The sequence below is a fragment of the Diospyros lotus genome, chromosome 3 (genome assembly GCF_014633365.1).
Source record: "Diospyros lotus cultivar Yz01 chromosome 3, ASM1463336v1, whole genome shotgun sequence".
In the NCBI taxonomy this organism is placed as follows: Eukaryota; Viridiplantae; Streptophyta; class Magnoliopsida; order Ericales; family Ebenaceae; genus Diospyros; species Diospyros lotus.
The window spans coordinates 27,445,414-27,567,571 of NC_068340.1; the positions used below are offsets into that span (position 1 = coordinate 27,445,414).

Below are 122,158 nucleotides of genomic sequence, written 5' to 3' on the forward strand. Positions count from 1 at the left end.
TATATTATATATATATATGAATATGTATGTGTGTGTATATGTATATATATATTTGCTAATGTTGTTGATTTAGTGTGGTCTAAAAGTTAGGATTAATTACAATATATAAATAGATTAAAATATTGTATTAGTTGATTAGACAATGGGTTAAAACACGTGCGCAATAGCTGACCCATTGAAATATATTATGTGATAAGACAAATTGAATGAATAGACTATGTTGTCTATTAAAAAAAAAAATATTTGAACAATTTGATTATGTTAATTTAATTGATATTTTTGCCTTCAAAATTGTAAAAAGAGTAGTTTTTAATTGATCATTTTGAAATTTTTTATTTTATTCTTTGATATGATATGAATATTTGTTTATTTATTTAATATTTTATTATAAAAAAATAAAATTTGAATGTACACTATGATTCAAGGGCCCATTTTTATATTTCTAATTTAGAGCCCCAAAATCTCAAGTACAACACTGTATAAATGTATGTATCTATCTATGTATATATATTAGGTATTGGTAAATGATCCTACCCATACCCAAATAAGTACTTTAAATATTTTATTCATATTGTTTCTATGAATTTTTTTTAACACTTAAACCCTCCCTAGGAAGAGAGTTTTGATGAATACCGACAAAATAAAGTATCCATTGCTATTCCTAGCTTTTTTTAAGGTTGCAATCGAGCTTAACCGAGTCAAGCTTCGGTAAACTTGGCTCGGGCTCGACATACCTGAACTCAAGCTCGAACATGAGCTCGAGCTTGATTAACATGAACCAAGCTTGACGAGACAAGCTCAGGTTTGCCACTACAAAAAGAAAATAAGGTTGTGCAGCGATGGCACTTGGGAAATGGAGGGGTGTGCAGCAACGACGACAAGCAACAAAAATGAAGGATGCAACGACCATCAACAACAAAAGGCAATACAATAGTGAGAAGCGAGGTGGCAATAAGAAACAAGGTGACGAAAAGCGAAGCAGTGACAAAAGGAAGAAGAATAAGAAAATGGACTATTGGAAAAGAAGAGCAACAGAAAGGGAAAGGAAAAAGAGAGGAAAATGATTTCTCGGGGAGAGAGATAGATGGGTTTCTTGAAGAAGGAGAGAGGAAAAGTGATAATATGATATGTATGTAATAATAATATGTATGTATGTATGTTAGATAATATATTTATAAAATATATATCTAATATATTATACATACATATATAATTATATTTAATTACAAATTTCTAATCGAGTTTGCTAACAATCCTCTAATCGACTTAGCTCGCGAGCTAGTGAGTCAAGATTTATTGAACTCAAGATTGGCTCATTTACAAATTAAGATTCAGAATTAGACTTAAAAGTTGACTCGTTTATCTTAATAAATGAATTTGAACAAGTTTTTCTCAAATTGAACATCAAGTCGCAATCCTAGCCTTTTCTTCTCAACCTTTCCCCTGATATATCATATGTACATATATACATGCATACATACATATATATGTAGAGAGAGAGACCTAATTCATTTGTGATAAAACAAAAAATTGTAGCCATGGCCCTGATGAAGTAAAAAAGCGGAACATGAACAGCCATAGTGGTCCACTGCCACATTGGTGGTGGCACCTCTCATTTGGGCTTGGCCTACAGTGAGCCAGCCCAAACCACCAGAGCCTACTGAAACTGAAAGTCTGAAGCTATCCCAGAAGTAATAGGCGAATAGTACAATGAGTAGAGAAGAGACTGACAAAATCCCTTGCTGCCTAGCACAATCTGAAAACAAAACCAAAATCATCACAAACCCAACCCAATATCAGCAATCAATTCCAATTCCAAATTCACAGCAACTGATTTTATGATGAGGTCTTCGTGCAGTAGATGGCAATCCACGCCATCTTTTCCCCTCTTTCACAACCTTCCTCCAAGCTCTTTAAAAGCCCCATTTCTCATTCTTGTAGCTCCAAAACAATACCCATCTCTGCAAAATCCACACCATTCTTCTCAAGGACACAGAAAAAGACACAGACTTATGATAACAGCTCCAATAATGGCTTCAGCTCCATCAGCCACAGAGGCCGAGATACAGACCAAACCCTTCTCGGTCCTCTTTGTGTGCCTTGGCAACATCTGCAGAAGCCCAGCTGCTGAGGGAGTCTTCACAGACTTGGTCAAGAAAAGGGGTCTTGATTCCAAGTTTAAGATTGATTCTGCTGGCACCATTGGTTACCATGAGGTACATTTATACATAAAGATTGCTATTTGGTGGTGAGAAATGGTGATTTTTTGTGTTGGGTTTCTTTTAATTTGTTGTTGCTTTGAAGGGTGATGAAGCCGACCCAAGAATGAGGGCTTGTGCTAAAAGGCGTGGAATCCAGATAACTTCCATATCTAGGCCAATAAAGCCGGATGATTTTAGAGATTTTGATCTTATTCTAGCAATGGACAAGCAAAACAGAGGTGGGGTTGTAGGAATGAGGTTTTGGATTTTCATTTTATTTGGTCCTGAAATGGATTAACAACACTCTCTAGGTTGTCTGTTAGCTAGTAAATGGCACTTTACCTATATATCGTTCATGTGTGCTAAATACTTACCACGTTTTATATGGATGGAAAGTACTCTCCATGTGTAGATATGGTGAATGTTGTTTGCTTGAATTTAAGGGTGGCATTTGTTGTTGTTGATGTAGAGGATATACTTGGAGCTCTGGAGAGATGGAAATTCAGAGAGACATTGCCCGCTGATGCACATAAGAAGGTTTGTAGAAGGGTATTGGTACAATCCCGGTATCATTTTGATGTTCATCTTATGCATGTGTTCGTCATGCAGGTTCAGCTAATGTGCTCCTACTGTAAGAAGCATAATGAAACTGAAGTTCCGGATCCTTACTATGGTGGACCACAAGGTTTTGAAAAGGTAATATATAAACTGAAATCCTCCATGGTTTGTAGAGTTTGCATACTTCACTGTCATAATTTCATGTTTTCATCATTGGTAATCATCAAGTAAATGCCAAAATTTGCAGACAACAACAATAACAGAACAAGCTTAATCTACTAGGTAGATATGCCAAAATTTGCGTTTGCAAAATATTGTGTACTCAAAATACTACAAAGGCTGAAAGTGTATCCTGTGTCTCATGAATCTTTTAAAAGTTCCTTTTCCCATGATACTTCATTTAAACATCTCTTGATCCTGCAGCACTTTCATGTTTCTATTTAGTAAGCTATAACCACATAACATCATATATCTACTCAATGTACATGCGTAAGGACATTAAAAAATCTCAAAAACATTGTGTCAAGTGATTTTGTACCTCTTCTATCCTTTTATGATCCTCACATCAAGTATAAAGGTTTATAGAGCCTTGCAATAAAATTCATATAAAATAACAAAGGAATAGCTTTCAGGTGGTTCTTGTGTGAGCAAGGAAAGATGGGAGTAACTTTGCACCCACCACCCTGGTTCCCTTTTCCTGGATCAGTTAATGAATAACATAATTAAGCCATTATAGCAGTGATGATATAAGAGATGAGCTTGAAAATGGATACACCAGTTTTCTCACATTTAAGGGGTTTAAAGAAGTTCATTTATTGGTGGATATAGGCAGTACTCTAAAAATTTCTCTTGTTTCTAAGGAAGTCTGAAGGTTCTAGACATGATACAACATCATATGCTGCAATAGTGGATTTTCTTAAGAGTTGTACTCCTGTGCTAAGAAGTTTAAAGGTATCAATTTGGCTTTGCACTATGTGGAGCTGGTCTTGGTGTTTACATAGCACTGACTAAGTGTGCTACAGTTCTAGAATGAAAGATACACAAACTGGATAATGTAAAAGAAACATTTAGGAGAGGGATGGGGTAGGGCTGAGATGGGTCATCCTGTAGGTCATGGAATCAGCATTGTTTGTAAATTAGCAGACTAATTAAACAAATTCGTGGAGGCTGCAATGTTATAAGATAAGCAGACTAGCAGTGGGTACTCTTTTACATTCTAGTTTTGACACAATGTACACCAAATGGATCTTCTAGTCGGTCTAAGGTTCAAACCAAAAGTGCTCTGGTCCTTGTCAAGTAGCTTATATTTGTCTTGTTTGAGACCAAATCCCAATATAAAATTGTTTTATGAATGCTGTCCCTGGGTTTATATCATGCAGTGCCATTAAGCACCTCCAGTTTAACTGTTGTAACAATACAAGTTCTTTCTTTGATTTTCATCACCATAAAAGAAAGTTCTCTTCTGCTGAACAACCGGATTAGAATGATGTTTCTCTTTTTATTTATTATTATTATTATTATTGTGAGTGTGTGTGTGTGTTTTTTTAGTGGGGATTTGGAGACTAGTTCTCACTCCAGCTGTTTCTGATAGACATAATATTCTCTCATTCCACTTTACTGTTTTCTCCTTTGAATTTTTAGCTATCTGGCCTCTTCTTGCTACTTTATATCATGCCTTTTGATCAGCCTTACTTAAGCCTTCTATATGTTTGCCTTATGGCACTTCTTTGGTGCAATCTTTCCATTCTTGATACTAGTTGGAATTCAGATTATTGAAGGAAAGGGAACCAAAATAAGGGATTGCATAAAAATGTATGTACACAAGTTATTTGATTTTTGTTTCATTTTTCTTTTGATTGGGAAGTCATTGATCCTGACAGAGGGTAAGAGTTAACCATCTTAATCAACTTCTCCTAATGCTTTTGCCTGTTAAATGATTCGTTTCCGTGTCTCATTCTCCATGCTGCACTAACTTTTGGCCCACCCTTTATTTAGCTGCTCAACAATCAACATTTGTTCTTAGCTAGTTTTCCCAGCAACAACATGCTATAACTTTTCTAGTCATAAAATTTCTCAGTTCCTAGATTTTGTCATAATCTTTTATGGCAAGACAGAATTTGTGTTTTGATCCACATTCCAGTTCTGAAGTGAGTTCTGATGCGTTTCCCATATAGTTAGAATTCTCATCATCAGCAATTTCTTTTCATGACAGGTTTTGGATCTACTGGAAGATGCTTGTGAATCACTATTGGACGGCATCTTGGCAGAAAACAGTAACATTAAGGATTCTTAACTTCAAGGACAGCTTGATTGATTGAGACTTGGTCTCATGTTCATGGATTGAACATACATGTTGCTGCCAATGCTCGGAGAATGTCACCCAATTCTGTTCATAGTCTCAAACAATGGGTTTACAAAATTGCAAGCAATCAAGTTGGAAATTAGTGCCAGATTGGTAGACATAAGCAGCTAAATACTCAGCTATAATTATGTATATTTCTTGTCACTGTATCCAGTCTGCAAGGTCAAGAAACCTATAGTGGTTATTGTTACAGAAGATGGCACAAACCTGTTTGTATCATTAATCATTGTGCACTACCTCCTTGATCAAATGATATAACTGACAAACAAAACTACATTTCTATAATGCTACATTCTTTTTCCTCATGAGAGTTATGATACATATTTGATATACCAAAGAGAGTAATTCTTGAGAACCGGTATGGGGTTGGGAATCTCCTGACTGAGATATTGATTTCATACTATGTAGCTCTGATCGGATCCTTTCCGGGTTCGCTTTCTCCTCGGGTTGGTACTGAGCATGCAAGAGAAGGCATTTACAAGCTCAGAATCCTCTATGCTGACCAGAATCCTCGCTGCATCTGGGTTGGCAAGGAGGAGTTTTGCCACAAGATATCCTGCAATCGACCAGGTTTGAAAGAGGCGTGCCTGTTTGCCGATGAATCTTCCCCCCTTGGTGTCATAATACTCGGGCCACTTGTCTCTAGATATGCGCCTCTCAGCAGCCTTGACAGCATTTTCAGCAATCCATGGTCGATTCATCTTTATGCATGCCACCGCTAGCTGAAATAATTGCAGAATAATGTTATGGCGTTGAAATTGAAGTATTTCCAGTTGCTACTGCATTCTGAAGAAAAAGAAGAGAGGGGGCGGAATCCCTGCTTCCCCAGAGAAAGTAAATGAGAGATTTCTACAATCACCAAAAGACAAACACTATCACAGATTTTGAATGTTCAAAACCAACTGGAGAACACTTCCACAATGGTCAACTCTAGCAGGTATCTTACAACCTCGAGGTGTAGCATAAAACATTGTTGTGAAGATATCCAGAAGTTAGGAACCTCAATTAGTAGGCTCTGCATGACAACCCCATACATGAAAATACATAACCACCCATGTATTTTCAGTGTACATGAAGCTTTCCGCTTTCAAGTACTAAATTAGAAAAAATATTCAGAGAAACAGCCAAAAAGATCAAATAAAAATAAATTAGTTTAGTACCAAAATGCAACCTTAGCTACCCTTTTTCCAAGGATAAAAATTCAACTGTAAATTGCACCCAAACCTGATTTGGGTCATTAGCAGGGAAACAACCTGTGGTTTAAAAATGCTTCTAGAGGTTCTTGTGATTTATAGTTTTTGCTCAAACACCCCCTCCGTTAGTTTTTAGCAATCATGGTGTTAATTAAAATTAAAAAAATTAAATTAATCTTTAATCTCACTTTAAATCTCTTTTTCTAAGTATAAAATAAAAGAAGAAAAAGGAATAAGGGGGAAACCAGCAAGCAGCAGTGCTAGCTGCCTTCCAACACCACCTCTCTGCTGGCTACTGCTGTCTTCTTCTTCTTCTTTGTTCTTGGCCGGCAACCACAGGGAGGGGGGGGGGGGAGAGAGAGAGAGAGACAGGATCGATGGATCTAATCAAGATATTGCCTGTCGATCGATGTACTGATCTGGATGTTGCCAGCCCACTATGATGCCATCGACATTGCTGCCTCCAACAATGTTGCCCAACAGCTCTTCCTTTGGCGATGGTTCTAGTTGGTCAGTAGGAACCCATTGCACATCGTCCAGATTTGGATTGGGGGGAGAGAAAAAGAAGATGATGATGATGATGAATAGGCAAAGAAGACGAAGGATCACTGGCCATTGCCAGCCTCAAAGAAGAAGAAGATGAACAGCATCGGTAATGATGAAGAAGATGCTGCAACTGAGCCTCTCTCTCTCCCTCCTACGGTTGGGGGCGACATCAAGGGCTGCCACCAGCAACCTTTGGCTGAAGAATAAGTTCTGTTCTACGGTGTTTTCTTTTTTTAATTTTTTGTTTTTTATTTTTCTTTGGTTAAATTTACTTTTAATTTTATGTAATTATCATTTAATTAATTTAATTTAATTTAACTTAATTAGGGTTTAAGGAACTAAGTTAGTAATGGAGTGGGTGTCTAAGAAAAAATCCAACTATTCATCTCAGATCTAGACAAATTATTCTTGTACTAGGTAGAGAAGATCAATTCTGGGTAAAAAAAAGGTTAATTAAACATAAAGAGCAGTAGTCCAAACATAAAAGCTCAAGGATATTCATAATCTATCCAGAATAACTAAACATAACAACAAATAAAATGGAATAACAAGGTTAAATATAATTGGGCATATCGGCAACGCTCACAGTATCAAGGATGGCCAAGGGCACATACATAATAGCAAGTGCAAAAAATCAAAATGTTTAGCAACATATGTTATATACACAAGATTAGAAGCCCCAAGTGGCAGTGGCATTCCCCCGACAATAGCAGTACCTTTATGCACACACATCATCCAAAACAACTTACATAGCAGAAAAATCAAATTTCCAAGGTAGAATACAGGTGATACTAAGTTATCATATTCTCTGGAATTAGGTTCAGGATAATTAGTGACAGCCATGAACATTAAAATTGATAAACACCATAACTAACCTGCCACAGCAAAGTTGGCCAGGAACCAGCATTGTGGTAAGACCAAGGCCTGCATTCAAAAACATAATCAAGAAGTAGGAAATAGAAACAGATGCAAAAATTGCCAAATGGGAAAGAATATAGCATCAATTACATAAAGACACATTACGTATTTTTGGGATCACTTCCTGTAATAATTCTCCACTCTTGACCTTCAAGAGCAGGATAACATATCTTCAATGGCATATCAGCTACTAAGTCTGTCCATTTCGATTCAATAAGATCCAATATGGCATGTGATTGTTCCACAGTTGCAAGACTGCTTACAATAGACCATAAATTTCCTAGAGAAAAGAAACGGAAGTCCATGTGAGCAGGCTGCAGGTTTCCAATCAAATAGCCTCCCTTACTAGGCATCCATTCAACAAGCCAAGGAGGAATCTGGTCTGGGTAGATATTGAACTTGTTGACTGCATCATATGAATATTCCTCTGTCTTGTAGCGGTAAATCTCATTAAGTTTTCTCATGTCAATCCAGTAATACTCCCTGATGTGAAACGATAATGCAACTAGACGGTTATTAAGTGCCCTAATAAGGTCAGCAGATGCATCCTCAGGAGCCAGCATCTCCCTTGCAGAAAGTAAAGCTGAATAGTACAATGCCTGCAGGAATGCCATTATGATCAGTTAATAGACCAATATGTGAAGATATGTAAATAGAAATTCTACAAATAAGAATTCGGTCATCAATGAGCATATCTTAGATAAAAAAAAAAAGCCACCAGCATGGCTCATAATTATAGAAACACCATACGTCATTCACATGGGATTTTTTAATAGAATTTCTGCATGAGCATCATTTTCTTAAACCAAAAGCTGAACATAGTTCATCAAGTTTTCTTTATTCTTTTCTTAAAGGAATAAATATTATCATTTTCCACATGTAAGTTCCCAGTGCGGCCACTAAGCACCATGCTTTGTGCATCCATGAGTACACATAGCTTGTAAACTATTCAAGGCTATTTTTATGTTATTTTTTTTCTTACCATTTGCAACACATAATAGATGTTTTTGGCACCACAAAGGATGTCCCCATAAAGATTCCGCTCAATGACCAAGGACAATCTAGAAGTTCTATTATTCAGATGGCTTTGGAGGATATACACACGGCCAGCCCAACCCTTAAGCCATGTATGCCATGGCATTAGGCCCCCAAAATTACAAGGCCCTAAATTTTAAAAATTTATAATATTTATGTATATATATTTTTATTTTTTAATATTTTATTAAAAAAATTAAATACAAAACATTATAATTTTTTTTTAACTTCCCTTCACCATTTTTCAACTTTTAACCGTTGCTGTGGTGTTCCCAAATCCCAATATCCCATAAAACCCACATATTTATAGAATGAAAAGTTGCTCATTATTGGTAAATTTTATCTTTTTAATACTATCAGTTTAATGTTTTGTTTTATTTTTTTCTATAAAAGAATCATAAATGTATAGTTTTTTTGCTCGCACTGACCTTCTTAGAGTTTCAAGAAAAATTAGTTTTGTTTTTCTTTGTTTATTGTTGTAAGTTGTTTGGCTTTTTTTTTCTTATCTTTGAGATATTATATTTTAGTTGAAAATTTATTGTCATTAAGAGATTATTATATTTTGTAGTTGATTGAATTTTAACTTTTTTTTCTTTTTTATTTAATAAAATATTTGTGTAAAAAAATGTATCATTATAAATTTTTTTTAACTTCCCTTCACCATTTTTCAATTTTTAACCTGGTGTTCCCAAATCCCAATATCCCATAAAACTCATATATTTATAGAATGAAAAGTTGTTCATTATTGGTAAATTTTATCTTTTTAATGCTATCAATTTAATGTTTGTTTTATTTCTTTCTATAAAAGAATCATGAATGTATAGTTTTTTGCTCGCACTGACCTTCTTAAAGTTTCAAGAAAAATTAGTTTTGTTTTTCTTTGTTTATTGTTGTAAGTTGTTTGGCTTTTTTTTCTTATCTTTGAGATATTATATTTTAATCGAAAATTTATTATCATTAAGAGATTATTATATTTTGTAGTTGATTGAATTTTAACTTTTTTTTTCTTTTTTTATTTAATAAAATAATAAAATATTTGTATAAAAAAATGTATTATTTATTTTTTTATAAAAAAAATTAATACTCAAAGACTTCAACAAATCCTTTCGCCTAAGGCCCCTAACTCTGTTGGGCCAGCTCTGAATATACGTTGAACACGCATAATCTGCAAGTATTTGGGTGAAATTTGACTAATCATCAGTTATTCTAGATGAATGCAGCCTCATGGTCATTTACTCATTTACAAATAGGGATGTTCATTCGATTTGGACCAGACTGGCCCAACCCTAGACTAGACGGATTGGGACTGATTTTTAAAGAAAACCTTAGACCGAAGAGTGGACAGTCAACGTAAAACCTAGTCAGATCCAAAACATGAACTCTAGACAAACTATGAAAAACCGTTAGAGCGTAATTCTTCATAGCGACGCGCTACACTACCCGTGTGTAGTGTCAAGTGAGCTAGAACCACTACATCGGCGCCCGGATGTAGTGAGAAATGAGCAAGGGTCCCCGCATTTGCTTAGACAGATATGGGTAAAGAAATTAGTCTGAAATCAAAATAAAAAACAAAATCAAATTCAAAGTCAAAGGCAAAACCAAAATCATAAATTAAGGATTGGGTCATGGAATATAGAAACATTAACAGACAAAGCTATGGAAGTGGTAGATGTGATGATTATGAGAAAGATTAATATTATGTGCCTTCAAGAGACGAGATGGGTAGGGAGAAAAACAAAAACTTTATCAGAAACTAGATATAAAATATGGAACACGGGAAATGATCAAGCAAAAAGTGGAGTGGAGATTATTATAGATAAAAGCGTATTAAAGATATTCATAGTCATTCTTCCTAGACACAAGCGAGGTTAGGTGAGGAGATAAAAGCAAAATTCTGGGAGGACCTAGAGGGACTCATACAAATAATACGAAGAGAAGAGAAAGTGATTATAGGAGGTGACTTAAATGGTCACGTGGGTAAAGACGAAAACGGCTATAGAGAGGTACATGGAGAGTATGGATTAGAAGAAATTAATAATGAGGGTAAGTTTATTCTAAATTTTGCTATGGCATATGGGCTCATCATAACCAATACTAGGTTCAAAAAACAGGACGAACACTTAATTACGTATAAAAATGTCTCATCAAGCACCCAAATAGATTACTTCCTCATGAGACAAGAGGATCGGTTATGTTGTAAGGATTGTCAGGTGATACCGGGGGAGTGTTTGACTACTCAATATAGACTTTTGATACTTGACGTCCAAGTAAGAAATTGGAAGAGAAAAAATCACATAAAACAAAATTCAAAAATTAGATGGTGGGATTTAAAAGGGGAGAAACAACTAATCTTCAAAGAAAAATTAAGGGGTAAAAGGGAATGGAATGGAGAAGGACAGGCAAACTAAATATGGAGGGAAATGGCTACTGCCCTAAGAAGCACGACAAAGATAGTCCTTGGAGAGACAAATGGTAGAGTCTCAAACCTTAAGGAGTCTTGGTGGTGGAATGAAGAGGTACAATTGAAAATTAGAAATAAGAAAACTTGCTATAAGACTGTATATCAGTGCAACAATGAAGAAAATCTAAAAAATTATAAAGCGAAAAAGGCAGGAAAAAAAGCTGTTAGTGAAGCAAGCTCAAAAGCATATGAGAATCTAAATAAACGACTTGATACGAAAGATGAAGAAAGGGATATATATAAATTAGCTAAAGCAAGAGAGAGAAAAATAAGGGATCTAAATCAAGTTAAATGCATAAAAGATGAACACCAAAATGTATTAGTGAATGAGGGAGCGATTAAAAAGAGATGGAAGAAGTATTTCACAAAATTATTCAATGATGGTGGGGACACAAGAGTTAGGTCGGGACATCTTAGTAACTCCAAAGGGAACGTGAGCTATACATTTTATCGATGCATAAGTTCAAATGAAATAAGGCAAGTATTAAAAAAAAAATGAAAAATCATAAGGTGGTGGGACCAGATAATATACCAATAGAAGTATGGAAATGCATAGGAGAATAAGGCATCTTCTGGCTAACGAAATTATTTAACGCAATCCTTAAATCAAAAAAGATGTTAGATGAGTGGAGAAAGAGTACTTTGGTTCCTATATACAAAAACAAAGGAGATGTTCAAAACTATGAAAATTACAAAGAAATTAAGTTAATGGGCCATACCATGAAACTCTGGGAGAGACTAATAAAGTAGAGGCTCAGAAAAGAAACAGATGTCTCGAAAAATTAGTTTGGTTTCATGTCTGGTAGGTCAACAATGGAAGCTATATACCTACTGAGGCGCCTAATGAAAAGGTATCGATATCATTAAAAGGACCTGCATATGGTGTTTATAGATCTAGAAAAGACCTATGATGGGATCCCTAGAGAAGTATTATGGAGAATTTTAGAGAAGAAATGAGTCCGAATAGCCTATATACAAGCTCTTTAAGGACATGTATCATGGTGCAGACACAAGAGTCAGGATCGTTTAAAATTATAATGGGACTGCATCAAGGTTTTGCACTAAATCCATACTTATTTGCTTTAATAATTGATGAATTCACTAAACACATTCAGACAGAGGTGCCATGGTGTATGCTATTTGCAGATGACATAGTGTTAGTGGATGAAACAAAAGAGGGAGGGAACACTAAGCTTGAGTTGTGGAGAAACAATTTAGAATCTAAGGGATTTAAATTAAGTAAAAGGAAAACAGAATATATGGAATGTAAATTTAGTAAGAATGCAAGAGTGGAGGATGTTATAATAAAATTGGAAGACCAAATCTTACAAAGAAAATACCATTTTCGATATTTAGGATCAGTGATTCAAAAAGATAGAGAAATTCACGAGGATGTCATGCACAGAATTAAGGCAAGTTGGCTAAAATGGAGAAATACATCAGGGGTGTTATGTGATGGCAAAATCCCATTAAAATTGAAAGGAAAATTCTATAGGACAACTATAAGACCAGTCTTGTTATATGCCTCAGAATGTTGGGCAATCAAATACCAGCATGAGCAAAAGACGAGCATAACGGAGATGAGGATGTTAAGATGGATGTGCAGCCATACAAGAAAGACAAAATTAGAAATGAGGTTATTCATAATAAGGTAGGAGTAGTGCCAGTCGAGGAGAAGATGAGAGAGACTAGACTAAGATGATTTAGTCATGTGAGAAGGAGACCAAGAGACACTCCTGTGAGGAGAGTTGATGAAATGGAACAACTAGTCAAAAAAAGAGGTAGAGGTAGACTCAAGAAGACTTTGGAAGAGACATTAAACTTTGATATGAAGTGTATAGATCTAAATGAAGATATGACGAAAGACAGAAATACATGAAAATCTAGAATTCATGTAGACGACCCCACATAGAGAGATAAAGGCTGGATATATTGTTGTTGTATATGAATTTTAAACAAAAAATACAACCCTTGAATTTTTAGTAAGAGCAAGTAGGAGGAAAAACAAAATCCAACAGGAAATAGGATTTCTGAAACTATTGTAGATTAAGATAATTTAAAGTTCCAAAGAAATTGGAATTAAGTTCAGATTCTAAATAGAGATTGAAATAAGGGGTTGTCATAGTTCTAGGGGGATTTTGATTGGGCTCAATGTTTGAATTGAGGATAAACTTGATTTCAGAAATTAAGTCTTGGATAAATTGGGATAAGTAGGAATGATGTGTGTGTGTGTGTGTGTGTGTGTGTGTATATATATTATTGGACAATTGATTTCAGAAATTTCATTACTTGATATATATTCTTGAACTGTTGATTTAAAAACAAATTGAGAATGGGGATTTATCAAATTGTTTTGAAAAGGTTATTGATGATGTTAGCATTTTGTTATAAACTATTGTGAAACCATTGGAGAAGTCCAAGGGTTAGTCTGGCAACTAAAATTCAACTATTTATATAGTGCTATGAGAATTTTAGTTTCTCAATGAGATGAGATCGTCTTATATATTCTGATTAAGCTCCACCTGTACTTGGGGATAGATCACAAGAAATTACCGGGTCCCCTTGTTCATTGATTGGATCTAGGGTTATATTGCCTATTGAGATATTCATTGGGGTTTGAATTGATTATAGAATATTATGGTTCCCTTGATTTCTTAGTGAGTTATACAATGTGGAAAATTTTAGCTACACCATGTGGTATGATGTGATTTTATTTGGTGATACTTGTTGCATGGGGAATTTTGGTAAATATTATGAATTGAAATCTGTTTTTATTGTATATGTATGAAATCTCTATTTTGAACATTTGATTTATTATGCAGGGTAACCTTCACTGGGTTTTAAGCTTACCAATCTACCTAACATATTATTCAGATGAGCAAGATTAGCAGGGCTAAGCATGGACTTGGCATAGGGGATGTTGGTGGACTCAGTTTAGGATGCCTTATTTTCAGTTATTTCAGTTATGTAAATATGGAAGGACTTTTTGGCTTCAAGAACTTTAAGTCTCGGTTTAAGATTCAAGGCTTGTTACACAACCCGTAGGAGCGGGGGGGGGGGGGGGGGGGGGGGGGGGGGGGGGGGGGGGGGGGGGGGGGGGTCCCTATATAACTACAAAAAGTATTAAATAATACAGAAAGAAAAATAAAGTCCATATAAAATGTTTGATGACGTCACTCTTTTGACTTGTATTTCTTGGTTATCAGTGGGTTTCAACAGTATATTACAACTACTTTGATCACAAACACAATTTAGTGTACTAGTGTTTACTCACGCAGTGACTCAGACTTGGCTACTTTCATAAACGTCATCATTTCACTACAAATTATTGTGTTAGTTAATTCTTGAAACAGGAGCTGAGCATCGCCATATTAGTATGCATTCATTAACAATATCCATAAATAAACACATTGGCTGCAATCTTAAGTTATTTTTTTCGGTTCTAATTCCAAGTAGATCAGATTCAAAACATGTATTCAAGTGTTGCAGCCAAGGTACAAGCAAATACAAAAAGAAATTTAAGAAATATGTGTATATGTGTGTGTATCTTTTGTGGCTTACAAACAAAAATCAGCAGTATGTGTAGTCAATTATCTTTAATCATTTGGAGCAGGAACAACTGCAAAATGTTTCCTCATTTGAATCAAGAATCCAAAGTTCATATGGAAATCACGGTGATTGGTGGATGGTGGCTTCATCACTGCGATGCCAATTTCCAAAATCAAAGAAAGATAAGACTGAACAGATGGGTGAAGCCATGAGGGTTGAAAGTTACCGGTTATGGGTATTTAATCAAATTGGTCTTTGGTCCAAAAACCGAGACTGGGCTGCACTGGGACCCATTTTTTCAAAATGTTTGGACCGAAGACCGGACTGATACTTCGGTCCCAAACTTGACCGGGTTTTTTGATCTAGTCTGGTTCAATATTTTGGTCTAGATCGAGATTTGAACAATTACAAAAACAACAATACACCAAGTCTTAATCCCACTAAGTGGGGGAGACATTAAAGTTTGATATGAAGTGTGTGGATTTCAATGAAGATATGACAAAAGATAGAAATACATGGAAGTCTAGAATTCATGTAGCCGACCCCACATAGTAAGATGAAGGCTGGATATGTTGTTGTTGTTGTTTTGTTGGTCTTCATCTACATCTTTTGCTACAAATTTAATTGCAATCTATCCACTCTTCTTACAAAAGCATCTATCAGTTTGCTTCCCATATAACAATCCATCTCAATCGCATCTCATGATCTTATCTCAAATAGAAGCCACTTCGATCTTATTACAAATAGCATTATTTCTAATTTTGTCTTGCCCCACATCTTATGTAACATTTCCATCTCAGTTATGCTCGTATTTTGCACATGTTGGGGTTTTACTACCAAACATTCCATGCCACACAAAGCAAGTTTGATAGCCATATAATAAAACCTTTCGTTAGCTTTAAAGAGATTTTACAACCACCTAAAATTCTGAAAGAACTTCTTCATCTTAACTATCCCATCTTAAATCTCTGAGTAATATTCTTAATTATCCTCTCATTCTAAGCTAATCTTTTTTTGGAATGATTTGATAGGGATGTAAATGCATCCTCAATTAACCCCAATTAAAACAAGTATGAAAATTCATAATTGGGGGATTAGGCATAGGGCTTATTTGAACATTTATTGAAACAACTATGTAAATGGGGTTAATTGGTGAACCCATTTACATCCCTAGACTTGATCTTCAGGTCTCACTACAACTTCTTTCATACTTCTTAACACTTTAATGTTTTGATTGTTACTCTACTCAACTTAAAGTCTTTGGATTTTAAGGTATCCTCCATACCTCAAAGTTAGGATTTACACCTTTTTGACTCATCCACTAAGACAATAAGAAGTGTACCCATTACATGAGGTGACCCACTTTATGAGGGTCAAGGGAGAGTTGTTCCATGTGCAACCTTACCCTTACCCTTGCCCTTGCGATGCAAGGATACTGTTTTCATAACTTGAACCTATGATCTTCAATCGCAAAGGAGCAAATTTATTCTTGCTACCAAGGCTTTCCCTTTCATCTACTAAGACAATATCATCTATAAATAACATATGCTAAGACACCTTGTATTAGATGTGCTTAGTAAGTTCATCTATCACTAGAACAAAGAGAGACGAGTTGAATGCAAATTCTTGATGCAACCTATTGTAACTGGAAAGCCTTAATATCTCATTCACAAGTTTCTAACACACATTTCCATTCCATGATGCATATCTCTAATAACCTGTACAAATAACTTGGACTTTCTTCTCTATAGCTCTTCATAAGACATCTCTAAGGACTTTGAAATAGGCTTTTTCTAAATCTATAAACACCATATGCACATATTTTTATTTATCACTAGGCCTTTCTATCAGGAGTGTAGACAAGTATATAGCTTCAATTTTTGACCTATTAGACATAAAACCAAATTGATTTCCAAGATACCTTGGCTTCTGTTCTTAACCAATTTTTGACCTATTAGGCATAAATCCACTTTCCCAATGTTTCATAGTGTACCTTACAGCTTGATCTCTCTGTAATTTCCGCAACCACAACTTGAACATCTTTTTTGTTCTTATAAATTAGTACCATTCCTCCATTTCGAGGCATTCTCTTTGATTTAAGGATCACATTTAATAGTTTTTTTAACTAATATAAAGCTTTCTTTTCACATGCATTTTCATGCTTGTTTTGTCTAGAATCCATGATAAAAAGATCCAATGATTTACATTAATCGTTGACAACCTAACAGAACTTTCCTTCATCAGAGCCAGAGACCAACTGTGATGAGTAATACTTTTACAACTACAAATATTAAGAGAACTACCCAAATAATGATGAAGAACCAAATCAAATGCAGCTAGAAGAAAAGTTATATAATCTGTGATGTTGGAGTTGCATGAATTAGTGGTGGGAAACAAAAGCCCTGACAAAATCATAAGCAAGTGAACATGCAATTGAAAACACACATATGATGATGCAAAGACAAATCTTTTACTTCAATGTTTGATCATAACAAAAGATAGAAATACATGAAAGTCTAGAATTCATGTAGCCGACCCCACATAGTGGGATAAAGGCTGGATATGTTGTTGTTATTGTTGTTGTTGTTGTTTGATCATAACAACTGCATGACTCTTGAATAGCAAGTAATCACTATTTAAAAAGGCTTCTCTTATTCCTACATTTCATTAATTTTCCCAACCAGTAATATCAACACATTATGAGAGACTAATTAACCGGAAAAGGTAAATACTTACCTGAATTTCCAAAGGATGGCCATGAATTCCCATACGGCGATCAATCATGCAAGAACCATCAGTCACTAACAATGTTGGAAACATATCAAAACCATCAGCAAGACATAGCTTCAATATCATTTTAATTCCAGTTTGCACATCAATCCTCTCTTGAACTGAAAGGTCTCCAGAGCATTTTCCATACGCACGTAACAAGATAATCCACCATAAACCTGGAACTCAAGTTATAAGTTTCCAGGATTTTTATTTAAATATGAACTTGAATTCCATTATTAACTTACCAGAATCAACTGGTGCAACACGACCAATTGCTGCCTCACCAAAGTCTGGATCCAGAACATCTTCAGTAGCAGAGTCATCAACATCAAGAGGGACAGTGCGCACCTTGAAACTGGCAGGCATTAAACCTTGACCAGGACTATAGCAGTCCATTGTTTTCTCCCAGCTCTGTTAACACATGCAATGAATAAATATGAGTACATTATTCAAGCTAAGAAGTTTCAACTTCCAAGTAAATATTTGAAAGAGCGTAGTTGCCCTTATTATTTCATATGTAGGGAAGAAATCTATCTACTAATAAACTCTTGAAAGATCTCAGCATTATTATTTAAAAGCAACTTGCATACTTAATATACTAGAAAGGCTAATCTGATTATGAAATAACAAAAAAGGAAATTGTTTATGTGGAGTTCCCCGTTCACACATGGTCATGTTTGAGTTCATAACTCATCATTCAGTCTCTAGGTTCCCCCCCCCCCCCCCCCCCCCCCAAGAAAAAAAAAAAAAAACACACACACACACACACACAAGTTCCAAAATAAGAAAGAAAGACAGAAGTATGCTGATGCCGTTGTAATATGTACATGCAGGCAAACATGGAGTGGAGGCCTGTGTGGAGTCTGAAAAGGAAGCAATGGGCCACTGAATTTTTAACCAAATGAGTTAAGATAAGCAATAGAAAAGCCTTAAGTGACACAGATTAAAATTCAAAAGTGAAAATGTTATCAGGGCCATTACAGGTATTCCTCAATAACCCTTTGATAAAGGAAAATGGATGAATCATAATTATACATGCAAAGTCTCCCTCCATCAGAAAATCAAGTAGCTGAGTTAAGCAACCTATGAGGGTTGGTACAGCTTGACAAGGTAACGTGTGACAGGCCAAGTGCTTGTCATCCAACTCAAAAGCTTAAGTTGTTAGATGGTACTACCTATCGCCTTATATGGTTCAAGATCTCTCCTTTGTTGTTCAATATAAGATTCATGACATTCTCTCCTACCCAAATCTACTTTAACACCCTGCCTTCTCCCCCTGCAACAGCTTGGCATGAAATCAGATAGGAATTGGTTTCCTTTGATGCCACATTGTCAAAGTTGGATAGTTGTCATTCAATTTAAAAGCTTAAATTGTAAGCAGCAATGCCTATGCCCCTTGTATGGCCTATTTCTTGTCCAACATGAAACCCATGACAAAGAACCATGGCCTGTACACTTGAAAACCCTAGCATTCAATATGATTTTGCATAATTATGTTAAGAAATTAACAAATTCTTCCTTTATATGGTCCAAGATCTCCTCTTCCTTATCCAATGTGGAATGCATGACAAAGAACCATGAGCCACGTGCTCAAAACCCTTGTATGATTTTGGGTCATTACAAAAAATTTATTTGTGTAGAATATATCTTTTCTTTTTGAATAAATGTCATGTGTCAAAGGAAGCATCCCTTTTCCTCTTTTATATTTAACATGATTTGTCATCTAGAACTTACCCCACACAGTGGAATTAGGGCTTGTGAGTGTTGTTGTTGTTGTCATCTAGAACTTAACTCCCCAATATCTAATAAATAAGAAAAATAAAAAGTAAAACAAAAGGATTCAAATATCTATTAAATGAGGCGAAGCCTCTGCCCTCCATATGAGCTACCTTCACAATTATAGTTCTAAAAAGATAATATTGGATTGGCAATTGACATTGAACTCGAAAGCCTAGAAGGGTAAAAAGGGAGTAAAACTAAAAGGTCTGTACTCATATACTAAAAGATCTTTCCACTTTGAATAATTCTTGCCATACTTTTTGCTATTTCAGTCTGCACGTTCCAGAGAGTCTTGTTTTATATACAATAATACTAGCCACGGTACTTTAACCTCAATTCCACATAGACATCGCATTTCCCTTCCTTCCATCTCCAATAACACATAAGACCATCAACAGTTTGAAGCTCTTTCCACCAACCAATGGAATTAGAATTGTCCTAAAACTGTTGACCAACTTTTTATTCAAACATCCTAAAGGCATATGGGTACATTAAAAGGGTGGCTAGAACACCTCTATATTAATGCGTCTCAGGCAAACAAACAAAAAATACCTCTATATTAACTAAAGCAAGCAAAAGGGTGGGTAGAAGATCAAAAAGTGGTTGACAGAAGGATATCAGTTATGAATATTGACTTCATTTAGGACCAAAGAGTCAATAACCTTGTAGGTCAACATCTCTGGTTAGTTAATATAACCTTGTGCCAGGCCCCTATTCCCCTTGCTGCATTGCCTAGTTAATAAATGGAAAAATTGTGGTAGAGAATCACAAATCTTCAATTTCAATGGACTTTCTTCAAGGTTCAGTTTTGAGCTCAAGGATGCTGTTGGCTATGAAACATCAAACGACATCGTTGGATTAAGCTGATTGGAGGGCCACGTGCTGCAACCGTAGCCTGCCAATTGGCAGCTGCTGGATGGCAGCACGTGGCAACCATCAACGGCTCTCTGATGGCGCCCATTTGCCTTTCTTCTCCTACCCGATCTTTCTCCTTGTCCGTCTGCCAATTTTGTTGAAATAATCATCGTGCTTGCACGATTAGATCTCAGCCCTTCATCCATACTTTATGAGGCCTGATCCTAGCCATTGATCATCTCTTTTAATCCCACCCCTCGGGATGTGAACCGGTCAGACGATTAAGACGAAAGAATCAAAAGCAAAGGAAAAAGGAAAAGATCGAGAAGAGGGAGAAACTTCGTTTTCGAGCTAGGGTTTCTAGTTTGCTTCTCTGTTCATTCTCTGTAAATGTTTGTATAGTTTTGTTAAGATATATAGTTCGATAGGTTTCTGCCTTTAATCTGCATTGTTTGATTATTGGGCATTTTTGTGTTCTCGAACCATCGTTTGTACAGAGAGTGTGTGAGGTTTTCATGTGGGTGTAATCTCGAATTCATCTCATAGTGCAATGAGCTCTCCTCGCTCGAGCTCAACGTAGACGTAGCCTCTTTTGAGGTGAACCACGGTAAATCTTTTGCCTCTTTTCGTTTTCGTCTCCTTTTTTGTTGTTGTTTATGTGTATGTTTATGCTTCCAGTTTTGTCCATCGTGAGCTTGTGATTGAAAAATATCAGACATAAACCTTAAGGTCTTATTGATTTGTTCCCAACAGTGGTATCAGAACCGTGTTCTGATCGGCTCTTAGGGTTCTTTGTAAGTTTCAATCGGTTCGTTTTTCAAATCTAGGGTTGTCATCAGTAAGGGGTTTGGTTTTACTGAGAGTCCTTGTCAGCGAGAGGTTTGCTGTGTTGGTCTCAGTCAGTGTCTAGAGCTCCCTAGGTTACCTTCGAGCAAAGCGAAGACGATGTCTACCCGATTTGAAATCGGCATATTTGATGGCAAATGAGATTTCGGAAGCTGGAAAAAGAAGATGAGAGTTTTACTCTCTCATCATAAAGTGCTGATAGCACTTGAAGCAAAAGATCGCAAATGGTCTCCAGACCAACTTGTGAGAACCGAGGAGATCAGAGAAGAAGCCTACAATCTGATCTTTCTCCATTTGGGTGACACTGTAGTCCAGAAGGTAGATGGTATGTCCACTCCCTTAGAACTTTGGAATAAATTAGATTTATTATTTTCTGTCATGACTGCACCTAATCTAGTTTACTTGAAAGGCATGCTGTTTAATTTTAAAATGAATACATCTAAGTCAATGGATGATAACATAGACGAATTTACTAAACTTGCATTATTACTTAGAGGTACTGATCAAGCTTTAAGTGACACAAGTGAAGCTATAATTCTGTTAAATTCATTGCCTGATAACTATGATATTGTTAAACATGCATTGAGATATACTGGCATTGTACCTAGTCTGGACCTTGTTATCTCGGGTATTAAGGCTAGAGAACTGGAACTAGGAACATCTAAGAAATCTGGAAATAATTTGTTTGTAAAGAGTAAGAATGAGAAAAAACATTCTACTAGTAACAATGATCACACTAATGGGACAGGGCAAAAAGGTAAAAAGAAAGACAAGAAGGGTAAGCAAAAGTGGAAATGCTATCACTGTAGAAAAGAGGGGCACATTAAAAAATATTGTTATGATGTTATTAGAAAACAAAAGCAAGGGGGAAATACAAATGCTAATGCTAATAATTCAAATTGCTTAGCTGAAGTACTTACAGTTTTAGATTTTTCTATTAATAATGAATGGATTATGGATTCGGGTTGTTCTTTTCATATGTGTCCTAACATTGACTGGTTTCAAAATTTTAATAACAAAGAGTCTGGAATTGTGTACATGGGCAACAACCAATCCTGTGGTGTTAAAGGTATAGGAAATATATCTCTCAAATTGCATGACAACAAAACTACAACCTTAACTGATGTAAGATATGTTCCTGGTTTGAAAGAAACTTGATATCTCTTGGCACATTAGATGAGCTAGGGTTCTCCTATAAAGCTGAAAATGGATCCATGCATGTGTTTAAAGGAGATGAACTAATATTATCTGGTGCTAAGAAAAATGGATTGTATGTTTTGGATGGTTGTTATTTTCCCTTTGTTAATGTTAATTCTGCATACATAGTCAAGACTGATAAGACAGAACTATGGCACCTGAGACTTGGCCATATGAGCCTGAAAGGTCTTAAGGCTCTGTCTAACCAAGGTTACCTTGGTTCAGTGCCTGCTGAGTCCCTCGACTTTTGTGAGCCATGTGTTCTAGGCAAGCAACACAGACTGGGTTTCTATAAAGGAACTCACCTGGCGAAGGTATGCCTAGAATATGTTCGTGCAAACTTGTGGGGGCTTTCTCAGGTCCCTATCCACGGTGGTAATAAGTATTTTCTATCTATTGTAAATGACTTCACTAGGAAGGTTTGGGTTTTTCTATTAAAATCTAAAGACCAAACTCTTGAGAAGTTTAAAACTTGGAAGAACATAGTTGAAAATCAAATAGATAGAAAGATTAAAATCTTAAGAACAGACAATGGTCTGGAATTTTGTAACAAAGAGTTTGATGAATTTTGCAATACTCAAGGAATACTTAGGCATAGGACTATGAGGTATACACCCCAACAAAATAGGGTAGCTGAGAGAATGAACCGAACTCTTCTTGAAAAGGCGAGATGCCTCTTATTCACCTCTAATATGCCTAAGTCCTTTTGGGGAGAGGCTCTGTCTACTGCTGCCCATTTAGTAAATAAAAGTCCCTCAACTGCCCTAAACTTCAAATGCCCTGAAGAAAAATGGACCGATAGAAAATTAAATCTAAACTACCTTAGAGTGTTTGGTTGTGAAGCTTATGCTCACAAGCCTGAAGGTAAATTAGAACCTAGGTCTACTAAGTGTGTTTGTTGGTTACCAAGATGGGGCCAAAGGCTTTAGACTATGGGAAAGACAATCTGATGGGATTAAAATCATTATCAGTAGAGATGTCATATTTAATGAAGCCATTTTCCCTTGTAAAATTGGAAACACAAAAGAAACCAACATTCCTAAAAGACCAAATGATTTTGCTATCCTATGTGGGTCTCAAATCGAGGTGGAGCAAGCTGCAGGTAATAACAACTTGACAGCTGCTCAAATAGAGCCTGACCTAGGAGGTGTTCTAGTTTCAAATGAAAATCTAACCTCTAATCATGATGATGATCAAGAGGAACAAAAAGATGAACCTGAGATTGAGGTGGAGCATCATAGCTCACACCAAGATCTCAGTGACTATCAGCTAACTCGTGATAGGAGTAGGAGGGTTTTTAGACCCCCAAGAAGGTATGCCTATTCAGACCTAGTGTATTCTGCTCTAGTAGCAGGGCTAGAACTTAGGAGTAATGAGCCATCATCGTATGAGGAGGCTGTCAGCTCCAAAGAATGTGTAATATGGCAGCAAGCCATGGATGAGGAAATGTCCTCTCTCAAGGTTAATGGTACCTGGGAATTGGTCCCTAAACCACAGAAACAGAAATTAATCCAGTGTAAATGGTTGTACAAATTAAAAGAAGGAATATCTTCCACTAACCCAATTAGGTATAAGGCAAGACTAGTGGCAAAGGGGTTTACTCAGAGGGAGGGCATAGACTACACTGAAATATTCTCCCCTGTAGTTAAATTTAAAACCATTCGCATGATGCTTTTTGTTGTTGTCCAATTTGACCTTGAATTAGAACAATTGGATGTCAAAACAGCATTCTTGCATGGAGATTTAGAAGAGAAAATTTATATGGCTCAACCTACTGGATATATTGACTCAGATAAGCCTGAACATGTTTGTCTATTGAAAAAATCTTTGTATGGCTTAAAACAATCCTCAAGACAATGGTATAAAAAGTTTGATAATTTTGTCCTAGGGATTGGATTTGTTAGGAGTCAATATGATAATTGTTTCTATTTTATCCTTTCCAATGTCCCTGTCTTATCTATTGTTATATGTGGACAATATCCTGTTAATTAGTAAGTCTAAGTCTAAGATAAATGAATTAAAACAAATGCTAAACACAAATTTTGATATTAAAGACTTAGGGGCAGTTAAGAAAATTTTAGGAATGACAATAGAAAGGGATAGAGAAAATTTTAATTTAAAGGTTCATCAAAATGACTATTTAAGGAAAGCTATAAAAAGGTTTGGCATGCATAATTGCAAGCTAGTGAGTGTTCCTTTAGCTGGTCATTTTGTCTTAACCAAATCTCAATGCCCAACGTCCAACTCTGAAATTATCAAAATGGAAAATGTTCTATATGCTAATGCAATTGGAACTATTATGTATGCCATGATAAGTACAAGGCCTGATCTAGCCTATGCTATCTCATCTCTTAGCAGATTCATGTCAAATCCAGGCAAACCACATTGGGATGCTCTAAAATATTTATTAAGATATTTACATGGCTCTGTTAATGTTGGATTAATTTATAGAAGATATTTAATACTCTTGATCTTGTGGGTATGTAGATTCTGACTTCGCAGGTGAAAGAGACACCCGAAAGTCCACTACTGCTCTGTTTTTCACTTTGGGTGGAAATTGCATTAGTTGGAAATCACAGCTGCAGCCTCTGGTTGCTCTGTCTTCCACTGAGGCTGAGTATGTAGTAGTGACTGATGCAGTTAAAGAGGCTATTTGGCTTCAAGGTATTCTTCAAGAAACCCACCTACTTCAGAGCAAGGCTGTGATGTATTCAGACAGTCAAAGTGCGATTCACTTGACCAAAAATCCTGTCTACCATGAACGCACAAAGCACGTGGATGTCAGGTATCATTATGTTAGAGATTTAGTAGAGCTAATGGCACTATTTCTATACTAAAAGTGCCTAAAGAAAACAACCCAGCAGACATGGGTACAAAGTTGCTAACTGCAACTAAGTGCAAGCATTGCTTGGACCTGTTGCATGTGGGTATTGATTGATCAAATCAGCCAGAGCTATGAAGGTGAGAATTGAAGCATGCTGCACTTGTGAGAATTCCAGATTCACCTGTGGTTTGTTGCTTCAAGGTGGAGATTGTTAGCTATGAAGCATCAAACGACATCATTGGATTAAGCTGATTGGAGGGCCACGTGCTGCAACCGCAGCCTGCCAACTAGCAACTGCTGGATGGTAGCACGTGGCAACCATCAGCGGCTCTCTGATGGCGCCCGTTTGCCTTTCTTCTCCTGCCCGATCTTTCTCCTTGTTCGTCTGCCATTTCTGTTGGAATAATCATCGTGCTTGCACGATTGGATCTCAGCCCTTCATCCATACTTTATGAGGCCTGATCCTAGCTATTGATCATCTCTTTTAATCCCACCCCTCGGGATGTGAACCGGTCAGACGATTAAGATGAAAGAATCAAAAGCAAAGGAAAAAGGAAAAGATCGAGAAGAGGGAGAGACTTCGTCTTCGGGCTAGGGTTTCTGGTTTGCTTCTCTGTTCATTCTCTGTAAATGTTTGTATAGCTTTGTTAAGATATATGGTTCGATAGATTTCTGCCTTTAATTTGTATTGTGTGATTATTGGGCATTTTTGTGTTCTCGAACCATTGTTTGTATAGAGAATGTGTGAGGTTTTCATGTGGGTGTAATCTCAGATTCATCTCATAGTGCAGTGAGCTCTCCTCTTTCGAGCTCAACGTGGACATAGCCTCTTTTGAGGTGAACCACGGTAAATCTTTTGCCTCTTTTCGTTTTCGTCTCCTTTTTCGTTTCTGTTCATGTGTGTATGTTTATGCTTCCAGTTTTGTCCATCGTGAGCTTGTGATTGAAAAGTATCAAACATAAACCTTAAGGTCTTATTGATTTGTTCCCAACAGATGCAAATAAGAAAATAAGAATGGAAAAGAAGCAGTTAAACTCATGGGAATTAATGATTGAAAAAAAATATAAAGCTTTTTTTGCCATAATGTTGGATTTTCAACCATCAGAGGAACATTGATCAATACAAAACTTGATCACACAAGCCCTAAAAGAATAGACAATTTGGCAAGAGAGATTACAGTACCTGCAACTGAAGGGTGTAAAGGATGAAATTTCGTACAATATCATACTCTCCTTTTAATAGGAAGGCAATACCAGACGGTATGAAGTCACGGATAAAGACTTGGTCGTAGTTCAAAATGCTGGAGCTTGTAGGATCATTAGCAGCAATAGTCCCAATTGGGTTGCCACAATAATAGACAATCGATTCTCTTAGTAGATTCCATGCTTCATCCTCAATGGACTCTAAACTCACAATGTTCGGTGCATCATTAATTGTTGTCATGGTCTCTAGTCTACGGACAGGTGGAAGGCCCTCATTTTCATTTTCCAACTGTTTAGCCCCCTCAACCTTTTGACTGCTCCAATTATTAGGAGTGCCATTAATCCGAGTTCCTTGTCTATCATCTGCTGTTACTGCACTCTCACTTCCAACCTGTTCACATTTGCAACTCGTAGACTCCAAACAATCATTTAGAGCCTTTCCATGGAAAACACTATTTGCAGCATGAAGAGGGTAAATTCTCTTGCAACTTAATGTTCTTGAATAGTTCACCCTCTGCATTAGCTCGGAATCTCTTCTTCTACTATGTATGGGGTACTTGAAAGAAAGTAACGAGTTTGCCTTGTGAAAACATGGACCAGAATACAACAAACGAGGCATGGCCATTGACAGAACTTGCACAACTGCTTCTTTAGTGCCCATGATCAGCTTCAGCTCAATACATATAAAGAGTGTCCCCTCGGTTTAATTCACTGCACCTGTACCATTCCCATAGAAAATAAAGAAATATGCATATTACAAACATTAAAGCTTCCTAATTAAGGGATCATTTCACACGGCATAGTATAATAGAAACGGTGTTGTTCAATTTTATAGATGAATTGTTCAACGTTAAATTAAAAATCATGACGTTCCAGTTAGAATGTTAAAAGATCTCCAAATCTGACCGTGTGAAGTGATACAAATAAACATAAAAACAACAAAACACTCTAAATTCTTCTCAGAAACACCGACAATCACACAACGAAACAGGTCAAACTGATAAAGGTTTGAACACATAAGCGTATTCGTGCCTGTTAACATGCAGATGAATCGGAACAATCCAAAACCACATCATTTCTCGCAAAAGCACGCAGCACGCTACACTACAGTAGAGAGAGAGAGAGACAAGTGGCTACCTGTGATTCAAGACTAATTTCAATTTTCCACCAAGCAAAAACTATCAGATAGCCAGATTAATACTTCCGGCCGCGAAATCTCGGGAACCAAACGGGCGCTTAGTAGACCGGAATAAGAAAACAATTTTTCCTGGATTTGGAAGAGGAGTTGAGGCTGAAACCAACGAGATTAAAGGAAAAGAGAAATTGTTAACCTAAGTGGGCGTGTTCTTCTCGTGAACCAGCGAGAGAGAGTAATGACGGCGTCGGGGGTTAAGGCGATGGGCGATGGGCGGTGGGTATGGCCGGGAATCTCAGATGCTTCCAAGTTCCGACGAAGCAAACGCTAAGAGAGTTTTTATCTACTATAGATGTGGGCTCATCGTTTCTCTCTGAGGCCCACCACAAGTGGCGAGGCGACACGTCATGTATAGCCGATCATCGTTTTTCCTTTATTTGTATAGACAAATAATAATAATGATTGATGAGAGCAATAATACTATAATAATTTTGAGAATCATACAATTTATTTTCTAATTCTTTTTTTTTTAAATTAATAAGATGATAAATATACAGCTCATGTCTTAATTTCTCATCAACCAAAGTTAAATTATGAAACAATCATCAATCATATAAATATATACACATATATATATAATGGAGTCGACAACCATTTCTTCAAGATTTAAAAAAACCTTTTACTAGTTCAAAATTTTAACCCAAAAAGTTAAAAAAGATAAAACAAAATTTGAGATATCAGCAAAGCATAAAGCATAATTATTGTCGCATCACCGAAGGTATATAAGGCAAAATAATGAAGATGATTAACAGACAAGGCTAGGCTAGGCTAGGCTAGGCTAGGCTAGAAACTAAGGCCTGTGAGGTTGAATATGCCGTCATACTTGTTAGTTTTGAACGTTGAATAAGCGCTTTACTGGGGCCCCTAACCATGTTGGCCTCGAACAAAAATGGTTATGGGCCCCCCAACAGAATATGACAATTATTTTCATTCTGACACTAAGATTACTTGTTAGATGGGGTTTATGTGAACATTATTTAGATTCGCTTTAAAAACATTTCATAAACATCCTTGGGTGGCTGGCAAATATGTTAATGTTGCCTGGTCAAATCCCAGGCCATTTCAGCGTATTGAAAAGAATGTCTGCAAAATGCCCAAAACATCTTCTGTCCCCAAACTAAACCTTGCACCAACCAACGTACACAAAAGAGGTAAAAGAACAAGCAAATGAATCTTAAATGCACAAGATTCAACATCATCTCTTGCAGAAACATTTCTGCAAGTATCTATTATTTAAAAGGGGTAAACCTAGAAACTTCTCGTCAAGAAACAAATCAAAATGCAAGAATCATCTTAAAAATTTGGGCTGTCAAATGGGGCTCTTGTTTGGGTACAAATCGCCTTGTCATTCTTTCTTCCCAATCCCATGGGACATATTGTAGATGCCTCGTCCCTGAACAGGTTGGATAAAAATTAATCACATAAACATGGCCGCAGAAATAGAAATCCAACTTAAGGATGAAGATAAATGAACTTACAATGAGATAAATAGAAGAAGCAGCCAGCATTACAGGAATGGCAACTGAAGTGACCTTGTCGAAAGGGCCTTTCACATACGTGTGCTTGTGAATGCTCTGGAAATATTTTTGGTGCTCGAAGAGCTTCTCTCTTGGTCTGAAGGGTGTCTCTGCCATCCTGTATCATTGGTAAATAAATAAACTTTCAAATTTTAATGTCTCCATATCTACTACCAGTGTTATTAAAGGCCCAGGCACACTAAGGCACAAAAGGGTGTTAGAGTCTAAGGTGCAAAGTGAGGCGCACGCCTGATAGAACTAGGTGCATACTAACTAAATATAAATATATATATATATATCCTAGTTGAAGAATAAGGTATAAAATAGATCCTAACTCCTAATAATATATTCATAAGCATGTTATCAAGGAAATTAAAAAAATTAACATATACTAACGAAAAGAACAATAAAAAATGTCAAAAGATGCAATCTAAGTCCTTAAATCAACTTAAATTAAATTTTTAAATAATTTAAAAATCATCCTCATCATCAAGATCAAACATTTTCGTATTTTCATCATTAGAAGTATCATCTCTAATATCTTCTTCCACATCATCTCTCTATCTATCTTCATCTAGTTCAAATTCAATTCGAGCATTTGAAGTAATAATCCTTTTACTCATTGTCAAATTTGTAGTTGAAGCAATAAATTTAAAACCTAAACAATAAAAAATTAAATAAAATCCTAAAAACAATTAAAAAAGCCCAGGCGTGCCTAAGCCCAAGGCGCACCTTGGTGGTCTACACCAGCTTAGAAGCATTCCAAGTGCCCAAGGTGCGCCTTGTGCCTAGGCGCGCGCCTTTAATAACACTGTCTACTACCGTCTTCATCCTCTTCTAACAGATAAATTTACTCTCACTTTCACCCTTATATGGACTGTTGTGCATATGTGGGCATGCAGACTTATGCATGAGGTAAAATGAGCCAACACTCTTGATGTGCCCTAGTGGTCTTTTCACCAAATCCATATATAAGAAAATTGTCTATCCAGTTTGGCCACTTTGCTTGGGGCATGACTACAATAAGGCATCTTAAGCTTTCTAGTAGTTTTCCATGTTCAGATAGGAAATAGGATTACGAAGAATTTAACCAAATGAAAGGATTAAATGATTACACGGGCAAAAGAACATACTCAGAATGATTAAGAAATCAAAATACAATAAAGTAATACACAAGTAACACAACTAGCCAATAACTTATCTAGACAATAGGTTTATGAGCTCACCAATAAGCTATAGTTATTGGGACAACAGTTTATTAACACTACAATAAATCAACTTCAATCAATCACACAGATGGTTAGAAATTTGGTTAAGAGCCAATGTAAATGCAAGACTTGTGCCATCAAATGATAAATTAAATAATATGAAGCTAAAAATTTCCACATGACAACCAACATAAGACTTTATTTATGATTTTTGATAACTAAACACTTGGTTATTTAACTCCTGGAATGCAATTAACCTTTAGAAAGCACTGTTCTAATGTGCAATCAGCAGTGAATTCAGGAACTAAGTTGTTGTCAGCTAAAATTTCTAAGATAATGCGTTGACCAACTATACCTCACCTTGTATTCAAGAGCCAACCCTAGTAAATGCAGTCACATCACCCTTCTTTAGGGGCATTCCTACTTGCTGAACCAGTAAAGTAACACTGTCACTTGTTGAGGGATCCTTCCATTGGAGCTTGCACTTCCCAATTCAAGCCATATTCACAAAAAATTGATCATTCAGAAAATTTCCCCCTATCTGTAGTGATAATCACGACTAGCCTAGGTTATGAGTTAAGATCAGCATCTAGTTTGCATGAGCAGCCTCATACAAGTCTTCTGACCAAATATGACCCGAGGCAAACACACAAATGGAGCATCCATCATACATCTTGCCAATCTCAAGAATTTAAGAAATTTAAGCAAAGTTGCATCCAAATATAGAAGATCAACAATTAAGAAAAGGCACCAGATATGCTTGATACAATTAGCAGCAAGGGATCAACATGAAAGATTCTGCAGCAAGCAACGATTTATCAATTAAAAGCGTCAAAGAAGATTTTCAACAAGCAAACAAAAATGAAACCATTGATAAAAGACAGTAATTTCTGTCCTCTTCAGCAGTTGCAATTTATCTAGGTAACGTTCATTAAAATGAGTAAAACAAGGGAGTATAAAGATAAGATTAGAATGTTTTCCGGACCAAAATATGAAATGATCAAAATAAGGCTAAAAAACATTCCAATATTTATAACAGATTGTTTGTTAATTTTTTGGGAATCCATTGAGAATTGTATTTTTTTTCCATATGTTTGTTAAATGCATATGATAAGCACCAAGATAAGGGTTTTTTACCAAAATATCCCTATTATCAAATTCATTCAAAACTGTATGTTAACATTATCAAAAATTTATGATTAAAATAATGTTTTATGATTAATGTGAATTGTCAAAAAATAAAAATAAAATTAGTGTTTTATTTTCTAAATCCATGCTCAAAAATAAATTCTTAAAAGATTCAGAAGGTAGAAATAATTATTGGTGGAATTACAATAATTCCAATTAGATAATTAAAAATTGTCAAAACATATTTTCATATTAGATAATAAAATATAAAATTGAATAAAATAATTTTAAAAATTGGTGAAAGGAATTTGTATTAGATAATAAAATATATATAGAGAGAGAGATTTAAATTTTAAAAATCGATGAAAAGAATAATTTCATTTAAATTTTAAAAATTGTCAAAAGATATGGCAATTTAAAAATATATTAAATGACATTAATTATAAGACTTAAATAAATAAGTACTTTTAAAATCAACCTTATTGTAAAAATAAGACTTAATAAAATTAAATTTTAAAAATGTATTAAATAACATTAATTATCCTACAAGGGATATATGGGTAATTTAGTCTTATCTGTAAAATATCAAATAAATTTATCTGAATAGAGGGCCAAATAAATTTATCTGTAAAAAGTAAGATAAGAAGTCATGTGAGGGTTTTTCAGGAAAAGGTCAGATAAGTTTAACAAATGCGTTGGAAAGGACAAACATCCGAAATGGTTCCCATATCTAACCTTTTACACTCTATATCTTGGTTAACAAACACTACCCTAATAGACTAGTAACCATTCTTCTCTACGAATACAAGCACATAAAACATACAACCCCTAGTTTCCATCTATACTTAGGGTGCGTTTGATTGCAAGCATAAAATTTGGGTGGAAAGAAAATATTTTCTAGGCAATTGAATTGCCTAGAATTAAATTCTAGCGAAAATGTCAATTGAATGTGTTTGATTGGCTTAATTTTCTATCTAGAAATTGTTATACTTTTTCAATTTATGATGTTTGATTACCATTATTTTTTATAAAAATATTCATTTTTTATATATTACATATTATTTTTTATCTCCACGCTGGCCAACCATCACCCAATTCTCTCCACTCCAAAACGCCACCATTTTCATGACCCTCTAATTCCACACTGCTGCAGCCTCCGCCATTGATGGATTCTCTGAAACCCACTTTGGCTCCAACCAAGAACAAGCTTTCCAAGACCTTCCACAAAGTCATCCACCGCAAAACCGCCACCAAAACCCTCTCCAACTCCAGCTTCTGCCTCTTCATTCCTCAGGAACACAAGCCAGCGAGGAACAAGGCCGACCTTGGAAGCGTTCGTGGCCAAGCTATTCGCCACCGTCTTTGTCACCAAAGCGGCCTACACTAAGCTACAGACAACCCAGTTACCCTACAACGTGTCAACGAGGTCGTCATGCGCGAGCTGAAGCTGCTGTCGGAGCTAAAGCATAGCTTCTTGAAGAAAAAGACTGATTCTTCGCCGCCCCATGTGACCATCTTGCTCACTGAGATTCAAGAGCAGCAGTCTCTGATGAAGATGGCGACGAACAAGGGGAATATCCGGCGCCGATTTCAGGAGAAAGTCGAGGTTGAAGGAGCGTCGAGAGATGAGGGAGTGACGAGAGAGTTAGTGAATTGCCTAGAAAATGAATTCTCTCTCCTCCCCTGAGAATTGATTTTCCAGCAAAAGTGAGAAAAACCCATCACGTGATTAAAAGTTAGAACTTGTATTCCCTGGAAAATATTGCTAATCAAACATCTCAAAAACTAGAACTTAGATCGAAAATATGGCCAATCAAACAGGCCCTTAATAAAACATCTCATGAATAATGTCGTTATTAAATTCACCTTATATGAACACATCCAACTTCATATGCATTGCCTCTACTATAAAAATACAAACACCTTTTCCCTGAAAAAGGATGGATATATTACTAAAATGAACATGAAGCAACCACAACACTGCAAGAGCATCATACAACATGTGAGAACCAACCCCACAAATAAAACCCCAACCGTAAAGTCAAAACACAGAGTAACAGCTCAAGGCCCAAAAATTTGGACATAACAGCCCCAAAGCGGAACACGATTCACAGCCACAAAGAACTAAAATAAGTAATCGCAGCCACTAACCCAAGCTTACATCACGAGTTGCAAAAATCAAAGAATCGTCAAAACACTGGACAGGTAGAGGCCCAAGAGTCGCAAGATGAGCAAAAACAAAAAGAGAATCCCCACGAAACAGAAGGCCCCAAAACCGCCGAAACCAAATTACGCATAGCACCAGAATCCAGCACCAGCAGAAAATGGAAAAGCGAAAATGCCAGAATAGAGATACCTAATAATACACATATATAGCGCGTCCACACAAATACATATAAATACCCGTCATGTATACATATCTGCATCAATCAATAGTCAGTACAACTACCAAGACGTAATCGAGATCGAAACCGAAAAACCAAAAACCTAAATACAATCAAAACGAAACCCTAATAGAAGTATATCTAATATATATGTCGAATAAACAAGCAATGTCCATATATGTGGAACATATCCAAACGGATGATAAGAAACAAATCGAAAGATTGATCAGATGGCGCATTCACATCCATAGATGTATATGTATGAATTCGAAACGAAAGAGAAGACTTACGCGAAATCGAGCGAAAAGCTTGAGAGAATCGCAGCTCGGGGAAACACTGGATTGGAAAGGGAAAATGTGAAGGGCGTGGATGCATGTAACCGTGGGAAGGGAAGGGTGGGTTTATGTTTGGGTCTGGAGTGGTTTGTTGTCTTGAGGTGATCAACAGTGGGCTGGGCCCACTATAATAGGCCCGCTATTAATGGGCTACGAAAGGGCAATTTATTAGCTCAACGTAGGTCCGCTCCCTAAAAGGCTAAAGGCCCAGGTTGCGGAAGAAACCCATAAAAGGGGTGATCTTGGGTCTGAATGGGTTTTGGCTATGGGTATTCAAAAAAATCGATACATCGCGAAAATTGGTCAAACCAAACTGAATCGGTCGATTTTTTTTTTTTACAGTCCAAAACGGTTTGGTAGTTATACAAACCGCACGATTTGCGGTTTGTATGGTTGGCGGTTTGGTTTAAAACCAAATTGCCCAAGAAAATATAAAAATATATATAAAAAAATATATTATTATAAAAATCACTCCAACAACCCTTACAACCCTTATTAAAAATTTTATAATAATATATAACAAGTTTATAATAATATATAATTATTATAATTGCCAAGAGATTATAATAGTTTATAATAATATATGATTATTCTTTGCAATATTTTTATACTATATTATATGTTGTTAATAGTTATTTTCAAATCGCGGTAAATCGCACCAAACCAGACCGCAAATGCAGTCTGATTTGGTGTAGTTTGGCCGCACCAAAACCAGACCGTGGTCTGATTTGATCAAAAAATCGTACTAGCGATTTGGTTTGTTGAAAATGCTTCATATCGGCTAAACCGCACCATGAACATCCCTAGTTTTGACTGTTTTAAAGATTGAACTCAATCAATGTGATTAGATTGGTTTTGATTTTTTGTTTTTTCTCAATTTAATTGAATCCGATGTTATATTTTTGACCTAATTGAATTTGTTTTGTAATGGATTTGATTAGGAGTCCAAATTTTAATATTTAGTTCATATTAAACCATAAACACCTTGTATGAGATGTAACAACTAACAAATGTATGGAAGCGTAACAAAAAGGCAACATTTTTTCCATAGCTCCTTGTGAGATCATCTACCACAAACTTTTACTCTCCATTAACATGAACAAGCCAAGCATACTTTGAATTCTCCCACAAAAAACTTTAATGCCATTCCAAACATTTTCTAATTTTATTGTCACATTATATGGGCACGAACCCCATAATACTTTAAACTAATAATATGAAGGACTTCTTCAGCCCTTAGGGCCCTAGCAGACATTATGCATTGCATGCCCAGATTGTAGAAGATCATACTCAAGTGTGACAAATTGGAAAAGAGAAATTAGATAGCTATGAATAAAGTTTAATAAATAATTTTTAGAAATTGATGTGATAAACAAAAATTTATAATAGTTTTATTCAAATTCATAACAGTTTTATCTAAAATTAATAATAGTTCACAATAAAGAGTAGATTTATTATTAATTTTATATATAATTATAATGAATTTCTATGTAACATGTCAATTTATGAGAATTATTTATCAAATTTATTTGTGGGTATAATATTTTTTATTGAGAAAACATTTAAGGATTAAGTGGATTATCATCTAGAATTCAATATTTTTTAAAAATTTCTAATAAATAATAACATTTACTAATAACTTTTAATATTTAAATTTGATATTTAATTAGACCAATCAAATAAACATATAAATTTAATCCCATATGTATATATATATATATCTTCTTTTTTTGATAATCCATCCATATATCTTCAATAATTAAAGGAAGACATATTAATAATGCATTATTCTCCTTGCAGCCTTTTTATTTGCAACATATAATAATTGTATGTTTTAGTATCGATAATGTTAATCTTTATGAGTTTCAATAAATACATCATATTAATTTTTATTGTTTTAGGGTTTAGGGTTTACCAAAATGAGAAATACAATGCACAAATAAAATTATGTTTGTAATGTTTTATTAATCAATAAAATTATTTTAAAAGTAAAAATAATACAATTTATTTAAAAATAAGATGCATTTACTAAAATTTAATCATTAAATTTAAAATAATAATTAGTATTACAAAGAGGCCTCTCAAGGCATTCAATGAGAAGACCTATCAAAAGCCAAATTAGTGGAGGTCAAATTAATCCTAATAATCCTTAATTTGCTTCTAACTTCTTCTAGCTAGCTAAGACTTTCATATGAATTAATTAACCTAATAAATTAATCCCGGGCTGTTTGCAACTTCTTTAATTTTAATTTTATTTACACAATATATTAATTAATTATGTATTTTTCGCAAAGACATAGACTTACTACGATAAATAAAACGGCCCTTAATTAACTAATTATATGATCACCAATTTAGCAATTCTTCATTTCTCATTTCCACTAAATTAGTATTAATTAATTAACTATTAATACTAATTAATAAAATACGAACACTTAAATAATTTTATGAAATCCAATAAATCTTTCAAACTTTGTACAGAATAAATTTACCGTTATTTAAGATAAGAGAAGTCATATATATATAAATATATATATTTATTTCTTAGCGATATTGATTTATTTCTTCATTCAACTTAAGGATTAATGGAAGTTCGTGATTCTACTGTTGACCAATGAGATGCGCCAGTTTCCCCACCGTGGCATCCACGTCATCGTCACCTTTCTCCCTCAATCTCTCACTCATCTCCTTTACTCTTCTTGTCACCTCCTTCCCACTTTCCCTCCCTACCACCTTCCGGATCACTCCGGCCACGTCCTCTCTCCGAAACTTCCCCTTCTCTCTCTTCACCTCCATTCCGCAGCCGGTCTCCGCCACCAGCCTGGCGTTGGACGGCTGGTCGAGGTGCATTGGCATGGCGACGATCGGAACGCCGAACACCAGGCCCTCCAGCGCTGAGCTCCACCCGCAGTGGCTCACGAAGCCTCCGATGGCGGAATGCCCTAGAATCTTCGCCTGCGGGGCCCACCCTTCTAGAACCATTCCTCTTTCCCCAACCCTCTTCTGAAACCCTTCTGGTAAGACCTCAAAGACCCTGCTTCTCTGTCCTCCGGGGAATCTCACGACCCAGATGAAATTCACCTTGCTGAGCTCCAGTCCATGGGCGATCTCTTCAATCTCTTCCCTGGAAAGGAAATATTCGCTTCCGAAAGACACGAACACAGTCGAAGAAGGCTCCTTCTTGCTCAGCCACTCCATTATCGCTGCATCATCGTTTTTGCTTGCGGGAACATGAACAAGAGGCCCGACTGGAACCACCTCCTTTCCCGATAAAACGGAAAGATAATCGAGATACTTCGCTTCGATCTCTCTCGATGACTTGATCAGCACCAGGCTCGAAGATCTTTTGATGCAGCCTAGGTACCTTGTCAGAAAAGATGAAAGATAAAAGTTGACATAGCAAAAATATATAAAAATCGTATTATGTTCTAGCATGTTGTACTCTATATATCTAGAAGGACCGAGATTCTGCTGAATATATTAGTTATTATACCTGTCCTTGTTTGTGATACCGTTTGCAGTCTCGTAAATGAACTGGCAAATGTACTGACGCTCATCCTCAGGGAAATCCAACGCCGGAAAAGGGAACTGGGTGTCGGGAAACTTGCAGACGTGAGTTAAGAAAGAGTTAGTGGCGGCGCCGCACGTGATGAAGACGACAGCCTTGGTGGAGGCTTCGGCGGCAGCAATTGGCACCCATGGTTGCAGGAAATCGTAGATGACGAGGTCGGGTTTGAGAACAGCGAGGAGGTGGCGGAAGGTGGCTTCGGAGGCGTCGAAAGCGGCTTTGAGGGCGGACATGAGGTGGGGCGGGAGATCCTTGGTGGAGTGGAAGTGGGGAGGGAGCTCCGGCGAGGGAGGAAGGTGGACGTCGACGAGTTGAATCGAGGGGAAGTGGCTGAGAAGAAGGGTTTCTCGGAAGGGTGTGAGATTGATCGGCGATGAACACAAGTAGATGTTGAAGTTTCTTTGTGAGAGTTTCTTGGCCAGCTCTAGGAATGGCGATATGTGGCCGTGAGCCAGCCATGGCCACATTAGGATAACTGGATTTTCATCGCTGCTACTGCTACCCATTCCTCCCTCTCTCTCTCTCTCTCTCTCTCTCTCTCTCTGAGTTGTCTGTATCTTTCTCCCTTCTCGTCTTGACGATCCATACATATATATATATATATATATCACCACGTCTGCGTTAAGGGCTTCTTAAAGAAATTGGGAAGGAAAGTGAGTTTAATTGAAGGGGAAGTTTGGTACAGAAAAGTCAAAACAGTATCGTACGTATAGCAAAGTGGACCACTAATTAAGTGGTATTATCTTTTAGTAAAGGATCGTAGCTCATAAACAAAATTTGCATTAAAATCTGGATAACACCCGCTTTATATATACATGGTGTTAAATAAAAAATTATTTTAATTATTGTTACATGGATATCGATAACACTGACACGATACAATAAATAAAAAAGATTAAAATATAAGGAGACAAAAACACAATAATATATATATATATATCATTTACATGGTTTGAGGTAGATGCTTCGACTTCCTTTCAATCTCAACCAAGGGATTCGTATCAAGCTTTCTTCTCATCATCAGTTGCTTCCTATGAAATAGAAAATTAAAGGATATATATTAGTGTCGCACACATCATCCCCATCTCTACAAGATAAATATATCTCTCATTATCTTTATTATCTCTCTTCTATCATCATCATCTTCACTCCGTTGTCATCATATTCGTCTTAAATCTCTCAAAGATACTTGCCTTTCTTCGTCTTCATCTTCATCATCTTTAATATCATCACTTTGCCTCTTAAACAAATCTCTTAGATAGTTAATCTGTCTTTTTTTGTCTTCGACGTCTTCACTTTATCTCTTAGATATATCTTTCAGATGATCTCTTTTTTTTTTTTCTACTTCTTCTTTTTTCTGTCTTCTCCAAAAAGTTCTCGTGAGCTTGGCTTGCCAAAAACTTCTTGCAAGCTCGAGCTTGACTCTTTAGAAATTTGATTTAGGATTTCTTTCTTATGTTTCAACTTTTGAATTCCCAAACTATATATGTATATATATTATATGTGTCTTCGACACACTTGTTTGGAGTGTCGGATATGTCTATCCTTTTCTTTTTAATTTTTTTTTCATAAAATGGAATGTTGGACATGCTCAAAATCATGTCAACCATTGTATCTATGTCAGACACGGCACTGACACTGTATTTTGTTGTGATCTAGTATGTCCGTGCTTCTTAGCTTCTAAATTTCAATTTTTTTTTTTTTTTATGAAGTGCCTTTATTTTTACTAAACATGAAAAGTTTGGTTAATTATGTTTCTAAATTGTTTGCTGAAGATAGATATAAATAGATCACGATTTGTAGCTTTACCTTTGGCTCTGCTGCTCATGTTGGGAGATTGGTATTTTTTTTTTTTAATTAATTATTCTTCTACATTCAGTTTTGGTAACAGAGTAAGCTGCTGCTGACTGGAAAGGTTGATTCATTTAACCGAAAGTGTATTAATTAATATCAACTCATGAAACAATCAACTTGCCCGATTCTGCAGCCAGAGACGTACGTCCACTGATTCAACCCAACACTTGTAATATTCTATTATTATTATTATTATTATTATTATTATTGTATTTAATTGTTGTAGACCGTCCGCAGTCCACAGCTTTGAACGGACACACTTTGTGCGGTAAACTTAAATCACAAATCATCATACATGAACATGATGATTGCTCCAAAATCATCCTAGCTAGCTAGCTAGAATAGAATCATTCGTCCACAGATATATATATATAAAATTTGCAATTTGTTTCGGCTTTCAAATGAGTCGCCCCTGCCCTGTATTGTATCCTCTCCTCCTCAAGCCACATATACATGAACATGATGATTGCTCCAAAATATCCCCATTTTTATGCGTACGTAATGCAAGATCGGAGACTACGCATTCTTTTCACCCACAATTAATTGTTCCTATCTCCTACCTAGCCACGCCACCACCACAAAAGCCAACACTATTTGGCGAATTGCTACCTAAGTTACTGGTCCCTGGTATATATGAGCATATAGCGGCGGCGAGGCTACCTAACTTCTTTGGTCTTTGTTTTGGTTTCACGAAGGTTACATCCAATGGATTGAGTTGAGTGCTCGGCTGCTCCTGTTTATTCAAAGCTTCTAGCACGCCCCATGTCTCATATATTATTATTATTATTATTATTATTATTATTATTATTATTATTATTATTATTATTATTATGTATAAGTAAATATCACACTACACGTTGTACACGTATAGCGTGGGAACCCTTTGCCAAAAAGTTATTGTACTTTAAAGCACAACTACTTCTTTTTAAAATGAAAATTAAAGTTATTTTAAACGAATATATAGCTTGTAATTAATGAAATTTAAAATTATTAATAAATTATTTATTTTTATAATTATTATGACTTTTCCTAATTATGTCACTTTTTAAAATAATTAATAATTAATATCACAATTTTTTTAATTATTTTACATATATATAATATAATAAATAATAAAATATTAACCAAACTTGTACATTTGTGTGGATAAATGTGCAATTTTATGAAGAGCAAAGGAAGCTAGGAGGAGAGGACCCTTTGTTGTATTAGCTGAGCCACGTGACCCAATAACTTTTTCGACGTCTGGAATGATCTAGACCCGATCCATTATGAATCGAATTTGTCGGATCTATTGCTCCTTAGATCAAGATCCCTAGTCTACAAACAAAGAGAATGAATTTTGTGGATTGAACCTGAAATAACTCCGATCCCTTCAGTGGGCCCAAAAACTACTGCGGCACTATCTGGGCTGGGCTCCTCTGGCCCATTTTTAATATGAGCCGGCCCAGCTGAAAACAAGCCACGCCAGTTCTTAGTGTGAGAACATGAAGAAAAAGAAAAAATAAAAGTAATTATTTTATTTATTGAACTATGTATAATTTATAAGCTAAAATCTAAAAATATATAAGCTATCCACTTCAATATATAAATCGACTAGAATCTTATCTTAAACTCAAACTCTTGTGTGAGAACCTTCTCTCAAAAGAAATGGTGTTGAATTTCAATGTACTTTGTTCAAGCATGAAATACTGGATGTAATGCTACTTTGACTCACTGTGCTTTGATTCTCATACAACAAAGTGATGGGATACTTCACTTGGAGATGTCGTTAATCAACCATTTTAGCCAAACTCTTTCTTCTGCAGCCATTGTTGCAGCACAATACTGTCTCAGTGTTAGACAAAGCAACATCGGCTTGTTTCTTGCTACACCATGAAATTGCAGCTAATCCCATATATATCAAAACGGTAGCCTATTGTTGATCTTTATATCTTCAGCATTTCTTACCCAATCAGAATCCACAGTCACTTAGCAGGCAGAAAGTTTTCATTCTTCTTATATAGCAGTCCAAACTCAAGAGTGTTCTTCACATAACTTAATATTCTTTTTCTTGCATCAAGATGAGGGATTTGAGGACATTTCATGAACTGAGAGACAACATCTACAAAGAAGGACAAATTGAATTCGATTATAGTTAGATAAATCAAACTAACAAGAAGTTGGTAAAACTTGTGAAAGTTCCCTACTGGCTTTCCTTCACTCTTATTCAACTTGATGTGTAGTTCTATGGGAGCCCCTTTTGACTTGACATCTTCCATTGAAAACCGCTCCTAAGGTTTGAGCATATCTTCTTTGAGGCAAAAACAAACCACCTTCTACTTGGCTTAATCTTAACTCCAGAAAACACCTAGCTTTTTTTCAAGGTTATTCTAAAAGAATGCAATGACTGCGCACATTAAACGTTTAATGATAGATGTAAGAATATAGAATTGATTTTTAAATTTTTTTTTAAAAATCAAATAAATAAATACTGAAAATAGATCATTATTTTAATAAATAGTATAGTTATATGCATCTAACAAAATCATATATTATAAAAATACAATAAATGCTAACTTTTATCTTAGACTCAAAAGAGCATATCGATTGTTTCTATCGCGCATGTAACCCCAACACTCCGGTCTTCCAATTGAGCTCCCACAATCCCATCAAGTACCAATTTTTAGAATTAGCTCTTTGTTCGCTTCAGTATATGTCTTTGGTTACCCAAGTCAATCCACATGTAAGTTGCTCTAGAATTCTTCATTGGATATGTGCTTAAGACCATCTAAAACGAAGGTGAATAGGAGCTGATCAGATAGTTCTTCCAACAGGTTGTTCATCTAATAGACCTGAAGCGGGATATAACTGTTGGTATTATTATGGATTTCTAAAACTGAAATCACTCATCTTATTTTTAATAAATCCACCAAAGCTTAAATACAAAATATTTTAACTAAATCAACTGCTAATCCTGAAAACCTGTTACAAATTCTCTCATAATCAACTATGGACTTTCAAAAGAAAACTAAATTTATGCAACTAAACTTGACTTGATAAGCACATAACAAAGTCGTAAAGAATATGCAACAGAAGAAAAAATAACAACCTCTTAAACTCATGGATAAGTCAGCAACTAAAGCATAATTATCAACACTCCTCCTTGCCTTGGTGCTGCAAATTTTTAATTTTGACATGTCTTGAATATAGACATATGGACATTTTATGATTTATGGTTATGAGACATAGGTATGATTATGAAGCATTGGCATTTTTTGGCGCATAGGCATGAACATGATTTTGAGTAAGGTTAAAATAACTCATCCTCCTCCGATTAGCTATTCATTGCTGCTTTGGCTTCATTTTGTTGTTGATTTTTGCACACCCTCTCCATATGACACAATTGACCACATTTATTGCATTTGACATATGGTTTCCACCGACACTTGTTCTTAATTTGGGTGATTTGTCTTTTTATAATAAGGACAAATAGGATGATTTCCACCATTGTTCTTCACAGATTTTGCTTGAAAAGCCCTTTCAATATGTCCTTCTTACCTCATCAATCTTTTTTGTTCTTAAGCCTGTAAAGCATTAATTAACTCTGCCAAGGAAATACTTGACAAATCTTTAGCATTTTCTAGAGAAGAGGTGGTGACTTCATACCTCTCTGGAAGTGTAACAAGTATTTTTTCAATAATTATTTGATCAGAAAAATCCTTACCTAACAACCTCATTTTGTTAGCAAGGCTAAGCAACATGTCAGTATACTCCTTCATAGTTTTTGACTCCTTTATTCTTTGCATTTCAAACTCTCTGATCAAGTTTAACACGTGCATATTCTTTGCTCATTCATTGCCTTGATATTCTTCTTTGAGATAATCCCAAATGACTTTTGTTGAAGATAGGTTCATGATTTTTGTGAAAATATTGAGAGAAATTGCAGCATACAAGTAAGCCATAACTTTAGCCTTCCTTGTCTTCCTCTCATTGTGAATCTTTATTTGGTTCACAGTTAGATTGGCCGGTACATCAACGACTACGTAATCTTCCTCAACTGCTTCCCAAAGATCCTGTGCTTAATTTGAGATGGATTTTCATTTTAATAACCCATACCTGATAGTTATCGGCACCAAATATCGGTGTTACGGGCATTTCGTGACTTGATTCTGCTTCTATCTTTGCAGATTGTTGGCTTGAATTTAAGTATTTATAAATATATATTTTTTTTTTGTTTCTCTTAACTCACAAGTCTCTCAAGAAAAACGCTCTGATACTATTCGTTGGTATTATTGTGGATTTCTAAAGCTGAAATCACTTACCTTTTTTTATTAAATTCACCAAAGTTTAAACACAATAAATTTATAACTAAATCAACTGCTAATCCTAAAAACCTGTTACAAATTCTCTCATAATCAGCTATAGCCTTTCAACATAAAGCTACAACTAAATTTGACTTGATAAGTACATAACAAAGTCCTAAAAAATCTGCGACAGAATAAAAAATAACAACCTCCTAAGCTCATCAATGAGTCAACAACTAAAATATAATTATCAACACCGACAACGGCTAGAGAGTTGTGGCCAAGGACGGAGCTACGCCTAGCCAAGGGTGGGCAATTGCCCACCTTGCTTTTTAAAAAATGTTATTATATGTATATAATTTATTTTTTTTTAATTTTTTTTTGAATATCAGTAGCACCACATCCCTCACCTGCCCACCCCGTTTTTTTAAAAAATATTATTATATATATAGTTTAATTTTTAAATTTTTTTTCTAAATATTAGTATCGCCCCACCCCACTCATGCCCAATATTTTTTTTAATTTTTGGAACCCGTGTCCTTCCCTCCCTCTCCCTTAGCCCACCCATGCTCATGGCGTTGTAAATAGCACCAATAGAATCTAAAGCTGTGACATTGTGGGCCATTTAATCAATTTTTAATTTTCAAGCTCATATCAACAATCATTCTACATTTATATAAATACTTGTGTTTGTCTTTTTTGCAAATCATTTGACATTAATATCTCAAAAGAGAGTATTTTTTTCTATTTTAAGAAGAAAAAATATGAAAAAACACATAAGAAGGGTCCATATATGAAAAAACATAGAATGCTTTTATTGTTGTTAGTTAAATTATGAGAGGATCACCTGTTCTGAAACGCTATTTTTTTTGTCTTCTTTTTTTAATCTAAACTCAATTTAATTTAATTAAATTAATTTAATATTACTTTATAAAAAATTAATTTTAAACTCTTATCAAAGTTAATAATTATTAGTTGGGATGTGAATTGTATATTCTTTAACAATTGGAATACAGGGCGTCTCCATGTTTCTCTCTAGTATGTCTCCAAATTTCACTCGCCCCACATATCTCGGGATTTCACTCACTCGCATGTCTTCTTCTTTTTATTCTCTCTCATTTGTTTTCTTCCTTCTCTATCTGTTCTACGAAAGCTCTATAAATTACCTATTTTGCAAAATCCAATCATTGGATCTTAAATTCGATCATATTATCACCGTGAAATCAATCTCGATTTACAACAAGGTAAGCTTTTAAGTTTTATTAGCTTTATTTTTAATATAGATTTGTGAGGTGGTTATGTATATATGTTAATTATGTATGATTTTTAGTTTATGGACTTAATTTGCTAACTATGTGTGATTTTTAGGTTAATAATCTACAAGTTTATCTAGCTTTTTTGAATGATTTTGTAGACTTTTATGCAAATTTTCAAAATGTTCAAAATCAATTTCACCCAGAAATTAACCCTATTTCAGAACTGGATCCGAGTATCGCCGGTGATTTTGTCAATGAACTTAGACAAGTCATGTTTTGGTAAACATCAGCATTGAGCGTGGGTGAATTAGATTTTTTTTTTTACTATTTGTATGATTTATTAAGCTGTAAAAATGAGAAATGGGTTAAGAGAAATGAAGTCTTTTTTGAAGATGTTGTTTTCATCAATTAAATATATTTAATTAAATTTAAATATGTAAAATAATTTAAATAGGTGAAAAATAAAATAAAATTAACATTTACAGTGGCAAAATTTATTAATTTAATAATTAAAAATAAATTTTACAATGATTTTTGAAAAATTATCTTAAAATTTAGAAAATAATTTAATAATTAAAAATAAAATTAAATAATTTAATTTTTTAAATTTTTTTAATATTATTTTATTTTTACCCACCTGTTTAAAATTCCGGGCTCCGCCCTGGTTGTGGCTGTAAATCAACTAAAGGGAAGGAGTTGTGGCTGTAAATGTGCACTGACAACTCTTGCCAGACAGTTGCTAGCTCGTCGAAATCATTGTCGCTGTCACGCCGGCAACTTTTGCCAACACAGCTGTTGCAACCATTAAAGAACAAACCACGACTGTCGGTGGATGCTAGCAACAGCCCCATTGCCGGCGCCGGAGTGCTATTTTCCAGCTATCGGCGTTATTCTCTTACAACAGCCACGAGGAACTCCTTCGTCGAATCTGCACGCTGCTCTGTTCTTACGATTATTAATTTTTTCGGGCACGAGCTTTTATCAATCCCTAGAGCGGCCGATGACTGCAACTCTTTACAATCTATTTTCTTCTCTAATCCAAGAGATCAAATCAACGAAGGAGAAAGACTGGAAACTGCTCCAAGCTGTCGGCGCATACACAGCCTTTTCCTTGAATAATATATAATATCCAATATATATTTGAAGCCGAGAGAGAAATGAGAGGGAGTTTGGTACGCCTGCAACAACATTACATATATATTCGATGGATCAATGGACGGACAGAACACGAAGATGAAGACCAAGACGGGAAGAAGGGCAGATTCACGAGAGAAGAAGGGACTGCTGCTGCCTGATTATTAATTATATAATCATACTAATAATATTTATAGTATATACACATTATATATATATATATATCGACAGCCAAACATTTCTTTCCTTTTTAATTTGGGTTACGCTACACGAATAAATCGGTGGACAATTTTCAGTGTAAATTATCAATTTATTTTTGACCTCTAAATTAGTGAACAAGGGAGGAATTCATATTTGACCTAATTCAAATGTATAAGATCGTTTCTATACTTTTCGGAGAAAAAAAACGTTTTTGACTATTCAAACAAACTAATTACACCTTATAGCCACTTTTATGCAAGATACCAAAAATACCCTTAATGAGATTTTAAAATAGAAAACCCACAGTATCCTTAGTCTATTTTACCAAAAATATCCTTGTCTCTTTCATATAACTTTTCTTCTCTTTCCTCTTTCAACATTCACGTTACTCTCTTTCTCTCCATTATCAAACTATCAAAACTCAGTAATTCTTCATACATTCAATCTTTTTACTTGTTGGGTCATTCAATCTTCTTCATCAATCGCAGCGACCTTACTGAAGTCCCATTCAACAAGTTTTTTTCTCTCCAACAAACAATTTCACTCAATCTCAAGATATCAATTTGATTTGTATTTTTTTTATTTTTTAAGATAATTTTTGTGTTCACATTGTTTATTAATGCTGTGTAGAATTATTGTGATTGTGAATAGAATATATTTTGATAGATATCATTCTAAATCTGTACTAATTTGGGTGACAAAAAAAAAAATTTGAAACTGCACATCGTTATCGGGTTTTGTGGGCCACAAAGCCCGATCGGGCTTTGTGACCCACAAAGTCCCCAATCGGGCCTTGTGGTTCACGAAGCCCGATCGAGCTTTGTCCCATCGGGCTTTGTGGCCCACAAAGCCCGAAATGTTTTTTTTTTTCATTTTCTTGATTTTTTCTTCAAATTAGTGTGTTCTTTTAGCACTAAAATGATGTCCTTCTCCGTTTATTTGAGTTAATTGAATGTATATATCACAACAAACATCATTATCTTTCACTTTGTGTGAGAATGTCAATTCATTATCAACACAACTAATACATGATCAATTGTTCTAACTAATATTGGACAAAACAAATATAATGCTATGATAATAAACTTACTCAAGAATAAAAGTGTAATTTCTTAATAATAATTTATTTTTTAAGACTACTAGTGGGCAACTTAAAAAAATCTCATTACAAAAAAAATAAAAAAATCAAGCTTTGCGGCCAACAAAATCTCCCATCGGGCTTTGTGACCCACAAAGTCCCCTATCGGGCCTTGTGGTCCATGAAGCCCGATCATCGGGCTTTGTGGCACACAAAGCCTGAAAATAAATTTTTTAAAATCTCTTGAATTATTTTTCAAATTAGCATGTTCCATTAGAATTAAAATGATGTCTTTTTACGTTTATTGGGTTAATTGAATGTATATATCACAACAAACATTATTATCTTTCACTTTGTGTGAGAATGTCCATCAACTATCAACACAACTAATACATGATCAATTGTTCTAGCTAATATTGGACAAAACAAATATAATGCTACGATAATAAACCTATTCAAGAATAAAAGTGTAATTTCTTAACAATTTATTTTTTGAGACTACTAGTGGGCAACTTAAAAAAATCTCATTGAAAAAAAAAATAAAAAAAAAATCAGGCTTTGTGGCCCACAAAGTCTCTCATCGGGCTTTGTGGCCCACAAAGTCTCTCATCGGGTTTTGTGACCCACAAAGTCCCCCATGGGCCTTGTGGTCCATGAAGCCCGATCGGGCTTTGTCCCATCAGGCTTTGTGGCCTACAAAGCCCGAAAATATTTTTTTTTAAATCTTCTTGAATTTTTTTTTTCAAATTAGTGTGTTCCATTAGCATTAAAATGATGTCTTTTTACGTTTATTGGGTTAATTAAATGTATATATCACAAAAAATATCATTATCTTTCACTTTGTGTGAGAATGTCCATCCACTATCAACAACACCAATATATGATCAATTATTCTAGCTAATATTGGACAAAACAAATATAATGCTACGATAATAAACTTACTCAATAATAAAAGTGTAATTTCTTAATAATAATTTATTTTTTGAGACTACTAGTGGGCAACTAAAAAAAATCCCATTGCAAAAAAAAAAAAAAAAAAAAAAAAAAATCGGGCTTTGTGGCCCAATAAGTCTCTCATCAGGCTTTGTGACCCACAAAGTCCCCCATCGGGCCTTGTGGTCCACAAAGCCCATTCGGGCTTTGTGGCCTACAATGCCCGAAAATGATTTTTTTAAAATTTTTTTGATTTTTTTTTTCAAATTAGTGTATTCCATTAGCATTAAAATGATGTCTTTTTACATTTATTGTGTTAATTGAATGTATATATATCACAACAAACATCATTAACTTTCAATTTGTGTGAGAATGTCCATCCACTATCAACAACACCAATACATGATCAATTGTTCTAGCTAATATTAAACAAAACAAATATAATGCTACGATAATAAACTTACTCAAGAATAAAAGTGTAATTTCTTAACAATAATTTATTTTTTGAGACTACTAGTGGGCAACTTAAAAAAATCTCATTGTAAAAAAGAAAAAAAGCAAAAAAAAAAAAAAAAATCGGGCTTTGTGGCCCACAAAGTCTCTCATCGAGCTTTGTGACCCACAAAGTCCCTCATCGGGCCTTGTGGTCCACGAAGCCCGATCGGGCTTTGTCCCATCGGGCTTTGTGGCCCACAAAGCCCGGAAATATTTTTTTTAAATTTTCTTGATTTTTTTTTTTCAAATTAGTGTGTTCCATTAGTATTAAAATGATATCTTTTTATGTTTATTTGGTTAATTGAATGTATATATCACAACAAATATTATTATCTTTCACTTTGTGTGATTATGTCAATCCACTATCAACACAACCAATACATGATCAATTGTTTTAGCTAATATTAGACAAAACAAATATAGTGCTACGATAATAAACTTACTCAAGAATAAAAGTGTAATTTCTTAATAATAATTTATTTTTTGAGACTACTAGTGGGCAACTTAAAAAAATCTCATTGCAAAAAAAAAAAAAAAAATCGGGCTTTGTGGCCCACAAAGTCTCTCATCAGGCTTTGTGACCCACAAAGTCCCCCATCGGGCCTTGTGGTCCACGAAGCCCGAAAATATTTTTTTAAAATTTTCTTGATTTTTTTTTCAAATTAATGTGTTCCATTAGTATTAAAGTGATGTCTTTTTATGTTTATTGGTTTAATTGAATGTATATATCACAACAAATATTATTATCTTTCACTTTGTATGATTATGTCAATCCACTATCAACACAACCAATACATGATCAATTGTTTTAGTTAATATTGGACAAAACAAATATAATGCTACGATAATAAACTTACTCAAGAATAAAAGTGTAATTTCTTAACAATAATTTATTTTTTGAGACTACTAGTGGCCAACTTAAAAAAATCTCATTGCAAAAAAAAAAAAAAAAAATCAGGCTTTGTGGCCCACAAAGTCTCTCATTGGGCTTTGTGACCCACAAAGTCCCCCATCGGGCCTTGTGGTACATGAAGCCCGATCGGGCTTTGTCCCATCGGGCTTTGTGGCCCACAAAGCCCGAAAATAATTTTTAAAAATTTTCTTGATTTATTTTTCAAATTAGTGTGTTTCATTAGTATTAAAATAATATCTTTTTACGTTTATTGGGTTAATTGAATGTATATATCATAACAAATATTATTATCTTTCACTTTGTGTGAGAATGTCCATTTATTATCAATACAACCAATACATGATCAATTGTTCTAGCTAATATTAGACAAAACAAATATATGCTACGATAATAAACTTACTCAAGAATAAAAGTGTAATTTCTTTACAATAATTTAATTTTTTAGATTACTAGTGGGCAACTTAAAAAAATATCATTGCAAAAAAAAAAAAAAAAAAAAAGGAGCTTTGTGGCCCACAAAGTCTCTCATCGGACTTTGTGACCCACAAAGTCCCCCATCGAGCCTTGTGGTCCACGAAACCCGATCGGGCTTTGTCCCATCGGGCTTTGTGGCCCACAAAACTCGAAAATAATCTTTTTTAAATCTTCTAGATTTTTTTTTTCAAATTAGTGTGTTCCATTAACATTAAAATGATATCTTTTTACGTTTATTGGGTTAATTAAATGTATATATCACATCAAACATTATTATCTTTTACTTTGTGTGAGAATGTCCATCCACTATCAACAATACCAATACATAATCAATTATTCTATCTAATATTGGACAAAACAAATATAATGCTACGATAATAAACTTACTCAATAATAAAAGTGTAATTTCTTAACAATAATTTTTTTTTGAGACTACTAGTGGGCAACTTAAAAAAATCCCATTGCAAAAAAAAAAAAAAAAAAATCAGGCTTTGTGGCCCAATAAGTCTCTCATCGGGGTTTATGACCCACAAAGTCCCCCATCGGGCCTTGTGGTCCACGAAGCCCGTTCGGGCTTTGTCCCATCGGGCTTTGTGGCCCACAATGCCCGAAAATAATTTTTTTTTAGTTTTTTTAATTTTTTTTTCAAATTAGTGTGTTCCATTAGGATTAAAATGATGTCTATTGGGTTAATTGAATGTATATATCACAACAAACATCATTATCTTTCAATTTATGTGAGAATGTCCATCCACTATCAACAACACAAATACATGATCAATTGTTCTAGCTAATATTGGACAAAACAAAAATAATGCTACGATAATAAACTTACTCAAGAATAAAAGTGTAATTTCTTAATAATAATTTATTTTTTGAGATTACTAGTGGGCAACTTAAAAAAATCCCATTGCAAAAAAAAAAATAAAAAATCGGGCTTTGTTGCTCATAAAGTCTCCCGTAGGGCTTTATGACCCACAAAGTTCCCCATCGGGCCTTGTGGTGGACGAAGCCTGATCGGGCTTTGTCCCATCGGGCTTTGTGGCCCCCAAAACCCGAAAATGAATTTTTAAAATTTTCTTAATTTTTTCTTCAAATTAGTGTGTTCTATTAGCACTAAAATGATGTCTTTTTACGTTTATTGGGTTAATTGAATGTATATATCACAATAAACACCATTATCTTTCACTTTGTGTGAGAATATCCATCCACTATCAACACTAGGGGTGTTCAAAAAAACCGGTGCACCGCGAAAACCGGCCAAACCGAACCGAACCGAACCAAACCGATCCAATCGATTTTTTTTTTGCGGTTGAAAACGGTTTGGATTCTGTCCAAACCGCACGGTTTGCGGTTTTTGACAGTTTGCGGTTCGGTTTTAAACCGAACCGCCCAAGAAATTAATAAAAAAAATATAAAAAAATTATTATTATAAAAATTTAATAATTAGCAGCCTATCCTATTTATTTTTTACACTATTTTGTCTTTATTTTTTGCTCCTATTTATTTACATTTAATTGTCTTTATTTACCAATATTTGTGTCTTTATTTACCATTTTTAAATATATTTTTTAGTGATTTTAAATGGCATTTCAAACCGCGGTAAACCGTACCAAACTAGACCGCGATCTGGTTTGGTCGAAAAACCGAACTAGCGGTTTGGCATGATGAAAATGATTCAGACCGGTCAAACCGCACCGCGAACACCCCTAATCAACACAACCAATACATGATCAATTGTTCTAGCTAATATTGGACAAAACAAAGATAATGCTATGGTAATAAACTTACTCAAGAGTAAAAGTGTAATTTCTTAACAATAATTTATTTTTTGATACTATTATTGGGCAACTTTGAAAATATCTCATTGCAAAAAAAAAAAAAAAATCGAACTTTGTGGGTCACAAAGTTCACCATCGGGTTTTGTGGTCCACAAAGCTCAAAAATGAAATTTTTTAATTATTTTTTATTTTTTTTCGAATTAGTGTGTTCCATTAGCATTAAAAATTTAAAAAATAATAATTATTAGAAAAATGTATTTAGTAGTAAATTATTTTTTTAGAGGGAATCGAACATGTGTTCGAAACCGAACCAGTTATTAAAATATTAAAAAAAATAATAATTAAAAAATAATAGTAATTACTAGAAAATAATAATAATTTAATAGTTGAAAATTTATTATTATAATTATGATTTGCAATTTTTATTACAATTTAAAAATTAAATAATAATCATTGAATAACAATTTTTCAATTATATATTTAATAATACATATATATTTAATTTTTTTAATTATTATTAGTTAATTTATTTTATTTATATGTAATAATACATATATATTTAATAATTAAAAAGAGGTGGAGGTTTTTCGGGTTTGTTGTGGGGGTTAAATATAAATTTAATCCATTTATTTTTTTTGTGTTGAGGGTAGTTTGAGAATTCACTATCTTTGTCTTTATTCTTAATTTTTAATAAAAGTGGATTGCTGAAAAGTCAAAAATTATGGTTCAAAGTGATAAAGTGACTATTTTTTATAATTATTTATTTGGAGGGGGTAAAAATGTTTTTTTGTAAAAAAAGAGACAAAAACGAATTTTGTATTTATGAGGGGGTTAAATTTTACAATTTCCACTTTAATTTTCTCCCTGCATTGCGCTGCTCCCTCCTCTCAATTTCAACTGTCCCTTCAACTTGCCTTTTATTTGCTTTTTCAAAAAGCAACTGCCTTCCTCGGAATTGGCTTCTCCAAAAATTTAATTTTGACTTTTATAACATAAATTAATGTTTTTAATTTAATAATTCTTATAATATAATTTATGTATAACAACTATATATATTTGTTGACGTTCGAAATTGATCGACCATGATTTGTTAACCCACATTAAGAGAATAAACACAAATGTAAAAAAAAAAAAAAAAAATAGAATAAAGAAGAAATTATATATAAGAAAATTTTACTTGGTTCGGCCAGAATGATACTTAATTCACGACTGTTGTCTGATAATTCCAGTAGAATAACAGTATATTATTATTCATCCTTTATTTAATGGTCGTCGACTCCTATTTATTGAGTAAGGCATTTACAATTTGAATAAATTCTAAATGTAGAAGGATTTCGCTCCATGAATGGCATTTCCTTATCATTTTTGAATTTCCATCAACGAATGCTGTGATTTTTGTGATTTCATTTACCTCAGATAAGGCAGACGGATATCGTCTCCGACTATTCCGCGGTCTCTTGTTATGCGAGCTGAACAGTTCAGTCAACAAGTTAAAAGCATTACTGAGAGCTCGTTTGGCTCCCCCGGTTTGACCTCGGATTTCAACAACGTGCGACCTTATTCTGACGACATCGACCTTGGGCAGAGTCCATCTTATAAGAAGCGATCTGAAAAATACACATAACAATATTAATATTATACAAAAATTAATTACACATTAATTTTTTTTATATTTAATATCTTGATAAAAATCTCTTTAACTCTTAATGATATTTTTATTAATTATTAATTCCTAACAATAATTTAATTTTCATTAACTCTTAATAATGGAAAAATAGTTTAGCAGGTCAAATTCACTAATCCAACGCATTATCTATATAGGGTGTGACCTTTTAGATTCACAACAATATAACAATTAGGACATTTCAACTCTTAGATATCGATCGAACATTTCGAACTATAAAGAAGATCTCTCCATCTCTCTAAAGCACTCTGAAAGATCCTGAGTGTCTTCTAGATAGGATTTAGTATGATCCTAGTGACAATGAAGTCAAAACTTATCATAAACTTATATAGGGTTCAAGAATATAGTGCACTATAATCCTTCCACTGACATACATCCCAACTGAGTGAAAGTCATAGACCGACTAAATTCACAAAACTCGGTAACTATGTAAGGTTCAATCCAGGGTGATCGAGATGATCCATCGAAACTCCTTCCAATATCGAAAACTATTTCCATCATGCGTCCTTTAGCCAAGGACTCTTACAATCACCGACCGACAAAAATCTCTTAGGATGTTCACCTCCATTTGATGGAGGGCAATGGAATCCATTAGCGAACATCTACCTCCATACATTGTGGAGACCACATAGAAAGCATCCACACCTCACACATCGGATAGTTCCCTTCAACGGAAAATCCCCAACACAAGCGTACAAGACAACTCAGTTGCTTCCGATCAAAGGAACAGATACACAATCAAAAGTCAATAACTAATCATTAATCCTCTCAGTCATGTGATTTGTTACAAACGTCACATTTAATAAATGTTCAACTAACACCTACCCACATATGAACTATCATCATACCTTCTGCTTATTTCTTCAAGGAATTGAGGTTATTTTTGCAATTTCTCTTGTAGTGCCCAACTTTGCAACAATAAAAAATATTTTTCTTTTGCAATAATTTTTCCTTTTTTCTTGTTAATCACCATTGGTTAGGAGTAGGCTAGGGCCATTATTAGCCTAAGAATGAGGTCCAGTGCACAGAAGCAACCAAATTGGTCGACGTGTTGGTTGAAAATGCTTATAAATAGCCGAGTTTTTGGCCAAGGGTTTCATCAAATTTCACTTGAAAAATTCGAGCATTTTGGGAGAAATTGGGAGATATTGATAGAAGGGTTTTGATCTACAAGGGAATGAAAAGATTTTCAAAAAGTTTGAGGGATTTTAATGCAGATTTGAAGGTGTTTTGAACCCTCGCCGAAAAATTGGGTATTGCCAGAACTGAAGATTAATTGACCAAATCGAGGGTGTTTTGGTTACTTTTTCGAGCCGCAAATGATTCAATTGTGTTCGAAAGGAAGAATAGAACAAAATGGAAGAAGAAAAGAAGAGGTTTGAAGCAAAAATCAATGGTCAGCGGCAAAAGGACCATCAAAAAAGACGACCGGCTTTTGGGCGCATGCAAAGCATGTGAGGAGAGGAAAAATAAAAAAAAAAAGGGGAAAATTTCTAAATATTAGGGAATTTAATTTTATTAATTTTTCTTGAAATTTGGTCAAAAAAAATATTAGGGTACAAGTCTCAAGGTAGGGCACTAAATTCAAGAAAACTTAAATAGCTAGATCGATGTAAGTGTTTTTTCTCAAAAATTTATATGTGAAATTGTTGAGCCAAGTTGCTCATATTAATTAAGTTTTGATGATTAACAAAAATATTTTTATGATATAAATGTTTTCTCTTATTCATACAAAAAGTAAATTTATTTTTGAATTAAAAGATAATTATTTTTAGACATGTATTCTTATTTTAATCATTTATATCTCAAAAGTTTATATTTGAATTTTTAAATTTTGAATTAAAAGAGAATTATTTTTAGACATATTTTTTTGTTTTAATTGTTTATGTCTCAAAAGTTTATATTTGAATTTTCAAATTTTGAATTAAAGAAGAATTATTTTTAGACATGTTTTCTCTTACTCATAGAAAAAATAAATTTATTTTAAATTAAAAGAGATTGTTTTTAAACATATTTTAGTATTTTAATCATTTATGTCTCAAAATCTTAGGGTGTGTTCTCTTTATTACTTTCAAGTCATTTTTAATTTTAATTTTTCAAAATAATGAAAATGAGTTCTCTTTGTTGTTTTTAAAAATATATTTTTGAAAACAAAAAAAAAATTGTATAGAAAACTTAAAACAATAAAAAAATATTTTGAGTGTTTTCATCCAAAACAAATTCTAAACTCAAAACACATTTATTTATTATAATAGAAAAAAATATTACAAAATTCATTAAATTTAAAAAATATTTTTTTAATAATATATTAATATTAAATATTTCTAATTTACTGAATAATCAAATTTATTGAATAAAATATTATTAAAAACTTATTTTCAAAATTTCAAAAAGAACGCGTTTTCTAATTTTTTGTTTTGAGAAATAATTTTTCAAAATGACAAAGAGAACGCATTTTCAATTTTCTAAAAATAGACTACCAAAATAGAAAATTGAAAATAAATTTAAAACTCAAAACTGAAAATTAAAAAGTAAAAATAACGCAGCCTTATATTTGAATTTTTAAATCTTGATTTCTCATGCAAAAAGGAAATTTATTTTGAATTAAATGTGAGACATGTTTTCTTATTATTTGAGAAAGTCTAAACATTTTTTGAATTTCAAACTTCATATTAATTCTTTCTTTTGTGGCTAAAATGCTTATAAATACCCCTCAAACTCATTTTTTTTTAGTATCTAAGTACTTTCATTGCATATCCAAAGCACCCGAAACCTCTCAAGCGCTCTCAAGCAAAACATCTAAGCAATCTGAGATTCTCGAAACATTATTACACATCCACCGACAAGCAACAAAACAAGAGAAGAAAAGTTCTTCAAGTCTTTTACGACAAATCTTGTAACACCCCAATTCTCGGGAGCGTTAACGTAACGTAAGATTCCGGGGATAAATTTTTTTCAAACAAAAATCCAACACAAAAACCATTCCCCGAAGATCCCGTTACACCTTCTCAGTATATCAACTATGAACCATTAATAAACCAAGACAGGTTCACCAACACAAATGCGGAAGCTAGATCGAAACCTCAACAGGTCATAACCAAAACCACTTTATTTATATATAAAGTTGCACCAACGTTTACATGACGTTTTCAAAAGTAAATAACATAACTGAAAAGACATAATGTAAACTATCCGCTAATCGCCATCACTCCTCGACGATTCCTTTCCCTTTTGCACCGCTGCCTTCACCTGGAACGTTTGAATATTCCAGGGACAAAGTCCAAATTAGATGATGAATCATCTAAGTGAGAGTTCAAAACACATTTTTCATGAATAATGCAAGACATGAAATAAACTAATATACCCGGTAAGCCCTAGCTCAAGAAAATTCCCACGCGCTTAACCCTACCATGGGGAAAGAGCAATCTCTCTAAAAGCTATGCCACCACACCGACTCGACGACACGACGACGCGACGCGATTCTAGCTTAAATGGGGCTGCCAACGCATCTCACCAGAATACGTTCCCACCTTAAGCATCCAGGAACCACCATACAATCCCAACTCCAAAATTTCACATGGACCACCTAGTCGTCCTAGTGCAACTTCCCTGGCCAAACAGCCTGGCACGGAAATCAAGGCGGCTATCCTGACATGCACACCCAGCATCAGATACCCCTATTATTCCGTCACGCCCTTGGAGAATTACGGCTACACTATCCAGACAACATCCTAGGCTGACATCCCACATGAACAACACAGTATGGATCACCTAGTCGTCCTAGTGCAACTTCCCTGACCAAACGGTCTGGCACGGAAACCAAGGCGGCTATCCTGACATGCACACTAGCATCAGATACCCCTATTATTCCGTCACGCCCTTGGAGAATTATGGCTACACTATCCAGACAACATCCGAGGCTGACATTCCATACGTACACATAAAACTCAAGACAATGCAACAACTCACAATTCACAATTCAATGCATCGTATAAACAACATTTATAAAATGCGATGCACAGTTCAAAACGTTTAGGGACAAACCTCCCTCATAAATCCAACCGTCACCGGTTACCATTTTAATGCACAAAACCATTTTGCATGAAATCACCATATGTTCAGATAGAACAAGCCAATAAATCAAGTTTTGGAGGAAAACCACTCACAAGAAAGCCAAATTTTGGTAGCGAACAACTCACCTTGAACGAAACTCAGAACACCTCGAATCTTGTGCCCAACCTCAATTTTCGTGCAACTACTCAAGTCTTTTAACCAAACCACCTCCTTACAGGTCCTCACGCGCTGCCTAAGTGCTCTACGCGTGTGATGCCTCGCGTATGCTTTAAAAACCCTCTATCCACTAAACCCGAAGCACTCTCGTCTAGCACAAATGTATCACAATTTCGAATGAGAGAATCCTTAGCCTTGAGCCCCTATTTATATGTTTAGGAAACTTAGCCACCAAGAAATATATATTCTGCAATCATTTCAAATCTTTCAAAATCTTTTCCAATCATTCCAAATCTTTTGATATCTTTTGCAAATCATTCCAAAATCTTCTAAGATTCTCTACAATCATTGTAAATCTTCTATAATCATTCCAAATCTTCTAATATCTTTTGTAATCATTCCAAAATCTTCTAAGATTCTCTGCAATGATTGTAAATCTTCTATAATCATTCCAAATCTTCTAATATCTTTTGTAATCATTCCAAAATCTTCTAAGATTCTCTGTAATCATTGTAAATCTTCTATAATCATTCCAAATCTTCTAATATCTTTTGTAATCATTCCAAAATCTTCTAAAATCTTCTGCAATCATTGTTATCTAAATCAAATCTTTTCTTATCCAATCAAATCTTATACAAATCTTATCCTTAAAGTCATCATGAGCCTTCATCTTATCTCTAACGTCATCATGAGACTTCATCCTTATCTCTAAAGTCATTTATGAAGTTTTTTTCCTGAATCTCCCAAATGCCCCTAGTAAAAAGATTTCAAGAATTACACTTTGGCCCGAACTTTTGGATAATTGCACTTAGACCCTTTTCAACATGGTCCCCGGGCTAATTTTTAATTGCATTTTAGTCCCTGAAAAATGGACTAATTGCGCTAATGCCCCTAATTTTTCGGTAAATTACACTTTTACCCCAATCTCAAAAATTACGATTTTGCCCCCAGCTCAAAAACTGAACTTCTCTTTAAAGACCTTTATAACCCTTTGAAATATCCCAAAACACTCTCTTTAAAATTCCGAAAAAATATCGTTTCGATCTCCCTCCGTCAATTTCGAAAAAACTGCACTTAGGCCCGAATCTTCGTTTTAGCTACAAACCCTTTTGTTTCTTCCAAAAACTACTGAAGGGTTACTCTATATGCCAAATATGAACTTCCTTGGGGTTCCATTGACTTTCCGGATGCCCCGTACGATAATTCGGTATTTCAACCTAAATCACAATTGCCTTTTTTTTTAGCTGTACCGGGAACCATTCCCGATCCAACTTCTTTTGATGCCTAAAATCATAACTCGTATTACTTGTCGATACTATACCATTTTCCTTGGCTATCTAGGGTCCAGGGTACTCCCTCTGACTAATTCGATCGTCCAAAGTTGCGTTAGTGTACCCTATAGTCTTATTTTCCACAAAGTCCATTTATGCCCTTCATCAAATATTATTTATGACCTCAAATCATTCTCGGGTATTACAAATCTAAACTTTTCCATTTGATATTACAAATTTATTTATTTATTTAAATATTATTATCTTGTATAATTTGTTCTTAATTGGTTATTTGTGTCCAAGTGTGGACAAATTATCTGTAAATATTTAAATTATTATTCATAAAAATTATTTTAAGCCTTCACTTAAAAGATGCATCTTCTAATTTGAACTTTGTTCTTGGAATATTCAATGTTCCAAGTGGGACGAGCAATAGAAAAAGAAAGGAGATTGCTGAGACATGATTTCCGTTATAATTTTGTCCTACACCTATAACAGGATAAGTCATGAGATTTCTAATGATATTAAGGCAAGTTATTATATGTTGATTTGTCTAGTGGATATTATAATTTTTATGGTTATTGAGAATAATATTGTACGGTTTGGATTCATTTGCGATTATAATATCCCATCAGGTTTCGATTCTACTTCTGTAAATATTTAATTTACCCTACTCAACTTAATATTTGGAATGCTAAATAGGTATCCAGAGATTTTGGATTTTTATGGAATATGGTATTTTGAGAATTTAGAAATTATGTTATGAGAGAAAAATATATATATCCAAAAATCTTGGAAAAGTGACGCGTCTTGGAAATGTGGGTTGTTACACCTATGCCATAACTCCACTGATATGATGTCACTAAAGACAAAAATGAACACTAAACAAACATACCAATATAAAAATCTAAGGTATGCTATCACTATTATGCAAAACAATTGCATGAATGAATACAAACGCACATAATGGGAACTTTAAAGTCATGTTTATTTGTTTGGAGGTGCATGCATGCAATTGGGTTTAGGGTGGATTGGTAGATGAAAATGGAATTAAGAACTATTTGAAGTTGATAAAAATATTACAATGTCATTATCAATACTATGCATGAATATAGTACAGTACATAACACATAAAGATATAGCATATTATATAACACATTAACTTTATGTTTATGTAGCATATTTTTTTTTTTCTCAAAAATTTGTCTTTCTCATGAAATAGCACATTGCATAAAATATAATGGAGAAAACATGCTTTAACAATGTATACATTAGGGTAGATGCTCATATAGTATTTAAAATGCTATGAGACAAAACATGTTGCATATTGTTATCAAATAATGTAATAGATAGTAATGGACACAACATGTTGCATATTGTTATTAAATAATGCAACGAACAATAATGGACAAAATAGTAATTAAATAATAATTTAATAATATCATTGTTTCACATTATTGCATAACATGAACAAAACACGGAAGAGGCATGACAAAACACATGTAGGGGATTACATATTCTTACCCTTGTTGCCTTTTCCACCTTTTGCCCATTGTTAGAACATAACACAGCCTTCAGGACCACCGATTCACAATTTTTCACGAACTTCATTTAACACCAAACACTATTATCAAATTCCAACAATGTATTGTATAAAGCAAAGAAACCGATATGCGATTCCAATAAGAGAGAAAAGGCAGGTCGGTCGACAGACAAACCACAGTCTAGAGAGATAAGCTTCATACTTGAGATAGAGACAAAAAGAAGTTGATGCCTAGCTGGTGTCGATAGTTGTTGTGGCTGTCAATTCCAAATCCATTGACTTTGGCGTTGCCGTTGATTCGATCATCGTTGAACCTTTCGCACCCTCTCTATCACCGTTAAACCCGTGTGTTGCCTTCGATTACAATGAGTTTCCATCGTTGTCATCTTGGTCTTGTGGTCTTCTTCAAAACCCTAATCAGCATTAGCGAAAAAATGTAGGGCCGAAGGGTGTTTTATGCACGGCCAAAATGACGTCGTTTTAATTGAGTTATTAGTTATTCGACACATCAACAACCATGTAAGGTTGGGCATACACTTGCTAGATTGAGGATAAAATTAAAACAAAATTGAAAGCTCGATAACCAAATTGAAGTAAAGGTCAAATCAAGATAAAATTAAAAATTAATCTAAAATTTAATATATATTTGTCTATTCAGTCATAAATTAAAATGACATGTAATAAACTTTCACAAACAAAATTAATTATATATTATAACAAAAGTATAACATTTATTGTGATTTTAATTAATAAGTGTTTATAATATATCAAACAATATATTTATATAGTTTAGATTTATATATTTGTATAAACGTATATACATTATTATATTTATATAAATAAACGATATATATTTGTTTATGTATGTGTATATATAAAGAAACTCTCTCTATATATTTATATATGTGTAGGTATAATAACTAAAAAATTTTAAAAAAAAAAAAAACCTATGATCGCCTCGTTCGAGATCAATTCCATTGCTGGTGAACAACTCAATGAAACCCATAGTTGATTGGTTACAAATTGTCAAAATCCGGTGATTTGAAACTGAGAGAGAATGTGAAAGAGATGATGATGAGAAACGATTGTTGTTATTTCTTTTTTTTTCACGACAACAGTATCAGGTGATGACAATGATGATGATGACAAAGAATTTTGATAAGCAAGATAAGACAATTTTGTTGGAATTTTTCAATTTATTTAAGGGTATGTTTGTCTTTTTATTAGTGAGCCCTTAACTTTTTTATGCATAACTTTAAGTTTAAAGAATGAAAAGTTAACCCCTATAATTGTTTACGAATGCTAGTGTGAGGACCTTTTCTCTCATCCTTCTTCCCATCAACTAAATCAAAACTCATTTTTTTTATTAAAATTAAAATTAAAATTAAAATTTTAAAATTTGTTTATTCATTTCCATCTCAAATTTTTTTTATAAAAATTTGGAAAAAGGTTCTATCGAGTAAAATAATTTATTGTTAGATTTTATTTAGTAAAATTAGTTCTTTGAGTCATTTTATAAAGTCAAAGAGAGTCACAGAAGGACTTACAAATTGGGGATAAAAAGACAAAATTACCCTCGTCAAATTTGCAAAATGGGCCACTGCCTCGTCTTTGCTCTTTCCTCTCCTTTCCCATGGTTGCCATCTCACCTCACTGTCGTCGCCTCGCTAACAGTCAATGTAGCGACCGTCGATGACGACAACGAAGTGATGAAGAAAAGACAAGACGCAACGACGAGGCGAAGGTAGTGACGAGGCGACAACCATGAGAGGAAAGATAAGAGAACAAGAGTATGGCAATCTATGAGAGATAAGAGAAGAGATCAGGGCATTGGGACAAATTCATCTTTTTACCCTTATTCAGTAATTCTATCGGTCATCCACTCTGACTCTCAAGATTTTTTTTTAATTCTTTACTTATGAGTTGACAACAATTGTAAGAGTTGGACCCATTAAATTTTGTACATCACCTCTTAAATTTGTCTAAATTACACTTATCACTCTTATTTTTCAAAAAAGACGTCCACATCTATTGAGCTTAATAGACTAAATTAAACTATCCTTTTTGGCCTTTTGATTAAGATATTTTTTTTTTTTATCTCATTCTCTCTCTTCTGTTCCCTTCTTTTTCTCTCTCTTCTTTATCCTATTCTTTCCACTTTATCAAATTGCAGCGGTTGAAGAAACCCACCATGCATCTTTTTTCTTTTCTTCCTACACACGCATACACATGTCTGACTCGCCGATGACCGTTCATTTGTCTTTATCTAAATGACTATATTAAGCTATTATTATAAACGATATATTTCTCTTTATCTTGAAAACATAATAATATGTGAAATTTATCTTAAAAGGTAGATGAAATCTATTGAATGGCTTTGAGTGGATAAGACGATCCATATAGCTTAGCATACAGATTAAATAATAATTGAATTACAATAAATAAAACTTTATATTAATAGATTATGAGTTTAATTTTTTATTTTATATAATGAGATAGAATCTCTATTTATAATTTATTAAAAACATCGGACGATAATTTTAAAACGATGCATATAATCATATATTCTGATGGACAGATATTTAATGGCATCTTATGTCCTAAACCATATAGATATATACACGTATGTATACATCCAAAACAAAAGCATCTTATCTTTTCTGTTTTCCCACGTCCATTCACATCTGGTGGGGAAATGGAATTGGAATTTGAAATGGGAATGGGAATCTTCCACTCCAAACTATCTTTTTTATTTGATTAAATCACCTCTCCCACCATGAGAGTGCACCCACTTATAATTACGTCCCACTAATTGTGTTTTTTAATAATATATATATATTAAAAAATAGTTTATTATGTGATATTTGATCGTTATAATTTATTTTTAAATAAAATGACTTTTAGTGTAACGGTAAAATTAGTTTAAAGTTGATGAATTCGAAAAAATGATCTTTAGCCTTCCTACGTTCTTACTGTGGAAGTCAAATATGTAGTCCAATTGACAACTATATCCTGTTAATTTGGTATGGAAAATATCTTCTTGTGAAAGTGGAAACGTTATGGTCAAGGAACATTAATAGTATATAATTAATTAATTGAGAAATGATTATATTATGTTTATAAAAGTAAATAAATTTAATTACTTATGATATCTGTAAAAGAAAAAAAAAATTGATAATATGATAAGTCTAAAGAAAACTCATTGCCATCAATCGTAACAAGAATTAAAAAGAGAAAATAAAATAAAATAAAAATTATTAAGAATGAAGTAACAAAATGAATTAATGGTGGGGCGGCGAAGTATGAGAAAACGTTTTTTTTGGTAAAAATAAGAATGAATGGTGGCAATGAGTGGGGCCTTTAAGGTGAAAAATTTCACATTTTACACTTAAAATAAATGGTGGCAAATAAACAAAACCTGCAAAACAAACAAACAGTATTGTTTTAGTGTTTATTTTAAAAAATAAAGAACCCGTTTTAAATGTGACAAATAAATGTGTGACTTATGTACTGCATCTTAAAAAAAAAATAAAAAATAAAAGAAAGTTTCATAAATATATATTCTCTCTCTCTCTCTCTCGTTATTTGATGCGCTCTCGTATATATTAGATTAATAAAAATTAAAGGCCACGTCACGGATGATTTGGTCCCGTACGAACTACTTTTTATAAGCCCGCACATAATGCATCTAAAGTGTGTGTGTCAAACAAACAAAGATTAATTTTAGAGTTAAATCTAAATAATTATTAATCTTCCGTAATTAAATTGTCTCCTGAACGAGTGGGTCGGACAGTCAGTCGGCATTTACGTAAGGATTTAATTAAGCCACGATTTTAGTTAACTTTTAGTTACCACGGTTAAATATTACCAAATGAATGAACATCGAGAGTGAGTGAGTTAGAAGTGGTTCATGAACCCACAAACAAAAACAAAATCAAAATAAATGATGAAAAGCCAATGCAGTCTTCTGTACGACTCACCGTCATCCTGTGGAAGTCGCCATATAGTCAACGGAAAAGACTCCCCAAGTCGGCATTGGTCCAATCAATCCTAGCACCTACTACAGCTAGCTACCCGCCCGCCCGCCCGCCCCCCCGCTTCTTCTTCTTTTCATTTTGGTTATTTTCATATATATATATATATATATATATACTTTCCAGAATCGAAACGGATATATATATATATATATAAAATTAGAATTAGAAACCCCCCCGCCGAAATGGAATGAATCCAGTCAGTCGGCTGTATATCGCATGAATCTCCGTACCTACCATTCAAACTCAACTTGATACATATAGGTAGGTGTTCGACCCCTATGACGCGACAAAGTGACACCAGCGCACACGTAGCGATCGACAGCTCTGGGTAATCTCGTGGGAGTTACGTGGGCTCCCACAGTTGAGTTCACACGTAGTCCCATCCCGCCCCCACCCCGTTGAGACGAAAATTGTATAACCCAACACCCCCTCCATTTTTTCAACGTGTGCGATATCATCTCGCTTTACGTGTCTCTTACTCGTGTCCAAGTCGCGGTCCTACCAAGCCCCTCCCTGCCGTTATATTATCGGCTATACCTATATTGAGACACATGATCTTAATTCAATCTTAATTCGCTTCTTCTGCTCCATCCGAGATATCCATTCCTGTACTTTTTGATCATATTGTCTTCATTTCAAATATGAATCCTGAAGATGAATGTTCGGGCTCTTATTCGTCGTCCTCTTCTTCTTCGCATGATCATTCAGTCGCGGAAAACTCTACCAGACGACCGCCTCCGTCGCAGAAGCGGAAGGCCGGGAGGAAGAAGTTCCGGGAGACCCGCCACCCGGTTTACAGAGGCGTCCGGCAGAGAAATGGCAACAAATGGGTGTGCGAAATGCGAGAGCCCAACAAGAAGTCCAGAATATGGCTGGGCACCTTCGCCACTGCGGAGATGGCTGCCAGAGCCCACGACGTGGCCGCGCTGGCCCTCCGAGGCCATGCGGCCAAGCTCAACTTCCTGGACTCCGCGGCCGTGCTTCCCAGGGCCAAGTCGGCTTCGGCGTCGGACATCCAAGTTGCCGTGCTCGCGGCCACTAGGATTAATTTGTATAGTCTATCCGATGAGGCAAGTACTTCGAGGAAAGCTACAAGGCCGCCTTCGATTACTTTGCCAACTAACGTCGGCGTTCGAAACAGTTTTATGAAGCCGGCGGCGGAGGGAGGTGAAGAGGTTTCCGGTGCGTTTGTGGACGAGGAAGCGCTGTTCAATATGCCGGGTTTGATAGATAGCATGGCGGAGGGTTTGATGCTTACGCCACCAGCCATGAAAAGAGGGTTCGATTGGGATGAGGTCGAGGGCAGTTCTGACATGGATTTGACGCTGTGGAGGGACTGATTGCTTAGGAAAATAATGTCGGATCGAAGTTCCATATATCGTATATTAATCAACGATGGTACGTAATCGGCTAGGTTACGTTAGGTATGTTTAGAGTATAAAAGTGACAAGTTTGATACATTCACATTCATATAGAGAGTGAATAATATTCATATTAATTGTTGATTTGTGGATGATCCAATATAGAGTTTGTGATATGGATAACATTTTTGTGTAAGGTGTAAATGAAGCTTTCGTTGCAAATATGTAAGCCTGTTCGTACGTAGCTTGAAGCTTTCTGACTATATGTGAGGATTGCAATCGAGGATTCTGGTGTTTAATCAACCCTTTATCCCCTTGAAATGAAAAAAACAAAAAAAAAGGAGTAAATTTCATCTATCCTCTATGATTTGAGTCATTTTTGTAAATGATTAGTATTTGAGGAGCATGTGATTTGTTTTTTTTTTTTTTTTCTTTTAGATTTTTAGCATTTGCAAAACCTAAACCATATAAAATTAAGGTTCCAGGTAAAATTCACTAAACTATTATAACATCGTCAATAGTTTAACTTAATGAAATAGATTATCTGGATAACTTAGGAAAATACTGTTAACAAAACAGAGAAACATCAAATTAAAGTTAAATTTATACTACACGATATCTCTATAAAAATGACAAGAAAATACAAAAAGACTGGTGAATTTACCCCCGGAGGGGCCGCAGACTAGCTTTTGGGCTCTCTGAAACAAAGTTTGGACCTAATTGTGAAAGTAAAATAGGGCTTGGGTTGCACAAAGCCCAGATAGAACATTTTAACGAATGGTGAAAATGAGCTTGAGACTAATTCTGACCCAACAGGCACTGAGCTTCGTCTTCTTACAACTTTTCTCTTCTTTTTTTTTTTTGGCAAGTATTTTCAGAACTCTATAAAATTTTTAGCAATTCACCTCTTACTCGTTGAAATTTGTAACAGCTTGTGACATTTTTAATAATATTTATATATTAATGTATTATATTTTATATGACATCAATATAAATGCATTACACATCAATACAGGAGTGTTATTAAAAAAGTATCATAAGTGTACAAATAACATATTTATTTATATATTTTAATAAATAGTTGAATTACAGGACCCTAATGAAACGAGGGCTTTTATATATAGGGGCATTTGTAAATAAGATAAAAAAATAATAATAATATTTCCAATGAATAATTTATTTGTATTCAGATTTATTTAGATAAAAAAAAACAAAATACAAGTTTAGCTTATTAATGGAAAAAAGAAGCAAGACCATATATATATATATATATATATATTTTCCCCTATAAAACCAAGCAAAGCAAACTGAATTTATTAAAAAGTGAAACCCAATTAAATGGAATACATGTTCTATTCAATTGGAAAGTTTAGTTTTAACAACCCCAAAAAAGTAATCAATGGACCCTTCACATTTGAGATTGGTACCACTAGTAGTGCCATAATAAAAGAAGGGGATGTGTGGTTGTGAGAGGTTGCCGCCTCCAAGAAGAAGAAAGGTTTGGACACTTATGCTAATAATGTGGTGGGGATGGGAAAAATCCTAATTCCTAGGAAAAATCCCAAAACAAAAGGTTGAAGGGACTTTGATTGTGTTTCTGCCCCCATTTTGGCAGGCCCAGTGAGATCGCAATCCACCCCCTTTGTCTTCTCTCTATTTTACGGTTGCCTCACTTCTTCTTCTTCTTCTTCTTCTTCTTCATCCATCTTTTTATTTTAAGCTACAATAATATTTTTGTAAATAATTCTCACATTATGATTAGTGCACATACATCACATGTATTTGGGTGAGTTACTTATGGTGCATGTTTGTGGGAATAAACTGGGTTGTTGAGAAGGGTGGAGCCAGAATTTTGGTCAGTAGGGATGAATTTAAATATAAAAAATATTATTTTAAAAATAAGATAATAATCATAATATTCAAATAACTTTTTTTTTACAACTTTTTATATTAAAAATTATAATTGTTTAAAAAAATTACATTGATTATTTGAATTTTTAAACTTGTCGTGACCACAAAAAGTTAGAAAGAGTCGAACACAATGACGAATGATGACCACAAGAGGATGTGGCGATCGAGAAGATGCGTGAAAGAAGTAGGTGACAATGGACATAGAAGGAGGAGATTCGGGCAATGGTGTTAAGTCGGAGGTGACAACTAATCTATTGGAAGTAATGATTAACAATTAGTCATGGAGATGACGACAAGAAAAAGAGATGAAAGTGGATAAGTGAGTGTAAATATTTGAATTGTGTGAGGGTAGTTTGATAATTAAGTTGGTTAATGAAATAAGTTATTAAAATTTTTTTTAGAAAAGTTGAAAGATTATAAAATCAATAACATTTAATCTCTTAAATTTTAAGAAAGGCATGAGAAAAGCCTCTCGTCTAATACCGCACGTATGTAATCATGGGAGACTACAGCAACAGCAACACAGCGTCACGTGTTAGGATTGCGTACATAAAAATAAAAAAATAGGAAATTCCAATTAATAATTTGAGAGTGGAGGAGAGCGATTGGCGATGAGATTTAACTGGCAATGGCATCCAAAGAGACTTTCAAACAAAATCAGAGAAAGTTTCTGACTTTCTCTCACTCATCACCCACGCACGAAGAAAATAAATCAAAGTGATACCGCGTAATCTAAAAAAATAAATCAAAGTGGTCACTGGTCAGTGATGCAATAATTCTGGCCTTGGAAATCCCATGACTCAAACCCCAAGACAGGGCCCACTGCAGTCCATTCCAGTTCCGTCTGTTCGTGTGAATTCAGAGAAGTGACCAAGGTCACGACAATGGCGCCCCGACATCTCCACCCCACGGCGGAGCGCCGAAGATCCCGACTTGCGGGTCTACCCCTGCGGCACCCACTGTACCTTTCCAAATATTGCTTGGCAGATTCTGTCCAATAAAGTAAAGACTCGCTTCATGGTACGTGCAGCCTTCACATAGGCTTACTGTAGACACCACTTTTTCTTGCCAATAATGTGTATATATTCGAGCCTCTGGCCGCCCATCTGGTAGATTGGTTCAGCGGCGGCCATGGCGACAGAGTTCAAGCACCTGGTGGTGGCCAAGTTCAAGGACGGCGTGGCCGTGGAAGGGCTCTTGAAGGAGATGGAGAAGATGGCTTCTGAAATAGATTCTGTCATGTCTTTTGAGTGGTGCTCTTATAACTCCTCTTTTTTTTTCCTTTTTTTTTGCAAAGCAGATGTTTGATAAAAGTTATATGACAATTAAGTTGGTGTAAGAATTGAGAATTAGGGTTTTCCTTTTCTTTTTTTTTTTGAATATCTTCTGTTCCTATAGCATTGAAAATTAAGAAGTTTCTGTTTGTACTATCAGGGGTCAGGACATTGAAAGCCTGGAGATGCTGAGACAAGGCTTCACCCATGCTTTCTTGATGATATTCAAGAGCAAGGAGGATTTCGCTGCCTTTGCCGGGCACCCAAAACATGTGGAATTCTCAGCTACATTTTCAACAGCTATTGACAAGGTTGTGGTGCTTGATTTCCCAGCTGTTCTTGCCAAGCCTCCAGCATAGACATGCATTACTGTTGTACAATAAGAAGCTACATGTGAAATGCTCAATTGTGATTTGTATGTGTTTTTGCTTGCAAAACCATGGCTTGCTTTGTACTGTTGCTATGAAGGTAAGTGAATGCATGTAATTCCCTGCACATTTCAAGTTTGTATCAGAATCTTTTATCCCCTCTTCAATTACTGAAAGTCCTTAACAAATAGCTTTGGTAATTGGTTATTGGTGAACTCCACAGTCCACACACACACCTCAATTATTGATCTATTGATAACTTTAGCATGTGCATCTTAAATCTTTTTGTTTATGCTAAATTTAGTGGCTTGTCTATATGTGAGGAGCTCAAAAGCTGATAAGGTTACCTTTTTTGACTCTTTTATTTTATTTTATTTGTTCTCCAAATCTAACTCTTGATTATTCAAAAGCGTCTCCTTATTATCGATCAAGGAGGCCCATGCTAATTGCCAATCAACTTGTCTGCCACTAGACTTATTTTTCTCAAATGAGAGTTGGATCTCTAAAGTTTCTGATGACAGATAAGCAAGATTCCTTGTTTCCAAACGGAAGTGGCTTATTTGGGGAAAGAAAAAGGAGTAAGTTATGGGAGATGTGCTATCTTAAATGTCAAAACCTGCCTTGTAGCTAGCTACTAAGCAGAAAGCTGAAAACCCAAGAACAAGTAGACAGACAGAGAAAGAGTACACATTCATTAGCATGCATGTTTACTGATAATTCAAACACACTAAAATCATAATATGTCATATTCTGATGCAGCCCACGTCAAAAAAATTCTCACGCTATCGCTATAATCTTAAAAGTTAAATTATATCTGTGTGTGTTCATATATATTGCGGAAATTGTATTTCTTCATTTGGGTCCCCAAAGCATCCTGTAAAAGAGGAATCCAGATCCTCTGAAGATAAAAAGACCATGCAGAAAATAAAATACATGACAGATAAAAAGCGGATTCTCTGTTTTGCTACCTTTTGTGTTATTATTTCTGTTACCATCAGAATCATCACCCTGAAGCTTCTTCGATCTGAAAGATCAAACCAACAAAGGAAAAAAAAGAAGGAAATGCAGAATTTGAAGACAATCCATTTTCTTCATCTTGTCCTTCTCATTCTCAACTTCTTTCCTCCAACTGTAGCCCATGAAAGTCCAAGATTTTGTGGCAAGATTAAAATTAAAGCGCCATTCCTTAATCAAAAGGCAACCAATCAATCATCTCTTCTAAGTAAAATGGTCCTTTGCAAGTCTCAAAGGCTGTATTTTAGGACCTCTATTGGCCTCTTTCACATCTCCTCCATTGACTATACCAGTAAGCTACTGACCATCTCTCACTCTTCGTGCTCTTCTTCTTCCAACTTTGTCTCTCCCTCACTTCTTTCTGTTGGTTTCCCTTACCCTCCTCTTCCAAACTCACTTGCTCTCTTTGATTGCTCATTAAACGATCACCCATACCAAGTTGGTGATATGTGTGCAAGCTTACATGGGTGCAAACAAAAACTTGGAAAAGCCTCTTCTTGCTTGCTTGTGAATGATCTAGCAAATCTGGACAAGGGTTTCCATCCAAGAGACTTGAATTGCTCAAGCTATAGTGGAGTGTATAGTAATTCACCAGTTGTTGACAACCTCAAAGGATATGAGTTTGGAACAAGGATATCTTTTGATGTTCCTGACCATGTGCCAAACATCTGTGAGGAATGTGAAAAGCCCAATGGACACTGTGGGGTTGGATTAAGGTGCATATGCCATCCAAAAGAGTGTAGTAAGTACTCTCTTCTCTTGCAAAATTTGGCGTTTGATTCTCTTTCTTTTTTCTTTTTGGTCCTCTTCTTACATGTTGTACATTTATAAATACCTTCTTTTCGTTTTTTCCTTTTTTCAGAAGACAAGGTCATATCCAATGGTGTGATCATTTACCCGTTTGGTGGAACCCTCTTCTCCATGCTTTCCTGCATTTTTGCGACAGTTATCCTCACGGGTTCTTGAAGAAATAGATGGATCTACTCTTAAATTTTCAATTCCCATAGCTGGAGGAACGTAAGCTTCAACTTTTTGACAGGGTTGATCCTCCGTGTAATTGATATGAAAGGCTTTTGTAGTTTTGTTTCTTCATCTGGGATAACGACTCTCTCATTCTCTGATTAGTCGTGAGATTTGCTCTACTAGACAATGCTGATTTAGGTATTACCCACTACATTGAAAATCCCTTGGCATAAATAAAGGCAGCTTTTCTGGTCGTTGACGGTGCATTTCACACTTCCCAACTCAAGTTGGAATATATGCTCTGGTGCACTGTTTCCTAGTCTTTGAATTCCTTTTACAACAGTTGATTTCTACGAAACTTGGGAAAATACCTAGTACAATGTGTCTACACCCCACCCTGTGGGTTTAAGTTTTACGGATTAGGGTGGAAAATACTTAACCAGCATCATGGTCACAAGAAAACTAAGTAATAACAACCAACATCATGGTCACAACCCTGAGTTAGTGTACTACTGTAACTGACTGATTATTGAACATTCATTTGTATGAAACTATCACGTCTTATTAGCAAAAAAAAAAACAATTATGTCTCTGCTATAATGCATTATCATGCACAAATCAGTTTTTCTCAGTTAATATCAAAAAAAAGGCATCCACAGTGCACAAGCTTGCTTTAATAGGGTTGTGGGAATCATATTTGTACTTAATTTTTCCTTTACATTTAATGCAAATCTGTGACTGATGGTAGCTAACCTATTTCGATCCCAAGTGCACAAGCACCCTTTTCTTGACTTCAATTTCTTCAATTATACTTTTAGCCAATTCAGAATGAGAATAAGTGAAAAGAGGCCATCAAAGCTTGTTCATCTTGTTAGTCTGCTCTTCAATAATCTATTTCATCTGGCTTCCTGCTTGTGGGGGAAACCATTTACTGGGATGACAACCTGTAGAAGAAGCCTCAAGCAAGTTGAGCTATACTTTTAACCTCAAATATCCGACAAATAAGGGAATTTAATCATTCCCGCGAAGACAAGCAGAGAAATTCTGATTCATCTGAAGCACATTGTCGTGGCCTTTCACAGCTTTTCAACCAATGAAAGATCCGTAGAGTCACTATCCAATTCCACATCGATGCTCGTAGTATGTTGTATTTTGAGGTTACTAAATAATTTTTAAATATATTACTTAATTTTATAAACCTAAGAATTATTCAACGCTTAACGTCGTCCTGGTATGGTATTACAGTACTTTTCATCCTAATTTTCCAGGAGATAGTCAGTCACCAGAAACGCTGAAGAGAGGAAAGTTGGCAGTGGCATGTGGCATCACATGATTGACGAGCGAATGAATTGCACCAAAGATTATTATAAGATATGTTGACTATTGGAGCAGTGTTACTAAACCTAAACTTTGAGCATTTTCAACTGGGATACCCACCTACCTAATAATAATCTCCAATCCGGCCAATGCGCTCACTACACATTGCTGGGATTTGGTGGTTTGGCAAGACAAATGAGGCGTCCTCTTCCTACTCTCTTATATAAGAAAATATTTAATAATTTTATTTTAAATGTATGATAATAAGTAATTTTTGATAAATTTAAAAGTAAAAATATATATTTTTTTTTCTATTCGGTATACCATGTATTTATAATTTACACGTTTAATAAAATATATTTGACACGTGATATGAATATTTTCTCCTCCCCTGCCCCTTATTGGCTTCAACTGTCCATTACTACTGATACTGAAAGAGAATCGTCAAGAAATGGGGAATTTAGAAATGCAGCTTTCATGTGTATTAGTTGTATGAAGCCATCACAAAGCCAGAAAAAATATGTTATAGATTGAGTTAGGCAAGGTAAAGACTTAACTGAAATCAAACTTGGAGGATTCGAAGACTTGTAATTGTAAAGAAACAGAGAGATGGATGGATGGATAATAAGCAATTAATTACTTTTAAGAAGCAAAAAGAAAAGGGCCAGCAAGCAACGACCAGTAATAATTGATCAGAGAAATCTTACTAGAAAGCATGAAAAAAATGGAGGACCACTTTCAGCTGTCTGGGAACCATCAGTTGACAAGAAAACAAAAACTCTAGCGCTCGAAACCAGGCAACACATCTAAACAGTACTTGCTGAAACAACAGTTTCACTTCCCTTCAAGACAAAGCATTGAAGCTTTGGTGGCCCAGATTAGAAGGTTTCATGGAGACATCTTCTTTCCCTCTTTTGGGTGGTTTTCTATGCTTATTGCTTAGGACTGCACAAAGAATGTCTTGGAAGCCTCTGTCTATATGACGCGCATAGATACAGTGAAAATGATAGCAGCCATCTTGAATTGTCCTGGAATCTTTCGAGATCAGCAGAAGAAAATGTGGCAAATCTTCATTTGGTAGCTCTTATTTTTAATTTTTTTTTCTTATTATTTTCACTGGGAAAAAGTCCTATGAGACAATTACTCTCATTCACAGATTCAGCACTCCGTATACGAGTGCTTTGGCATGCAGAATCTATGACTCTCTTAATCAATCAACAGGACTAGCTCCACTTCATGATAAATATTTGCCAGAAAGTTCACAGAGAGTACTAAAGAATTATACTATATCTCATGGAGAGTAATTTGATACAGTACAAGAAGGAAACAAAAAAGACCCAAAAATTAAAAAAAAAAAACAACAAAGTCAAGAGAGTTGTTCATAAGCTCCTACAGGCATAGATCAACAAGGAGAATTCAAGCTTCTCCTGCTCTTTCTGAACCAATTTCTCCTCTAACCACAGCCTGCTATCCGCCTCACTCCTGGTCCTGAACATGAAAACTGCATATCCCGATGCCGGATTGAAGAACCAGTCATGGACATCCCATAAAAGATCAACCAGCAACCCATCAACGAAAATTGTCTGATTCCCTCTGAAATTCCATTGCAGCCTCTTTACGCGAATCACCATCTTCTTATCGATGCAAACTGACAAAACAGGATGCCTTAGACCTTCGTTTTCTCCACTGCAGCGTATCAAAATGTCGTGTGAAGTCCCGGTATCGCAGAATTGAGCCCTGGTTGAATAGAGGGCATTGCCAGAGAAGTGTTCTCGCCGCGAAACCAAGGAAGATTTGGCAATTGGGGTACCAGTTTTGAGCTTTTTAGTTACGGCTTCCCCTGCCATGTTTCCAAGAACCAGGCCTAATTCTGAATCAACCATTACCAAAACGTAGTACCCATCAACTGGTTCTGGTCCAGCATTGTACTTGGCTGCAGAGAGATCCCAGAAGATATCAAACTGGGAATTTTCAAATTCAAATGATTTGCTGCCTTTATTCTTCCTGAACAGCCTAGAATTTGTGTTGAGTTTGAATGCAGTTGATGGGCTGTCCCCAATGTTCATGCTTAAGCCTTGTGCCATGTGGTTCTTGCTCCAACTGGCTGTGATCAAGAGCTGTTTCTGAGTTGAAAGAATGATTTTGTACAAACAAGTTACAGCATCCTGGATTGAAGGCATCAAACCAGGGGAGATGCAAGAATGGTTTGAATTACTGGAACAAGAAGCATCAGATACTTGTACTGCATATTCACCAAAACAGGAAGCAATATCTCTCATTGCGGAGAGAGAGAGAGAGAGAGAGAGAGAGAGAGATGGATCCGCCCCTTGGGTTTGTCCAAAGAAGACAACCAAGAGAATGTATTGAAGGAAATAGAAAGCAAGTTCAGAGGGAGATAAATGAGAAGAGAGGCAGTGGAAATCTACTAAATATGATCTCTCTCTGACCTCAAAGTTTGCATCACTGAGAAAGGAAAAGGAGGCCTTCCATTGTAGGATGGATACAGCATGGATTTGGGAATTAAATGGACCAAAATAAAGTCTTTGCTATTGTGACTACAGTTTTTGGACAAATTTTTCCACTTAAGGCCTTGAAACAAGAAAGCTATTTTTTTGGGAACTTATTGTTTTAGGAATTTATTGTTCTAAAAGACTTCAATTTTAACCTTTATTAAGTAATGTAAACTTCATATATACAGTAACATTTAAGACTCAATAATAGTTTAGATTTCAATAACATTTCAAAACAAAAAACAAAAAGAAACAAAAAATCGAGAGCCCCAGCCCCCTAAAATGATTTTTAGGTCACCATCTGCTAAGCTGACACAACGGTGATTTGGATAGGGGATGAATTCGCTGGTTTTAGTTTTCTGGTGAAGATGATGTGAGTAGGCATTGAGATGATTAAGATGATGGCGAAGGATTGACCCCACAAATTAAAAACTAGTCTGTTGACCCACCAACTCCTACTCCCAACACCCCCCCATGATTTAAAGCTAGCAAGCTACAATTTCATCCAAAATAAATTTTGTTGATCATTTTCAATTTACAATTTTTTATAATATCTTGTTTTTTCATTCAGGAGGAAGAAAGAAGGATCATGACCCAAAAAATGTATGTATAAATTTTTGGAGGGGTTAAGAATAATAGAAGAATAGGATTTTATATTCCATTTAGTATCAACAATTATGAAGCGGGTTGTAATTGGGTAAAGGGAATATTAGGAAATTTCAAATTAAGCCCCTTGAATCTTTTTAAATTTGGGTCTATCATTAGGGCTGGTGCCTTGATAATAATGATAAAATTATTTATTTATGACTTAAAAAATTATAAAAAGTTCAATTGTGAAAATATTTTTTTATAAAATAAAAATAAAATTTAATATAAAAATAATTATCACAAAAAAAAGACCTTATTTTTTGGGAGCGCCTTTAACAAGGAATAACTCTCCAAAAACTTATTTAAATATCTTATCCCTGCAAAAAGAGGAAGATAATTAGCATCAAAAGTAAAGTTACTAAAAAGCCAAAAGGCTAAATGCATGGATAAGCATGGCAAAGAAAAGCTGCATCAATATCAAGATGTCACAAATAAAGAAAAAAAAAATGAAAAAGGGGCAATGATTAAGCTTGAGAAAGATGAAAGAGGAGGGGAGAGAAAGGGGGACAATAGTTATTTACAACATGCAGGTGAAATGTTATCATTAGACTTTTTAATGAGACTTACTTCCAAAGGAGATTTAAGAAAGAATAAAGAAATGTTTAAATGAAGGAATTAATAATGGGAATATGTGTCTCAAACAGAATAGAACAATTAATTGAAGGCGTTTTTAGTTAAGGGCAAAAATTAATGAGACTCCAATTTGGGTATGGACTAGACATGGACTAAATGTTTCCCAATTATGGCCAAGCATACTGTACTTAGCATTTGTGAATCACGAAAAAGTGATGAGATCATAAGATGCATTCAGTGCCTTTATCATGTGCAAAGAATTTCTAGATGAAAAATGTTACTTTTTATAGAATTAATAATTTAATAGTGGTTGTTTTGTAATTTTCAACAATTTTGTATGGGCTTGAAGAAGAATGGACAACTTGGAAAAGAATAAGATGGGAAAACATAAGCCGAGAGCAGTATGGAAGTGAAGACAGCTAGCTCAATGGGTTAGCAGTTTGAGCTTTGAAGATTGAATTGTTTGGGCAATTGGGATGAGGTGTTTACGATTCGTGTGAACAAAGCAATATTGTGTCATTCATGTTCCCATCTCAACCGACAACAAACAGAAAGACCCGGCCATCTGTCATCTACACTAAACCTAATTATAGTTGGTTAATTAAAAAGAGGATGGAAGACAACGTCAATTCAGAAACTGCATAATGAAAGAAGAAGCCATCTTCCCTCTCTTTCCCCATGTCTGATCAATGCTTCATCAATTCAAGAGAGTCGTCAATCTCAAGCATTCATTTGCTGCACATGGTTGTTGCCCTAAAGCTTAAAAATTAATTCCAAGATTCAAAGAGAAGATGATGAAGAATAAGCCTTTACAGGGGGCATTTAAATCATCTCATCACCAGTCAATTTTAGAATATGTATGTTTATATACACACACCTAAAATTAGAAGTTAGAATTCTTCATCATCAAGTGTGGACCTTGTAATGGGTATTGACCACCTCCCCAGATGAGCAGTGTAATTTATGCACCTGATAATCCCTTTTCCCGCAGGTCCGTCAGGGAAGTCGATAACGCTAATGCTACCTGCGTCGAGATGAAACAATCCCAGCCAGTCTTCAGTGAGATTTAGACAGTGCCCCATCAATGCGATGTGGACTACAGGATGGCCAACTGCAACTACTACACTTTCTTCTTCAGATTTGTTAGAAAGTCCCTCCAGCAAAGTTTTCCAGGCTTTTCCTGACTGATCCCACAATGTTGTCACTGCTCCATCTTCATATCCATTTAACCAGCTAGACTGGGGGTATGGAACCACAGCTGCATCCTGAGGACAGAAAACATCATATCAAGCTTTATTTCTATTATGTGGGATCAGTTCCATGAATTCGATTCCCGCCCGTCATTTCTATCTATGGCCTTATCTTCTACAAGGCCCTTATAACTCAACACTCAAAAATAGCAGTATTTGTTTCCCAACCATAGGCAGTTATCAAATAATGCAAGCATCACAGAAGCCCCACAAGTCATGTGGATGCTCTTGTGAGTCTGCCCAACCATTTCCGATGCTTTGCCAGATAACATGTTCAGCCAGCTTCCTTCTATTCTTGTTTTCTACTTTGAGCACTGAGGCTTTTTATTTGGGGTTTTTTTTTTTTTTTTTTTGGGCGGGGGGGGGGGGGGGGGGGGGTGGGTTGTTGGGGGGTGGGGAGGGAGAGAGAACAGCCATTTCATAAGAAGGGGGAGAAACATGAAGGAAAAATTAGAGAGAGAATATCAGATGGATCAGACCAAAACTAACGCCAAATGATAATTGGGTAGAAGATACTTTATCAAATAATAGTAGTCACGCATTCAAACAGAGAATTGTAGTAGCATGAGGGAAAAGTGACAATTCTTTTAGATCTATACTCTTTTATTTTTATTTTTTTGCTTGGCAGAAAACTATTATCTACTCAATCAAAAGTCCTTTCATGTTGTCATTCTACTGGTGATTAATCCAAAAGATAAAAATATCATCCTTCTATTACCTCTATGCATCATCATGTCAACCAAGTGACAAACGAGAAAAATTGGCATGTCAAATTTATTTCACTTGCCTTCTTTGATTGCTGCAGAATATTTTCCACATCAAGGTCTTGCATCTGCTTTATTTCCACATAGCGAGGCACACAGTCAGCACCCAAGCAATCAGCAGCTTCTTGAACCTATAGTCGCATCAACCAATTGACATTAATTTCAGTTCAAAAGAAAATTAATCCCTCCTAATAGAGTGTGAATGTGTGTATACAGGGCAACAAGATAGAAACTTACTCTGGAGATAGCATTTGCTGTCTCAATTGAGGCCATTTTAGAACTGCTGACTATGGTGCTCACCCTCAAATCAAGAAGTAGCTCTGCAGTTTTCTGAGACTGTTGCAAATCAAGGAAATCAGAAGGCAAATCCATGTACATTGATTATCTAAAACTGAATTCAGGAAACCATTATACCTGTATAACCCCAAGCATATTCATTGGCCTGTCACCAGTGCAGGGAATGCTAGCCTGCTAAAACATACTGTTAAACTAAGATTCTTAAATTTTGAAAAGGAATAAAATAAAATCAAACAGTTGGTATACAATACTTGAGTTGGTTGAACAAATCCAAATGCTAGAAAATTAAACCTTTCTCTAATAGAATTGTAGTAGACATTTAAGAACTTGGCTAATCAAGAATTTAAACTGCAAGAAGTAAAATGAAAAAATAAATAAATGGGAAGCAAAAATATGTGGATTTCCCACCTAAGGCTCAACAAAATTGTAGACAAACTATATCAAGCTGGGAAAGCATATACAACATCCTATTAAAAAAATGCAGAGAAACAAAAATAGTATATGATACACGTATTGATAACATTTTATGAAACCAGTCACAGACCCCTGGAGCTGAGTGGTCTCATGTTATCATCACCTAGAGGTAATTTCAATCCTCTCCCCACCAAATAATAAAAAAGAAAAAGCCTGTGCATTTGGAGTTTTACACCATAGAAGATCCCACACTGAACAAGCTGGTATATTCCCAGTTCAAACCATTTTCGCCAACAAATGGTATGAATTATCTTCAATCTTGCCTCAGTAAATTTTACTGTCTATTTCACATTGTCACAGAAACTTTTACTGTATTTCACATTGTCATGGAAAATTCAGCAAGTTTTGCCTATAATAGTTTTCATACTGGATCCCATATTGTAACAAGCTTCCACGTGCAACTAAAGGGAGATGAAAACAGAACAAAGCCACAGAGAAGCAACAATGGTCATGATGCAACTATGGAGTTTAGTATAATTGATCTGTTTGTATGAAATATGACATGGATAGATGCAAAAGAACCACCACCTTCGGTGTCCTTATATCAAGATCCATTGGATCATAATTTGTGCTTAAAACCAGCTTCAAACAATATTCTACTATTTTCACTGACAGTGAAATTAGTAACTCATTCAACATATATATAGGCATTGATATATATCTGCACTTACGCATCATTGTTCACCATAACATCCCACACAATGACATAACTAAACACAAGGCAATAAGCAAGCCCAAATATTTGCCTCCTTGGAATGTAACAAGTTTATTTTATGGCAAAAGTGTTGTACAGTAAGTTTATTACATTGCCTACTGTAAATGAAAAGGAAAAAACCTCACATTCTAAGTTACACAGCTCTCCTTAAACATTGATTCATACCTCTGAATCACCCTGTGAGGATCCATGACAGACCAGAATGATCCGCTTACTTGTTTTTCTGCCACCAGCACTTCCAGCAGCAACAGGTGAATTTGGGGTCTGCACAAAATTACAATGAAATTATGTCCTCTTCACAACAACCTAAACTACAGGGAAATTAAAGCCCATGATAAGTGCTAAGAAAACAAATACAAAAGACAAATGCATTTGTCAATTACAGTAAATGGATTTTTACATATCGACACATTTTATCTATGTTAGACAACAGGATATGGCCATAGATAGAGATGGCTAGAGGTCTAGAATTCATGTAGCTGACCCCTGCTTGGTGGAATTAAGGTTTGTTATTGTTGTTGTACCTATATTAGAAAAGAAAAGTCATGAACTAAATTATTAATGATCCCACTAACTGTTTTGGTAAGTTAGCAAAGAATAAATAAGAAGCTGGCATTTTCAGGAGTTTGTTATCCAGAGAGCAATCTCTTATTGCCTTCTGTTTTCCATAAACAAGAAGCAAGTACACATGTTTCAAATTTTATTCCTTCATTTGCCCTCAGTTTTTACACAATGAGTGTAATCAAATAGCATGCACCAGAGTGCCAAGATTAGCAAGAATTCAGTTGTATCCTGTGTTTTGGCTTCTGATCAAAATACAAACATGATATGTCTTTTCTAAAGGAAAATAAAATATCTTAATAAAAATGGGGCAAGTCAAACAGAAAAATTATTGATCCCAGTGAACACCATCTCTTCCACTAATGTTTGTTAACAATATTGTACCATCCCAAACAGAAGTGCGAATGCTTTTTCTACTTTTAACTTCTTATTGAAAAATTAGATAAAATATGATGAAAATTTTATGCTAGACACGATCAATTTAAGAAAATGGGATATAGAATCTATTGGTGCACAAGAAACAGAAAAGTCAACATGGCAACTGTATCAGGATTAGAAACCATCACATTTTTGGATCTTGAATTTCTAAGTAGAGGCATTTCTTCCTACCACCAGCACAATCTTCCGTGTGTTTATAATAAGCAGCAAAACAAATAAATAAAACCTTTGCCTGCTATAGAGGGGATTTTGAATAATGACTGGGCTTGATACCTGATTTAATCGATTGAGACAGATATGTGGAGACCCACCCTCTAGTCGTGGGGTGAAATCCAGCACACTCACACCACAGTTGCTCTGCAATAAAATCCTAAAATACTCTGTGCCAAGCCCTGATTAATGAAAGAAGCACCAAGGAAAAGAGAAAAAAACTACAGTGAAGATGACAAATCATAACTTCTGACAGCAGCTTGCAACAGAGAAAGGAAATAGTACCAATTGCAGTAGCAACGAGAGCCTGATTAACAGCATTGTGAGCAACCACAAGAACAGACCTGCTTTCATGAGTTAAGATTTTGCTCCAACAGCTTCTAGCCCGAGCCCATAACTCCCTCACTGGATAATGACCATCAATATTGAAATTTGCAGCATCTATTTGCCACTGACGGTAAGCTGCACCAAACTTTGCTTTTCCCTCGTGTTTTAGGAGACCCTAAAGTTGAAAATAGAATCCAACACCATTGTTATGTCATTTCATTGGTATATTACATCTGTTTATTGATTAAGATGTAATTGCATGTATGATAGAATAGATATCAAGAAATCAAACTAACCTGAAAGGAGTACAGGTCAATTTCCCTCAGGTCATATTCAGTAACAATATCCTCCTTGCGAGCACCCCAAATGATTTCAGCAGTTCTCTTTGACCTAATCAGTGGACTAAAAAAAGTATACCAAAATATTCAGTAGACACTGAAGAATATAAAAAATAAATAAATTATTGTTCTGCACAAGATAGAATGCCATCTCATGATCAATATAAACATAATATGCAATGGCATAAACCAAGGGCTCCCAATAAATTTTGTTTATACTTCTTTTTGGAGGGAGGAGGGGTATATTAAAAAAATATATATTAGCGGCCCTAAGCATAAGAAATTTTATCTCAACTCCCTCAACGCAATACCAAGGTCCACCAAGATGTATGCATAAATAGGCATTTCAGTGCCACATAAAGAATGGATTGAATGATTATGTTGTATATTGTACAAATTGAACAATGTTTTATATCCAATAAAAAGATAAAATCAGAAGGTGGGCCTTGGCGCAACAGTAAGGTTGCTCCAATATGACCTGGAGGTCATAAGTTCAAGTTAGGAAACAACCTCTTTCCCAGGCAAGGTAAGACTGCTTACAATTGACCTTCCTCGGAGCCCACAATGCAGGAGCCTTGTGCACAGGGTTCACTTTCTAAAAGATAAAATCTATGATCATCAAAAAACAAATAATTTATTGGCACCAAGTTTCTAAACCGTCCTGTTCTAAAAAGCAAATTTGTACCCCCAAATGCCTATATACAATGACCAACTTTGTTGCAAAAGCTTCAAATGTCAAGCTTGACAATGTGGGTTGAACCAAAGGTCAGCCATTTTATGCAGATAAGAGAAACAGTTTGACAGGCGCTGGAACCTACTTCTAGCACCCACAATACAGAGGCCACAGTAGGGAGAAAATAGCCAAGCAACCATATTGGGATGACAAAGTTGCATGAAAAGATTCAGAAACATTTACACAAGGGTTGAACTCTTTAATGGAATTACTGTGTGTCCAGTAAACAAGAGTTTAGTCTATTTTAATTCACGAAAAATACTGTCCCAAATTCAAAGTTATGACATCTGTACTATCCATAGTTCATAAACTAAACAACTCGTTGCAGCAAAAGACAGATTCTAAGACCTTTGTAGAGTTACAAAAGTGACTTCAAGAAACTAAAACTAGATGCTGAATTAACCAAGTCAAATAATGAGAGGTCACAAAAAGAATAAGAAAGTAACTGTACTTACAAGCAACAAGACCCAAAATCGTTGAAGCTAATAACAATGTTTTATATCTTGTTTCTGAATAGGTACTTCCACGAATTACAAGGTAATTCCTATACTCACAAAAGTTACAATTCGATGGCTTCTACAAGAGCGAAGCTAATACATTAAACGAACTGATACTAGTCTTTCGATTAACAAAACGAGCAAATCATGCATATCGAAGCCAGCGAAACTACAGTCAGAAATTTGCGAAATTGAGCAAGAAAACACAAGAAAAAGCGGGACCTAGAGAAGCAGACATCGAAGGAGTCATCGATGAGCATTTGGCGGGAAGTCTCGGCCTGAGACTCGCCCTTCTGGGTGAGGAAGGAGAAATCGGAGCTCCCCTGGATCCGACCTTCCTCGTTCCAGGTGCTCTGCCCGTGCCTCACGAGCACCACCCTCTTAGCCGCCCTTATCCCCGGAAACCCCGGCGGCGCATCCGGCATAGAACTCAATCCCCTCGACTTTTCCACTGGCTTCTCGATCTCTTGCACGCTCGCAGAAGATGATCGAACTTTGAGGAGATTGTTCCTTCGGTGGGGGGTTCGATTGATAAATGTGGAGATACAACTAGGGTTCGGGGGAGCGACAGAAAACATTTGCAATTGCGAGTGTAGAGGAGCCTTTAGATTTTGGTTTTGGTGTGTTTGTGGTGGTTGCAAGTGTTCTCTGTTTTGGCGCTAAAATTTTATCGTTTTGTGGCTTTTGTGGTTCCCATTGTTCGTCACTGTCCATCGGACGACGGGCAATAGTTGAGTGGAGTGGAGTGGAGTAGACCGGACGGGAAGGCTTGAACATAAAAGAATAATGCTAATTGCTAAATAAAAAATTAACACCCTTTCATTCATTGATTATATTTATTCTTTAGAGCTTCTCCAATATATAACATCAAATTTGACACTATTTTAATGTCAAACAATAATTTATATCAATTTTTTTCACTCCAATGTGCTCGACAGTAGAGCTTCCTCGTTGATTAATTTGTTAAAAAGATTGTCAAAATTCACTATACATAATAATTGTGCGTCTTGCTTTCTCCTTCTAAAATTGTTATTTCATTTTATTTTTTTATTCTTTTTTAATGACATTTCTTTTTCTTCGTTAATTAATTCGTTGAAAAAAATTTTAAAGTCCACCACACACGGCGACTTTGCGTCTTACTTTCTTTGCCTAAACTACTATTTTATTTATTTATTTATTTTTTTTAAATGGCACTTCTTCTTCCTCGCTAATTAATTTACTGAAAAGATTTTCAATATCCGCCACATAGGGTTGACAATGAGCCGACCTACTCGTGAACTGGTTTAAGACTGTACTCGAAAATTGACTCAATAAACTAATTCATGATACAAATGAGCCAAGTTTGAGCTCAAATATTTGGCTCATTTAGTAAATGAGCCGAGCTTGAGCTACCATTAGCTCGACTCATTTGGCTCACGAGCCAACTCGATATACTTATATATATATATTAATTTTATAAATTTATTAAATAAAAAAAATATTTATTACTTAATACTCAATAATATAAATATATACTTAATAATTTTATAAATATATTATTTAAATATATATTATATATATCGCATATATTATTTAAATATATATAAACATAAAAGTAAAGTAATAGTTAATTTCGAGCCGAGTCGAACCGAGCCAGCTCGTAATCATCATCGAGTCGAGCTCAAGCTAAAAAAATCAGCTCATATCAAGCTCGAGCCGAGTTATGAGCCAAGCTAAAATCAATCAAGTTGAGCTTGAGCTGGGCCTAGCTCGGCTCATTGCCAGCCCTACCGCCACACACAACAATTGTGCATCTTGCTTTCTCCGTTTGAACTATTGTTATATTCTATTTATTTTATTTCTTCATCTTCTGCAAGTTCTCCATCAAACAAGCACAAAGATTGTTCAAAAATATCAGTTTTAGATATCAATTCAAATATTCTTCCTCGTTGATTAATTTGTTGAAAACATTTTCAATGTTTGCCACACACAGCGATTGTGTGTCTTGCTTTCTCTGCCTAAGTTGCTATTATATTCTATTTGTTTTATTTCTTCACCTTATGAAAGTTCTTCATCAAACAAGCATAAAGATTGTTCAAATATATCAGTTTTAGATATCAATTCAAATATATTGGTTATTGATAGAAATCTGTTAAAAGATATCAGTTCAATTCATCGTTCTCTTTTATTTTTAATCCTTATTCCTTCACACCACCACCATTCATCATCATATATGATGGAAGGCATCATTAGAGTCAGCTTCTCCTAAATTACAGGACCCAAACAGTTTCCACCAATGTTGGATCTTTGGTCTAAAATGCGAACTTTTACTTAGGTAGGGATACTCATTGTTGTTAATATCTTTGGTTCATACATAACACTTAAAGTGGAGTGTCCCATAAAAGTGAAAAACAAGTTGCGAAAAATTAAAGTTACTTTGTATGTTTCATCCACTTTGTAACAAAAACCATTTCATGTTTATGTGCAATTTTTGTTATTATTGATATATATTTAATCAACTGATATCTTTGGAATGATATATTTTAATTAATATCTATCTACAATCAATATATTTGAACCGATATCTTTGAACCAATACTTATCAACAACCAATATATTTGAACCGATATCTTTAAGTAGATATTTTTGAATCAATATATTTTAATAGATATCTTTGAATCGATATCTTTTAATAGATATCTATCAATAATCGATATCTATAACCAATATTTAGAATTGATATCTTTCAACAACTTTTGTGCTTGTTTGGTGGAGAATTTGTAGAAGATGAAGAAATAAAAAAAAATATAATAGAATAGCAACTTAGGGGGAGAAAGCAAAACGCACAATCACTTTGTGTGATAGACTTTGAAAATCTTTTTAACAAATTAATCAACGAAAAAGAAAAAGTACATTTGAAAAAGAATAAAAAAAATAGAATAAAATAGTAGTTTAAGCGGAGAAAGTAAGACGCACAGTTGCTGTGTGTGATGAATTTTGAAAATCTTTTTAACAAATTAATCAACAAAAAAAAAGAAAGCGTCATTGAAAAAAATAAAAATAAATAAAATAGAATAATAACTTAAGCGGAAAAAGCAAGACGCACAGTCACTGTGTGTGGCAAACTTTATAAATAATCTCAACAAATTAATTAACGAGAAAGTAAAAGCACCATTAAAAAAGAAAACGAATGAGAGAGCTAATAAAAAGTGGAGTATTTTTGTCCAATACACATTCAAAAGTCTTAATTTTGTAAAGATTTATAGTGTCATATTCCTCAAAAGTTTAGTACGGAAAGTCCTATTTGTCCTATTTTTACAAATTAGTATATTCATTGATGCCAAATTAGTGTTGGGCGCCAATTTAGTGTTTGGTGATGCTCTTAGGGCACGTAGATGAATAGTTATCAAAGATTAGATTTACGATTCCTTTTGTTTTAGCGTTAACCATCACATATAAGTGATTTGTGTCCAATATTATTATGCGTCCCCGATTTTACCCCCAAATTCGAGCAAAATAACCTTCGACCGAGCTCAATTCAATTTCGACCCAAAATCTGCGTCTTCAAACCAGCGAACGTTCCCCTTTGTTTCAACTTCACCGAAACTACTTTTATGGTGTTTTGCAGGAGAAAGGAGGCTACACAAAGACGAGAGACAGGAGAGAAGATTCACTTCCTCTCAGATTGAATGTCGATTCCCAACGTCAATAATGATCTCTAAAAGGTTGACATCATACGTGCCAAAGGCAAAGCAGCAAACAAGTTATCCCGTAGGATCATCAACCAAGCGTCTATAGGGTCTTCAAACTAGAAATACGATGCCAAAAACAATATCAAATCACAAAATATATTAAGCAAAACAGCAGAGCATCCTGGTAGTAACAAGATCACTCCTCGATCTGCATGCGATTTTCCTCGGACTGCTGCTTCTGGGAAACCTGCACTTTGATCTTTGGCAAAGTAAGAGAAGGCGCTTGTTGGAGGGCCCCAGGAGCCTTGACCATGTGGATGCTCTGCTCCAGCTCTTTTGTTGCCTCCTTCTGTTCCTTGGCTTTCTTTCCCTTCATCCTGTCCAGTACATGTATGTAAATTAGGGAGATAATAACAAAATAGCCCGTAATGTTCTCAGAGGCCAAAATAGCAGCAGATAAGAAGAAAACCTCTTTGCATGGTGTCTGGCCTCCCTTTCAACTCTGACTTTGTCAATCTTCTTGATGGCCTTCAAGGTGTTCTGTGTCAGATTCCTATCATACCTCTCTGGCCTGTTCCGTTTCCTCTCAAACTCAAAGGTTGAATCCTGGGAAGGAGACAATACAAGAACACAAAAGAGGGAATTAGAAACAAAAAAAGAGGGCAAGATCCCCAGCCAACAAAAAAGTGATGCAAGTTTTTTTTTTTTTACCTGTGTCATATCCTTCCCGTGCAGTCTTCTATAAGCTTTGGTCCATTTAACTTTACGGGGATTCCTCTTCATCTTAAAATTCTTGTGACATTTAGATCGACAAAACCGGAAAATCTGCATTTGGAGTCGTCATCATTACAAGCCATAAGTTGAGATCACTACTAAAATCTGACTAGCTACACTAGTACGGTAGTACCATGCCCACCATACCGTTCCATAACAAGAAATCTCATTGCACCCATAAGTTGTATTCCAAGACCACCATAAACTGTAAGCCCAAATAAAAACACACCAATCATACGGGCTTGTACTATACCAAGAGAAGATAATTATTAAGCCGGAAAACTATTTTGTTTGAGCTATATAGCACTCCTTATTTTGCGCAGCCATTAACAATTTTGAGTGGAACCCAACTTGGTTTCAACTTGCAGGAGACTTGCAAGCCTAAAATTGCCTTCTGAAGCACTTTAAGTTACATTTATGTGGAGGCATAGTACACGTAAAAGGATAGCCATTGTTTGTCCAAAATAATTTATGTAACCATGGGAACCCGGTGCTGCCAATGACAACTATAGGGCTTCCTCGAACAATTGAAACGCCAATTTGCAAGTCAGTGAGACTGCAGAAGTTCTTAAGATTTACACAGGACTCACTATCAAATATCTGGACCATTTTTTAAGTTTAGCGAGACAATTCTCTGCTCCAGTTCCTATTGTCTTCAAGAACAATGAGCGCCAGCATATTGCATTCACATGATATATGAAAAGGCAAAAAAAAAAAAGTAGGATAAAGTGGACGCTACCTTGCCATCATTCCTAGCAAACTGAATACCATGCCCAGGATATACGGTTGAGGAGCAGAACCAGCACTTTTCTAACCTCATTGTGGATTCAGGTTAGCAAACCCTCTAATTCCTGCAAGAGGGAATACATAGTATTAGATCATGCAAGCCTCTGTTAACAAGTTCCAGATTAGTTGTTACAAAGGAGCCCAAGGAGTTTTTAATATGTCCACATCCATCTTTGCATGCAAAACGATCGACAAAGGGAGCAGAAGTCAGAGAAACGAATCACCAAACTCAGAACACCAACGGCCAAAGCAAATAATCCAGAAGTAAAAGTCAAAACCCGCCATCACAGAACACCTCGCTGGACAAAATAAACGCAAATCACCGACCGAAACTCTCCCATGGCCGAATCAGATTTCGGTAAGGTTGAGAATCGATTCTCCGAATTCAATGAACTCCAATAAACACTCAATCAACTCACCTATAGATACGAAATCGGGGTAACGGTTATACCTGTCGGCGAGAAATCGCCGAGTCGAAACGGCGCCTGCGGTCTCTCCCACGGCCTCTGAATCACCGGCTGGCTCCTCTAGGTGGCGACAAGGCCACCGAGCACCGCGCCGGTCTGAAGGGGTGAGAACAAGAGGTGATCGGTGGAGTGGGCGAACAAATCGCCGGAATAGCCGTCGGAATTGCAAAGACCCTCGGTGAATTGCAGAAAAAGGGATAGGAATGAGGGAGAGCAAAGACTGTGATATCGACAGTGGTGCCTAAAAAAAATAAGAGAAATAATCGATAAGATGGAAGGGTGTCGGCGGAAACTGGCTGGAATCGTAGAGAGAAGGAAGATCCCTCTCTCGGCGTCTCCTTACAAAGAGTAAGAACCCTAGATGGTCTCCCTTATGTGTACATGATAAATAGTCGTACATATCATATATATCAGCCGGGGCCCGTGGCCCAAATGGGTTGCGGGCCGCCCCATTTTGTTTAATGTTTTTGTACCTGGGCCTAAGCTTCAGCTGGCCCAGGTTCTATTCAAATTGACAAATACATTTTTAATTGATCAGTGGATCCTGGTGCATTTTACATATAAAAAGTCTTATTAAAGAATCAAGATGATTTAGTCTAGTAAGTTAAAGACAAAACATGGAGAGAAAAATCTAGCCATACATAATAATAATAGGAAGAGAACGATCATTTTTCAGTTAAATATTACATATTATTATATATAATAATAATAATAAATCCGGTTGATAATTTGATTTTTTGGCTCTTTGTATCATAAACCCAAATCAGAAGGGTTTAAAAGAAATTAAATTGAAGTAAACTAAAGTGAGGGAACTGATTTGGGTTGATTTAATATAGTTTGTTTATATCAAATTATGCAGGCAATGGCAATGCAGTATTATCAAAGAAAGTCGTAGCTTTCAGGGGCGTCCCCGCCTTCTTGACTCCGCGCCAATCGGGAGGCAAATAAAATGGAAAGCGAAAAGGGGGGTGGCCACTGGCCAATGTATTTACTGCTCAGATCCCTATCATGCGTGCTAATTAGACGACTCCAACAATGGCACAGCTGTTGTGGGGGGATTCATTCGTTGTCCACATCCCATATTGCAATTTACACTTTCGAGCCGTATTGATTTATATTATAGTAATAATAATATAATATTATATGACCAAGGGTGACCGTAATCTCAATAATTAACAAGTATACAAGTTTGGGGGGCTTCCTTAATTTGAAATGGATCAAACTAACCCTTGGCCTTGGGGTTGGAATTTAAACTCGTCATTTTCACTTATTATCAACAAGGTTCACTGTTACTTTCCATACCTGTGTCCTGTTTGGGCGTTTGTAATTGGCGGCTTCTTTCAGCTAGTTGAAGCCAAAAAGGGCCATGCTGTCTAATCTAGCTAGCTATCCCAGAAGTGGGGTCCAGCCGTCGTGACACCAAAATCCAACTAGCAACGAGCATGAAAGAAGGGCGTTTAATCGATGGCTTGTGGTCTCAGTTCATCATGGAAACTGCCCACTGGATTGGACCCACCCACCCATCTCTCTCTGCTCGGCTGGCTGGCTGGCTGGCTGGCTTCGGATTTGGTCTCTCTAGTCATGCATGTTGCCACAATTTGGCTAATTATCTTCACCCAATACAAAACATTCCACCCACCCACAAGTTTGATGCATAAATAAATGACATCAAACTTGATTAAGTATCAAATAACTGACCATGACTATGACACAATAGCTACCCGCGACCATCAAGTTAGTGGGAGTCAACCTGGTACGCATTTTTCCTTCCTTAGTTTGAAAATTATGCAATTTTGAATCTAAGTATAAGATTGCTTAAAGAAGAGTCAAGGCACAAGAAGGTTTTAGGCTTTTTGATCACGGAGTGGCCTATAAGGCTACTAGTTACTTAAAACTTTGACATAATGATGAGGATGATGATTTAAAATTATATTAATTAATTAATTAATGTTTTATGTAAGATATAGGATTCGTTATTTTATTATTTTTTATGTCTCTTGATGGTTGTTAATGAGTAATGGACCTTCAGTTAGTTAGTGAGATTACACATTCGTTAATATTAATTAATTTTAAGTGGATAAAATAAGACAGTTAATAATGTAAAATTAATGAAAATACCTTAACCATATCCAGTTGATGGGGGCAGGGGCAAGCCGATAGGTACTGCCTATTAAAATAAGATACCAATTAAATCCTGAAATTGAGTCCTTGCAAATGACATTTAATAATATAATATATTGTAATCCTAAAAATTAACATTATTTTATTATTTTGTTGGATTAAGATACTCTCTAATAAGAACTATATAATAATAATTAGGAAAATCTTATGTGACCCAATTAATTAATGTTGACTTCTCTAAATTTTAGGGGGTATTCAGGAGACCATTAAAAGCAATTATAAAATGATAACAAAATTTTATCACTGAATACGCACTCAGAAAATGATGAATGCGAACTACATTTATATGGCAATATAACATTTATGATGAATTTCAAATATTAACAAGTATTTAATAGGAAATTCCTGCGAGAATTAAAGTGCAAAATGTTATTTAAAAGTGTATATATATAGAGAGAGAGAGAGTACACTTCGTATGGAAACAAGAGACAGAAAATATAAGAATATATATATATATATAAAATATAATATAATATATTTTAATTTTTATTTATGAATATTTGTTATTAATTGATGATTTTGTAAAAAAAGTTTATTAAATAATAAAAACAATATAAAAATTTAAAAGTGGGGAATACGTTACTGGAAAAGTGAAAACAGAATGAAGGAAATAAAAAAATGGGAAAAGAAATAGAAAGAAAATAGGAGAAGAAAATAGGAGGACAGTGGACAGTGGACAGCGGACAGTGAGCAGGGGAAGTAGAAAAATCTAATAGTTACATCATCCCATCAACGGGCAGCAGAAGGAAACGCGGTTTGGACTTCCACCCCACTTCCTCCTCCACCGTTTCCTCTCTCTCTCTCTCTCTCTCTCTTTCTAATCTCTCTTCCCCAAAACACACACTCTCTCTCTCTCTGCTCTTCTCTATCAATCTCACTCTTTCTCTCTCATTATTTGGGATCTCTTCTTTCCAAACCCTAGCCAGCCACTTCAAGTTCACTCGCCACTACTACTGAAACCCCTACTAGAAACCAGATCACCATACATTCCTTACATATACGGCCCAGGGATGCAGTTTTAGGGTTGAACCTTGAATGGCGAGCTCCGACCCGACGAAGAGGCCCCGCCCGGGTCCCTGGCCACCCGCCCCCGAATCCACTGCAATGCCTACGTCTTCTTGGGCCAAGCGGACAGGCTTCCGCCCTAAATTCTCCGGCGAGACCAATGCCAGCTATTCCGGCCAAATCGTGGCCCGACCGAAGCCGCGGGAGCCCGATACACAGGTGGATCTGGAAGCGGCTAGGCCTCGGCCCGCCCCGGCCGTGAACGGGGAGCCCGACGGTGGTAAGGTGGCGCCGGAGGCAGAGAAGAAGGATAAAGTGGTGACGAGGAGGAGGGACTCCGATGGAGGAGCGCCGAAGGGATCGGCCCCTCCTGCCGCCAACGGGCAGGGTGCGGCGGAGCCACCTCCTCCGCCGCCGCCGAGCAGGAGACCTGTGAGGAATGAAGAGGTTGTGGATGTGTTGCCTCAAACGGTGGACGATGATGGCCTTGTGTCTCGTCACTCGCATATGAAGTATGAGCTCAGAGATACACCTGGCCTCGGTGAGCTTTATCGATTAGTTAATGAATTTCTGTGATTTCATTTCGTTGGAACGAAAATAGTGGCATTCTATTCATATATGATCTTATGTGACAGTTCCAATTGGCCTATACGGACTCCAACATTACATTTCAATGCTGGGTTCTTTAGTTCTTATTCCGCTAGTAATTGTTCCGGCAATGGGAGGCACTTATGTAAGCACTTGTAGTTTATTTATCATTTCAATTATTTGTAGACTTGTTCTATTATATTGTATACCAAATTAGATGACTCGACTCATGGAGTTTAGTGGGTGTAGGAAGATACGGCTAACGTGGTCTCAACTGTGCTGTTTGTATCTGGAGTAACAACACTGCTGCATACATCATTTGGATCAAGGTTGCCCCTGATACAGGGTCCATCTTTCGTCTATCTTGCTCCGGCACTTGCAATTATCAACTCTCCGGAATTCCTGGGACTGAATGGCAATGTATGTTTCTAGTCTAACCATTTGATTTTTGATATAGTTGAGTTTGCAATCAATATTTGCTCTTACTGTATGATAACTGTGATATGATTGGTTTCTCAAGCTGATCAAAGAATGTTCTCAAATCCATGAAAGCATCTATTTAGTTAAACAACTTGAGATGCACAATTTAGTAGCATGGGTTCATATCTTCACATTGTTCTTTTGGGAAATTTTAGGACAACCTTTGAGGCATGTGATCTAGTAGTTGTTATGTTACATCTAGTAGGCATGTTTTCTTGTTTGTGTATTTTAACTCCTCTCCTTTAGAAATAAGTACAAAAAAGATACAAGTCCTAGGGGAAATTAGGGAAAACATTAGGGCTTGTTCACTTTGTTGTTTTCAGCCCATTTTCCATTTTCAATTTTTCAAAACACTTAAAATGCGTTTTCTTACCTATTTTTAAAAATGCATTTTCAAAACACAAAAAAAAAAAAAAAAAAAAAAATTATATAGAAAACCCAAAACGCTAAAATCACGTTTTAGTTGTTTTCAGCCAAAACAGAGCCTCTGAATCCAAAACACGGAAAACACTTCATTCTCTCTTCTCTTCAAGCTCCGTCGCCACCACCATCCACGCCCACCACCTCCCTTCACGCCCGCCACCACCCTCCATGCCCAGATCCTCCATCACGCCCACCACTATCAGTTGTTTCTTTCTTCTGTCATTTCTTCCTCTTGCGACTCCTTCTTTTCAGGGTTGAGGGTTGGAGATTTCTTCCCTCTTCAAGGTTGAGAGTTGGGGATTTCTTTCTTCTGCCACACCCAAATCTGCCACCACCCTCCACGCCCAAATTGAATATGTAATATGGTTTTTTTTATTGATTTTTCTTTTCAATGATATTTCTAAGATTTTGGATTATGTCTATGATAAATCAATATTTTGTTATTTTATGATTTATAATTTTTTTAATGTATATGTTGTGGATAATCTAAATCTCAAAATTAATATCAGATTTCAATTTGTCGGTAAAAACAAATTTATCATGGAATTAATAGTTGAGTCAAATTAAAAATTGCTTTAGAAAGCACTTTGTGGTTAGATTATTAGTTATCTCTTGTATTATATTTTAAATCCTTTGAATTAAATTTATAATTTATTAATAAATGTTTACAATTTACTTTGAATCAAATTTATTGAATAAAATATTATAAAATAATTTTGTTCAAAATTTCAAAGTAAACACGTTTTTCAATTTTCTATTTTGAGAAACAAATTTTCAAAATGACAAAAAGAATGCATTTTTAATAATCTCAAAACAGACTACTCAAAATACAAAACTGAAAATAAATTCAAAATTGAAAACTGAAAACTGAAACACGAAAAGAACACCACCTTAGTGTTTGCAATTCATGTTGTATTATTTGTGCACCATAACTGATAATGCTGCCAATTTAGGTTCTACTAGTACTATTTAAAAGGCTAATTGCAGTTTATCATCAAGATTTCTACTAATTGAAATATTGTGATTGGGTTACTTAATCTAAGAACATTTATAAAATCAGTGCTAACTAGAGAAACAATATGTAAGAAATGAATTCACTTTTAGATCGGAATCAACACTCGTGGAGGGGAAAATGAGGGAGAGCATGGCCTATGTGTTTGGTCACATGGCTCATGTTTCAACAGGGATGTCATTACTTAATTTAGAGAGATGGTTTTCATTTGAGTTGAAGGTTGAACAAGGACCACTGAAAGGTGAAGTTGCTCCAAAGTATAGTGAGAAAAGATGGGTGGACCTTAGGATTAAGACTGAAGATGGCTGTAGATAAAGGTGAATGGTGAAAATGTTCAGTAGTCTTCCACACACTATCAGGAGTTGAGGCCTTTGAACTCAAAATTAATTCCAAACTATGGAAGTAAAAATAAAAAAAGGGTCTAATATAGTTTCTTGATGTTATAATATTGATAACTGTACAGGGGAAGAAATAGAGCTTTTGGATGGGTTGGCCTTTTATTGAATAAAAGGGATCATTATCACTAACTTCGGGTCAACTCCCCTTTTTGCCCCTTCTCTTTTAGGTTTTTAATGAATTATCTATGCCTATTGATAGACAACTTTCTTTTTTTGAGCTCATAAAGGGTTCACCTACTTATGGCTATTTTTGTGGTAAGGCTCTTTTTTTTTTATTTTTTTTATTACACTAGGTATGATTTTGAGGTTATGGTCTGTATAGCCATTTTTGGGGATAAAAAGATGAATAAGTTCATGATTGAAAGTGTGTGTGGGGCATCTCTCTACCAATTGCATAATTTGACTACAATATCCATACTCCTCTTTGTTCCCAATAAGATTTATGAAGATAATTTATACAAGTTATATATATATATATTTACTCAGTGCTCATTTGGCCATATTGTGTGATGGTTTAAAAATGCTTAAGTAAAAACTTTTTTCATAATTTTTTTGAATGTTATTTGGCCAATACAAAATATAATATTTTTTTCTTTTTAAGGAAAAGCAAAAGATTTAAACTTCGAGTTGGAGCACTTTATGCAAGAGTGATCATTGCAAAATTTCATAGTAGGACTAAACAAGTCCTTATTCCAGCACTAGTTTGATCCACAAGTAGCTTCTTATCTTGGTGTCTTGACATCCTCCTATAATTTGTGAGAGATTGACATCATCATCTCTTGCTTGTGTCTTAAGAGAGTATTTGCCTTAGCTTTTTCCTTGGTTAAGCTCCCTAACAGCTTAAATTTGTTTTTTACCTGTTTGGCTAACTTGGAAGAGCTTATAAGCTACTCAACTTATAAACTCTTCGGGTAGCTTTTTTCAAAAATTGGTACCCCATAATTTTTTGGAATAACTTTTAAGCTGTCTTAAAAAGCTATAGTTAATCAAGTAAAAGGCCAAAATGCCCTCCTTAAAATCTAAATTTTGCTACATACTAGAGCTTATAAGCCCCTGTCATTTAGAGGTTGTTTGGCTTAACAGTTTGATTGCTTATTAGTTGCATAAGCAGCGTTTAAGCTAAGCAGCGTTTTTGAGTGAAGTGTTTGGCAACACAAAAACGCTTAAACGCTAGGTAGCTTAAACGCTACTATAATAGCGTTTGAGAAAACCTGGTACTCCCCAGCTTTTGCAAAAGAAGCTATTGCGTTGACCAATGCTATTACTATTTTGCCCGCAAACATTTTGAATATTTACACCTTGTCCCTTTCTTCTCCTATCTTCGAGCTTCTGCCGTTACCGCCGCTGCTGCCATTGCCCCTCCTTTAGATCCACCTTCGTCGTCGCCCCTCCTCCAGATTCGCCGTCGCCATCGCCCCTCCTTCAGATCCGTCGTCAATGTCGTCCAGCAAAGCCGCCTCAAGCCGTCGTCGGGTTGGTGGGTCGCGCCATCACCGCAAGCCGCCGTCGGGTTCCATTTCAACCTCTTCCGACTGCCACTGTTGGCCATCGCCGTTGCCCCAACCGGCCGCTTCCCGTTAGCCATCGCCCCCATCGGCCGCTGCAGCCACCGTCAGCCATCGGTTGCTGTTCTTCTCACTGCGTGCAGCGTGTATATATATATAACAATAATAAACATTATATATGTTATATGTATATATATAACACAAAATAATATATATTATTATATATAATATATATAGTAATATTGTATTAATATATTTTTAATAATTATGTATAATTTATTAACATTTAATAATAAAATTTTACATCATTCAACATCATGTCTATTTTGGTCTTTTTGTCAAGTTTTAATAGCTTATCAGCTCTTTCAAATCAAACACATAGATATTAATTGATAGCTTAAAAGTACATTTATCCAAACACATTATCAACTTAAACACTATCTAACTTTTAACTTGAAAGCTAAATAGTTTAAAAGCTAGAGGGTGTTTGGCTCTGCATTTTGACCGCTTTTAAGCTATTGGTGAAGCTTAAAAGTTAGATAACTTATTTAATTACACGTTTGTTAAAAATTAAAGAGCTTAAACGCTATTTGAGAATGTTTTAGAAAAGCTCCCCCCAAGCTTTTCTCAAAACACTATACATGAAAAATAGAGTTGACCAAGTGTTTTATAATTTTGCCTTGCAATAACTATGATATTTTCAATCTTATCCCCCTACCCTTCTCTCTTACGCTGCCTCCATCTCCATCTCCTTCATCGCCTCCATTGCCGCCTCTAGCCCCATCGCCGTCACCGCCTCATTGCGTTCACTACCTCCAGCGCCATCGCGACCACCACCCACCTCCATCTCCATCTCCTTTGTCACCTCCATTGTTGCCTCCAGCCCCATCGCTGTTGCTGCCTCACTGCATTCGCCTCCAACTCCATCGCCGTTGTCGCCTCCATCTCCATCCCTTTGCCCTTCTCTCTTTATTTTTATATTTTATATATATTGATAAAATATAAAAATAAAGAATTTTATATAATGCCTCAATATATATGTTTAACATTTTTATTGATGCGGTCACCAATCAAGACTCGGCCCAAGGCCGACCCAACCAAACCGGAACAGTATCACCAAAATAGTAGTGCCATAATGTTATTTTAATACTTCTTAAATTTTAGAATTCTACTTGATTTAGGATTCTACTTTATATTTCTACTTGATTTAGGATTCTATTTCATGTTTCTACTTGATTTAGGATTCTACTTCATATTTGATTAGAGTTTTATTTTTATTAGGATTCTAGTTGACTTTTATTTAGGATTTATTTCTATTAGGATTCTAGTTGGATTTTGTTTTCCAAATATTAGATGGATTTAGATTAGCCAAATACTATAAATATGCCTAGGATCTAGAGTTTGTAATCAAGTTTTTCTCAATACAAATTTCAGCAACCTATTTGGGTTTCTTAGCAAAACAGTCTTGTTTTTGCGTCTTCTTGAAAGCTAAGCTTCGGCCATTGAAGTTTGCTCTTTCAAGGGTTTATTTTGGTGTGTTTTCTTCACACACGTGCTACACGCTGCGTCAGGTGGTATCGGAGTGGTTAATCAACCAATCAGATGGCCAATTTTGAAGGTAATGGTAGCAACCAGCCTCGTGACGATGATCAGGGGTTGTCCGTAGTTTGGAGAGCAATCGAAGAACATCGGGAAGTAACTCGTACTATCTAGCAGCGATTGGAGCAACATAGCAACCAATTGGACACCTTACTACGAGTTAATGATGACAGGAACTTGAATAATGGGGTGAATCAAGTCGGAGCGGGAAGACCACTCATTAATCATGTCCTTGTTAATCCTAAAAGACCAGTGATTGAAGATAGCGATGAAGAGGATGATTTTGGTCGAGCAATAGCTAACCCTAGTGGTAGAGGGGTTAGGAGGAATGTGCATCAGCACAACCACTGGGGCAACGATGAGTATAAACTAAAAGTTGATATTCCTACCTTTAGTGGAGATCTTGATATTGAGGGGTTCCTGGATTGGATCACTGAGGTTGATCGTTTTTTCGAATACATGGAGATCCCAGATGAACAACAAATAAAGTTAGTGGCTTACAGGTTGAATGGCGGTGCATCTGTTTGGTGGGAGCGATTAAGAGAAACGAGATTGAGGAAAGGCCGACAGCCGTTTCAGACATAGAGACGAATGAAGCAACTGTTAAGAGGTAGGTTTTTGCCCCCTGACTATGAACAATATATGTTTGAAGCTTATCAAAGATGTGCACATGGAATGAAGAGTGTGAATGAATATACCTTTGACTTTCTGCGATTGGTAGAGAGAAACCAATTGTCAGAAAGTGACAATCAACAAGCAGCTCGTTACTTGAATGAATTGAAGCCTGCTATTCGTGATAAAATTGGGGTTCAGATGGTTCTGAGTGTGCAAGAAGCAAGGAACTTAGCTTTAAAGGTTGAGTTAATGTTGAGTGAGAGATCTCGTAATGACAACTATCGTCAGTATAATGGGAATGAAAATAAACAACCAGTTTTTGATAAAGGCAAGTCGGTTCAAGGAGCGCAACCCTCCAATCCACCTCATATAGTCAACCCTAATAAGGCTACAACGGGGGGAAACATTCGAGGTACTACTTTTAATCTTCCAAAATCCCCTAATCCTTATGCAAAGCCTATTCTTTTAAAATGTTTCAAGTGCAATGAGGTTGGGCATTGATCTAGTGATTGTCCAAGGAGGAAAACAGTTAACAATGTAGAAAAGGAAGAGGAAGATGTTGCTGAAGATGAAGTATATTGCGGGCTTGATGGGGAGGATGACAAAGAAGATTATGGATACGGGCAATATACCTGTGTAGTGAGGAAGTTAATGCTATCTCAAAAGAATGAAAATACGACTCAACGGCATAAGCTTTTTTGCACGAGGTGTACGGTGAAAGGAAAAATCTTTGAGTTGATTATTGATAGTGGAAGTCAGGAGAACATCATAGGAAGAGACGTGGTGGCAAAGATACAGTTAACTCCTGAAAAACATCAAAGCCCTTACATGATTGGATGGATCAAAGAAGTTGGTGGCATACATGTGGATGAACGTTGTAGGGTGCCTTTCTCTATTGGTAAGTACTCCGACGAAGTCTATTGTGATATTGTTGATATGGATGCTTGCCATATTTTATTTGGGAGGCCTTGGCAATTTGATGTGGATGCTAAGCACTCGGGTAGGAAGAACACATATCAGCTTGAGAAAGAAGGTGTGCGTTATTCTTTGTTACCCATAGTGGAAAAGAATCAAACCAAAGCTTCTAAAGTGGAGCTTGATTTCGAAGATTATGTTGTCCCAGCAATCTCAACGTTTGCAAACTCAGGTCTGATTTACGCTGCTAACATGATAGAAACTCCAAGGTTATTGACTCATACTGGGGTATTTTCCAGTCCCGATGGCTCAAGCATTGCTTCGCAACCCAAGGATGGTGGTGTTTCCTTCGATCGACTTGCGACTGTAAAGGAGATGGAGGTCATGGTAGCAAATCCTTCTACAGTTTATTCAAGATCTGGCATGGTTGAATCGAAGGCAATAAGATCTACTAGATTAGAGAAGCGCTCAAGATGGAAGGTTCAACGTCCTCAATCTAACAGTAATAATGCAATGGAGGCAGAAGGCAACAAACATGGCGATGATTGGACCCATGCCAATGCTGATATGGCTAAGAAGGGGAGGAATGTCTTTGCTCATGTTCCCTTAGCAGAAAAGTTCAAGCGGTTCAGGAAGATGTCAAGCAAAAGTTGTACAAATAAGAAATATAAGGCGACAGCTGACAAGCATAAGAAGCACAAGATATTTGAGATTGGAGATGAAGTTATGATCTTTTTGAAGAAGGAACAAATTCCAGCAGGAAAGCAGAACAAGTTCAAGCCAAAGAAGTATGGTCCTTACAAGATTCCAAAGAAGACCAATGACAATGCTTATGTTGTGGATTTGCCTAATCATATGGGTATTTCTAAACATTCAAAGTGGCTAATCTCTCTTCGTACTTATCGGATGTGGATTTGTCCAAACATGATCAAAATTTGAGGTCGAATTTTTTCTCAAGTGAAGGTGAATGATGCGGTCACCAGTCAAGACTCGGCCCAAGTCCGACCCAACCAAACCGGAACAGTATCACCAAAATAGTAGTGCCATAATGTTATTTTAATACTTCTTAAATTTTAGAATTCTACTTGATTTAGGATTCTACTTGATTTAGGATTCTATTTCATGTTTCTACTTGATTTAGGATTCTACTTCATGTTTGATTAGAGTTTTATTTTTATTAAGATTCTAATTGACTTTTATTTAGGATTTATTTCCATTAGGATTCTAGTTGGATTTTGTTTTTCAAATATTAAATGGATTTGGATTAGTCAAATACTATAAATATGCCTAGGATCTAGAGTTTGTAATCAAGTTTTTCTTAATACAAATTTCAGCAACCTATTTGGGTTTCTTAACAAAACAGTCTTGTTTTTGCGTCTTCTTGAAAGCCAAGCTTCGGCCATTGAAGTTTGCTCTTTCAAGGGTTTATTTTGGTGTGTTTTCTTCACACATGCGTTACACGTTGCATCATTTATGAATGAAACTTAAATTTAAACATAAAGCATTGTATTAATATATTTTTTAATAATTGTATATAATTTATCAATATGTAATGGTTAAAATTTTATTAGGTGGACATCAATTTATAATTTATTTTTATTAAAAATTAGTATTTTTATGAATTTTATTTGTATTATTCAGCAACATGTCTATTTTAGTTTTTTTTTTTTTTTTTTAAGTTAGGATAGTTTATTAGTTTTTTCAAACCAAACACGTTATCAACTTATTAAGTGCATATTTATTCAAACACGTTATTAATTTAAACGCTAGCCATCTTTAAAGCTTTACATAGCTTTTAAGTAGAAAGGCTTAAAAGCCATCTTAGAAAATGGTAAGCCAAACATCCTCTTAAGCTAAGCTAAACATGCTCTAATTAGTTTGATATTGATCTTTGATTTCATATGCATTACATTCATACATTGTATGAGTAAGATGATTCATCCTTCTGATTCTTACCTATTGCAACCTCAATGAGCTGGTGGCAATAGGGAAACTTAATATATGAACTTAGGGTCATTTCATTTTGGTGGCTATTTCTTGCATTGGTTTGCCTTTTTTTTTAGCATTTAAACCTTGGCCAGCAAGTTGTTTTGGTTTTATTTAGTTATCTGCAAATTCTGTTTAGGAGCTGGCTGGTAAGAATTATTACAATGACCTTAATTGACTTTGTCTTCTAGCAGATGAAACTGTTGACTTTTAAAAAGGTTATTCTGTCTCATAAACTAAATAAATTTCCTTTTGATTTTCCATCAGTTAAAACTTCTATTTTTTGTTGTTTGTCTCTACACATGTACATTTGACCATGCCTCACCGTCACCCTCGACAAAACTATGCATAATGTTCTGCCACCACCACCATCATTGCATGTGTAGTACCTTTGTTTCTGCTAGATTCTCTATCCTTACTCTTCAGAACCAATCCTTTCGGCTCTTTGCGATTGCCCTCCTTACCAGCACCTTACCATCTCATTCGATTTTGACAAAGGCTCCTTCTTGCCCCCAGAAAGTGATCTCTCTAGTGGCATATTGCCTAAGAATATTTCTTTAACATTGGATTTCTGGAAAAATCAAAAAGGTCATTCTCTTTTGAACAGGATTTTCTGGGATTGGGGCTAGATGAAGGGTATTGTTGAGGCACTTGCTTCCCCACTGCCTCAACACTGTGACCTATGCTTCAGTTAGCAATTAGAGGAGGACACTAAAATACAAAACTGATTTTGCTCAAAAATCAACTATTTGTTGTGATATGCCTCAAAACCAATTCACACTCCTGTGAGGGACCCCAATTCCCATCAGCCTAAGGTTTGCCCAGAACCCTATGCTAGTTTGACGCCAAGAATATTTTAAGTTTTTTATTTGCCTGTTTGACCCACCAGATAAGGCCACATGTCCTTACTCTTAACAGAATTGGCCTCAGCTCATGTGTGAGCCTTACTTTTCTCTTTCCTATATAGGGAGTCATCACTTCCTTGTACATATAGACAGATGAAGCACAAGCAGTTTAATACATTCTCACTTGCAGCATGTTCCTCTCCCATCCCTCTATCTATGGCCTCTGGTGCTCATTGGTTCCTAGTGACAACCACTACCTGAAACTAAATTCTACCTTGATTGTTTGAACACCACCATATTTTACCTTTCCTTACGTAAAACAAACTGCTTAGTGATAACAATGTTAACTGAAGTACTGTGTTACATTTGCCTTTCTATATTGGCAACGAGGTGCAAGCAATACCATTAGTGCAAGTGGAGATTGCTTTATTGCCCTGGAAAAGTCTACATTATGTCCTTTGTCCAATGGGGGATAAAGGCTTGTGATTGTTGTTGTATCTTCTTTGTGTAATACTTTATATTTTTAATGCATTTTTGCTATACCTTCTGTGAAATAATTGGACATAATTACATTGCAGAATTTCAAGCATATTATGAAGGAGCTGCAAGGGGCTATAATCATATCTTCAGCCTTCCAGGCGGTACTGGGGTATACTGGACTAATGACACTATTATTGAGGTATGAATTTCTTTATATCAACTGGACTGTGTTTGGGGAAATCTTTAGTTTGATTTAATGTTTAGACTTTAGAGCTGAAGAGCTGATTGGATAAATTAGTTATTCATCAACAGACCTGATTGTGAAAAAGTATGGACCCAATTGTTAATTCACAAGAAACCCGATATTTGAAGGATTTGTGAGCACTATATTTGGAGTTATTTTATGCAATTTGGGCATTGGCTTTGTAATGGTACAAATGAAGTCCAATTAATCTTTTGCAGTGTTCTAAAAGGCAGCCTAATCGGCCGCCTAGGAGCCACCGAGGCATTAGGTGGCCCCTGGCCGCCGCGAATAATTGCTAATCGGCACCCCTAGATGTTGGGCCGATTAATCGGGCCCAATTGGTGCCTGGGCCACTTGGGTCGCCCAGACATGCGTGCGTGTATGCTAATATTGAGCTGATTGGTATTTCCCCTTCCTCTCTCTTGTTGCACGCCGCCTGGGTTGTCTCTCATGGACTCGCCGCTTTCTCTCCCTTGCTGCTTCCTAATTTCTCCATTGGTTTGTACTCCCACCACTATTTATAGGCACTTGGATGATAGTCTCTCACATACGCTGGAAGCTCAATTTCGGCTGCACCTGGTGCTGCCATGAAGGTAAGAAGAACCAGTCCAGTGGATTAAGCAAATGGACAGGAAAGAGGAAGAAGACAATCGGAGCACTGAGGCTGCGCTGAAGAAGCAGAATGCACACTCACGCATTCTGGAGGGTTTGGGGAACAGAAAGACAGACGCTGGAGAAGGCTCTTGCTGCTGCCTTTTATTTATCCTATTTTAATATCGTATATTATACATATATGTAGATATATATATTCAAGTGGCAGCATATGGGAGAGAGAAAATGGCAGTGGAGGTGGAAGCCCTTTGTGCGTCCAATATGCTGGAAATTTCCACCAGCTGCTCTAATCTTCTCATTCCCCTACTATTATACGATATTAATATATTAGGTTAGCAATATATATATTTATATATATATGATATATATATGTTATTAATTTAGTAGTTGCTAACATTATATATATATATATATTACATCTTAGTATATATATAAGTTAGCCACAGCAGTCTCACCCAATTCCCAACTGCCTTTCATTTCCCTTTAACATTATTTTCTTTTTAATATAATACATGTTACCCAATACCCAACTGCCTTTTAGTGTCATAGAGGAAGATTTATATGTATATAGCCTATATATAATCTGTTTATATATATATAAATATGAATTTTATTTAAATTTTAAATAATTTTTCTAGGTGTCACCTAGGTGGCCTAGGCACTAGGCCCCAGTCTGGCGCCCGACTAGCGCCTAGCGCTTTTTATCACAATGATATTTTGCATTCAAACTGCTGATGATGATGCCTGGAGTTTGCGATCAACTGACATTGTAAGCTTTGGTATCTGTTTACAGTGGATTGGTTTGAGAAAGACTTAATCTGTATATTGGTACTTGCAAGAGGCTTGCAATCAAGAGTGAATAATGGTAACTTTTAGTGAAAGATGTATCTTTGATGAAGGAATTATTTGTTGTTGACAGATCAATCTATGCCGAAATATCTACATACTCAAAACATTCTTACTACAACTTTGTTGTACTTTAAGTTTGATTGTATTTTGTCCATCTTTGCAAGTATATAATCTGGGTGGGCAGAATTGAACTTGGGAATAGTGGCGGGGAAGAATAAAGCAGTTAATATATGTTGACATTTTATGATGAATGTACATTCCAGTTGCCCTTTAATGAACTGTATATTCATTTGTTTATCAAAAATAATATCTGTGTATTCACTTTTGTTACTCTTGAGCCCACTCCTATGCTTATCATTGGAATATCTAAATTGAATGTTCACTTGTATGACTAGACTACCTTGCTGAGATCCCATTTTCCGATTGAAGTTTATTTTGGGTCTCTACTGATATTGACTTAAGAATAAGCATTGTTATTTTAGCACAACAATGAAAGTTTCCTGTTGCTTGTGTAGATAAGCATATTTTTGTTCATAAGACCACTGTGGGTTGTTCTTATCCAATTGCAATTTGTATGAAGAAGTTTTCATGTAGAGCATTCCAGTAACTTATCCTCAGTTTATTTGTTCTTCCTCTCCAGGTTGATTAATCCAGTTGTCGTGGCCCCAACTATTGCTGCAGTTGGACTTTCTTTCTACAGTTATGGTTTCCCGCGAGTTGGTACATGTCTTGAGATTGGTGCAGTTCAGATCTTATTGGTTATTATTTTCTCTCTTGTAAGTTCATTCACCAACTTCCATCATTTTAGAGATATGATAACATATCACATACCTTTGGAATTATATGCTGTTCCACTATGTCTAAGATATTTTCTCCAATTTTCTGCAGTACCTCAGAAAGATATCTCTTTTCGGTCATAGGGTATTTCTTACATATGCGGTGAGTTGTTATATCTATATGTTTCCTATAAGATAGTATTTGTTTTCATTGTTTTCACATTGTAGTATAAATCTTCTGCAAGCTTAATTTTTTTTTCTTATGACCAGGTTCCATTGGGTCTTGCAATCACATGGGCGGCAGCTTTTCTACTGACTGAAGCAGGAGCCTACAATTATAAGGGCTGTGATGTAAATGTACCAGCATCAAACATAATATCCGAGCACTGCAGAAAGCATCTTTCCAGGATGAAGCAATGTAGAGTTGATACTTCTCAGGCATTAAAATCTGCCCCATGGTTTAGGTTTCCTTACCCACTACAGTGGGGTACACCTATCTTCCACTGGAGAATGGCTCTTGTTATGTGTGTGGTGTCCTTAATCTCATCAGTGGATTCTGTAAGTTCTGTTTCCAATTTTGGGGGTTTGATCAATGGGTTGATTTAGAAATGATGCAGCATAATGTCCATTTCGTAATGTGAAACCCATAATGAAAATAGGACCACTTAAATGATGGATATGTTTAGACTCACTTTTTCTTGGTATGAGATCTGCATGCCTGTCTTCATGATATGTGCTGCAACAAATTACCATTAACATGTTCACGATCAAGACAATTGGAGGCCCGCCCCCCCCCCAAAAAAAAAATGTTCATGTTATTTGTGAAACATCATACTGGTTCATTGATCAAATACAATAATTATACGGATGCTAATTTTATGTTTATGTTTCCTTTGCTAATATTCTCTTTATTTATTTATTTTTTTTAATATTGAATATGTCAAAATGTGTGGAACATCATCTGGAGTAAGTTTTGCATTTTCTTCAGGAACTTAAGAAGAGTTTTTTTTTTTTTTTTGTGGGGGTGTGGGAGGGGGGGGGGGGGGGGGGGGGAGGTGTCTATTGCAGAAGCCAGAAGGTGACCCTAGTTGCACCTGGTGCATGAAACTTCTGTGAAGAAAGAGAGGTTTTGGGCGGGGGAGTAGTGCTTAATATACATCTTTTCAATCAAGTTCCTTTAGTCTTCCCACTTCGCCTATCTTGCAAACTGGGAAGATGTAAGAGTTCTTAACATTTTCTGGTTAGAGGATTATTGATGTCATTGTATGTCACTGCTGTCGTGTTTTATCTGATTGTAATGGTATCAGTTGTGCTTTGTTATGAATAGTTTCCTGTTTAATATTTGGAGTAATACTGAACATGCAGTCAAATATAGATGGCTGATCTTTACTTTAAAATTTTTACAGGTTGGCTCATACCATGCTTCATCCTTGTTGGTTGCATCCAGACCTCCGACTCCTGGTGTTCTTAGTCGAGGAATTGGTCTGGAAGGTCTTTCTAGTATACTGGCTGGTCTTTGGGGAACAGGGACTGGATCCACAACTCTAACTGAAAATGTACACACCATTGCTGTGACAAAAATGGGAAGCCGCCGAGCAGTTGAGTTGGGTGCAGTGCTTTTGATTTTCTTGTCCCTAGTAGGTATGTGTTTTCTGAAATGGCTCTCAACATTTCTTTTCGAGTATATGACAACTGGACAGCAGAATCCTTTTTCTTGGTGGCAGCGACATGTTGCACACTGATATGTCCATCTTAACATCTTGTTTAATATGTGGAAACTTTATGATTGCTGTTTTTGGGAGAAATGATGTATCAAAACATCTGATTTCTCCCCCACAAAAAACAAGACATGACAAACCTAATGCGACCTGATTATGCTCTTATTACTTGATTGTACCATGCAATGCTGCAGTTCATTGGAAAATCATCATTGAATTCTGTGTATATTTACTAGAATCATATAGGCATGATGGCATTGTGGGATAACTAATGGCGATCTTGAATTGAGGAAACTTGGATAACTGGCACCCTAACATAAAGTTGAACTATTTTTCTGTTACTATCTCATGGACTCGGTAGCTCAATGTTTATCAAGGCCATATTCACTTCCCAGTGTAACAGTTAAATATTTTGGCCAAACTAAGTTTACTGTTATTGCTCTTTTTATTGTTTGTAATCTCATTCTGTGACTCTGACAGGTAAAGTCGGTGGGTTTATTGCTTCAATTCCTGAAGTCATGGTTGCGGCTCTCCTCTGCTTTATGTGGGCAATGCTTACAGCATTGGGCTTGTCGAATCTACGCTATAGTGAGCCAGGAAGCTCCAGGAACATTATCATAGTTGGGCTATCTTTGTTTCTCTCCCTCTCAATACCAGCGTACTTCCAGCAGTACGGCATCTCTCCAAATACCAACTTGTCTGTTCCAAGCTATTTTCAGCCGTACATTGTCGCTTCACATGGCCCATTTCGCACAAAATATGGAGGGGTATGCATCTTTCCGACTTGTTAGTGATCAAGAAAGCTGGGTTATTACTATTACTAACTGGTTTGTGTTGTGTGCACATCAAAATGTGGGAAAAGTTTCTCAACCAAACTTGATAATTTTGTTGTTTTCTTTTTGCCAGCTAAATTATGTGATGAACACATTGCTGTCCTTTCACATGGTGATTGCATTCCTGATAGCCGTAATATTGGACAACACTGTGCCTGGTAGTCAGCAGGAACGAGGTGTGTATGTTTGGTCGGAGCCTGAGGCTGCCAAACGGGAGCCTGCGGTTGCCAAAGACTACGAGCTGCCCTTTAGGGTAGGCCGAGTTTTCAGATGGGTGAAATGGGTTGGTCTCTGAGATGTGCGTCTTTATCATCAGACACTCAAAGCTCATCAAAAGCAGTTTTCGAACTGGGCAAAGGAGGTGCTATCTTGTGACTCTAAATTAAGCTTAGATCTCATAGTAGAACGGAGGCATGTAAACGTTTTTTTCTTTTTTCTTTTTTTTTGTTTTTGGTTTCCTCATTTTGTTTTCTGTTTATTTAAATTTCTTTTCTTACACGGTGGGACTTCTTGGGGGATCATAGTTCTTATAAGAGGTGAACTATTTTGTGTACATTGGAGGATCTACTGCGTGTTGTACTCTAAAACTGTAAACAATGTATGTAGTTTAAAGACATTGGTCAGAAAGCCCGGCTGGATTTCTTACTTGCCTAGATAATCCACCCTCCATATACCCCCACCCACACCCCAATTTGTCACCGTTACCTATTCTATCTTAAGTGTTGGGATTATGCACGAAAATCTCATTCTTGATGGAACAGGGGGATAAACAAGTATTTTTCAGGGCTGACTTCATTCTTACGTGATGGGTTCATGTGCAAAAGGGATAAGCATAATAGCAAGTAGCTACGTTTTTTTTTTTTATCGTAATTGACATGGTTAATAACAACCAAGTCCATTCTTAAGAACGTATTTAGAGGGGAAAGAAGAGCTCCATATGGGAGTAATGTCAATTAAATGTTTGCAGGACACCAATTGATGTGGTGGTCAACTAACAAACCCCTTTTAGATTCGCTGTTTCACTTTAACACTCAAATGAAGAAAAGCAGAACGTAACAATAGCAGTAACACCAATACTTAAATCTAATTTAAATGGAGCGGGAATAACTCACCAACCCAATGAAAAAAGAAAGAGTCAAATTTACCTCTTATCTACCTTGAAATGATTAAATATGGAATTTCACCAAATTAATCAAGATGTGAATGTTCATCTTTTCCGGTATTTTCTTCGGCAATAGTTGGCTATATTAAATGTTCAATTCCACGAATTTTGTAAGATTGATAAGTACTCCGGCAATGAGAACTAACCATAGAATTGGAAGAGGATTACGAACAACATATCACAGCTATTATAAATTTGTTTCATTTTTGCTGCTTCAGTACTTTTGGGGGTAGAATGCCCGCATAATTGCTTAAAGTGATAGCTGAGGTTGAGTTATAATATTTTGATGACTAACCTCAAACGTCTTTCATCACAAAATGGAATATACGTTCACGTGAGTGGCACTCTAATTTGGCTGAATATATATATATATATATGCAAATTTCAGTTAATGAATCAGTTCAGAATTTATAGCACTAATCATATCTATGATTTATCTTTGGTTAATCATCCTTCTAGCCATTATGGCCACACTTCCTTTGCCTCTGTGCACTAGTTCTTTATTTTTTGAGGCAGTGGCAAAATGGATTAGCTAGTAGTGATCCACAAACGAATGATATGATAATATACAGTTAAAAGCAAGCAAGCAAGCATAAAATATCCCAACCGTAAGAGAAAACCATTTTGCAACAGTTTGCACATTGGATTATAATATTTAACTATTGACACTGAAATAATTAATTAATGAACTCAAACCATCCCTAATCGGTTCACAGCATAAAAGAAGTGGCATTTCCAAAGTAGCAGAAGGGATCCTAATCCAGAAACTGATCCTTGGGATAAATCATCCACAACACCAAAATTTCTAGCCTAGTGAAAGACAGACTCACACTCAGTAAATGATTCGCATATAGAATATATGTGTTGCTTGGGACGTAACGTGAGTGAATTAGTGAAGATGGAAAACGTGGAAGTAAGAGTGGTAGTTGCGCAGGTGTGTTGTTTTCGATTCTCTCACCTACTTCCTCCCCCATCTCAGATCTGTTTCAATAATACATATACTTGCCTCTATATACTTTTCACACGTTTAATTTCAGAGCATGAGTTCACAACACAGAAAAAAGCTCCTTAATTTAAAAGATGAGAAAATTCAAGCTTTGCGGCCCAGTCAATATTGTTATCTAATAAAATGCCACATTGCAGCTTATAAAGACTACATGTGCCTGAGCTTGACCATTCCAGATGGGTAGTTTTGTAATGGCAAGAAGCATCACCCCCAATGACACCTTTTTAAGCAGTTTTATTTGTTTTTGTTTTTACTTTTATTTACACGAAGATATATTTTGTATTTTTGACGCTATATGCATTTGGAAAGTGTTTGGGAAGAAAAGAGCTTCCTTGTGATGTCTACAGATTTATGAATGAAGCAGTTATTGAATGCTAAGTAGGTTTTTTGTTCATAATATCTGAGCTGATACAGACAGTTGTTTAAAGCATATCTCATAACAGACAAGGAAATTATAATTTGGCCTCCAACACTAAAGTTTCATAGATTATGCAACTAGAAGCAGATCCTACCTCGATTTGTCTTGCCTGACGTTATGTACAGCAGACTCCGGCGGATCGAGCTCAGAATAAGTTGCCTGATGACAAGATGCAAAGAAAAGTGAATAAGCAAGCATTCAACATCTCCCTCTCTTGGGGAGAGAACCAAAACATATGTAGCCGGCTGCTATTAGTAGAGTGATTATATCATCAAATGTTGAAACCTGCTTGTAAATAAATAGCATTGTCCTTTCACAATGACAGCAGTTTTGTTTTGTATTATTCTACTAGATTCTGTTAATTTGTCTTCTGATTTTGACAAGTTCAAACCACTATTAAACTTACATTCCGGGTTGATGGAAGCTCTGCGGATGTACTGAATGACATCAAAATAAAACACGGATAAAGATTTGATGCATCACACAATCACGTTCTATGTATATATACTCAACCTTGTTAGTAACCTTGCAGCCCTGCATGGGAGCCAGCCATGACAAGCTGAATCCTTCTTCTGAGCTGTTGCATCATAGGTAAAATCTCATTAAAAAGATAAATAAATAAATATGAAAAGGTAGCAATTGAAATATTAATACAATAATACATATGATATAACTACACCACTTCAGTGACGATTCCTTTTGTTAATTTCTTCTTGAACTCCAAATTACTAATAATAATAAACTCAATGTTGAAAATCTAAATAAAAATATAAAAGATGACATTATCCCCTGTTTACAATCCTTACAATCTTAAGCCTTTGAATAAAATGACAATTGGCCATTCTAACATATAAGATTTATAATGTGATTGTATTCACTGAAAGTGTGTTTTAATACTAATTAAAATTATTATATTATTTACATCAATCAATATAACAATATAATATTTATCCGATATAAATAATATAATAGGGATCGTATCCCCATCTTCATGCTAGTCTGACAAACGAGACAAGTAATAGAACATTTCAGTAATACTACTCCCCCCCTGCCGGCCTCGGTAGGTGTAATACTTATCTTTTTTTTTTTTCTGTGATTTTGTTGATAAATGTCTACTCTGATAGTGATGGACTACATACACAGGTAAGGCGGCCATTCCCTTGCAAATATCCGTGCAGGGAATCCAAAGGGGATTTGATTTTTTAAATGTGGCACAAGTATGGAGAGATTGTGTCGCTGTAGCCATTCTTAATGCATACATACACGCATTACGTGCACCAAAGGCAATGGTCCCGACTCCCAGGAACAGCTAAACACTCATGTGCTATGGTAGAAAGACAGGACATATAAAAATTGGAAAAAAAAAAAAACAAAAAGACAGATTAGGATTAAAGATCTGCAGGGGCTTTTGAATTGTGAAAAATATATTCAATTTTCTGAAAAATTAATCTAAAAGATGAAAATTAAAAAACTTGTTTAAATATAACAATTGAAAAATGCAGTTCCCTAAAATTGAAGTGAACTTGAAAAGCTGCAAAACTGAGCTTTCAAATATTTTATTAATAATTTAGAAATTTGAAAAAAGTGGTTTCAAAACAAAATTTCCCTTTAAATGATCCGAAAAAAAAAATTTAATTAGTTCTGTGAGAAGGTGGTCTTGAATATTTACCATTTTATGAGAAAGAAGAAAGCACGCCGTTGGAAGGAGGAAGGTTTGGGCAGGAGGCGGCCGCACCATATTGGGACACCATTTACGTGGCACAAACCTGCTACAGCGACCACCCAATACAAATGGCTACCAAACTCCTCTGCCAATAATAATAATAATACAACTAACATGAGTATTGAGTCCACATCATCCAAAAAAGCATTTCATTAAATATATTTAACTTCATGAGCTTTTCCTATTCGAATTAATTAATTAATTAAATTAAATTAATCTGGCAACCCTAACGTCATTATTATTAATTTACCACAAGGAAAAAAAATTATGAAAACGAAAAAATCATTCTTAGCAGTGAATTTAATTAACAATTGAATTGATGGATGATTCAATTCAGTGGGATTGCTTTGCTGGGGCGGGGGGGTAGGTGTGACATTTGACCCAACCAACCCCACACACGTGCCATCCTCTCTCACGTGCTTTCTCTCTACTCGCCCTCAACCCTTCCCTTCAATATAAAATCCGCAACTGCTCGTCCCCTGCTCTCTCAGGCTCAGCTTGCTCGTTCCCTTCCCCGGAGAACCACAAGCTGAAGCTGAAACTGAATCTGATTCATTTTCTTTTCTTTAGTTCAATTTTTCTTCTACAATTATTTTACCCAATTAGGGGGATTCAGTCCTTAATCTGAACAAAGACAAGGATGAAGTCTCTCTCACCGTCTCCGGGCGTTAGTCTCAAGTCTGTATTCGGGACGTCATTCACCAACCGCGCCTACCGAGTCTCTCCGAGTCCACTCGTCGTCCAATGTGTGTCTCGGTCCGACTCGGCCAACACCCATTTCAACATCGGCAGCGGCGGAGGCGGCTCCGCCCGAGCCGACTGGCAGAGCTCATGCGCCATCCTGGCCAGCAAGGTCGTGTCCCAGAAGCAGGACACCGAGAAGAGCGGCGACAGCGACAGCATCACCGCCGTGAACGGCCACAAGACGCTGGATCTCGTTCCCATTGACAACCTCCCGAAGCCGCTCACCATTACTGACCTGTCTCCAGCGCCGATGCATGGCTCCAATCTCCGGGTGGCCTATCAGGGAGTCCCCGGCGCATACAGTGAGGCCGCCGCCGGCAAGGCCTATCCGAACTGCGAGGCCATCCCTTGCGACCAGTTCGAGGTTGCATTCCAGGCGGTGGAGCTATGGATCGCGGATCGCGCCGTCTTGCCGGTGGAGAACTCCCTCGGAGGCAGCATCCACCGGAACTACGACCTCCTCCTCAGGCATCGCCTCCACATCGTGGGCGAAGTACAGCTGCCCGTCCACCATTGCCTCCTCGCCCTACCAGGCGTGCGGAAGGAGTACCTAACGCGCGTGATCAGCCATCCTCAAGCCCTATCCCAGTGCGAGCACACTCTCACCAAACTCGGCCTCAGCGTCGCGCGGGAGGCCGTCGACGACACCGCAGGCGCGGCGGAGTTCGTGGCGGCGAACAACCTCCACGACACGGCGGCGATCGCCTCGTCGCGCGCAGCCGAGCTATACGGCCTCCATATCCTGGCCGACGGCATCCAAGACGACTCGAGCAACGTGACGCGGTTCGTGATGCTGGCGAGAGAGCCAATCATTCCGAGAACGGATCGGCCATTCAAGACGAGCATCGTTTTCGCGCACGACAAGGGAACGTCGGTGCTGTTCAAGGTCCTGTCGGCGTTCGCGTTCCGGAACATCAGCCTGACGAAGATCGAGAGCCGGCCCCACCGGAACCGGCCGTTAAGGCTGGTCGGCGACTCGAATATCGGGACGGCGAAGCACTTCGAGTACATGTTCTACGTGGATTTCGAAGCGTCCATGGCGGAGGTTAGGGCACAGAACGCCCTCGCTGAGGTTCAGGAGTTCACGTCTTTCTTGAGGGTTCTGGGCAGTTATCCGATGGACATGACTCCATGGTGCCCCACCCGGGATGATTAACAAAACCTGCTCCCTTCCTCTCCTCTGTGTACTACCCACTTTCTAAACAAAAAAAAAAATTAAAAAAAATTTAAAGAATCTATTTTTATTTTATTTAAAAATTGGAATTTGCTTTTTCTTGTTCCAGAGTTTTTTAATTCATCAAATGAAACTCATTATGACAGAAGGAGAAAATCAAAAGGAAACAGTGGTTTGGTTGGGTGGGTGGGTGTGTAGCTTAAAATAATAGAGAAAGTTGGGTTGTTACATGGTAAGATTGTGAATATAATAACCCTATTGTCTTTTGTAATCTTCTTCTTCTTCTATTTATGTATTAGGGGGGGATGCAATGAAGAAATGAACAAGGAGTAAATACTTTTGTGCTTGTTGTATACATGTAATCTTTTGTCTCCCAAGTTGTTGAATTAACTTCATCTTCTTCCATTGTGATTTAATTTTCTTCATGTCATGTCATAGTCTTGGCATTACTTAATGTAGTGGACAAATTATTTGCATTGTTGGTACCACTTTTACCTCTCTGTCTAGCAGCTAGCTTATTTAATTCTAATTCTTTCTACTAATCTAAATAGGTTTTGTTTATTCTTGATTGATTCCTTCATTCTTTTATCCATTTGTATTATATAGAGAGATTTTGTCCTTAGTAGTGGTACGGCCTAGTAATAGAATCGGACGACCTCATATGATAGACATTAGTATCAAAGATATTTTCAGCACGTTTATTAGAAAAATAATCGCATGTAGGCATGCATGCATCTTCTTCTCAATCCTTAGATTACAACAAACAAACGAAATAATTTGAGTTAAAAGGATTATGATCATGTCTAAATCAAAGGCATCTCTAATCCAAACTTGCAGTGACATGTAATCCTACTGTATATGTATGGTGATTAAGCCTTTTTATCAGGGTATAAAAGAAGCATCTAACTGAGGCCCAAGGACCATTCATCATTCTTAAACTCATCCCCTCTCAGTAGTCATTATTAGTGCTACCATTCGTTGATCCTTGTGGGTGGTTCCAAAGGAACAATTTTATGCTTGCTTTGAAACTATTTTGTTGTTGTGTATTTGAAACTCTTTTATTTCTTTTTCTTGACTTTTGCAAAATTATTAGGAGAGATGCAGCATACATTGATTTGATGAGCAATGTGATACTATACACACATTTGTAACTCAAGACTCTTAGTGCTAGGTTAGTAGAAGAATAATGCGAGGAGTTATATGGCGTCTCTGTATTAAAAGAGATTAAGAAGATTATGTGTTATTCTTTTATCTATTTGGCATCTTTTTTAAAAAGAATGCGATACATGATTATAACACAGTCATTTGTCATGTTTCTTAATATTATTCTTTAACAAACCACCATTCATTTGGTTTGCGGAATGGATATCCAGCTTGGGATTCTCTGCTGTCTGGTGGGTTGCCATTCCCTGCTGACTGCTGCCATCGCATTTCATGGATAGATAACATGCATTGGCACCATAATAATAATAATAATAATGGCAATTTTTTAACTAGTCAATATTTGAGCATGTACGTGCTCTTGACAATGACAGACCCTCACCCTCTCAAAAAGATAATAACAGACATCACAAATTTATACACAATAATTTATCCCTATGTCTGTGACACAGAACGAGCTGTTAATTTAATTCATCTGAAAGCCCTTTTTTCATGCATCAATTGTCACTTATTATTATTGTCACATGCCAACTTGAAAGCTTTTTTCTTTTGAGACCCACGTCTTTATGTCCATCCCTACACATAAGGTTTCATCCCAAAAAAGAACCCATAATAATTATATTTAAAAAGCAGAGAGATGGAGTCCTGCCAAGGAGACAATTGCTCTCCCATAATTGAACTTCTTCTGAGATAATGTCAAGTGTCTATCCCACCCAGCCCCACACACACTCTAGTGGAAGAGGGAGGGGCAAATTTTCAAAAAACAGACCCCTCTCTCTCTCTCTCTATCTCTCAAAAGATAAGAAACAACCATCGTGATATGATCACCAAACAATAAACCATCACTCACTTCAACTCCCTATTTACTCAATTCAATTAGAGACTCCATCACCAACAATTACTAATTTAACTACCCAATAGTCAACTTGGAAAAAGCTCTAGGCAGCAATTTTCTCATCTTTTTTGCGAGCTAACCAATACCATCCAACTTTTATTATTGGACTTATATAAGAATTCATCCATCTCATCGCACACACTTAACATTTATTTACTCTCCATTGATCCAAGTCATCATTGCTTGAGAGTCACCATTGTGCATCATTAATATTTTAACTATGGTTTGGGCTTTTTATCTATTCCCTCCTTGTGGTTTGTTTTTAACCAATAGAGTCTCCATACTTTATTTAAACCGCCAACACACCCCTTTCATCAATAACACTGTCAACTAAATGCAATTAAAAGAAAATTAAACCTAATTTCACTCTAATTAAAAAATAAACTAAAAAAAATAGTTAATGAACAATTTAGCATTTGTTAAGGTAAAATTGGCCGTTTAAAAGAGAAGTAACCATTTATGGGGAAGATGGAGCAGTTGCATAAGATATTTTAAAATCTATATCTTTTTGATACATGAAGACAAAAAGAGATTTGAAAGGTTATATTGATTGGTCTTATCAAATAGATAATTATTGTTGTTTTTTTTTTTTTTTCATTTTGTTTGACTAATTTCACTTACAGACAACAATAATGGTGTGTGATTAAAACTTCAATCATGTTGAGTAAAACCACATTCGAGCAGGCAAGTCTGTGTTAAGTCATTCCTTGGAGTGTAGTGTATTTTGATTATAATATTTTATGTAACTAAACAATTCTATTTGATGTTAATTGATTTTGATTTTAGCTTTTGAATTGATTAATTTACTAAAAAGTAATCAGAGTTAAGAGATAGTAAAAATAAGATAAAATCAAAAGCTATTCCAGATCATCCCAGAAAACTAAACCACAGGGGTACGTATAGCTGAGTCTGCATTTGACAAAGTAGTGGAAATGAAAAAGAAAAAACAAAAAAAAAAAAAAGGGTCAAAATTGGGAAGATGAACCACCATTATCACCAAAATCACAGGGGCTGTCTCGTCATTTCAGCCATTCCATCTAACCTAATTGGCATTATAATTACTCTTTCTTAATTATTGGGTATATATTTACCATTCTTTTTCTATGTGCTCTCAATCTCTCCTCTAAAGCTCAACAACTGGAAGAAGTAATATTTTTGCTGTTTTCAGTGAAACGGCTTTTATCTAAGCCAAAAAAAAAAAATCTAACAAAAATATTCCAAAAGCAAAACAGTTAATTTCTGACTGTTGAGAGTGGGATTTGAACCCACGCCCTTTCGGACCAGAACCTTAATCTGGCGCCTTAGACCAACTCGGCCATCTCAACTCTGTGGTAGGGAGTCACCACCAATATAAAAACATAGCTTCTTTTAAAATGGGGAAATGTCGGCGGGACTGTGCAAGGGGGTTGGCGGAAGCCCAAAAGTCAAGATATATTGCATCTTCTAATTAAAGAATCAAATTGAGCTCTTTCTATTTATTTTTTTGAGAAAATAAAATTTTATTTAATTAAAGACATAACCTGTTACCTTTTAATTTTATAAAGTTATCAGGAACTATTTAAAATGACGTCATCAACTCTCTCATATTATAAATTATTTTATTTAAAATTCCCCTTCACACTAACACTAATTTTTCCCTTTTAATATCTAGACCAACCCATTTGATTTGGCAGTGTCCCAACTTAATTAGGATTTGACCTCTAACTTAAAAACACAAGAGGATGGATACCCCCCATTAATATCTTACCCCAAACTATTCAATACTGTGGCCCTAATGAAGGGACAACAAATGCATGTGTGGCCTAAAACTAAAGCTTTGACGTCTGCATTCCCCATAACTAACATCAGCTTTGGCGTACATGGCTGGCTCCACTCAAAAGTTTTCTGCCCAAATGACCAAACTATTCTACGCCTCCAATAATCTAATTTATAAGGAATAGGCATATCAAAACCTAATGTATTGACATGACTTGAACAAGAATAAGTGGAGAGGCATATATTTCAAACACAATTTGCACCCTCGTTCTTTGTGATAGGCTGGCTGATAGCAATGGAGGTGAGATGAAGAGACGGCATCAATGGATGGGAGAAGGAACCAGCTGAGACTAGTGACTTGTTTACACCACCTTGGTTCAACTGCCCAACTTCTATATTTTGGAATAATATCTCTTTCTTTTTTTTCTTGCTGGATAATTTACTTAATTTCTCATCCCCTTAAATGCCCATCACCCAATTCATTTAAGGACGAGTTTTCCATACCCATCCTTGATCTATCTCCAAGTCGATTTTTCTTCTTCCAAACCTGTCCCGTTAGAAAATTTTGTTCCTTCAGACCCACTCAAACGGGTGCCCATTGCCATCCAAGCCATGTGCCATAACGAATGCAAATGGGTTATGAGATGAGATGCTGGGACTTAAGCAGCAACAAGATTGTCCGTTTTAAGTGGTTCTTGCGTTGTGGCGCCCATGAACCATTATCATGTGTTGCGGTACGCAAGGAGACTATAATTTCCGTGTGTTGGTAGTTGAAGACACACTCCGACGAATATGGACGAAGCAGTTGGGTTGGATCGGGGTTTAATATCGTTCTGATCCATGTAAACCAAATTGGGTCAGTTTGGATTGGGCTACCCAAGGCCCAGATCAAGGACCCTATTTAACAGTATAATCCCAGACAACTGACCCACAATGTTAGCCCGTTTCTTTCTTGTCATCCAAACAAGGTCTGTTAAGAGCAACCCTAGAGGAAGAAGACGACTTCTCAAATTCCCTCAATTCCTTCCTCTTATACGTACCTATTTCTGCCTCATATTGAAGCCTCAAACGGCCTCCACATGTCACCCAAAGGACAGCCGCCAAAGTGACACATGTAAGCCACTAACTTGAGTTGAGACGACATAAATGATCGATCATTTCATTCTAACTGTCGATCATTTCTCAACTCTTTGGAACAACAGTTGATTATTTTCTTAAACTATTGATCATTTCTCTCTATATGAAAAACCATTTGATCGCTTTTAGGTGCAGTTGACAGTTTCAATTGCCTAATAACAATTAGTTTATTAACATTTAACAAATTATGCCATTAACTCTTAATAACACTTTCTAATCCATTAGTAACTATTATAATGATATTGATAACACATGTGCATAATACTGATACCAAATATTACGCTATATGGTGTATGACTTTTTAAGCTCACCACTTAATAGCAATTAGATAACGCTAAATCATTTTGATGTTGATCTAATATTTTGACCTATTTCAAGAATTTTTTCATGTTCTCAAGGCATTTTGAAATGCCCTAGGTAGAGCCTAGTAATGGTCCAAAATAATATAGAAGACAATGAAATCTAACTTCAAATGAATCTGTTATAATTGTCGATTATCGTGTAATACAATTATTTCATCACCTAACATCCTAACTGAGCTTAAGTCATTACGATAAACTCATAAATTCAGTAATTATGTGTCTGATCTCATTAGTGTGTCTAGATAACACATCAGAAAACTTTTCCCTAATTAATTATATTGGTTTGATCAAGAACTTTCCCGTCATACTAACGATAAACCATATAGGATGTTCGCCTCACCAACAATACAATACCATACAAATGAACATCCTCACCTCACAATTAGATGGTTTGGCACACCAGCAAATCTCGTACACCAATACACAAAACAATCATATTGTTATCAATTACATAATCGCATCTTGATAACAAGATAATTATCTACCATGACACATGATCAGTCATCGACGTTACATTCAATGCATTGTTCTCTAACAACCACTCACGAGTTTCCTATTAGAATTACATGCTATGTGATATGTAACTCACTACTAGGGTTGTTCGCGGTACGATTTGGCCGGTTTGAATCATTTTCAACATGCCAAACCGCTAATACGGTTTTTCAACCAAACCAGACCGCAGTCTGATTTGGGTTCGGCCAAATCGCGGTTTGAAATATTATTTAAAATCACTAAAAAAGATATTTGAAAATGGTAAATAAAGACACAAATATTGGTAAATAAAGACAATTAAATGTAAATAAATATGAGCAAAAAATAAAGACAAAATAGTGTAAAAAAATAAATAGAATAGGGCTATCAATTATTAGATTTTTATAATAATAATTTTTTATAATTTTTTTTATTATTTTCTTAGACGGTTCGGTTTAAAACCAAACTGCCAACTGTTCAAACCGCGCGGTTTATAATTTGGACAGAATCGAAACTATTTTCGACCGTAAAAAAAAAAAAATCAATCGGTTCGGTTTGATCGATTTCTACGGTGCACCGATTTTTTTGAACACCCCTACTCACTACACTGAACCATTAGTATATCATACTAATCAAGGTAATAAACTATGTACTAGTCTATAATTAATTAATCAGAATCCCATCTTAATAACCTAAGGATAAAAAATATTTAAGAAATTTTGTTATCGGATAATCTTATTATTATATATTCTTAATACCTTAAAAGAATAAGAATCTCATATAGAAAATGTAGGGAGTCATTCATACAACAAGTTAGAGAATAATAAATGATAAAAACTTTACTTGTATTAATTTATACAAAGATACATCAAATATCTTTACACACACTAAACCTTATCTAAATTTAGCATTAAAATGTATCACTAATATTAAAAACCCCGTTATTTTTAGTTATCTTCATTGAGACTCGACACGAGTGTTTGACAAAGAGAAGAATGGTAGGAGAGGCTAACTTATATTACATCTCGCTTAAAGATTCTTTTTTAGTAAATTATTGTATGACTTAAAAGCACAATGAATAAACAATTAAGATTCATGAAATTCAAATTCTAATTGCTTTGATATCAATGCTAATAGCTATCATTAAATTACAACTCTAATGCTACATACGCTCAATGTGTCAAAACTCAAGACATGTAAAGTCGAAATTCTTCAACATTTAATTAGCCCACAAAGGATTTCCATTAGTATAATAATTGTCTTTCACTGCATAAATGTGGGTGAATATTGCAAGTGTTAATCATCAAGTTCAAGCATTGTAACTTTTTTGGTTATAAAGCCCAGATTCAACCCCCCCTATCTCTCTCTCTCTCTCTTTCTCTCGATAGAGGGGGGAATGTTAATGTTAATACTCAGACAGCTAATATTAATAAGGAAAGAAGAAAAGTTAAAGCTAAGCTATCGGCGTGATAGAATGTAATTTAATATTTGTAGATTAGTTGAAAGCTATGGAATTGAGAGAAAGAACTTGGAAAGTCGTGTTTGACGATGATTGATTCCTCCCTCCTTCCCTCACACGGTCACTGGCTGGTCCCTTCTCTGTGCTGCCATTAATGGGCTCCATACTATGTTGGGCTTCTTCCTGCTGCACGTACGCTAACTATTTATTGTTTTATTTTTCCTTTTATTTTTATCTTTCTCATGTTCTTTGTAATTTGACTTAATTGAAAAGGATTGAATGAAATTCACCAAAAACACTTAAATTATGATATCACTCATGAAAAAGATCTTATAAAATATATAAATAAATAAAATAAAATGAGTAATGAATTAGAATTTATTTAACACATGCCATCACCATCACCATATAATAATGGAGTAAAGATTTTATAAGTTGATACAATGGGTCTATTTATTAATATTTGTCGTAAAAATAGTGAATGATTTCTATTCTTTTTCGCCTAAAATGGTGGTCGAACATGAGTTTGTAGTGGTAGGGAATAGACTCGAGCGATGGAATGATTGACATCTGCAAGTATTTTGA

At 35.7% G+C, this 122,158-nt stretch overlaps 12 protein-coding genes and 1 non-coding gene across 18 annotated transcripts; 6 read left to right on the plus strand and 7 right to left on the minus strand.

Moving 5' to 3' along the window:
• The first annotated feature begins 1,661 nt into the window (after positions 1 to 1,661).
• LOC127797392 (uncharacterized) lies at positions 1,662 to 5,120 on the plus strand. Of its 2 annotated transcripts, XM_052330252.1 has the most exons (5): positions 1,673 to 2,216; positions 2,305 to 2,440; positions 2,671 to 2,738; positions 2,811 to 2,897; positions 4,972 to 5,120. In XM_052330252.1, exons 1-5 carry the CDS (start codon positions 1,839 to 1,841, stop codon positions 5,050 to 5,052), a joined length of 750 nt encoding a protein of 249 aa, XP_052186212.1. In that variant the 5' UTR covers positions 1,673 to 1,838; the 3' UTR covers positions 5,053 to 5,120. The 2 variants fall into 2 exon arrangements, with proteins under 2 accessions (XP_052186211.1, XP_052186212.1); XM_052330251.1 differs by having other exon boundaries at positions 1,662 to 2,216; positions 2,671 to 2,897.
• A 109-nt stretch (positions 5,121 to 5,229) lies between these two features.
• Positions 5,230 to 27,766, minus strand: LOC127797391 (alkaline/neutral invertase E, chloroplastic-like). 2 transcript variants are annotated; one of them, XM_052330249.1, is made up of 7 exons: positions 27,437 to 27,762; positions 26,280 to 27,016; positions 17,841 to 18,006; positions 17,560 to 17,771; positions 7,884 to 8,377; positions 7,736 to 7,784; positions 5,230 to 5,843 (listed from the first exon to the last, which is right to left on the minus strand). In XM_052330249.1, exons 2-7 carry the CDS (start codon positions 26,958 to 26,960, stop codon positions 5,517 to 5,519), a joined length of 1,929 nt encoding a protein of 642 aa, XP_052186209.1. In that variant the 5' UTR covers positions 26,961 to 27,016; positions 27,437 to 27,762; the 3' UTR covers positions 5,230 to 5,516. The 2 variants fall into 2 exon arrangements, with proteins under 2 accessions (XP_052186209.1, XP_052186210.1); XM_052330250.1 differs by lacking the exon at positions 5,230 to 5,843 and having other exon boundaries at positions 7,758 to 7,784; positions 7,869 to 8,377; positions 27,437 to 27,766.
• Positions 27,767 to 28,585: 819 nt separating this feature from the next.
• On the minus strand, positions 28,586 to 34,158 carry LOC127798467 (uncharacterized). 2 transcript variants are annotated; one of them, XM_052332048.1, is made up of 3 exons: positions 34,022 to 34,158; positions 28,973 to 29,129; positions 28,586 to 28,887 (listed from the first exon to the last, which is right to left on the minus strand). In XM_052332048.1, exons 2-3 carry the CDS (start codon positions 29,126 to 29,128, stop codon positions 28,840 to 28,842), a joined length of 204 nt encoding a protein of 67 aa, XP_052188008.1. In that variant the 5' UTR covers position 29,129; positions 34,022 to 34,158; the 3' UTR covers positions 28,586 to 28,839. The 2 variants fall into 2 exon arrangements, with proteins under 2 accessions (XP_052188008.1, XP_052188007.1); XM_052332047.1 differs by lacking the exon at positions 34,022 to 34,158 and adding an exon at positions 30,580 to 30,709.
• Positions 34,159 to 36,172: 2,014 nt separating this feature from the next.
• On the minus strand, positions 36,173 to 38,216 carry LOC127797787 (UDP-glucosyltransferase 29-like). Its single transcript, XM_052330929.1, has 2 exons — positions 37,560 to 38,216; positions 36,173 to 37,430 (listed from the first exon to the last, which is right to left on the minus strand). The coding sequence occupies exons 1-2, from the start codon at positions 38,138 to 38,140 to the stop codon at positions 36,668 to 36,670; spliced, it is 1,344 nt and encodes a 447-aa protein (XP_052186889.1). The 5' UTR covers positions 38,141 to 38,216; the 3' UTR covers positions 36,173 to 36,667.
• Positions 38,217 to 65,308: 27,092 nt separating this feature from the next.
• LOC127797777 (dehydration-responsive element-binding protein 1F-like) lies at positions 65,309 to 66,534 on the plus strand. Of its 2 annotated transcripts, none has more exons than XM_052330919.1 (2): positions 65,309 to 66,199; positions 66,360 to 66,534. In XM_052330919.1, the coding sequence occupies exon 1, from the start codon at positions 65,443 to 65,445 to the stop codon at positions 66,139 to 66,141; it is 699 nt and encodes a 232-aa protein (XP_052186879.1). In that variant the 5' UTR covers positions 65,309 to 65,442; the 3' UTR covers positions 66,142 to 66,199; positions 66,360 to 66,534. The 2 variants fall into 2 exon arrangements, with proteins under 2 accessions (XP_052186879.1, XP_052186878.1); XM_052330918.1 differs by having other exon boundaries at positions 65,310 to 66,225.
• A 2,481-nt stretch (positions 66,535 to 69,015) lies between these two features.
• LOC127796348 (stress-response A/B barrel domain-containing protein At5g22580-like) lies at positions 69,016 to 69,882 on the plus strand. The gene is made up of 2 exons (XM_052328437.1): positions 69,016 to 69,326; positions 69,508 to 69,882. Exons 1-2 carry the CDS (start codon positions 69,205 to 69,207, stop codon positions 69,704 to 69,706), a joined length of 321 nt encoding a protein of 106 aa, XP_052184397.1. The 5' UTR covers positions 69,016 to 69,204; the 3' UTR covers positions 69,707 to 69,882.
• A 149-nt stretch (positions 69,883 to 70,031) lies between these two features.
• On the plus strand, positions 70,032 to 72,278 carry LOC127796347 (uncharacterized). The gene is made up of 2 exons (XM_052328436.1): positions 70,032 to 71,471; positions 71,592 to 72,278. Exons 1-2 carry the CDS (start codon positions 70,631 to 70,633, stop codon positions 71,693 to 71,695), a joined length of 945 nt encoding a protein of 314 aa, XP_052184396.1. The 5' UTR covers positions 70,032 to 70,630; the 3' UTR covers positions 71,696 to 72,278.
• Positions 72,279 to 74,133: 1,855 nt separating this feature from the next.
• On the minus strand, positions 74,134 to 77,317 carry LOC127798052 (uncharacterized). The gene has a single exon (XM_052331339.1). It carries the CDS (start codon positions 75,286 to 75,288, stop codon positions 74,389 to 74,391), a length of 900 nt encoding a protein of 299 aa, XP_052187299.1. The 5' UTR covers positions 75,289 to 77,317; the 3' UTR covers positions 74,134 to 74,388.
• Positions 77,318 to 77,485: 168 nt separating this feature from the next.
• On the minus strand, positions 77,486 to 84,002 carry LOC127798051 (probable 2-carboxy-D-arabinitol-1-phosphatase). Of its 2 annotated transcripts, none has more exons than XM_052331337.1 (9): positions 83,567 to 84,002; positions 82,073 to 82,178; positions 81,735 to 81,951; positions 81,513 to 81,631; positions 80,406 to 80,504; positions 79,169 to 79,225; positions 78,992 to 79,090; positions 78,778 to 78,885; positions 77,486 to 78,005 (listed from the first exon to the last, which is right to left on the minus strand). In XM_052331337.1, the coding sequence occupies exons 1-9, from the start codon at positions 83,920 to 83,922 to the stop codon at positions 77,631 to 77,633; spliced, it is 1,536 nt and encodes a 511-aa protein (XP_052187297.1). In that variant the 5' UTR covers positions 83,923 to 84,002; the 3' UTR covers positions 77,486 to 77,630. The 2 variants fall into 2 exon arrangements, with proteins under 2 accessions (XP_052187297.1, XP_052187298.1); XM_052331338.1 differs by having other exon boundaries at positions 79,169 to 79,222; positions 83,567 to 84,001.
• A 2,976-nt stretch (positions 84,003 to 86,978) lies between these two features.
• On the minus strand, positions 86,979 to 89,410 carry LOC127796176 (probable ribosome biogenesis protein RLP24). The gene is made up of 5 exons (XM_052328189.1): positions 89,027 to 89,410; positions 88,529 to 88,640; positions 87,727 to 87,840; positions 87,485 to 87,621; positions 86,979 to 87,392 (listed from the first exon to the last, which is right to left on the minus strand). The coding sequence occupies exons 2-5, from the start codon at positions 88,607 to 88,609 to the stop codon at positions 87,212 to 87,214; spliced, it is 513 nt and encodes a 170-aa protein (XP_052184149.1). The 5' UTR covers positions 88,610 to 88,640; positions 89,027 to 89,410; the 3' UTR covers positions 86,979 to 87,211.
• Positions 89,411 to 91,949: 2,539 nt separating this feature from the next.
• On the plus strand, positions 91,950 to 108,751 carry LOC127797089 (nucleobase-ascorbate transporter 12). The gene is made up of 10 exons (XM_052329617.1): positions 91,950 to 92,769; positions 92,864 to 92,961; positions 93,066 to 93,236; positions 103,173 to 103,273; positions 105,420 to 105,555; positions 105,668 to 105,718; positions 105,826 to 106,113; positions 106,962 to 107,196; positions 107,754 to 108,040; positions 108,180 to 108,751. The coding sequence occupies exons 1-10, from the start codon at positions 92,259 to 92,261 to the stop codon at positions 108,399 to 108,401; spliced, it is 2,100 nt and encodes a 699-aa protein (XP_052185577.1). The 5' UTR covers positions 91,950 to 92,258; the 3' UTR covers positions 108,402 to 108,751.
• Positions 108,752 to 112,888: 4,137 nt separating this feature from the next.
• LOC127797090 (arogenate dehydratase 1-like) lies at positions 112,889 to 114,686 on the plus strand. Its single transcript, XM_052329618.1, has one exon. It carries the CDS (start codon positions 113,056 to 113,058, stop codon positions 114,313 to 114,315), a length of 1,260 nt encoding a protein of 419 aa, XP_052185578.1. The 5' UTR covers positions 112,889 to 113,055; the 3' UTR covers positions 114,316 to 114,686.
• A 2,947-nt stretch (positions 114,687 to 117,633) lies between these two features.
• Positions 117,634 to 117,714, minus strand: TRNAL-AAG (transfer RNA leucine (anticodon AAG)). The gene has a single exon. It is a non-coding gene; the product is annotated as a tRNA-Leu (tRNA).
• Between the last annotated feature and the right edge of the window lie 4,444 nt (positions 117,715 to 122,158).

Excerpts from the sequence above, each read along its gene's own strand:
- LOC127797777 (XM_052330919.1), top strand. The coding sequence starts at position 65,443 with ATGAATCCTGAAGATGAATGTTCGGGCTCTTATTCGTCGTCCTCTTCT.
- LOC127797391 (XM_052330249.1), bottom strand. The coding sequence starts at position 26,960 with ATGGGCACTAAAGAAGCAGTTGTGCAAGTTCTGTCAATGGCCATGCCT. Across the intron at positions 17,772-17,840 it reads TGTTGCACCAGTTGATTCTG|GTTTATGGTGGATTATCTTG; the intron begins GTAAGTTAATAA and ends CTTGAGTTCCAG. Across the intron at positions 5,844-7,735 it reads GGCCAACTTTGCTGTGGCAG|CTAGCGGTGGCATGCATAAA; the intron begins GTTAGTTATGGT and ends CAATTATTTCAG.
- LOC127797089 (XM_052329617.1), top strand. The coding sequence starts at position 92,259 with ATGGCGAGCTCCGACCCGACGAAGAGGCCCCGCCCGGGTCCCTGGCCA. Across the intron at positions 93,237-103,172 it reads TCCTGGGACTGAATGGCAAT|AATTTCAAGCATATTATGAA; the intron begins GTATGTTTCTAG and ends ATTACATTGCAG. Across the intron at positions 105,556-105,667 it reads TGGTTATTATTTTCTCTCTT|TACCTCAGAAAGATATCTCT; the intron begins GTAAGTTCATTC and ends AATTTTCTGCAG.
- LOC127797392 (XM_052330251.1), top strand. The coding sequence starts at position 1,839 with ATGATGAGGTCTTCGTGCAGTAGATGGCAATCCACGCCATCTTTTCCC. Across the intron at positions 2,217-2,304 it reads GCACCATTGGTTACCATGAG|GGTGATGAAGCCGACCCAAG; the intron begins GTACATTTATAC and ends GTTGCTTTGAAG. Across the intron at positions 2,898-4,971 it reads GACCACAAGGTTTTGAAAAG|GTTTTGGATCTACTGGAAGA; the intron begins GTAATATATAAA and ends TTTTCATGACAG.
- LOC127798467 (XM_052332048.1), bottom strand. The coding sequence starts at position 29,128 with ATGGCAGAGACACCCTTCAGACCAAGAGAGAAGCTCTTCGAGCACCAA. Across the intron at positions 28,888-28,972 it reads CTTCTTCTATTTATCTCATT|GGACGAGGCATCTACAATAT; the intron begins GTAAGTTCATTT and ends CAACCTGTTCAG.
- LOC127796347 (XM_052328436.1), top strand. The coding sequence starts at position 70,631 with ATGCAGAAAATAAAATACATGACAGATAAAAAGCGGATTCTCTGTTTT. Across the intron at positions 71,472-71,591 it reads ATGCCATCCAAAAGAGTGTA|AAGACAAGGTCATATCCAAT; the intron begins GTAAGTACTCTC and ends TCCTTTTTTCAG.
- LOC127796176 (XM_052328189.1), bottom strand. The coding sequence starts at position 88,609 with ATGAGGTTAGAAAAGTGCTGGTTCTGCTCCTCAACCGTATATCCTGGG. Across the intron at positions 87,841-88,528 it reads TTGCTAGGAATGATGGCAAG|ATTTTCCGGTTTTGTCGATC; the intron begins GTAGCGTCCACT and ends CTCCAAATGCAG. Across the intron at positions 87,393-87,484 it reads GCCAGACACCATGCAAAGAG|GATGAAGGGAAAGAAAGCCA; the intron begins GTTTTCTTCTTA and ends TGTACTGGACAG.
- LOC127796348 (XM_052328437.1), top strand. The coding sequence starts at position 69,205 with ATGGCGACAGAGTTCAAGCACCTGGTGGTGGCCAAGTTCAAGGACGGC. Across the intron at positions 69,327-69,507 it reads TCTGTCATGTCTTTTGAGTG|GGGTCAGGACATTGAAAGCC; the intron begins GTGCTCTTATAA and ends TTGTACTATCAG.
- LOC127798052 (XM_052331339.1), bottom strand. The coding sequence starts at position 75,288 with ATGAGAGATATTGCTTCCTGTTTTGGTGAATATGCAGTACAAGTATCT.
- LOC127797787 (XM_052330929.1), bottom strand. The coding sequence starts at position 38,140 with ATGGGTAGCAGTAGCAGCGATGAAAATCCAGTTATCCTAATGTGGCCA. Across the intron at positions 37,431-37,559 it reads GGTATCACAAACAAGGACAG|GTACCTAGGCTGCATCAAAA; the intron begins GTATAATAACTA and ends TTTTCTGACAAG.
- LOC127797090 (XM_052329618.1), top strand. The coding sequence starts at position 113,056 with ATGAAGTCTCTCTCACCGTCTCCGGGCGTTAGTCTCAAGTCTGTATTC.
- LOC127798051 (XM_052331337.1), bottom strand. The coding sequence starts at position 83,922 with ATGTTTTCTGTCGCTCCCCCGAACCCTAGTTGTATCTCCACATTTATC. Across the intron at positions 79,226-80,405 it reads CCTCACAGGGTGATTCAGAG|CAGGCTAGCATTCCCTGCAC; the intron begins GTATGAATCAAT and ends AGTATGTTTTAG. Across the intron at positions 78,886-78,991 it reads CAGCAAATGCTATCTCCAGA|GTTCAAGAAGCTGCTGATTG; the intron begins GTAAGTTTCTAT and ends ATGCGACTATAG.